Source organism: Meriones unguiculatus, chromosome 18 (genome assembly GCF_030254825.1).
Source record: "Meriones unguiculatus strain TT.TT164.6M chromosome 18, Bangor_MerUng_6.1, whole genome shotgun sequence".
In the NCBI taxonomy this organism is placed as follows: domain Eukaryota; kingdom Metazoa; phylum Chordata; class Mammalia; order Rodentia; family Muridae; genus Meriones; species Meriones unguiculatus.
In genome coordinates this window covers 55,372,122-55,475,180 of record NC_083365.1, presented here as the reverse complement: position 1 = coordinate 55,475,180, position 103,059 = coordinate 55,372,122, and the positions used below count along the sequence as shown (strand labels likewise).

The window sequence follows — 103,059 nt, the reverse complement described above, 5'->3', positions numbered from 1 at the left end:
CCTGGTCTACACCGAAAGTTCCATCTCAGCCAAAGCGACACAGTGAGAGCCCACCTCACAAAGGAAAAGAGAAAGATGAGATTCTCATACTGATTTTAAGGGGTCTTGGTAACAAGTGGTATTCTACATTAACGCGTATAAAATGTTTGAGGAACACTTTTGTAAAGATCAAAATAAATTCTTTTATTTTTATTTTTATTTTTTTTATCAGTTACATTTTATTAACTCTGTATCCCAGCCGTGTCCCGATCCCTCATTCCCTCCCAGTCCCTCCCTCCCAAAATAAATTCTTTAAAAGCAATCTTATTCTTAAAACCATTTTAAAGATGCAATGTGTTAATGTGGGCTTCCTACTCTTCAAAAATGCTTCCAAAACCAGCACACTCACCTCTGGGGCTTTCCAAGCAGAAGTTTTAAGTCCCTTAATCTTATTTGAAAATAGAAGAGGGCAACACTGGAAATGTGCCAGGAGCAGGCCTTGGCATTTCTAAAGAGCCACAGTGAAAAGTACCTTCTCTCACAAGTCAGTTCCTTCCCGCAGAACCAGCCTCATCCAGCTCTCTCAGCCACCCACCGCTCTCCCCAGAGAGCCTGTCTGCGCATCCAAGAGAGCACAAGTTAGCCAACTCAGTGGTACTTCTCCCATACTGGTGGCCTCCCCTGGACTCTCTTAGTGTTTTAACACCTACTAACCACGTCTCCGTGGCAATCATTTAAAAATGCAAGAGGGGCCGTATGTGGTAGGTTGTGTCCTTAACCCCAGCGTTTGGTTGCCAACGGCAGAAGTGTACTCTCAGCCAGTCTCTACCATAAGACCCTATCTAAAGGGGGGAAAGAGCCAGACATGTTGACACATACCTTTTCTTTTCTTTGGAGTAAAAGACAAAAGAAGGAGAGATCACCGGAGGAACCTGGGAGAGAGCACTTTCCCTGTCTTCTCAGGGGGCTACAATTTCGATGTGTGACAACATCCAGAGGACCAATTCTGAAAGAACACCAAAGCCCCAGCTCCAAAGAGAAAGTTATCAATCCCAGTCAGAAGGGGAGTCTAGTCTCCAGTGCACCTCAGAAATGGGCTGACAGTGGGACAGAAAGGAGCAGAGTGGGAGCACACAAAGGGTTGGGATTAACTTTTTTGTTTTTTGTATTTTCCTATTTAAAAACATTTTCTTTAAAAATGTTTTTTTTTTCTTTCTATCTGGGTGATATATCTGAGTACAGGCTGGCCTCTTCCATTGTGGGAAGAGGGGAGACAGCAGCAGTAACTCCCCACGTTACCCCATCTCTGACCTCACATCTAAAGAGAGATGTTTACTCAAGGCAAATGATGACTCAATCCTTCAGATCTCAGCTCTCTCTGGGTCTTTGGCCCTAACAACTTGGAAACCCCAAAGTCTTAGTGATAAAGTATAGTTCCTTGAACTCTTAGTGTTAGGGCAGGGGAAGAACAGGTGTCAATCCTTTGCCCCCTTTTCTCAAATTTAGGCAGATGGTAACTTAGGTGTGGGAACAGGAGACAGGAGCTCAGGAGGTTATGGCACACACTTTTAATCCCAGCATTCCAGAGGCAGAGGTAGGCAGATCCCTGTAAGTCTGAGGCCAGCCTGCTCTACACGTCGAGTTCAGGGCTAGCCAGGATGACATCATGAGACTCTAGAAATGCAGATTGCAAGGGCTGGAGAGATGGCCCCGCAGTTCAGAGGGTTTACTGGTCTTACAGAGGAGCCTGGTTAGGTTCCCAGTAACCATATCAGGCAGCACATGCCCATCTGTAATTCCAGGTCGAGGGGATCCAGTGCCATCTTCTAGACTACATGGGCACTTGCACATATGGGTTACACATAAAACTTAGGAAGCATGCAATACACTCATAAATAAGACTTAAAAATAGCTTTTAAAACTTGAAAGAGCACTTTCCCCTCGGTGTCAGTTCAGCTGGTTCCTGACTTAACATAGCTAAACTCTGCTTTTTCAGCGTTGACTGAGCATAAGAATAATAGTATCCGTTACAATCATGCTGAGAATGCTGGCTGGTGATCCTCTTCCTGACTCAGGATGTATGATGTACTCTCTCTCACGGTGTTAGGCAGTGGATGGACCATAGCTCCCACTCAGCTGGCAGCAAGATGGGCATGAACCGGCACTTGCAGTGTATTCTGTTCCTGAGCTATGGCATCTAGCCAGCTGCCTGGATTATTTTCAGCCTGCAGGTCCATCTTCATGTAACCACACCATCAATCAAGGGGAATCTGCACTTTTCAAACATGAAAGATAAAGTCATGACTTTCTCTTTTCCCCACTTTGCAACCTACCTGATGTTAAAGTGCACTTCTTACTGAGGCACTTCTGCCATTTATTTCCCAGACTGGAGGCCAGTCCTGAGCCTTTCGGTGCCCCGAGTCAGCTGTAGAGCTCTTTTCAAGCCTGCTGCAGTGTATAGACTGAGTCAGTGCTTGACCACTCGCTGCTCACCGTCTCTTAGAAGCTCCCTTCGCCGCTGTAAACAAAATCACGTTTGTGGTAGCTGTTTACAATCATATGAAACGGAGCTGTAAGTTGCTTCTCTGACATACTATATGGCATCTCTCAAAAAAAAAAGTTTTTTGATATTACAAATTATGATAGAGCATAGCATTGCCAAACATTTCTCTACTGAAACTCACGTTTTTAACTTGTGTAGTTTTATCAGAATGTATAGCAAACAGTTTTGTGGCCTCCCTCTGTGTGTTAATATGTTAAATTCTTAGACATGGTATTGCTTCACCAAATGGTTTTTAATTTTTAATTTTAAGCAGCATACACAAAAATTAATTTCCAGAAAACATAAAAGCAATAGTGAACCAAACAGGCTGTACATCAGGGAATTTAAAAATCAAGCACATATTTTGAAGAGATAGAAGGCTTCCTGGAGCTTCCTGGCCAATCAGTCTAGCAGAATTGATGAGTCCAGGTTTAGTGAAAGACCCTGTCTCAAGATGGAGAACTAACTAACGAAGAAGCTTGACATTGACCTTAGGCACACACATGCACATGCACAAGCACACACACACACATACATAGAAAGTAAGCTAATGATGGGGAACAAATGGAATCCTTAAAAGTAACCCAAAGGATTGTTCTCTGGGAAAGGCTTTTATAACCTGAAAAATATCCCCCCCCTTTCTCTTCTGTTTTAAAATGATATCAAATCATTCTACTGTAGTATTATTTAACACAATTTATATTGCTATGCATAAAGTATGGTTTTCAAAATTAAAGTAACCCGAAGGAAGTCAAGAATAAAAATGAAATAAAGATGGAACAAACAGAAAAAAGAATTAGCAAGGTAGCAGGTTTCAATTCAGCATATATGGCGATCACTAAATGTGCGTGAAGTAAATGCTCCAATAGAAAGGCGAAATGGTCAGAAGTGTATGCTGTCACTTTAAACAGGTATACTATCTAAATACCATTCATAAGAAAGGTGACATGGCTACACATAAATATAAAGTAGACCAGAATGTGGTGATGATATGTAATGCAGTCAATTTACCAAGAGGACATACTTCTAAATCGCTATGTCACCAATGAGTTTCAAGGGCGTGAAAACTGACAGAATTGAAAGGAATAATAGACTAAGCCAGCCTTCCTTGTCAGAAAAGTCTAAAGTTTTCTCAGAAGTAGACAGAAGGTCATTAAGATGACAGGCAGGAAGCAGGCAACGATGGTTCAAAAAGTTGAAAACACAGTGATTCTATTGACGAGAGAAAAGGCTCTTCCTCTCACTGTGACTACCCAGAGGCGGGGGTGAACAGTGTTGCCAACACTGACCTGGAATTTGGAAGAAGCCAAACCCCGTAGCCACAGACACTGCAGATCGCTGCATCCCAGACTTTAAACCAGTCCTGTATTAGAGGGGGTGACCTGGAGGGTGAAGAGGTTCGTCAAACGTGGTGACAGCTTGCTGAGCGTGCCAGAGGGGGTCGAGGGCAGAGACGGGTGCGGCTGTAGGAGGCAGCCAGAAAGAGGGGAAGAAATGGGGCTGTGCGAGGAGGTTTAGGGGAGCCGTGGGCACTACACAGTGTAAACGCTCTAACTAGCATCAGGGAAACCCCGACGGGGTCCGTCCATCTGCAGGCAGTCAGTGTCCATCAGGGCAGCCCGCGCTCGGGCACCCCCTGGCGGACGCGGGCGGCGGCGCGCGGGTCGGGGCCGGGCGGAGCCGGGCGCGCGGGGCGGGCCGAGGCGGGCGGAGGGCGGCGGCGTCCGCGGGGGCCACAGAGGCCGCGCGCCCAGCCCGCCCGCACCGCGCCATGGCCCCGCGCGCCCGGCGGCGCCGCCAGCCGTCCGCGCCGCTGCTGGCGCTCTGCGCGCTGCTCGTCCCGCTGCAGGTAAGGACCCGCACGGCCGGGTCGAGTTCCCTCAGCGCCGCAGCCGAGACTCGGGGTCGGGGTGGGGGCTCGGACCTCAGCGGCAGCGTGGAGGAGAGGTGGCTGGAAGGCTCTTGGGGGCTCGGGCGAGGCTTGCGGACTCGCGGCTCCGGGACACGGGATCTGCGGAGCGCGGAGCTCCGGTGGCACCCGGGTACTCGGGCGCACCTGGTAGGCTCCTCCCGCTAGCGCAGTGGGTCTCCGCGACACTCAGCGAGATGGTCTGTACAGATCGTGTCAGTGGCCCCTTCCCCAAAACCGCTACCCCGAGGGTGTGCTTTCAGTCCGCGTGAGTCCGTGGGAGCGCAGCCCCCGACCTGGCCTCCACACCCTCCCCTAACTTGGTTGTCCCTCCGTGTCCCCGTGCGAAGGTGGAGAGCTGCAGGAGAGGGGCACCGGTTGTGCCATGAAAGGTAGAATTTGGAGCTTCCTTCCGCGAAGCTGCGAAGCTTTCCTTTTCGCGTGTTTCTCCTCCCTCCTCCCCACAGACAACTCGTGGAGCGGCAGGAATTGCTTGTGCTTAGAAACCTTTGACCATGTTAGGATGAAATATGTCTTTGCAATGGCAGAACCTAGGGTAGTGATGAGCCGCGAGCTGTTCCTGATGCCAGGAACAAGCCTCGCAGTCCCTGTTTCCACCTGGGCTGGGCCTGGGCCCAGCGGCGATGGACGTAAGGTGTAACTGGAATGCACAGTACTCAGGGCCTTTCTGGGGATCATCGGGCACCAGCAGCAGCCTGGATGGGGAGGCAAATGTCGGTGTGGGGAATCTCCTCTCTGCAGTCAGATTTTCTCACGGAAAGAGCTGCCAGATCCCTAAACCCCTCAGGGTCCATCCCCTGCCTCTACACTAAGGAGCTGCTAGCTCTCGATAAGGACCGAGCTCGGTTTCCAGTTGCTGGGCTGCTGGCAACTGAGGGGTCCTGCTGGTTCCGTGTGGCAGCCAAATGTTCCCTTCTGTCCCGGTGGACCGAGCTGTTGCGTGTGGCAAAGCCTGAACACGCAACGCTTCTCGCTAAACGTCATGTGTGCCTGGGGTTCCTCTGAGGAAAGGAAAAATGTCAGCGAGGTTTCTTGGCTCAGCAGTTTTAGATTCCCCTTCTCCTGTTGAGACAGTCTTAAGCTCCGGTGAATGTCACTGCCCGGGGAGACCTAGTTGTATTGAGGGTGAGGAGAGAGGAGAAAGCCAGCTCAGCCGACGGTCAGGAAAGAAATGGTGCCACTGTGTTCGAGGTTGGAGCAGAACAGCATTCTAGTAAAGACTCGTGTGATCCGCGAGCGGCTGAGGGGAGAGGCAAGGACCTGATGGAATCGATCATTTTAAGCACTTCAAACGTTGTTTAAGGAAGTGCTCCTCAGGTGGGGCATGGACCTACCCTTTTTAAACGAAAAACAAAACAAACAAACAAAAAACCAAAAAAACCTGGATCTCCAGTGAATAGCTAGCTGCCCCAGAAAAAGCTGCCTGACCACACAGCAAAAAGGAAAAGAAAAAAGGACACACATTTTATTCCAGTAACAAAACAGCCTAGCATTTGAAGCCAGCTGGTACCTCCCGTCTTCTGCATGTATGTTTGTCTGCATGTACGTGCTGCCTGTTCTTGGAGTGCTGGGGATGGAACCCGGAGCCTGGTACATGAGAAGATGGCATTCCGCTGAGCTACATCTCCAGCCTTCGCATAGGCTCTTTGCACCTCAGGGTGACAAGCGTGCATGCTGTGCAGGGCTCTCTAAACAAGGCTGTCTTCTTTAGAGAGCAGTAACCCGGACCAGCTGCTGCAATGTTCAACAGAGTCACAGGTTTTTAAATCGTGTCTGTGGTCAGCAGATGATTAATTAAACGGTGTGCAGAATTCATGGGCACAATGGGCTGATTTAAAATTTGTGACAGGAAAAACTTTGTGAGTGGTGAGCTAGGGGTCAGACTCACAATGGTTTTCAACCTGTGGCTCATCACTTGCCTTGGAGGTCGGTCGAATGACCCTTTCACGGGGGTCTCATATCTGATATCCTTCGTATTAGATATCACTATTGAAAACAGTGGCAAATTACAGTTAGGAAGTAGCAACAAGAATAATTTCATGCTTGGGGCCGCCAAACACCAGGAGCTGTAATAAAGGGTTTTGGCCTTAGGAGGGTTGAGAACCACTGGGTCCACTGTCCTTCCACCTTGTAGATCTGAGGACGAGGCTCAGCCCAGCAAGCTTAGTGGCAGGTTGTTTGCCGCGAAGTGGCGCGACTTCGGTGAAGATTCACAGCGAGCGTTAGCTACAGCAGGCTTCTGAGTGGACCATTTCCACTCAGGTGACTGGCCCCAGGTGCCCTTGGGTGCCTTGTCTGTGTCCAGCCTTCCCAGCGGAAGTCTATGCTCTCGTATATCTGTCTGCCTGTATTTGCAACTCAGATTGGTTTCAGCGCTAATGAAACTATGTCCTTAAATTTTTAAGTTTTATGTTGGTAGTTTGGCTTTTTATTCACTTGCACAGTTGTGGCTGAGACAGCTAGGCGTGCATACACCAGGTTACCTAAGGCCTCAGGGCTGATTCCATCAATGGCCATTTACAGAGTGTAAAACATGCTGTTAAGACACAGGACAGACGCATAATTAGATCTGCCCAGGTTACCATCTAAGGGCAAGGACAATGGGAGAAGCTGTAATGGTAATAAAGAAGTGTGTGATGAGAAAAGCTCAGAGGAGGAGGGGTGAAGGGGAAGTAGGAAGAGGAGGAGGAGGGAGAAGGTGTGCTCTGTGAGGAAGAGTTTTCTCTAGTGAAGTCTTTGAAGGGTGGGGAAATCAAGCGTCAGAGAAGAAATGATCCAAGAGGTGGGTCAGGAAGAAAGCTTTCTAGGTCAAGGGGATGGTGTGTGTGGTTTAGACATAAAGGGATCTTGCCAATGAGAAACCACCAGTGTTTATGACCTTACAGATTAGCACAAGGCCCTGAATTCAGGAAACACACCAAACAGATGAGGTATTAAACCTTTATAGTTTTGAGATAACTCAGACACGGCCCTAAGTGAGGTGGCAAGGTAGACTACACACAAGTCGGCTCTGGAAAAGCCTTTGGGGACCCTTCCAAGGAAATCCCCTAGGGTGTGGCCACACTTGTGCTCTGCCACGCCTTATTTTAGCCCGGAAACCTGGGTATGGATTAGCTTTTTGTTTGAGAACATGGGCACGCAGTTAGGTGGATGGGTAGAAGATGCCTCTCCTGTTACTTCCTTTTGGCCTCCTAGACTGTGATAGGAACATTCTCTGCTTCCATCAGGGACCGCGAGCTTGCCTTTTCATTATCTACCCAGCCGTTGTTCCTACACCAGGAAAAAGATAACAATAAAGTGGAGTCTCTGAAGGTTGATAAATCACTGTTTTATGAGGCCCTGGAAAGGGGAGTTCCAGACTCAGATCTCTCATAGAGAGCGCTGTTTTGAGAAGGTGTAGAGTGAACTTTATTTGCTGTGGAAGTATCAGGAAAAAAGTCCCTCGTTGAATTTTCTTATTTTTGGAATGCCTAGGGGGGAAAGTGAGGAACTTTTCCTCCTCAGGTGTTTGATGGATTCTAGGGATGTCTGTGTTTTTTCCCTGTGACTGCTCTGATAGTTCTCGCTATGTCCATGTTCATCATGCCTGACATCTCCTCCTAACCTCCCAAGAACTGGTGGCTTCTCTCCTGCTTCCTGCACCTTCCTGTTCTTCAACCCCAGGGACATGCCTAGCTTCACCACTGTATGTCTCTGACTGTGAATTAGGCTTCTGACGGGGCAGTTTTTCCTCCTGCAGTCGAATCCTTGTCCGAGTTTTCTGTAGGCATCTCTCTGGGTGCTTGAGTATCCACCGCTAGAAAGACAGTTTAAGTTCAGCTCATGTTGCCTGCCCACAAACACTGAGGCCAGAGGAACCAGGAAGGAGCTGTGGGCTTCTGCCAACAGGCTCGGTCCCTCCAAAGTTGGTCAGGTGCTTTGAAGTTGTTAAGTCCTGTGGGCGTTCTCTGTCCTGATTCTGAGAGATGAACAAGGTGTGTTTCCTGCCAGTGCTCCCTTCCAGGTCCTATGCCCCCCACCCCTATTCCTCACCTCTACCCCTCCCCACCTCACACTCCCAAGGCCCTGGACTGCCTTTGTCAGTCACCACGGGGCTGGCTGGCATTGCCCTCCTCACAGCAGCGTGTCCTCATTCTTTCTGACAAGCAGCCCGAAGAACCGGCAGTCAGCATGTGGAAACACATTCTTTCAGCTGGATGATGACAACCTTGTTTCTGCTTTCGTTCTGTTGGCTGCCATCAACCTTCCGCCTTTGGTTCCCAGAGGGGCTGCTCCGTGCAGCACAGGGCATTCAAGCAGTGAGGAGAAAATAGGTTAAATGCACGTGTTTATTAGAGCAAGGTCAACAGCCCTACACTGACACTGTAACAGGCTAAAATAAACAGACCAAGGGACAGAGCCCCCTTGGGAGAGCAGAATTCTGGTTAAGTGAAGAGGGAGCATTTTCAGTGTGGAGTGTCCCAACCTGAAGTGTCCAGGGAAGAGACATGGCAGTGGAGCCTGTCTTCTAGGGCAGCCAGGAAATGCAAGGGGCTTATTGGAGTGTTTTCTGGAGCTAGAGAGGGCAGCGTTCCTGGATTCCCGGGTGTCGGGCAGGGAGAGAAGGCACTCGGGGCTTTAAGTTTGAGCAGGGTTGTTTAGATATGATCTTGCTACACGTGAGCTGGAGAGAGACCTGACCAGATCTGGGTTTCAAGGGGAAGGAGTAGCCGGGGCTGGTGTGGGCCAGCAAAGAGGCCTCTGCCTTGGTTCAAGGAAGAGCTACAAAAGGCTCAAATCAGGTCAGGGCAATAGAGTGAGCAGAATTGAGTGCAGGGGCCAGTTTCAGAGCTGCTGTGGTGCGAGTGGCGGCAGATGCTGCTCTCGGGCATTAAAACAGAAAAAAAAAAAAAAGTGGGGGCAAATATATGTTTTGCAATCTGTAAGTTCAAATCAAACCTTTTCCAGGTTCATGTGAAAACAAACTTTTCCTTTAAAAAAAAAAAGTGATGTTTAAAGTGTTGACTAGTATTCCCCAACTGGAGGTGAACATTCTCAAGGCCCAAGAACCAGCCTGGGGAATCTGTGTGCTCTGGAACCGACAGAGCCATTTCCTGCCCTAGAGGTGTTTGGGGATGAGACAACCAGGATGAAAGCGCCACTCCGAACCCACTGAGGAGACAGAGATAAGCAGCGTGATCTCCCGCAGCAGAGCAGCAGAGCAGGTGTGACCTGACCTAAGGTCCCCCACACCAGCCCAGGGGGGAGCACAGCCTCCTAAACGCCCTTGGGCAAGGATGTTTATATTGGACCAGAACTTCTCGCCTGTGTGATCATTTTCCTGGCAGGTCGCTGTTGCTTTCCTCTCTGCCTAGCCCCTCCTAGATTCCACCGAGGAAAACAATTCCGAAGCCAACAGGTGACAGGGAAGTCCACGGCCAGCTTCAGGAAGAACTGACTCCAAAAACTACCCTTTCGGCCCACCGGAGAAATGGAGCCTATTAAATTTCCTGCTCAGAGAGTCAGGAGCACAGGGGCCACTTCCCTGCACTGGCGGAAATCTGAAGACTTTCCATTAAAAATGAGGAAGAACAGCTCTAGCTTTTGGTGAATGTGCCTCGTAAACTGAGCAAATGGGGAAACGGGGTGTGGCGTGGCCGACAGTCTGCAGGCAGGCAGGCTCAGCTAAGCCAGGGTTTTTGCCGGGTCTCCCAAGTGGGAAGTGGGTCAGTTCCCTATAGTTTCCATAGTTACATTTCTTAATTTACTTTACTCAGTTTTTCTTTTCGAGTGAGTGTGATGTATATGTAGCATGTGCACACATGTATGTGCTCATGCAGGCTAGGGGAGAACGCTGAATGTCCTATTCTATCAGCCTCCACCTTATTCTTTTTTATTTTATTAATTACACTTTATTCACTTTGTATCCCCCCATAAGCCCCTCCCTCCTCCCCTCCCGGTCCCACCCTCCCTCCCCCTTCTTCACGCATGCCCCTCCCCAAGTCCACTGATAGGGGAGGTCCTCCTCTCCTTCCTTCTGATCTTAGTCTATGAGATCTCATCAGGAGTGGCTGCATTGTCATCTTCTGTGGCCTGGTAAGGCTGCTCCCCGCTCAGGAGGAGGTGATCAAAGAGCAGGCCAATCAGATTATGTCAGAACCAGAAAATTTGAACAGAGGGGTCTTCCCAGAGACTCATATTCCAACCAAGTACCATGCATGGAGATAACCTAGAACCCCTGCACAGATGCAGCCCATGGCAGTTTAGTGTCGAAGTGGGTTACATAGCAATGGGAAGAGGGACTGCTTCTGACACCTTATTCTTTTGAAGCAGAGTTTCTCACTTAGCCTGGAGTGGGGTTGGCAGCCAGCTTACACAGTGCCGAAGGTACAGATGTGGAAGGCCCTGCCGCCCCTGAGAACCCAGGTCCTCACACTTGTGTAGCAAGCACTGATCCCCAGCCCCTCCTCCTCCCAGTGCAGTGAGCCCCAACTTGAAAGTGTCTGGCTTGTAACAGCAGTTTCGAAGCCTATATCCAGGCCCCTTCGCTTCTTTTCTGTCAGATCCAGTTAGACAGGCAAGGTCACAGCCTCCATGTTCGGTGGAATTATTCACATCTACCCTCAACAACTCCAGGGAATTTCCATAAAGCATAAAGCACCTCTAGCTCCAACATGTCTCCCAGTCTCCCAAATTTGTTCTTAATGAGTCAATGTCTTCTTTATTTTAATATTTTTATTGTTAAAAGATGGTTCACCCACAACTTCCCTACCCCTAGGTTTGCCATGCTCTTGAACCTCTTGGTAAGTTTTTTCCCCCCTTTCAGGGCAGTTGACACTCATTTAATACTTAACAGCAAAACTAAAGCTCCCCAGGGTATTGCAGTCAAAACTTACAGTTTCTGACCTCCCAGAGCTCAGGACCTCCCTCCCCATCTCCCCTACCCTATCCCATCTAGCCTTCCTCTCATGCTTCCGCCTGAGATCGAGCACACAGAAGGATGGCTTTGAAGGGAAGATTTGGGAGTTTGCTGTTTGATACCCTAATTTAGTTTCTATTGCCGTGATAGAAAAGTTTGACCAAAAGCATCTTGTGCAAGAAAGGGTTTATTTGGCTTACCTGTGCCAGTCACAGACAATCACTGAGGGAAGAGGCAAAGGCAGGAACCATGGAGAAATGCTCTTTCCTGGCTTAGCAGCCATGGCTTGCTCAGATTGCTTTCATATGCAACCCAGGACCACCTGCCCAGGGGTGGCGCCACCACAGTGAGCTGGGCCCTCCCACATTCATCATTAATCAAGAAATTGTCCCCACAGACATGCCCACAGGCCAATCTGATGGAGACAAGTCCTCACTAAAGTATCCTCTTCCAGGTTGACCCTAGCTCCTGTCAAGTTGACAAAAATTAATCAGCACATCGACTCAGGATTCTGAGGGGGAGAGGGAGGAAGGGGTGGAAGGGACAGAGGTGGGGCTGGTGGAGCATACCTGAGAAAAGTCTTATCTAGGCTAGTGTCTGACTGCCTAGCCAGAGACAGAGACTGGACTTGGTAGGAACTGGACGTGGAGCAAGAACTGTGGGCCTGAGATCTAGCAGGCTGTACACATCAGGATTTTCCAGCTATGGGAACCTCACACCGGAGTTAGAAGCTTAGGGTAGGTCCCAGCCACCTGAGGCTCATCACCTTCTTCCAGCCATCCTGATCAAGGTAGGGAGCTGCTGCGCTAGACCATGGCTTTCATGAAAAGGTTTGTGCTCAGTAGTACGTTAACAACAGGCTGTGACTACTGAACTAATTGAAAGCACTTGCCAAATGTTGACCCCGCCTGTGTGCCCCTCCTGTGCTAGCTTTATCTGTCACACCCACTCCACTTTCCAGGAAGATAAGGAAACTAAGGCATACACAGGTTAAGAAACAAACCTGCTATCATACAACTGGTAAAGGGCAAGGGTAGAACTCCTTTTGGGCATGTGTTCTGGTGTCCAGGAGTTTAACCTCTCAGGTGAACACCTTGTTAAGACAGAGGGTGCAGAGAGAAGCCTCCTGAAGAAAGTGTGGGACAGAAGCAAGCTCTCTGAGGACCTAAGTTCTAATCCCCTGTACCCATATACAGAGCAAGGTGTGGTGGCATGAGCTGCAATCCAACTACTGAGAAGGCAGACATGGGAGGGTCCCAGGTGCTGGCTAGCCAGCCAATCTAGCCAACCAGTGAGTGCCAGGACTAGTGAGGGGCAGTCTCAAAAACTTAGGCCGAGAACTGCAGAGATGACTCTGTGGTTGAAAGTGCTTCCTGAGCAATCATGGGTGACAGGCTTTCTCTGCCGATGAAATAAGCCAACCCAAGTCCAATTAAAGGTATGTAAAGACAGGTTTATTGGGGCCTGCTCTTGGGCAGGTTCATTGATCTCACAGGAGGGGTTCAGGGAAGGTGCTGTGCAGACAGGGAGACAGAAAAGTGGGGGATGGGGCAGAGAGAGAAAGCACGATGGTAGAGAGGAGAAAGAAATGCATAGAGTGAGAGAGACAGAGACAGAACCAAAATGTCTGGATTATATAGAAAAGAGCCTCTGGGTAGTTCAGAATAGAGGGTGAGGTATGCCAACTATGCCTTAGTCAGGTAGGGACTGAGGGATGCTGGGAGAGCCTAGAGGCCAGATCCACTTTGGTATGTTAAATGGGCACCTCAGCCGATTATCTCCAGTCTGAAATCCAACATCCCAGCCTTTTGTTGACAATAAATGAATAAATAAGGGGTGATGTAATTGTATATGACTACTTCCTGCTGATATTGGGGCGTGGGTTTTTGGGGATCCAAAAGCTGTAATGTTGGCCAAGTCAGGGAAGAACAGATTGCTGTCCACGCTCTGCAGGACCTTTGGGGGCTAGGGACGTGAATGTCCATTTGAAGCAGTTTGTGAGGCTGGACTGGAGAACCGGTGGATAGCTGTTTAGGAGCTTTCCTGAAAGCAGGTTTTGAGGAAACACCTGGACTTAGCAGGATGCTGAAATATGTGCGTATATACACATGCATAATACATACATACAGATATATGTATGTATAAGTATATCCCATATGTATATGGGACAGAAGATAAAGTTAAGCAGTTTAGGGAGAATTTTTTTTTTCTGGTGTACATTTGAAACTTTTAGGCCTGTAGTCTTGGCAGTTGGGGAGGGGAGAGTCCCAAAGCCAAGGAGAAGGGGAGGGATCCCACCCTCAGGAATAGGCCGGTAGGGAAACAGACTGTTGATTGACAGTACTTATCTGGAGTCCACTTGTCTTGCGAGAAGTGGATTTGAGTGAATTCCCTGAACCTTACAAGGATCTAAGTTTACAAAAATAGATGAATTTTAGATATGTCAGCATTACCACTGTTGGTAACCTGTACTGAAATCCACAGTGTAGAAAGAGCAGTAGACTCACACCTTTGAGTCAGAGTAAAAGCTACAGTAAAATGATTTTGGTTAGAAGCATTAGCCCTCTACCCGGAAGACTGGGAGTATTTATATAGTTTTTTTTTTTTCTTAGCACAATGAGAAGCACTTTTAAGTCTATACTAAAGAAAATGTAAAACCTTGAGCTTATGGCTATGATAGTGGATCTGTAGTGGACTGTTTTACCAGAGTTAGACCAAATCAGAGCTCCATTGATTAATGTTAAAGCTCTGAGCTCCGTTGATTAATGTTAAAGCTCCGAACTTCAGAGTCCCCATACAGCAGTCACAGTGAGGGGACGAGATCTGAAGCATTTGTTTATTCCCTTATCTACCTTAAATCACTTTTTTTAATCACCATTTAAATTTTTAAGTGCTCCAACCTTCGTAACTTTCATTTGCCAACCTTGAAACACCTTCTTAAACCTCCCCCCCCACTTAGATCCTCCTAGTGTAAGCTTTCTTGTCCTCAGACCTTACGGCAAGGAATGGAGTTCAGGACCCAGAACCCACATAACAAGCCAGACAGCTCATGTACCTCTGACCCCAACCCCAGTGTGTGCACTGGACTGCGGAGGATTGCTGGGACTTGCTACCTTCCAGTCTGGCTGAGAAAACGGGATCCTCGAGTTCAGGGAAAGGCGTACCTCAAAGCAATAGTGGAGAGTAATAAAAGAGGTCACCTGACACCATCTCCTGGCCTCTGTGCATGCGCACGGGTATGTGTACACACATGCACACTCACACACACATACACAAATGAATCTTTAATCAAAACTGAATAAAGATCGAAAGCGATCAAGGGAGACATCCAGTGTGGAGCCCTGGCTTCCGTGTGTACCTGCACTTACACACACACACACACACACACACACCTTCCCAGGATGGCTGCACAGAAACAAGCTTGTTTGTGTTCTAGGAATTTCATTGTGTGTGTGTGTGTGTCTGTGTTTATTGAAAGGTTTCTAGAAGTGTTGATAAGCATAAGCGAATATGCCCCTTTTTAAGGCTGAAAGAAATAAAATGTACTCGGAATGCCTTCAGCTCAGGCCTTGTGTGCCAGTGGATCCCTGACTCAGAAGAAAAAGAAGTGTGACTCGCTGAGTTCTCCCTGCAACTTCCTCAGGCACGGCATCCCTGACTCCTCTCTGGCCCCCAACACCAGGAGCAAAGGGTGGTTAAACCATGATGACACCCCAGCTCAGGCTACAACCCCTCCACACTTAGACTATGAAACCTGTGGTGACCCTGTGTATCAGCCCTGCTGCGCACACCCCCAGACACTCACGCACTCGTTTTTACACACGGCTGCTGCCTGCTACATTTGGGGTTGGATCTGACATCCCACACATCCTTCCGTCAGAGGGTGAATGTTTGGACTCATGAATATTTGGAGGAAGTTAAATCACACTTTCTTATAATTACAGTGGATTTGAGTACACGTCCCGGGATCATTACTCTTCATTGACAACTTGCCTGCATTTAAAATTTCTAGGCCTGTAATTGGGCACCTGGATTAGAGAGAGTAACAGAGCAAGGTGTGGGTGCACGTTCTGTGGTTGGAGACCCTGGCTCTGCCTCCCACTCTGTGAGATGGACTGAATGTTGTGCCCCATCATGCTTTCCACCATGCTCCCACAGCCTCAAAGGACCTCAGAACTATGAAGGAAAAATGACTCTTTATTCCCTTGAGTTGTCCTATCAGGTGTTTTGTTCAGAACAATGATTTCAAGGTAACTAATACATCTCCTTTGACCCTGGGCCCTACTTTGATGTCTGTGTCCGGTGTATGTTGTTTTCCATCACTGACATTTTGTTTTAGTTTTTTGAAATGCATTCCACAGGTAGTAGGTGTGTGTGTGCGTGTGTGTCTGTGTCTGTGTGTGTCTGTGTGTAAGGGGAGGGCAGTCAGGACGGGATGAGGAAGGGAGACAGAGAATAGTGGAGAATAATCTGGGTCATGCTCTGTGTCTCTGGGTGGTGGGTGATGCCCACGGGGAGTGAGGAGGACATAGTCCAAGCTTATCGTTTACTAGGGTAAACAAATGAAAAGCAGTGTAGAGTATAAAAGGAACTAGATCAGGAGAAACCCCATTAGGTAAGGCCACCAAGCCCTGGCATATAATCAGCTAGGTGCAGGGAGAGCCGAATTAAACAAAATGATCAAGATGACAAAGTTTACGTCTCAGTTTAGAAGCTGGTATGAACCTGGAAGTTTAAGAAAGGCCATACAGTTGCTGGGAGGAATGTAAGGGTGAGAGGCCAGACTGTGTTCTAAATCAAGAATCCTGGGCCAGGCTGCTAAGAGAGAGATCAAGAAGTAACTAGAGGCAGGGCTGAGCAGGAGTGCAGGGCTGGGAGCCTGGAAAGGCTGGCCTTCAGCTTGGTCTCTGAGGTCACCTTGACTTTGCCATTGAGACAGATCATCAATTTAGAAATGCTGTCTTGGGTTTCCTCCAAACCTACTGGAGCAGAATCTGCAGCTTCACGATTTTCATGTGACTATCCACACACCGGAGGAGATCTGAATTTCACCCTGAGGCAGGAGCAGGAGCAGGGGTGGACAAGTTGGGCAGTCTCTTCCTTGGCACCTTTGAGTGTCCATGACCACAGCAACTAGGTGCATCCCTTGAATGGAAGCAAAGCCTAGAAGCACCTTGGGCCAGTGAACTCCTGGGTACCAAGCATAGAAGTCATTGATTTTAATGCACAGGAAAAAGTTTTCATCTCAAATAAAATATTAAAGAAAGCTATCAAAGAATGGCAAAGGAAAGAAAAGGTAGGCCCTCACACTGAGAGGATAAGAAAGTATTCATGGAGCTGTGGAAATCAAGTTGAGTGAAACAAGTTCCTTGAACCTATCTTTTCAAGTATCCCACAGCTGAGAACTTTTCACTCTTTATCTCTCTGAAAGACAGAGAAACTAGTATTGAAAGTTTTGAGATGCAAGGGTTTCTTCATTTTCCCTTGGATATTTTATTTTCAAGGAGCAGAAATAATAAAAGCACTGTAAAAAGTGTAAGAAAGAAGGTTGAGAAGAATTAACAACCTTTGACAAGGCCCTGTCACTTTTTATCTTTAGAGAAGCACAGCTGGCATTTCTTTAAGTGTTTCTCTGCCATTCTGTATTCCTCTATTGAGAATTCTCTGTTTAGCTGTGTACTCCATTTTTTAATTGGATTACTTGATTTGTTGCTGTTTAACTTCTTTAGTTCTTTATATATACTGGATATTAGTCCTCTGTCAGATATAGGGTTGGTGAAGATCCTTTCCCAGTCTGTAGGCTGTCATTTTGTTCTGACGACAATATCCTTTAATTTACAGAAGCTTTTCAGTTTCATGAGGTCCCATTTATTGATTGTTGCTCTTAGAGCCTGTGCTGTTGGTGTTCTGTTCATGAAGTTGTCTCCTGTGCCAATGAGTTCAAGGTTCTTCCCCACTTTTTCTTCTAAGCGGTTTAGTGTGTCTGGTTTTGAGGTCTTTGATCCACTTGGACTTTAGTTTTGTGCAGGGTGATAAGTATGGATCTATTTTCATTTTTCTACATGTAGACATCTAGTTAGACCAGCACCATTTATTGAAGATGCTGTCTTTTTTCCATTGAATGGTTTTGGCATCTTTGTCAAAAATCAGGTATCCATAATTAGCCATCAGGGAAATGCAAATCAAAACTACCCTAAGATTTCACCTTACACCCATCAGAATGGCTAAAATAAAAAACTCAAGAGACAACACATGCTGGAGAGGTTGTGGAGAAAGGGGAACCCTCCTCCACTGCTGGTGGGAATGTAAGCTTGTACAACCACTCTGGAAAGCAATCTGGTGCTTTCTCAGACAACTAGGAATAGCGCTTCCTCAAGATCCAGCTATACCACTCCTAGGCATATACCCAAAAGAGTCTTAAGTACACAAAAAAGGACATTTGCTCAACCATGTTTGTAGCAGCCTTATTTGTAATACCCAGAAGCTGGAAACAGCCCAGATGCCCCTCACTGGAGGAATGGATGCACAAATTGTGGTATATCTACACAATGGAATATTACTCAGCAATAAAAAACAACAACAACAACAAGGAAATCATGAAATTTGCAGGTAAATGGTGGGATCTGGAAAAGATCATCCTGAGTGAGCTATCCCAGAAGCAGAAAGATGCACACAGTATATACTCACTCATATAGATATATAATATAGGATCAACCTACTAAAATCTGTACACCTAAAGAAACTAATCAAGAGGTAAGAATCTTGCTAAAATGCTCAATTCCTATCCAGAAAGGCAAAGAGGATGGACATCAGAAGAAGGAGAAAAGAGGGAACAAGTCAGGAGCTGACAGAGAGGACCTCTGAAAGGCTCTGCCCTGCAGACTATCAATGTAGTTGCTGAGATTTATGGGCAACTTTTGGGCAGAGTGCAGGGAATCTTAGGAAAGAAGTGGGAAACAGTAAGATCTGGAGAGGACAGGAACTCCACAAAGAGAGCAACAGAACCAAAAAATCTGAGCATAGGGGTCTTTCCTGAGACTGATACTCCAACCAAAGACCATGCATGGAGATAACCTAAGGCCCCTGCACAGATGTAGCCCATGGTAGTTCAGTATCCTAGTGGGTTCCATTGTAATAGAAACAGGGACTGTCTCTGACATGAACTGATTGGCCTGCTTTTTAATTACTTCCCCCTGAGGGGGAAGCAGCATTACCAGGCCACAGAAGAAGACAATGCAGCCACTCCTGATGAGACCTAATTGACTAGGATCAGAAGGAAGGAAAAGAAGACCTCCCCTATCAGTGGTGGACTTGGGGAGGGGCATGCATGCAGAGAGTGGAGGAAGGGAGGGATTAGGACAGGGATGAGGGAGGGAACCACAGGGAGGATACAAAGTGAATACAGTGTAATTAATAAAGAATAAAAAAAAAGAAAAAAAAAGAAGCACAGCTGGAGTCACAGTGGTCCAGGACAAAGATGCTGATGGATCCAATAAAAAACAAACAACAACAACAACAACAAAAAAAAACCAGCTTTCAAAATAATGTATAAAGTTGATAGGTTAGCAATATGGTGACTTAGTTCTTTTCATACTGCTGTGATAAAACACCATGAGCAAGACAACTCACAAAGAAAAGTGTGCAATTGGGGGATGGTTTACAGTTTCAGACTTTGAGTCCATGACCATCATGGTGGGGTGCATGCTGCAGGCAGACAGGCATGGTGCTGGGAGATTACACGATGAGACAACAAACAAGAGAGAGAAACAGCCAAGCGGAATAGCGTGGGCTTTTGAAATCTCAAAGCCCACCCCCATTGAGACACCTCCAATAAGTCCACACCTCCTAATCCTCCCCAAATAGTTCCACCAACTGGGAACCAAAGCATTCAAACATAGAGGCCTATGGGAGCTGTTCTCATTCAAGCCACCACACTTAGGTAGGCTATAATAACTCTTTGTAAAGATTTATTTTTTAAATTCAAATATGACCTTTATCAGATTTTTTACTGTACACAATATATATTTCACAAAAACATTTTGTCAAAGTAGATGAGGTAGAAGATTTTGTGTTATGCACATTTTTTTCATGACTAGCAGCAATATTTTAAAATTTGGTGGCAAATTGTCTTAGTCTATTTCCTCCAAGGAAATGATTGAGGCTGGGAACCTTATATGGAAAAAGATTCACTTGGCTCATGGTTTTGGTAGCTAGAAAGTCTAGCTAGCATAACAAGTGCCTTCTGTCTGAATCCCAGCAGTGTGGATGGCATCCCATAGCCAGGGAGTGCTCATAAACAGTGAGAATCAAGTGAGTTCAGAGGTGGCCCTATAGCAGGAGAGCAAGCAAGAGACCCAGAAGAGGTCAAGCTTTGCTTTTGTAACAACTGTCTCTTTCGAGAACTAATCTGTTCCCATAAGACCCAAACCACTTAGGCAATCAGTGTTGACATCTTCATAAAGGCTGTCGTGACTCATCCTCTTCCCACAAGGGAGTTGTATTGGAGAATTAAACTAAAAATGAGTTTTGGCAGGAACCAATCACCTTCAAACCAGAACATGAATGCTGTGTTTCCTGCCTGGTAAAAAAAATCGATCTGACATGCCTATGATATGCCGGGTGATGGCAACAGCTAGTGTGATCTAAGAGCAATAATACACATTCCTGATATAGAGTCCCTGGGTTAACCACTCCCCCTATTACCCCCGAGTTGATTTTGTTCGTGGCATTTATCACAGTGACAGAAAGCAAACTAGAACACACATACAGCTCTTATAAAACAATCACAGAAAATAACAGAACAAGTCATGGACGATATGGGGAAACTGGAACCCTTTGGTGTGATGTAAAGTGGAGCAGTCCCCCCGTGGGAACTCTTCAGAAAGCTAAACTAGAATTACCACGTGCTTTCCGGCTATGCTTCCCGAAAGATTTGAAACACTGAACTATGCTTGCGGCCATTGTTCTTGAAAGCATTGCTGACTGTAGCCAAAAGTAGAAGAAGCCCAAGTCTACACCAACAGATGGGTGAGCAAGCAGAATGTGGCACATCCACACGGAAGAATATTACTGAGTCATATAAATGAAACTACACACATGATACAGTGTAGACAAGCCTTGACAATAGGCTAAGTGACACCAGCTAGACACCAAAGAACAAACGTTGTGTGTTTCCGCTTATACGGAGAACAGCCAGATGTTCCGAGGCAGGTGGAAAAGGAATGAGGAAGTATTACCATGTGGTTATAGTGTTTGGGAAGCTGAAAATGTTCTGGGAAAAGGCAAACGATTGTTGCACACTCTTGGGATTAAAATTAGTGACAATGAGTGTGCACCTCAAGTGGCTAAAATGGCAATTAAAAAATTTTATTTCACCATAGTAACCCTTTAAAAAAAAAAAAACAAACCTTTATTTGTATTTACTTTATGCTGACTTGATTCCTATGAAGTAAATTTTTCTTTTCAGTTTCTCTGGGATGTCTTTTCGTTCTGTGCAACTTCCTGTAGTGGCTACGGAACATTTGCTCCTTTTCAGTGAGATCATCTCAGTGCGGCAGGGGAGCTCATGCATGGGTTAATCTGGCCATGAGCTCTCTAAGTCACGTGGCGCGTCTTAGCTGCTTCGGACACTCAGTGACTGGAGAATCTACACCCAAGCTTTTTCAGCATAATGCTTTGCATTCTTCAGCATGTGCAGCAAAAATTCAGCATTCTTTTTGGGCCACCGACCATGTATCCAACCCCACTGTTTGGCCCGGGCACACCTGCTGACTCTACCATTTTATCATCCTAAAGGCACACATTCTTTTTTTAAAATCACATCTTACAGATACTTGTGGCTTTCAGGTATCTATGCCCTTGCTGGTTTGGGCAGTTTCGTGGATGTTCTTACAGCGAATATGAAGATTTGAGCCTCTCTGTTTGCATGACTTTGTGGGGACTTTTAGGTCAAGAGAGTAGTGAACCGTCATCACAGGGCAGCTTATGCCGCTCCGTAATGCACACAGTAAATTACCCACATGCTGTTTAGAATGCCACAGGAGGCATAAGAGTCAACTCCTGCATGTCATAATGAGACACAACCACTGCTGTTGGGATATTTACTCTAGCCTGCTGAGCTCAGGATCCTAGTTCTTCACTTTCCTCCTTCTTCCTGCCCGCTGTGTCTCAGCAGCCTTTATGAAGTGATTCATGGAGTTGCTTAAAGGAAAGGACTCTCCTCTCCCATATTGCCTTTGCTGCCCTTCCCTGGAAGGCCAAGAATCCCGTGCATTCTCCTTCCAGGAACTTGGTAGGCCCACCTACCCTGCATCTGTCTTCAAGGGCCACATCTCGCTCTGTCTTCCCTTCTACTTCTTCCCTCCAACCTAGCTCTTCCTCCTTCCCTTCCCAGGTGTGGGTCCTTCTGCGAGTCCCTCCCGGTCAGCATCTATCGCCCTCCTCCTCCCTCCAGCACATCATACCCAGGAACTCCAATCAGAGGTGCCTAGACTGTTCCTTCCCTCCTTCCCTTTGCGTTCTTGGTGGGAACTGAACTTGGGCACTCAGTGGAGCTTGGGGAATCTTTCCAGTGCTTGGCTGTTGTTGGGACTCTAACCTAGCTTTCTTTCCTCCCTTGTGCCTGTGTCTACCTGGTACTAAAAGCTTTGAGGGAGCATAGGCAGGCCTGCCCCTCGGTCATGATTCTAGCCAACACTGGGAGCTCAGCAGAGCTGTGATGTGTGATGGCAACTGATTTTAAAAGACAGGGTGATTTCTTGTTAAACCCAGACTAGACCAAACTCAGGCATTAAAAACAAAATTAAATTAAAAAAACAAAGCAACAACAAAACAGCCTTTTTCTATTACTTGTAGAGATAATATGTAAGCAACTGCCCAACTCTTCTGCAGGGATAGTGTATCTGTGGGGAAAGCCTGTTCATCCTTGTCATTGTCAGCGCCACTATTAGGAACTGCTCAGCTGGGATGAAAGCCTTCAAGCTGAAGTCTTGAAGGTCAGCCCTGGACACACGTTCATCAAAGGCATTTTGGAATGCTTAAATATTTTAGGATAAGGGTAATTACGGGGTTTGTGAGGGTCATGATTCTCCTCACAATCTTCTGAAACAAACTAAGCATGTTTTCATACAGTCCTTAAGACAAATATGTGATTCTCACTTGGGAAGGAGATTTTTACTCAAGAGTTGTCTGTGAAAAACATATTTATGTGAAATGGATTATACTTTAAAGTTCCAGGGAGTAGTTGACTTCTCTGTATTTTTGGGGGGTTTTAGAAGTGTGGTTGGAAGCTAGATCTCTGCTGTGCTGACCTGCAGCCCTCCTCCCATGGTGTCACGCCCCCAGCCCTCGGACTCTCATTGTCAATCCACTTCTTTTGTGGTTTCTCTCTGGTACCAGGCTGGTGCAACCTGGGGCTCCAGGTTCCCAAAAGGTTCTGTGACTTGGTCTCCGGGGGAGGGGAGGGGCAGGGCACATCGCACATAGGCAGAGCAGTAGACTAGAGTGTACGTACCGGTGATCTCCAAATGCTTCCCCGTTCTCACTGTGCCTTAGGTTCATGGCATAGAGCCCGTGTGCGCCTCTTCCACGCCTTTCAGAAATGTGAAGTGCAGTCTCTGTGCGAGAGAAAAGTGAGTCTTCTATTTTCTGTAAGACCGAAAAAGCGGTTTATTTAAAGTGAGACCGTCTAGACAGGCATCTGGTCATAACTTGATCAATGTCCTATTTAACAATAGTCAAGGGCAGATAGAATCTAGCAGCGGCTTATCAGCAGATGTACTGGGTAGACTCCTGCCCACACCCAAGTCCTCTCACACAACTGACTGAACCCCAGACACAAAACTACAGAAGTGACGAGGGCCACTTGTGAGGAGGCTCGCCACAGCGCAGCCCCATGAAGCACCTCCTGGTTTGTAATCATACTTCTTACGGCAGGCATCTTTACTGTGATTATGCTTCTGAACCCCTCTGTGCTAAGGCCCTTGTGTACTGGAACCATGTTAAAATAAAGGAAGCAAGTGCATGCAGGGACACTTCAAGCTTTCAGGATTTTTCTTTCCTAGCTCTGGTGACACGCCTTTCCCTTTGTCCTCCCAGGGAATGAGTGGGTGGAGGAAATTTATACCTACTAATTTTGCTCAGGTGTGCAAGGAAACACCCTTCTTTGGCAATCAGGCCCAATATGATTGTCATTAAGCAATCCTGTTCCCACCATCTCCTGGAAAGGGCAGTGTCTGGACTGTTGCCCCTGGCTTGCATGGAGTTATTGTCGTGGATTATCGCACTGACTCTCAGGGCAGACTCAGGAGCAGAATTATGAACAGGACTATGCACATTCAGAATTTCTTAATTTTTGCCTTTTTTTAAATCTTCAAATTATAGAAATGTAACACCGGGCATTTTTCTGTCCATTCTAAGAGCCACCAAGCCCACCCCTGATGACACTCTGATCAGGCGGTCCTCCGACCCATACTCCTGCTGCACTGTGAGTTCTCCAGCCACAGTCTCCACATTTCATCTGGTCAGATTTGATGTCCATTAGCATTTAATTTTTTTTCTAGAAAAAAACAAAACAGATCCTATTTGACTTTGGGGATACAAAGACCCCCAATGCCACTTCCATTTCCTTTTAAGAGCATTTAACCAGGACACATAATGGTGGGATGCCATCCCTCCATCCACAGGCATGCGACTCCTGAGGGAGAAGAGCGAGCCAGGGCTGGGTGCCGTCCATTGATGAGCACCTGCTGGCCTTCTAGAGGCTCCAGCCCTGGCATTGCAAAGAACACAACCGCTTGAGCAAACACCACAGCAACAAACCCAAAAGCTTCATGACTCCCTTCACTCTGCCCAAAGATTCCCCAAGAGTCTCAGCATCTGCTTCTATCCCCTGTTGCATGGAGCCTTTCAGAGGACATCTATGGTGGGCTCCACTCCTGTTCCCTCTCTTCCTCCACTTTCAGTGTCTATCCTGTTTGCCCTTCTGAATGAGAATTAAGCATCCTCCCTAGAGTCCTCCTTGTTGTGTAGCTTCTTTAGGTCTGTGGATTGTGGCGTTGTTTTCCTGTAATATATGGCTAATATCCGATTATAAGTGAGTATACACCATGAGTGTTCTTCTGGTTCTGGGATACCTCACTCAGGATGATCTTTTCTAGATCCATTCATTTGCCTGCAAATTTTATGATTTCCTTGTTTTTAATAGCTGATTAGTATTCCATTGTGTAAATGTACCACAATTTCTATATCCATTCTTCAGTTGAGGGACATCTGGTCTTATGAAAGAAGTGGGGGATAGAAGGACCTGGAGGGGACAGGAGCTCTAGGAGGAGACCAACAAAGCCAAAAACTCTGGGCCTAGGAGGGCCTGTAGAGATTGATGTACCAACCAAGGACCATGCATAGAGAGGACCTAGACCCCTGCTCAGATGTAGCACATAGGCAGCTCAGTTTCCATGTGGGTTCCCTAGTAAGGGGAGCAGGGGCTGTCTCTGACATGAACTCAGTTGCCTGCTCTTTGATCACTTCCTCCTGGTGGGCATCCTTGCCAGAACACAGAGGAAGAGGATCCAGGCAGTCCTGATGGGAACTGACAGGCTAGGGTCAGACGGGAGGAGAGGAGGACACCCCCCCCTTTTCAGTGGACTAGTTAGCCTTTTGCCCTGGGTTTGAGACCTAACAGTCTACAGAGTAAATTCCAGAGCAGTCAGGGCCAAAGGGAGACTATATTTCAAACAAAGAAACAACAAAGAAAAAGTAGACATGAAAGCATTTGTCTGTAGGTTGCTCAGATCTTTAATACTGACTCTGGGTTGCTTTGCTTACTTTCAGAAAGAGGAGGTTCAGAGAGAAGTACATTCCCAGAGATGAATCATTCGTAGAAAGAAAGTCTCCAGTCGTCTGGGTATAGTTACTAGAGATTTGTTTGTGTTCTGTTCCATGTTGGATCAGTCCCAATAGTGCCTAGACAGGATTTTTCAACCTTTTATTTATTATTTTTGTGTGTATATGGTGGTGCATTGCTTAGGCCTGGAGGTCAGAGGATAATTTTGTGACAGTTCTCTTCTTCCACCACTTTGGGTTGGTTCTAGGCGTGGAAGCTCACCACCCCGTGGAAAGATTTTTCCCTCCAAAGTCAGAAGGACTATGAAGCAAAGCGTTACCTTCTCACTCAATAGTTTCCCTTTAAAACAAAACAAAACAAAAAGCCCCACATGGTTTCATTCTACCATACCTTGATGTCATCCTTTCTAAAATCATGACCAAATTCTCAAATACAGTCACAGATGGATGACATTTACAAAATACAATCTATGGAAAAACCCCCATCTGAGCTGGGTGAGGTTCTTTCCCCGCTGACTTGACAGAGAGGGTGGAGCCTCCTTTGGCAATGCTATATGCCAGTGTGAATTTTCATTGGAGCAAGAAAGCAGTTTTAATACCTGTAACGACTTTCCCTACAGTGGGGTTGCTTAACAGCCTGAAAAATAGACATTTAAGACAGCACTCCTACAGGGCTATGTACTCAGGTTCTCCTGGCTCTGAGACAAACACAGTTCTTCAGCTATGGCTTTATTGCAGAGGGCCATAAATCTACGGTGATTTATAAAATGTGTGTGTGTGTGTGTGTGTGTGTGTGTGTGTGTGTGTGTGTGTAGATCAGAGGATAATGTATAGGAGTTGGTTCTTTCCACCACCTGGGAATCAAACTTGGGGCTTCAGGCTTGGTAACAAGCCCCTCTGTACACTGAGCCACCTTGTGGCCCCCAGAAACTTGTTTATAATTTTTAATCTCTTCCCAAGCCTTGCACGCACTGTGGACGTATTTCTTCTAGAAGATTCTGTCAGTCATTAAGCCAAACACCAGCCTGTCTGCTGTGAAACAAACACACACAAGCCGAGAAAAGACACATGGGAGTGAAACAGGACAGCACGCCATCTTACCTTCGTAGCTCCTGTGCAGGGATGTTTGCTATATTCTCACCCTGATATCCCTTGAGAAGTCAGGGGATTAAGTGTCCTTAAAAAAGGTTTGGAGGTGTTAATGTGTAAACCAAGTAGAATTTTCTAGCTTATTGATTAAATCGTGGTAGGGCCCTCTCAGTACAATGCTTGGTGGTTTTGTTCTGTTTTTTAGATTTCTAAGAATGACAAGTTCTTAGAAAGTTTGTATTCCCCCAAATACTCCCAGTACAACTCACTGCAAACAGACATGGTCCCTAAGGCAGTGATTATGAGCATCTCAGTGTCTCGATTGGGTCACAGTTCTTGAGTTCCAGAAGGATGTGCCCAAAACAAACAGGCACGTAACGCTGGCTATGGGTGGGAAAGAGAGTGAGTCGCTGGACAGAAGTGGGAGGCGACTGCTACCAGAGCATGAAGTGACCCTTCGCTTGCATCACACACAGGACTGCAGGCCTCCTCAAGAACCAGGCGTTTTAAATTGAGCCAGGCTTGATCTGCCCCGTGGAGACAGCTGTGCTCTGAAAGCTCCAACTCTAGGGTTTTTGAAGGAAACAGAACACAGTAAAAGTTAGCAGAGGAAGAGCTAGGGAACCAGAATGTGCCCTTCTCATCGCAGTCATCCAGGAATTGGACCTCCCCCGACCCATCGCTGTACCTTTTTTCCTGAAAGAGCCAGCCTTAAGTGTGGGGCTGTTAACACCAGCAGCCAGTTGCCTGCCCTTCCACAGGGCCTCTTCCAGTCACATTTTATTAGGAAGATGCTTTTATCAAGCTATGATTTCAGGAGCATTATAACCAATAACAGTTGCTGCCGCTTGACTACCAGGAGTGCTTGAGTCCTGCCCGGGTCCTGGACATTTGGAGGGAAGGGCAGGGCTGCTGCTGGGAGCGGACCTGAATGTCTGCTGTGGGCAGTGCAACTGGTGCTAAGATGGAGGTATCAGGGCAGGAGATTAGGGGCCCAGATGTTTAACTGGAAGATACCTAATCTCCCTCTCTCTCCCTCCTCCCCCTCACACACACACACTCACCCCCATCCCCACATGTATACTCTCTAATAAATTTTTTTAAAACTGCGTCAGGGTTAGCTGGGTGAAGTAGTGCATACCTTTAATCCTAATAGTCAGGAGGAGGAGGCACAAAGATCTCTCTGAGTTAAAGCCCAGCCTGATCAATATAGCAAGTTCCAGGCCACCTAGGGCTACATAGGAAAACATGTTCTAGGATTAGACAGCAGTGACGACTATCTGCCTGTGGGGATATCCTAAAATAGTGTCTGGTGACCTTTAAAAGGTTATAGTTATGATATGTGAATTATATAATATCTTATTTTTGAGGGAAAAAATGTGTGTTGGTATAAAGCAAGTGCCTGGGAAAGAGAAATGGCTTCGAAGGAATAACTTGTGGAATTTTATTTTAGAATTACATCACATGGAGGCTTTGGAGAGCAGTGATTTTGTGTACTTGAGGGAGGAGGGATTAATCCTGAGCTAGTGCTGGACCCGGATGCTGAGAGAATCAGTTACATCTCAGTTGTGAAATCAAGTACTCCACATACTCACTTGGATGATGCTCAGCAGAGCGGGTGTGGAGTCCAGACACAGGCAAGACCATCAACAATGCTTCTGAGCAGTTTGCTTCAGCCCTTCTGTCAAATTCCCCTAAAAAGTACCTTTCTGTGAATGTCACCCCGGCAAAGTGTGTGCTTATCTGACACACAGCACTGCTGCGTTCTTAATGGGTCAGACACAATTGATAACATTTGTTGTGTGAATGGCAGCCCGCCCACACATCTGTCCTTGTCATCAGTGCGCACGAGTGTTCACATCCTTCAGCTTAGACAGGTCCTGTCAGATGAAGTCTGCCTCAGCCACATTTAGTTTTGCCGTTTGTCTCTGTGTGTTCCTCCTAAGAGCCACAGCTCTCTGCAGGGAAATGGAATCCTATGAGAGAAAAAAGAGCAAGAGGGCCCAAGGGAGAAATGTGTTTTATTATGTGTGTCTTCTCTGCTGTTCTCGCTAAGCTCTCAGGGCTTGCTGTGATGTTCCAAGACCATCACCAGGTGACTATATAGGGAATACCAGTTCGTGTAACCTTCTATTTAGGAGAGTGATGCGCAGGTCCAAGAAGCAAGGCCACGCACGACCTTCCCCTCCCCAGTCTTCCCAGGCACGATGCCCTTGATCCCACTTGTTAGGCCACACTGAAGTCAGAGAGACCCTTTCCTACACTCTACTCAGCTAGCCTTTGGGCTTTTAGGTTGATGTTTCCTTATAAAACACTCTTTAAAAAAAAAGTGACACGCCTTCCCTAGCCACCATTACTCTCAGAGAGGGATGTGGCCTCATAAGCCCTTCCCAATTCCTTGACGAACTTCTGTCAGGCCCAGGCTTGTGCAGGTCTTGTGTGGGTAACCATGGCTACCCTGAGTCCGTGAATGGGATGGCCATATGTCCAGAAGACATCTTTTGAACACACCTCCTCATTCTCTAGCTCCTTCACGTCCCTCCCCTTCTCGGAAGGGGTGACATAGATGTCACATCTAGAGATGAGCACTCCACTATCCCTTAGTCTTGGTCCTGCAGCCAGTTGTATGTATCGTCACTAGCTGTTGCCTGACACAGTAGGAAGCATCTCTGATGTAGGCTGAGAGCAGTTAGTTGCTAAGCTGTGGGTATAAACGTGAATGCTTAGAAGGCGGTTCCACCACATGTCCCTTTAACAAAACAAAAATTGCAGGTACCCCTCCCCCCATTCCCCTCAAGCTTATGATCTTTCTAGTTACCAACTCTGGACCAAATTTACCATACCAGGTTTGAGTATCCCCTGTGTTCAGCAGGCCTCAAATCCAATCGCATGCTTGTTGGTTACCTTCATAGCAGTTCTGGCACCAGGCTTGTCTCCCACTTTTCCTCTGCTGACACTGAGTTTGATCCACACTAATGGTTCCCTGTTGCCCCCACCCTCTTCATGCCTTTTCAGACCACCCTATGTCTGTTTGAACTCATTGTGTTGTTCACAAAGTTGTTCCTGCCCCATCTCTCTCTAACGCGCCGTTTGCCAGTTTCTATGTTTTCATCTGGCTAATGTCCATGTCCCACAGTGCTGAGCTCACTCACCAGTCTCTGAGAATTTCATTGGCCTTCTTTTGCTAAGGTCAGGCCCATCTGCCTCGATAGCACCTGACCAAGTATATATTTACCATTTAACTCTAAACTCCATGGGGAGAGCCTCTAACTTGCTACCTGGAGCAGGTGGGAAGCTTGATATGTGGAGGGCTTGCCGTGTGGAGATCTGGCTCTTCCGTTTTCCTGTATTCCTTCTAATACGACTGCTTGCCACTGTGTCTACCGTTGCCTCCCTCTCACACTGAGAAAGCTGAAGGAGGGGAAATGACCATTTTGTATTGTACATTAGAATCATACTATTTTGGCTCATGTATCAGTTACATTCATTTTTCTATGGCCACACTGGCTGACAGAAACAACCCAAAGGAAGAAAGATTCATTTTGGCTCATGATTTCAGAGGGATCGCCCCATCATGGCAGGGAGGGCAATTCATGGAGACAGAAACGTGAGACAGGATGTTAACAGCACAGCAGACCAGGAAGCTGAAGCTGAAGCAGACCAGGAAGCAGAAGCACACGACTGCTCTGGTGACTGACTTCTGAGGCCCTGACTCCTCAAGGTTCTATAAACTCCCAACAGTGCCACAATTTGGGGGCTAAGGTCAAACCATGAGCATGCAAGGAACATTTCAGTTTAAGTCAGAAAGCCTGGAAAGGAGACGGAAGTTCTGAGTGTGCAAACAGCTTGGTTGGATTCCATCAGGCAACAGGCTGTCAGGCTTATCCCTACAAGCCTTTGTTCTTTCCACCTTTTACAGTCTTTGGCATTCTGGAAGGTAAGCAGTGTAAAATAGCCTCTCACTGTCATAGGGAGTCTGTAACAGTGAATGCCCTGGTTTAATCATCTGACTGGCTCATTATGTTCCCACCTGAGTTCATGGAGCAGATCCTCACTGACACAGAGGGAAGTGGGGCCAACTTCTACAATGTCTTTCATGAAAAAGTTTTTAACCTTCACTTTAGACACACAAAAAATTTCCTTTAATATATCCTCTCACTCTGTCACCGAAGTGTTTTTAAAAATGTCCAAACAGGTCAAGCTCTGTGCTGAAAGGTTGGTTTTGTACATCCTACGAGGATATGGGCAAGCCTAGGGGAGTGAGAAATTTGAAGGAGGCAGCATGAGCAGCTGATGGTATTGTCAGATGCTTTGTAGAAGAACAAGTTGACAATCTATTTTCCTCCAGGCTGACTTGTTTGTGTGTTTGTGAGTTCATATGGAGGCCATGGGGAATTGGTCCCTCCTTTTACCGTATGTTGCCAGCCTTGGCAGCAAAGCCCTAGCCACTGAGCCATCATCCCTCCAGTCCAGCCGTTCGCTGTTTGTGCTGTCTGGAAATAATGTGTGTACAGGTCTTCCCGATGTCCTTTTTCTTCCAGGTGAGTCTCCAGGTCACCCCTCCGTGCACCCGGGAGAGACAGTATGAGCACCTTGGGCGGTGCTGCAGCAGATGCCAGCCAGGTACTCTTGCCCCTCGGGCCTTCTAGCTTTCCTTTTCTGTCCTGAGGAATGAAGAAATCCAAAGATCTTTCACGGCAGTGGCAGGTCATGACGTCTGCCACTCAGAAATCAGAGTGCTTTCCCTCGATAGACGACATCACCTATGCGGCAAAGCAGCTTGAGAAAGTAGTCTTCCGCTCGTCCTGAGAAGGCAAAGTTTCCCAAAATCAGATCTTAGAAAAACAGGAAGTGCAACTGATACTTGAAACTGTGTGCACAAAAGTCTTATTTTGGAATAAAAAAAAAAAAAACTGGAGTCGCTTAACCATTGACAGACCTTCTCCCATATACCAGCCAAAGAGCACAAAGTGGGCTGAGCGCCACCTTCCCCAAGGGGAGCCCAGCGTTCGTATGCCCCTGTGGAATCCCAGCCTGCCAGGTCCTCACACTCTTTTGTTTTTGGAGAAGGCAGAGAAGCCCAGGCTACTCTGTAGCTAAGGTCTTTCGGATGCTTCGGCTGCAAATAGCTCTTGAATATACAAGACAGAGATCCCGTACTTTGACCAAGTGCAAGTGCAAGTGCATGCTAAGGTGTGGATGTATGAGTCTTGGTCACAGTAAACGGGCCATTATCGCAGTGCATAGAGAACAGGGAGCCAGTTATCCACAGTGAAGGCAGCCAAGAGTTAGCAAAGTTGAGGGGGACAGCCAGTCCTCTAGCTTAGCCCTCTTCTTCTCTTGGCCTATCCCTGCCAACCTCTCAAGTTCTACAGGGACCAGCCCAATTCCAGAGATCTGCTTCTCAGTCAGCGGAGTTTGGGGATGCAAAAGATGACTGGTGGGTTGTTTATTTTGACAAACTGAGAGACTGCTGTAACAGCAAACCCAGGATGGAACAGCAGTACGTATAGCAAATCTGGGAAGGGATATTCAGCATGCAGAGGCCTGAGGAGCCTCAGGTACTGTGCTCACTGCCTTGGGGGGCCCTCATGTCATGTATTACCCTGTCTTAAAAGGCCTTCTATAAACCAGACCCATAAGTTGGTGTTTATTTCCTTATTTGTTGCCAGGGATTTAATCCAGATTCTCACACGTGCTCAGCATCTGCTCTTGTTTAGTTTTGATTTATCGCTATTGTTTTGGTTTTGATTGGTACATTGTCTTCTCAATTTAAGGAAAATACCTGTCTTCTAAATGCACTCCTACCTCCGACAGTGTGTGTCTGCCCTGTGGCCAAGATGAATACTTGGATACCTGGAATGAAGAAGATAAATGCTTGCTGCATAAAGTCTGTGATGCAGGTAGGCCTGCCACACTGATTCACATCACTGGCGGGAGGGAAGGAGATGGAGATGCAGCCTCCATCTTCTGTTCCTTAAATTTGCTCCACAGACACATGTTAAATATTCGTTTTTTTCTTTCAATGGTGTAGGAAGAGGTTCCACTCATGTTTTTTAGGTCCCCAGTGCCTCGGGTTGAAATTTTTCACCTTTTTGTTCCATAATTTGTTTACACAGTACTTTAATTGTGAACACAACTTGCCATTGACAAAATATTCCCACAACGTTCAATGTGTCTGTGCCACTTAATCTTTCCCTATCCCTGTACTTGTCCCATTTTAAAGATACAAAATTGAGAGGCCCGAAATGGAGTGACTTCTCCAGGATTAACAGATGAGAAAAAGGGCTTGGATTTATCTCCCCCAGAGCAACGTATGTTTTATTGTTAGTTTGCTGCTTCACCAGGCTATCATAATCTGGGGGAGAGGAGCTGCATAATAAAAAATTTTTGAGACAGGATCTCACTCTGCAGTTCAGGTTGGCCTGGAGCTTACCACGTAATCCAGGCTGGTCTCAAACTTGCAGCAGTACCCCTGTCTCAGCTGAAATTATAGGGATGCACCTCCATGCTTAGCTCCATCTAAAAAAAAGCATAGTTTATTTTTAGGAACAAGGATCAAAATACATATCACGGATCTCTTGAGAGGTTCTTTTCTCTCTCTTTTCCTTGCTCTGTTCTGAGTACTACAGCATCCACCATGTTCCTCTAGCAGCACTTCGGGTGTGGATCTAATGCTAAGTTGTAACCCTGGGTTGACATTTTTCATATTCTTTCCCTGATATTTCTGTACATTGCACATTAAATTTAGAAGGCGGGTAGGATTCTGGTTTATTTTGGCTAGGGCCTAGCAAACCCCTTCATCCATAGCATAGTTCATCTGAATAACATTGGGGATTTTGTTTTTGTAATGTTAGCTACAGCTAAGCATGAGTTGGATCTTCTCCTTGGTGCTGGGGATCAACCCCAAGGCCTGTGCCTGCCAGGTGTATTCCACCACTCAGCTACATCCTTTGGGTTTATTTTAGAAACAGAGGCTTCCCGTGGAGCCTGGCCTCCATCTTCCCGCTTCTGCTCTGCCTCGCAAGAGCCGAGATTGCAGGTGTGTGCTGCGAGGCCCAGCTCTGTCTGTATTCATTAGGAAACCCAGAAGTCTGTGTTTGATTCTGCCTCCTTTCTTCGTTTATTAGACAGGTGCTTCGTAGAAATTGTTCCTGTCAGTTCCTTGCCTCCCCAAAGCGTAGCACATACAGAAAATGCACACTAAGGGCTGTCACTTTCAAAATCCTGGCTGGCTCGTTCAACTTCCTTCCAAGCGTTTGCATGGACATGATGAACTCGTGAATGTACTTGGGTCTGAGGTTCGTCCACTAGTTTTACTGATGGTTTTACCTGGTCTGAGCCCAGGTCTTCTAAAGCTACCACACACATCTTTATGGACTCCCACACTTTTCCTGTCCTGAACTCTCATCAGATCTTACACACACACACACACCCCCCAAACAAAAAAGGGCCCAGATCCCCTTGATGTGGGTGCTGAGAACTGAACCTGGGTCCTCTGTAAGAGCAGCCACATGCTCCTAACCTCTGTCCCCTTGTGGGACATTTTGTGTAGTTCTGTGCTAAGGGAGACCCACTGTTACTGATTTAATCTTAAGAGACTATGCCCCTGTTGGGTACAACTAGGAAGTAGGCATTTCTGAACACCGTCATTCTTCAAATGTGTCTGAGCTGGCTGGTGGACTCGAGGCTGGAGAAAGCACTGTGGAAACACCTCTGGGCATCAGCATCTGATGCAGCCCATTTTATTTCCTTTGATGACCCTGACTCACCGCTGTCTCTCGGAAAGAAGGATTCATTCTGTCTACTTCCAAAATTAAAGCACACCGAACACATTAGATTGTTCTATAAATGTTCTTAAGATGCTGCCACCCCACCCCCTCACACTTTCGCATGATCCTGGTAGCATTTCACAGGGAAGTGGTGTTTGTTCCTGTATGTTTACATGTGCTATGTGCATCTTTCTGCACAGTTCCCCTTCGTGCTGCAGGGTTTGGGTACAATGGCAAGAGGGGCTCATGCTTGGGTCTAAAAAGCAGAATAATAAAGACGTCCCTTCTTAGTAATCTGAGACAAAGAAACAGGTTTTGATTTTCTCTGTCTCCTTTTCCCTTGGGAGTTAAGGTACAAAGACAACATAGATAATCCAGATGAGATGGAACCCTTCAGCATTTCCAGCGTGGGTTTTCTTCTTCTTCTTCTTCTTCTTCTTCTTCTTCTTCTTCTTCTTCTTCTTCTTCTTCTTTTTAAAGATTCCTTTTATGTTTACTTATGCATATGTGTGTAGAGGATGGCATGTGCACATACATGCAGGTGCCCAAGGAGGCCAGAAAAAAAGCGTCAGGGCCCCTGGAGCTGGAATTAAAGGCAGGAGTGAGCTGTAGGGTCCTGGGAATGGATTGCACACTTGCTTTGCAAGAGCAGAATGGGCGCTTACACACTGAGCCGTTTCTACAGCCACTTGGGAGATTTTAAATAACATGACTTCGTGGCACGAGTGTGTACACACCTGTACAGTCAGGTTTCCTTATCCACAGTAGCCGTGTTCTGTGAAGTCACCACAACCATTAAGTTAATGGGGTCCTGAACAACTCACTGCTCCTAAGAGAATTCAGGCCTAGGTTCTTACAAGCCCCTGGCTGGAGGCCTCCAGCACGTGCTGCCATTTACTAGATATGTTTTATTGACTCAGTACACAAGTCAGACCTTACACCACACATGTTTTCTGGGCAGGGCCTATCACTGTCCTCTTGTATGTAGAACACAAGACACTGCACACGAGGCCATGTGAAACAGGACATCGACAAAAAAAAAGCACAAACAAAAAAAAAGAAAATGGCATTGGATAGACTGCAGCAAGGATTCGCCTTCAGGCTGGGGACGTGGCTGAGTGGCGGGGGCCAGGCTGGCCTGCCCGAGGCCACGTAGCTTCAGTCCCCAGTGCCACAGGGCAGGGTGGGGAGGCGGAGGGAGGGGGGAAAAAGGAGAAAAGCACCGTGGATGAAAGCTGAAGCCTGCATGCAGAGGCCCTGCTGAGACTGTAGTGTGATTCCAAGCTGTGCGCGGTTCAACCCGTGTCCAGGAATGACCTCCAGCACAGCGTGCGTGTTAATAGAAATTGTCATGAACGAGGAAGCTCTGAGGAGCTCTGACTCTGAGGAGCAAGAATGATTCGTGTGTGTTGACACCCAGCTTACCCTGTAGTTAAATTCCCATATGCCCCTATTCCAGAAAACTGAGAGAGGCTGGGAGATTGGAGCGAGAAGGCAAGCACCCTCCATCTATTGTGAAGAGACCCTGACCTGAGGGACAGACAGACTGCTGCCAAAGTGTGGACTGATGCCCACTTCTGTGCTTTGTCCACTTGGCTGAGCACCTCAGAGCCTGCAGGACCCCAAGATCAATTCACAGAAACATACTTAGGTTTAGCTAAACTTATGTGACATCTGAATTTACAATAAATAAATAAATAAATAAATAAATACATAAATAAATAAATTTTAACAGAATTTAAAAAGAAATTAAGCAGCTGTGCACTGCTATACGTTTCCCCAAATAATTAAGCCTATTAACACAGAACTGTTTAGAGAGTCCACACAACTCCTAGTTATTAGGAAGGAGAGTCCGTTGGATAGTTTCCTGCCAATAAGGAAGTATGGGAAGGAACTCAGGGGTTCCTCAAACCCAGTGAGTCACTGTTGGCAGCCAGACACAGCTGGCTGGCGGGCTGTTTGGAGCTGGGAGGGGGGCGGGCACCCGGTGGACAGTGTGTTCGTGTCTCCTGCCCTCGCTGGTCTCTGATCCATCTCTTGTCTCCCGCAGGCAAGGCCCTGGTGGCCGTGGACCCTGGCAACCACACGGCCCCGCGTCGCTGTGCGTGCACGGCTGGCTACCACTGGAACCCGGACTGCGAGTGCTGCCGCCGCAACACTGAGTGCGCACCGGGCTTCGGAGCCCAGCATCCCTGTACGGGTGTACGGCTGCTTCTGTGTGTGTGTGTGTGTGTGTGTGTGTGTGTGTGTGTGTGTGTGTGTCGCCCAGCATCTCTGTGCGGTTGCATGCTTGCTGGTGAGCGCCCTCCCATCCAGCACTGCCTGGAGGACTTCCCGTGATCCTGAGAAGGACGCTCCAGGGAGCCCCGCTGGAACCCCAGTGGGCTACAAATGAAGAATCATCGGTTTAGCCCAGCTTGAAACCTCACCCTTCCTTCCCATTTGTGTCAGCGGGTCTCAGTAGGTGAAACCCCAGGCTCCCCACTTAGCGCTGAGGTAAACAGTATAGCGCAGGGGTGCAGCAAGGCATTATTAGAAAGCACACAGCCTCTTAGAAGGGGACGTGCGCCTCTGGACACGCTGCGAATTGCCATCTACAGATATTTCAAATTCAGAGAGTTCCTAAAGACTCAGCTGCTGTGGTATTGCAACCGCAATGCCACTTTGAAAGCAGGCGTCGGAGGGCTGGGGAGATGCTTCTGTCTGTACCGTGCAGCCACTTCCCGAGCATGAGAACCAAGAACCCACATTACAAGGTAACCCCAGCTCCAGCAAGAGGGGATCCCTGGAGCAGGCTGGCCAGCTAGCCTAGGCAAAGCTCCAGGCCAGTGAGAGACTTCGCCTAAAACAACAACAAAACGGGAAGCGCTTGAAGACAGACTGTCTCCTAGGCTGTCTTTCTGACCTCACCACGCACACCAGTCACTGGACTGGTAAAAGCCATTCTCTCCTCACCGCTGCTTAAACCGATGTTGCAAAGTTCGCACACTCGCTTCTGTTTGCATTCATCCACCTTCCTCCTTTTCTTAGTCTGAAAGGCTTTTCCTAATCACCTCTCCACAGCCCTTCACATAAAAATAAGCACTAATTCGAAATCTGATTTTTTTTTAAACTTAAGTTGACTTGGAGTCACAGGGTAAAAATTAGTTGTTTTGTTTTTTTTCTAGATTGAGCTGTCATCATGCTTGTTACTATGTAACTGGTCACAAATATGTATTTTTTTTAACTTTTAGAGGTATGGAAGTTCACAGCTGTTGGACTTTGAGCTTAGGATTGCCACCCCCATGTTTGTATGGGCTGACTGTCTCTCCAGGGTTACACATTAGCACACAGCGCCCAGTCTTAGTTCTGCTGTCTGAGTTGTTTATGGAGCTGCTGAGGACGTTCAGCCAGCACCTTGAAAGCTACCTCCCGGTTCACACAGTGAGATTTCCAATGCTCTGTCTTCTGAGAATCCCATTGCGTCCTTCAGCTTTGTTGAAAGCAGAGAACCAGAAATCCTTTCAAGTTACGAAAGTGCTTCTGGGAGCCCTTTCTCTCCCAGCTTCTGGGAAGTGTTACAAAGCAGGTGTTCTGGCTGCAACAAATTTGTTGCTTATGCTTGCCAGTCTTTCACTTAAAGACACGGTTTTAAAGACCGCATACTTGGACAGGGCTGGGGAAATTAAAATATTAATCATTTGAATGCACGTGGAAGAATGTACCTACTTAGTGCAGCAGGCCTCCGAGTCAGAGCGCTGACTCACCCACACATGCCCTCTCTGGGAAAAGCCGTCTGGAGCTTTTAATTCACAAAGACAGACCTCCCACCACAGCAACTCCCTCCAAATTCTGCTTCTGGATTAGACAAGCTCTTTGGCCTTGCCACAGGTTTACCACCTTCGTGAACTCGGTGCCTTTCTTATTTCTGGACGGTCTTCTTGAACTGAATGATGAAGAAAGGAATAGAAAGGCAGACAGGACTGCTAGGTGTGGTGGAGGAGAAGGCCTAGTGTAGATGTGAGGGGAGAGCATAGCCAGAGGCAGGGACATCTGGGGGAGTCCACAGTGAACATGGCCCTGAGCCGGTCCATGTGCAGAGAGAGGAGAGGCAGGAGACAAAGAGGCCAGTAGGGCAGAGGGTAAAAAGGACCAGGGTAGCCAAAATGGCTGGATTATATAGGGAGGAGCAGCTAGGGGAAGGGCAGCCCAGCCCCTAGGCTGGAGAGTTCATTGTAGGGGGCAGGGTTTGCCAGGCAGGTGGACCCTATAGCTGGGACTAAGGGAGAATCTGCTGGCAGCCAGCATCAGCTTTGATGTGTTAACGGGCACCTCAGCCTTTAGGCAGGGTTTGAGACCTAACAGTTCTCTCTGCCTTGGAAAAGATGCATTTCTGCCAGTAGGTGGGTCTGAGGCGGGTGAATTCACTCCTGAGGCTGGGGGTATAAAGAGTTGGTAGAATGCTCACCTCACATGCCTAAACCCCTGGATTTGATTTCTAGTACCAAATAAAACCTGTATGGTGGTACATACTTGTAACCCTAGCACTCTGGCAGTAAAGACAGGAGGATCAGAAGTTCAAGGTCATCCTTATGAGTTTGAGGCCAGCCTGGGCTACAAGAGTCCTTAACGCCCTGCTGCCCCCCAACAAAAACCACTCATGCCTTAACTTGCAGTATGAATTCAAAATGACTGTGCTGGTACCAAATACCTTTTTTTTTTTTTTCCTTGCTTACCAAATACCTTTTTATTTTATTTTTTCCACCACACTTCTGCTCTGGGTCAGGAGGGAAAGAAAGAACTTCTGGCTCAGTTAGCTCAGCCAAGATCTGAGTCCACCTTGGGGTTTGGAGCAGAGAGAAGGGAACTTCTTTTGTTAGCATGAGAAGGCTGGTTGTAAAGGGAGAAGGGAAATGAGGCCTTCAGGGCACTTCCAGTGGGTCGGCACTACCCAAGAATCACACAAAAGTCAAGTGTATGGGTGGTCGTGTTCCTGAGCCCTTCTCGGAACCTTCTAGATTGCATTAATCTGTTATTTTTAATTTTCAACTTGTGTGTGTGCATGCGCATGTGCATGTGTGTGTGTGTGTGTGTGTGTGTTTGTATGAATACATGCATGTGAATGCCCATACCAGAGGAGGCCAGAGGCCTTGCAGTCCCCGGAGCTGGGTCTTATAGAGTTGCAAGCTAACTGTTGTGGGTGCTGGGAATCAAAGTCCAGCCCCCGTGTCCATCTTTTAAAATGCTGTTTCAATTAATGTTAGTTAGTGAATGGCGCTGTTACAATTATTTGAAAGCTGGTCACATTGCCAGATCGCTGTGGCAATGTATCTTATTTATTGAGCCAAATTATGGAAAATCAGACACCTACTTCCTACCAGGCATGTACCGAGAATTTTCACGGCTTATTTTAGGTTTTTATTTGTGAAAATAAATCACAGAAGTGTTACTGATTTCAGAAGTCATTTGTTGCTTTGGCACCAGCCCACGCCCCCATGTTGGTTTCACGTTGTAGTCAGTATCGTTTGTTTGTGCCTTTACCAGAGCGTCACGTGCCCGTTGCCGTAAAGGTAGGAGACACAGAAAGTGTGAGGCGTTGCTGATTTCGCCTAGGAGGAATGTGAGAGTGAATCAAGCTGACCAGTCAGGATTTTTCTGAGCACCATGGGTCCACGCAAGGGCCTTACTCTGTCTCCTCGCGGCCCAGTCCATTTGCTTCACATAGTGTCTATGATTACTCTTGTGCTGTGAGCACAGCAGAGGCAATGGGCCTAAAAAGGCATGAAGTAATTATGTCCCACCGTTGGTATAAAACCTTTATACCAGGGACAACAATCCCTGGTGCAGGAGGAAGAGACTCAGAAGGTCATTTTTGCTTTTGTATTTTTGTTTTGAGGGCGTAAAAAGTGCATTTACTATTACACTTCTCAGCCTGGTGAAACGAAGCTTATGGTTTCACTGTGGCAACTGCACCATCGCTTATTTAACACGTTAACTGTCGGCAAGCATTTCAGTTGTCCTGGGTTTTGAAATAGTAACCTTTGTAGTGAATACCCATGTCCAAAATGCTCGGGACCAGACCCCACCGTCCCGATTTTAGAGTAACAAGGAACCTGGGATTTGGAAGAACACATTTGATGGCACTACATTTGCCTACAGAGGAAAGCTGATGCAGTCGTGAAGGTTGTCAGTCAGCAAAACTCAGCTACCTAAGACTGAGGAGGACATACCTTGAAGTCTCAGACTGTGCTTCTGGGTGGAAAAAAAAAAAAAATCGAGCAAAGCTGGCCTTAGCTGGATGTTAGACTTGAGTCTCAGTGGCCTGGCACGCAAAAAGCCAGTTCCTGAAGATAATTCTGTAAGCACTTTCTGCACCTAAGCCTGGAGGAGCCGGAGGCAGGAGATACAGGTGGCCAGGCAGACACGGGAAGACGGGGGTGGCCAGGCAGACACGGGAAGACGGGGGTGGCCAGGCAGACACGGGAAGACGGGGTAGTGCTCCAGGGACGCCGTCCCGGCCGATCTCCACGTGTTTCCGTGCTTCTTACCTGTTGGTTTTTGTTTTCGACAGTGCAGCTCAACAAGGACACGGTGTGCGCGCCCTGCGCCCTAGGCTTCTTCTCAGACGTCTTTTCATCCACGGACAGGTGCAGGCCCTGGACCAAGTAAGTGACCGCACGAAGCCCCGGGAGGGAGCTGTTGGCCTTCAGCCAGCCAGCCTGCAGGGCTCTGGGCGGAGGGCGGGCGGAGGGCCTTAGCTTCCTGTTAGGAAAAGCCTGTCCGTGCCACTCCTTAGGTTCAGAAATATATGATGCTCGTTTCTGGCTTCCTTTCACTTTACCTCACCATATTTAGCTGGGAATTATGATTTCTTTGTCTGCCGGGTGGGGGTGGTCTGCTGGGGGTAGAACGCAAGGACTTTGGATGTGCTAGGCACACCCTCTATGGCTGAGTGATGCCCCAGCCTGAGTTAAACCACTTGCTGTCATTCACCGCCCTTACACCCCATCGTCATCACTTCAGTCATCTGGAAATATGCTAACTACATTCAGGAACGCACAGGGAATAAATAACCTCACTACAGCAAAACTAAAAGTAGCCAAGCAGCTCTTTGATGGCTCACCCCTGCTGATGCAGCCTTGCCAGGCCGTGGAGGAAGAGGATCCAGGCAGTCCTGACGAAACTTAACAAGCTGTGGGCAGTTGATAATAGCAGAGAACTCCCCCTTTCAGTGGACTAGGGGAAGAGTATGAGGGGAAAAGGGAGGAAGGGTGGAACTGGGGAAGCTGAGGGAGGGGGCTTCAATCGGGATAAATTGTGAAGAAAAAATAAAAATTAAGAAGAAATGTTAGACCACAGCCATTGCGTGCTTTTTCCTCACAGCTGCACTCTCCTTGGAAGGATTGAGGCACACCAAGGGACGAAAACATCAGATGTGGTCTGCAGCTCTCCTCTGACATCAAGGAAACCACCCAAGGGTAGGATGAGCAGAGCTGGTGGGGTGGCGCGTGGGCCCAGGGTGGTCCCCCCAGAATGATGAGCTATGTCTGCAGATTCGCTTGCACTATTCAGCTCGTTCTGCCTGCCATCATCTTTGCATTATTTTCGTCAGCATTTTACTTTATTGTTTAAAGGGTTTATTCTCCTTTGTCTTACATGTGTGGATGTTGGCTACATTTATCCTTGTGTGCTACCTATGTGAGTTGCTCAAGGAGGCTGGAAGAAGGCATAGGCTCCTCTGGCACTGGAGCTGGAGACACTTGTGAGCTGCCATGTGGGTGCTGGGAACCTAGTCCAGTTCCTTTGGAAGAGCAGCCGGAGCTTTTAACTGCTGAGCCATCTCTCCAGCCTCATCATGTTGTTTTGTTTTTAACAGTATAAACTTTTTAAAAAATGCTTGTTTATTTATTTTATGTATTTGGATGTTTTATCTCTATTTTATGCTGCTGTATAACATGCTTGATATCCGAGGGGGCCAGAGAGGGTGCTGGATCTCCTAGGACAGGAGTAACAGACACTCATGTTAGCTACCATGTAGGTGCTGGGAATTGAACCTGGGTCCTCTGGAAGAGCAGCTGGGGCCCTTAACTGCTGAGCCAACTCTTCAGCTCCACCTCCATTGTTTTAATACGTGTTTAAATTTCTTCCCCTTCTTCTCTTTTTTCTTTCCTTCTTCTCTTCCTCTTCCTTCCTCCTTGTCCTCTTTCTTCTTTCTGCTGTAGGTTTGACCCAGCACCTTCCACATGCTGGGCTTTTCTCTTTTGACACTGAGTTAGGGGTAAGCCATTAAGCATAAATGTCAATGCCCATGCATGCTAGAGGGTGACAGTCATAGTGAGAAGATTTGGATCAAGCCAAAGACAGCAACTTGTTAGATTCTGGCTGTGATCATACTGTTTTTAACAGTATGAACTTTAAAAAAAGTTTATTTATTTTATGTATTTGGGTGTTTTGTCTCTATTTTATGCCTCTACATAACATGCATGCTTGATGCCTTGAGCACAGTGAGCTAAGCTGCGGAGCAGGTCCTCTGACATCTGGGAACTCTCTGTAATTGGGGGGGGACTCCCCACTTCTGTTTACCTAGACACCCCTGTCTTTGATTCTTGGATTATTTACAGGACTTTATCTTTTAATTTGGTAAAATGAATCATCGTTAATACCGTGTTTCCTCCCGACACAGAAGCGCAGGTCTACCTGCCCAGCCTCGTCATTCTGCTCCTCTTTGTCTCCGTGGTATTAGCTGCTGCCGTTGTCTTTGGCGTTTACTACAGGAAGGGAGGGAAAGCGCTGACAGGTACTGTGTCTGAAGAGCGGCACTGAGGAACGGGGGTACTTTCCAGGGATGCTTCTTAGGACATGAGTAGATTGTAGCTGTCATGGAATCTACTTTAATTTTTTTTTTTCTTCATGGGGCTGGAATGATAGCTCGGTGGTTAAGAGCACAGGCTGCTTTCCCAGAGGCCTCTAGTTCAATTCCCGGCACCCATCTGGTATCCCACAACTGTCTTAACTCCAGTTCCAGAGGACACCTGACATGCTCACACAGACACATGCAGGAAAAACACCAGTGTACATCAAATAAGTAAATACAAATTGTACTTGTGTGTGTTCATGATGTGTGTGTGTGTGTGTGGGCGGGTCAAAGGACAACTTTGTGGAGCTGGTTCTCTTCTTCCATCTTAAATGAGTTACAGGGATCAAAACCAGGTTCAGCAAGTAAAGTATGTTTGCACCCTAAGAGAAGCATTGCTTTTGTTTCTGATTATTTGTTTTCTGTTAGCAACAATAATGACCAAAACCAAAGGGCAACCTTGTATCTATTTATATATAAGTGAACAATATCCGGCCTTTCTGAAATTACTCACCTATAACTGCTGGGAGCCCACATTGGCTCTCTGTACAACATTCCACACACAAAGGCTGTAGTTAATTATTTAATTAATGCTGTAATAAAACCCCTTTGAATGCACCCAGCTAAAACATAGGCAAATGCTCAGATAAGTGGCTGGCTGGGGAAGTTTTGATTGTGATACTATTTTGAAATGTGAATCTAAAATCATGACAATAGACAACTTTATGTTTTTGGAATTTAGAGGCTAATTTTTGAAGTAGAGAAGCCAGTGTTGCTTCATTTCTTAGGGATATCTACAAAAGTTTGATCGTGTTTTTAAACACCACGCTTGATTTTTCTATGACATTGCTAAAATAAAAAGGCATTAATTAGGTTTTTCTTCGCATAATCATGATCATTTAATTTTTTTATTTATTGTGTGTTAGGGGATGGGTATAAGGGGGGGCAGCAAGCTCAGGTTCAGGAAGTGAAGCACACCCTGCTGAGCCACATGCTTGCAGTCTTGGCACTCAGAGGCTGGCACAGGAGATGTTTAAGGCCTACCTGGGGACCACAGGGCCAGCCTGTCTTCAAAACCAAAAGTCCAAGGTCTGAGGCTATGCCCAGCGATAGGTAACGTGCTTGCCTAGCATAAGGAGGCCGTGGATTTGATATCCTCAGCACTGGGTGATGGGGGTGGGGAGAAGAAAGAGAAAGAAGGGGAAAGAGAACAGAAAAGAGGGTGTGTGTAGCGGGGTTGGGGTGGGGGGAAGGGAGGAGAAGAAGAAATGGAAGGGGAGAGGAAAGAGGGGCTGCAGTCCATGGAAGCCAAGCATTTATAATCCAGAGGTTCAGACAATGAGTCGTTGGAGGAAGCCTGAGGAAAGTGTTGAGTCTATACTTTGTCCAATGTGAGATGGCAGGAACCATTCCCAGAGTGTCCTGGGAAGGGATGGTTCTTCACATCACACCTGTAATTGAGCTGGGAGAGTAAAAGGGCATCCCTTGAGCAATCTGGCCTGCTAGATTATCTGCACTTGTGAACTAGGGTTTAAGTGAGACAGCTTGTTGCAGTGTATAAAGTGGAGAATAATTCATGAAGTTACCTAGTGTCAAACACACACACACACACACACACACACACACACACACGAACAGGCACACACCTGTGAACATGGATTTGCATATGCATGCACAGCACAATACATACAAACATACATCCATACATGCTTGCACACCTCATAGACATATACAAACAAAACCATAAGAATACACAGCTTCTGACTTCAGTCTTAACAATGAAGAAAACATTAGCTTTTCATAAGGGATGGGGTACAACTTTACCTTGGTATGATACTGCCCGGGATGCATCGTCTTTGTCCTCCTACCATGGTTACCTTGCTTCCTCAGGGGCACAGTAAAATTGTGAAGGAATGGGAATGTCTGTAGCCTAACAGCATTGTGACAGACCCAGGTGTATTATTGGTACTCGGTGGACTACTGCTGAGTATCCAAGTTTGGTTCATCTTGCTGTGATAGACACCATGACGAAAGTAACTTAGGAGGGAAAGGTGTTTGTTTGCTTTCTGTTTGTCTTTCCATCTTATGCTTTACTGTTCCAAAGTCAGGGCAGGAGCTCAGGGCAGGAACCTTGAGGAAGAAACTGAAGCAGAGGCCGTGGAGCAGTGCTGCTTAACTGGCTTCTTCTCTATGGCGCACTCAGCTGCCTTTCTTTTAAAAGTCTTTTAGCATTTATCTTCTGTGTATGGGCATTTGGTCTGCATGTAAGTCTGGGCAGCACAGTGTGCCCGCTACCCGCAGAAGCCAGAAGAAGGTATTGGATGTTCCAGATGGTTGTGAGCCCACGCATAGGTGCTGGGAATTGTGCCCAGATCATCTGGAAGAGCAGCCAGTGCTCTTAACTATGGCCCCATCTCTCCAGCGCCTCAGCTACAGGTTTAATACAGCCCTGGACCTCCTGCCCAGGCATGGCACTGAGGCCCTCCCTCTCAATCCACAACCAAGAAAATGCCCCACAGACAGTCCACGGGCCAATCTGATGGCAGCGATTCCTCCGCTCGAGGGTCCCTCTCCCCAGGTCTCTAGCTGTGTCAGGTTCACAACACTAAGTCGGACGGTGTTTTTCTCTACAGATCAGCTCGTCTGTCTTTGTTAAGAAGTAAGATGCCTTCAAAGACTTTAAATCAGTTGCTTTATTAGTTGATTGGTTTATTCCTACCCCTGTGCTGTGGTCCAAACCCAGGTCTTTGCTTTTGTTAAGCAGGCTATGCCACCAAGTCTAGCTACACCTACGGTGAGGATGGAAAACACACACACACACACACACACACACACACACACACACACACACCAGCTCTGGTGCACTATAATCCAATACTTTCACTCAGGAATGCTAACACCTTGCAGTGGGCCTGTTCATAGAGAGCAGTGTACAGTGAGAGAAAGTCACGTGCACAGAGGCAGAGAATAAGTGATGAGCAGGGGCAGGAAGAAGGACATGGGGGGTGGAGGTCAAAAATCATAGAAGCAAATGTGTAGGATAAGCGTGCTCAGAGACGATACTGCGCTGTGTGAGAAGTTTTGCTAACTAAGTCGACTTCTTGCCACACACACACACAAAATCACAATTAGACACGATGGATAACCTAACCCGTTTTATTATGGTAACCGCTTTGCCACCCACACTTTTCCTGTAATGTCATGTTGTATAAGTTAAATACATAAAATAAAATTTACATTAAAAATAAGTAGAAAATTATAACGTAAGGCTCTCTGCTTTTTCCCCCCCCCAGCTAATTTGTGGAACTGGGTCAATGGTGCTTGCAGTAGCCTAAGCGGAAATAAGGTAAAAGTGTCTAATGCCTCCTTTAAGTACTGCCTCCGGCTCTAGAGTGGAGCGCTCTGCTTACAGGCAGTTAAGCCTCCAGTCCCAGCCACGATCCCTGCTGAGTAAGTCAGCGCCTGATGTCCTCATTATACCCCATTCCCACCCTCCGCTGAGCCCCAGGCTGGAAGCTGAGTGCTCTCTGCTCATGCCTAGGCGAGCATGCCACCCCTGAGCCACACGATAGTCTCTGCTCCAATTCTGTTGTCTCTGTTTCCAGAACTGACCTTGATCACCTAGTACAGACTCCTAGGAGGAACCATTTATGACTTTTCTGTACTCTGTTGTTACTTAATGAATCTTCGACTTTGATATAGTTTCAAATTTTATTGAAGACTGTTAAGACTATTGCAATGAAAGTCCTGATGATGGTGCCCAAATTCACCAGCAGCTTACACCTTATCTAGTGGGTTTACTCTTCTGGGATCCCCATGGGGTGAATGGAGATGGTGTATTCCTTGGTTTCTAAATATCTAGGTGTACATTATGAACAAACAGTCTTTGTCTAAGAGTAAACTTACCGAAGGGAAAAAGCGAAACAAACAAACAAAAAGCATCTGTGCCTGGGGAAATGACTCAGGGCTTAAGAGCGTGCACAGTGCTCCCAGAGGGCCCAAGTTCAGTCCTTAGCGCGTGCGTCAGGCAGCTCACAGCCACAGGGGTGACAACCTGTAACTGCAACTCAAGGGCATCCTATGCCCTCTCCTGGCCTCCTCGGGTAATACCATAAACACACACACACACACACACACATACACACACCCTAAAAGTAAGGATATTTTTTAAAAAAAGAAAGCAATGAATGCTCATGTTCTGCTCACTTTCTCCTTTAAAGTAAGTAAATACACAAATGAACACACACATTCACTCAGCGGCGGCACTGTTATGTAGCTCAGTTGAAACAGTGCCTGTCACCAAGCAGGCACAAAACCTTGAGTTCCACCCCAGCATTGAATAAACTGGGCGTGATGGTGCTTGCCTTTAATCGACACACCTGGGAGGTAGAGGCAGGAGGACCAGAAGTTCTGTCATCCTTTACTTCATAATAAGGCAGCCTCAGTGACGTAAGACCCTGTCTCAAAACTCCAAGGCAAAGCAACCAAAACTTAACAGAGGCTTAACTATTTTCCAACCCACATTTGATGTTAAGATGCTAATTATTCTAGTTTGTCTTTTATATCTGTTCTCAAGTATGAAATATATCAACTGCAGACATTTGACTGGTTTCTATAACTCAGCTCCAATATGACAGGGTCTGTTGTCATCTTTGCCTGCATTACACCCGACTCCTTTCATTCTGACTCATTGGCCAAATTATAGGATGCACAGAACTGATCTATGCCACAGGCAAAGCTATGGCCTGCAATTCAGTGCTTGGTTGCATGTCATTGTTGCTGTTATAGGCATGTCATGTTCAGCTCTTACTTGGGCTAGCTTGTACAGATGCTATTCCCTGTGGTAAAGACCGAGCCATTGCTTGTTGTGCCCCTTTCTAGACTTCTCCTGTATTCTCTAATTTTAAGCAGCATAAATAAAGCCGTAGAGTCTGGGGCACCTGTACTTGCCAGGGTGGAAACAGTTCGTAGCAACACTTTCCAGCAGTGCTTAGGCGAACATGTTGTGCTGATTATATTATAATTTCTGCATATTAAGGTCTTTGCTTTCTGAACTCACATTCCCAGGGGTCCTCAGGAGACCGCTGCACTGGTCCTCACTCAGCAACATCCAGTCAGCAGGAAGTGTGTGAAGATATCTTACTAATGACGCTGGAGGAGAAGACGGTTCCAGAAGACTTGTGCTATCCAGAAGACGGTGCTGCTGGAGTCTGTGGGCCCGGGTGTGCAGCAGTGGGGACCTGTGTGGAAGGTGGAGGTGATGGGATGTTCACGCTGGTCAGCGAGGTTGAGATGCAGGGGGACCTCTCAAGGAAGATTCCCACAGAGGATGAGTACACAGACAGGCCCTCACAGCCTGCTGCTGCTTCACTGTTCCTGATCCAGCCTGGAAACAAGTCCACACCCCCTTTCCAGGAGCCCTTGGAAGTGGGGGAGAATGACAGTTTAAGCCAGTGTTTCACAGGGACCGAGAGCACAGTGGATTCTGAAGGCTGTTACTTCACTGAGCCTCCATGCAGGACTGATTGTACGCCTGTGTCCCCTGAAAAATACTTGAAAAAAGAAATCGAGGGTGACAGTTGCCTACCCTGGGTGGCCAGCTCCAACTTGACGGATGGCTACACGGGCAGTGGGAACATTCCAGGGGAGGACCATGAACCCCCTACGGGGTCCTTGAAATGTGGACCATTGCCCCAGTGTGCCTACAGCATGGGCCTTCCCAGTGAAGCGGCAGCCAGCATGGCAGAGGTGGGAGAGCAGCCTCAGGACAGGGCGGACAGGCTTCCAAGCTCGGAGAGGGGAGCCTCCGGGTCTGGGAGTTCCCCCGGTAACCAGCCACCTGCATCTGGTGAGTAACTTCCCTAGGCCCCTGCTTTTGAGCAGAAAGGCCCGTCTTGGGTAAAGGGTTGAGAAGCATGTTTCACATGAGAAAAACACAGCCCAACTCCTTTCTTTGCCGAGAGTCGTTATACACAAGGTCTCTTGTAGCCCAGGCTGGCTCTAAACTCACTATGCATGGTTAGGATGACTTCGAACTCTTCCTCCTTCTAATTCCATCTTTCCTTTACTGGGCTTATAGGTGTAGAACATCACACCTGGCTTACTGGGGCTTCGTGGATGTTGGTCAAACATTCTACCAACTGAGCATATTTCTAGCCTTTAGCTAAGCATCTTTACAAGGCTGTGCATTGCACTGTGGGCTGTACTGGCTGCTATTGTGACATCCTCCACTGGCAAGACTGCCCCTGCTCTCAGGTATGCCTGAGTCCTCTGCCTTCAGGCTTCTCCTGGTTGGGTTTGTGGTTGGTCCTTCAACCACAAAACCAAACCTCAAAAGGCTAAGTCAACAGTCATTTTTTTTTTCAATGTAGTTTATTCAGGAACCTTGAATCATCGGACCCTGGGGAAAGCCAGCCCACAGCTTAAATAGCCAACCCCAGCGTGCCACGTGGGCAATGCAGATAGGTCCACATACATGGAAGCAAGCCAGATCCTCAGCCTTAGCCAAATGTGGAGTTGTTTGTGACAGAGAGCACTCACCATCGGGAAGGTGGAAGGCGAAAACCAGCTCCATCTTTAAGGCATGGCATTACACAGCTCTCTACAGTTCCCCCTTTTTGTTTTAGACGCATCAGGCAAGAGTAGAGGTCTGATCTCTGATATTAGAAATAAATTGGGACTTTGTACTGATGTTCATTTAGGTGTCATCCACCCAAAGAGCATCAGACCCGTCCGATACCTTTTTCTCAGAGGCGGGACCTGGGGCATCAACCCGCATGCAATCAGACATGCTCTTCTCTGGGTCCAAACCGGCTGACCCTGAGTGCAGTGCTTAGCCTCGCATCCTGAGCATAACATTTTAGCTTTTTATGGTATCCAACCATGCTTGGGGAGACTGTCCTGCTTCAATGGCTGTAAAGGCCTGAATGATCATGGCTGCATTACGCTGTTGTGAGACTCTAATCTTGCATATACACCACAGGCAAACCAAGGAGACCAACACCAGAAGGCCTGCTAACGCTCCCATGCCCGCCCATTCCTTCAGATGATTCATGGCTGCAGCAATCCATGGTGATAATCCTGTGGCTAGTCCTGTGTCCACTCTGGTAGAATTTACTGTGATAATGGCCACTCTCAGCTGCTCCATCGTAGTATCGAATTCTCCAGTCCAATTACCTAAAATATAGCTAGACAATTGTTTAGACAGATTTGCAGCACAGGAAAAATTCTCATGTTGTATGCTAGTGACACAAAGTCCAGCATACTTTCATTGACAGCTAGGTTGAGCGATTTGCCATAGGGTATCAATTTGCTCCTGCATGAGGTCAATCCTCTGATTGAACACCATCAAGCCTCCTTTTAGTTGAGCTTTAATTCCTTTTTGTACATCTAAGGCATGAGCTACATTGGCTAAAAGATTATTCAGGGTCTGAGCAGTCTGCACAGTATGACTCATGGCTAATGCCACAGTGTACAGCCGCCAATGAGATGGCAGTAACAATGGCGGCTGTAGTTCCAAGATCCCTTTTCTGTCTGAAGAGAGTCATAGCGTGAGGGGCATCAACGGGCACAGGCACCCAGCGAGGCATGCGAGTAACCAGGGCATACCTAAATTCACTAGCATTCCTGCATTGGGCAAAAAAGCAAGTATCATCACCACAATTACTTGGCTCTATCTGGCTAATAATGAATAAAAATGGGGGATATAAACAAACAGGTGTGGGCTTATAGGAAATATTATGAGAAGCCTTAACCCCCTCGTTGGAACATCTTGCATCAGTTCTAGAACTAGCAGTGGTGGTGTCCGAGGTCTGAGTAGGTCAACAGTCATTTTAGGAGTGGCTGTATCATGGCATTCCCTAACATTAGGAAGTTGGGGCGGTAAAAGAAACTTGTGCTTCTAAATCTCGGGAAAAACAAACTGTTTAATTATCTTTAATTATTTATTTGAGTAGCAAGTTAATGATGCAGTAAAAGTGTCCTCTGTTATTTTATGAGAAAAGCCTTTTATAATTACCACATTTAATATATTTATAAAACCCAGATGATAACTTACAACTTAGCATCATTATAGAGATTTATTGCTGCAACATTGCTTGAACACAAACAACCCACCAATGATAATATTATGACTTTATCTTTGGCCTGAGGGTAGAACACCATCTGTTAAAAAATTATGTAGTTACAGAGGACTTCAAAGCTGATAGTGAGAGTGTCCTTAAACTTTGGGTATTATTAGCCTGGTCAGAGGTAGGGAGTTCACTGAGAATCTTTTGGAAGCCCTAAACATTCTCCAGAAGAAAACAAAAAACATGCAACAACAAATAATAGATGGATATGTACCAATTCAAAGGCTCCTCAGATTCCCCCAGCTCTCGGAAGGAAGGAAGGAAGGAAGGAAGGAAGGAAGGAAGGAAGGAAGGAAGGAAGGAAGGAGGGAGGGAAGGAAGGAAGGAGGGAAGGAAGGCAGGCCCTTTGGAGCAGCCCTTGCAAAGGTGCCTTTCTTTCCTGGCTCTTCATTGGAACTTCAAGTGGTGCAGTTTATAACACAGTGGTGGCAGATTGAAGCCTGAAGCTCAAAGGCTGTTTTTGGCACAAGGTAATATTGATTCCTGGCTTGACTGGTAGAACAGTGTGCTTTCTTGTCTCCCAGGCACTGTGGTCCGTTGTAAACACACAAACATTCTAGGTGCTGAAAGGACTGATGTTATTTTTCCCTTCAAGACCCTAGAACTGAAAACAAATAAATAAACAAGTGTGCATGAGAGAAAGTGGGGAAGGGCAAGACAGAATCGTGAAGCCAAAGCCATGCTTTGTTCTCTTATCAGAGCAAAAATAGCAGCCTGGTGTATCTGCCGTTAGCTTTACCCCTTAAACGCTGAACAGCTAGGCAGAGAAGAAAGGAATAGATGTGTGTCATCAGCAGACAGTGTTAATTTGCAAGAAATTGGCACTGCGTTTTCCGTGTCTGATGTTTAACCATGCAGAACATCAGCAGAGGGCCAGCCAACTCAGCAGCCGAGAGCAGGCCAAATTAATTCTCGCCTGAGGAGAGGCAGCAGCCAGATTGATTTTTAAGGCCATCCCATTCTCTCCATAATTACTTCTGTATGAACAGTTCTTATGGTAAAAATAATGTATTCTTAGCTTTTCAAACAATGTCATCATAACTCAGACTCTAAAATGTGAGTGAAAGAGGGTGATGCTTGGGGAAAGAGAGGGACCCCATCCCATCCTCCTGCAAGGCAGTGTGCTCTCAGGGCTAAAGGAGGTGGCCTCTCTGTCTGGGATTTTGATTTTATGCCAGGGTATCATTTTGTTTACTTAAACTGAGAGCCAAATCAAGAGGTTTCTGGGAAAAGGAAGTAACTGGGGACCTCTGGAGGGAAGAATATCATGCCACCACCTTTTTCTTTTTTTAACTACACCGTATCTAGTGTGGGCCTTCATGTGTGCATGTGCATACACATGCCCCATGGCTCCTGTGTAGAAGCCAGCTTTTGGCAATCTGTTCTCTCCTTCCACCATGTGAGTCTGGGAAGATCAACCTCTGGCTGCCAGGCTTGGCAATATGTACCTTTACCTGGTGAGCCACAACTGCAGCGTATGCTACTGGCTTTTTATAGAGAGCATGAATAGCTGATCAAACAGCGCCACAAGTAGAGGCAATTTGAAAAAAATACCCTACTTTTTAAAATAGGTTGTCAAGTCTATTCTAGTGCTGTTCTAGCTCTTAACAAAGAGTAAGAATTGCCACGAGGGACCTCTGAAGGGGAAAGCATGCTTTGGGTTGTGTTAAACAACTGAGCGTCAGTTCTTAAGTGATGCTTAATTCTGAGATCATGATGGTTACCTTGGTTACAATACCTCTACCTTAACTACTATTACATTTCTGTGAAGAGACACCAAGACCAACACAACTGATAATTTAATTGGAGGCTTGCTTACAATTTTAGAGTTTCATGATCATGGTGGGTATCATGGTGACAGGCAGACAGCCATGGCCCCGGAGCAGTAGCTGAGAGCTTACATCCTGGTCTACACGCAGGAGGGAGAGAGAGAGAGAGAGAGAGAGAGAGAGAGAGAGAGAGAGAGAGCGAGAGAGAGAGAGAGAGAGAGAGAGAGACAGAGAGAGACACTGGACCTGGCATCGGCTTTTGTTACCTCAAAGCCTACTCCTAATAACATACCTTCTCCAACAAGGCTTCATCTCCTAATTCTTCCCAACAGACCAGCAAATGGGAACCAACATTCAAATAGATGAGCTTATTGGGACCATTATTATTCCAACCACAACCACAACCACAACATTCTACACCCTGGCCCCCATAGACTTGTAGCCATAACATAATAAAAAGTGCATTCAGTCCAGCTTCAAAGTCCCCGTAGTTTATCACAGCCACACCTGTTTAAAAGTCCAAGGTCTCTTCTGAGACCCAAGAAGATTTCTCAACTGTAACCCCCTGTAAAAGCAAAAACGAGTCACATGCTTATGACACAGAGTGTCACAGAATATGCAACACCATTCCAAAAGGGAGGAAAATAGTCAACGTGAGGAGATACTGATCCAAAGCAAGACTGAAACCCAGCAGGGCAAAGTCCAGATCCTGTAGCTGCACATCTGATGGCAAAGAGCTCGATAGTGGTTCTCCCATTCCTCTTAGCTTTGTAGGCTGCAAAACTTCTCTCCTTGGGCTGGCTCAACACCCTGGATGCATCTTTCCTTGGTAGATGCATCTTTCCCATGGGTCCGGCATGTCCAACATCTTGGGTTCTCCAGCATAATCAGGCTTCACAGTTTCACACAGAGACCTCTTTTGGACCCCATGCAGGGACTCCCTTGCCACTTGGAAGGCTCCACAAGCCCTTTATGCCTGCACTCTTAAATCCAGAACTGCGTGGCTGCCTGCTGGAAGCTAGTCCTTCTCTTCGCATTGACTTTCCTTTGTTGCACTCTTTAGGAACTGATAACTCCTTAGGCTTGTTCTTTTCACAGATTTTGGGATTAGCTGAGTTGGGTCTTGCCCTGAGGGCACCTCTTCATTTACTCTGTTTAGCATCAGGCCTTTGTTTTAAACTTCTCATCTCCTTGAGCGCAAGGCTTGCTCTCAACATTACACTTCCTGGTGTTCTTTTTCTCCTCAAACTGTATGTTTTGTATTTCCTTTTTGCCTTGCTTGCTCTTTTTCATTATAGATCTGCATAAGAGTGATCATTAATAACCATATGACATGGTCAATACTAGGCTTTCTTGCAATCCTGTGTGATGACATTAGTCCAAAGTCTTCCTTTTGCCTCCAGCAGATTTTTAGGCCAAGTGCATAGAGCAGCCACATTCTTTACCACAATATTATAAGAGCAGTCTGTACCCCAGCCACTATTGTTATCTGCTGAAACCTCCTGAGGTGGATCTCCACAGTCCACATTGCTCTTCCAAGTTCCTACGAGGATGCCTATTAAACTCCACTGACAGCATCCAATCCCTTTTCTAGTACAACGTCCCAACGTCTTTCCAGTCTTTCAAGAAGCCTAGTCAGGCCTGTCACAGTAACACTCCAGGCCTTGGTTCCAGCTTTGTTCTTAGTCACTGTTCTGTTGCTGTGAAGAGACACCATGACCAAAGGAATTTGTATAAGGAAGCATTTAATCGGGATTTGCTTGTAGTTTCAGAGGGTTAGCCCATGATCATCATGGTGAGAAGTATGGCAGCAAGCTGGCACAAGACAAAAGTTAAGAGGCTTTGTGAGCAGGAGGCAGAAAGAGAGCAAGAGAGGGACTGGGCCTGATGTGGGCTTTTGAAACCCAGTGGCCTTCCTCCTTCAACAAAGCCACACCTCCTACTCCTTCCTAAATAGTTCACTAACTGAGAACCAAGCATTCAAACCTTTGAGCCTATGGGGCATTCTCATCCAGACCACCACACCCTCTTACCAGGAATTAGGAGGTTTTTCCCTGTCCTACTAGAGAGTTGTTATCCTAGAGGAATGAAATAACAGCTGCTGTGTTTAATGTGTCTTCTGCTGGCCAGTCACTATTACAGCCTTTATCAGCAACACAGCAGGCAATACATTAGTTTCAAAATACATGACAGAAACAACTCAAAGGAAAAAAGGTTTATATTGGCTTCAGTCTAGCATGTTGGGGGGAGGTGTGATAGGGCAGAGCAGTTCACATCATGTGACCTGGAAGCAGAAGAAAAGAGATGCCAGAGCTTGTGGGTTTTCTCCTTTCCTTCTTCCTGTTCCACTTGCCCCCATCCCAAGCCTGTGAGTTGATGCTACCCACATTCATGATCTTTCACTCTCAGTCCACTCTGGAGATGCTTCCACCAATGTATCCAGAGATGTAACCCAGTCTCCTAAGTAAATCAAAATGTCGTCAAGGTGACAATGAGGGCTAACCACAGCTGGCAGCCACAGACACTACTAATTTTCATGAGCTTCTCATCCCTCCTCTTTTGAGTGTCTCTGAAGGTGGCTTGGTCTCCATACATTCCATGGACATCTATTTATGTGCTCATTCATTTAAACAGAACACATGAGCAGAAATTAGCATTTCTGTGTTCACCGATGTAGTCTCAGCCACCCATGAGTATGGTCTGCTCTTGTAAGCTAGGGGAGAAGAAGGGGGTTGAAGAACTGTCTCCAACTGTCTTGTGCATGTCTACCTACATCACGTAGAAGAGAGAGAGAAACGAAGGGGAAAATCAAGCTATTTTATCCGAGTGGTACAGATTCTCCCTAACAGAACCCTGGGAGCCAAGGCAGAAAGACACCTGCCTGAGCCTGTCTCATCTCCATCCTCACCCCTGAGCCTACCCATGTGGGAAAGACATTTCCATCCTGAAAGGTTGGCAGAAAGGTTTGTTCAAATTTTCTTCCCTTTAGTCCCCTCCACTAGCAAGGACAGCCCTGTTTGTCACTCACCTTGCTGTCAGAATTCATGTCGGCACCAACTTGTGTTCCCTTTTGATCTAAGTATCATAAAGTGGATGTTAAGTAGTGACTGCCCCCTCCCAAAGCTTCAAATTAAAATTGGCATTTTATAATTTGCTTGTCAGTTTGGCATTCATTAGTAGTAGGAGTAAACACATTATTTCAAAATATATGAAAAAAAATTGTCTAGGGAGATGGCTCAGTGGTTCAAACACTTTAGCACAAGCAGGAGGACTAGAGTTCAGATTCCCAGAACCCGCATAGCTTCACGTGGAGGCCTGCTTGTGATTCCAGTCCCAGGCGGCAGAGGATCCCAAAGCCATCAAGGTTAGCCGTAGAAGCTACAGAAGCTCTGGGTGGCTGCCTCTCTGCCTCACTGCACAAGGTGGAAGGGCAAGATTCTCAGCCACCCTTCTCAGAGGCCAACAGCAAACTTGGGCCTCCACATGTACAAACGCACACACACACACACACACACACAAACACACCCATACTCACACATATGTTCCACACAAAAACATACCTGTATACACAAATACGACACACACCTATGAAAGTAGAACAAAATGTTACAAATGTGTTCACATCACACATTGTCTTAGTGCCATCGTCCTTTCGGAGCGGACAGGCTTCATTTGGGAGGGGCTCACTCCATAAGACTGTCTAAATGAATCTTAGCATGATTCACAATGGAACTCTTTTATACATTACTTCCTTCCCTTGTATCACATGTTTAATTTTTTTTTCCAAATGCCTGAAACAGACCTTGCATTGCCATAAAAAGAAAAGATGCATGAGGAGCATATGGCTGAAATGTAAAATGTTTGAGTGTATTTGTGTATACTTTTTTCTCCATGACAATTTGATAGCCTTATCTGGCATGCTTCTTGCGATTTAATATTCATATCGTACGCATCTTAAATAACATAGTATGCTTTTGAGAAGAAAAGAGTGCATTCCCCTTTCCTAAGAATGTAAATTGTGCCAGGAAGTGCCTTCTCAGAACCAAGCGTGTACTCTCTGCCTGACAAAAACATTTCTATATGTAGAAATGCAGAAAGAGCCTTCTATTTAAAGCGTAGATTTACTAAAGTGTAAACATCTTTCTGATTATAATGAGGCAGGTTATTTGTTCATTATTTCTGTTGTCTTAGATGCTGTTTTTGGCACTGTCGTGTTATCTGAACTTTTAGCTTGCTAAGTCACCTTAAATATTAGTGTCAAGTCGACTAGCCCATTTTAAATGTAATAAATCCCCACGTCATTCTGGCTTTGCAGTCCTAACTTTGAGTAGCCTCTTTCAGTGAGATTGCACTGCCTAAAGCTTACAGTCCCATCAGTGACATACATTCATCACTAGGGGCGAAGGAGACAGCTCAGTTGCTGAGCAAACGTGAGGCCCTGAGTTTGGATCCGAAGCACTCACTTACGAAGCCACACAAGCCAGTGTGTGCCTGTTGGGACATGGAGACCTAGATCCTGGGACCTCATTGTTCAGCCACACAGTGAGCCCCAGGTTCAGTGACAGATAATGTCCTGTAAAATGAGGTGGAGTGTGAAGACACCTGACTTCAGGCCTCTGTCTGTATACGCACATATTATCCGTGCATAGCTACAGTGCACACGCAGAGAGATTTTCATTACCATGCGCTAAGTACTTTGTGTGCAGTACCTTAATTACTCACAGAAATATGATGGAGTAAGTTCTTCACCCAGCATCGCGACACTAATAAGCCATGCAGCAATAATTTATCTGATGGTGAAGCCAAAGCCTTAAAGCCCTGTACCACTGCCTCTATAGTCAGGGCCAGTGGTATGGCGTTATTTGATTACTCTGCCTTGGAAAGGGCTGACGCTCCCTAGAATAAGAAGAAACACAAGCCTGGGGTGATTGCCTACTCTGGGTTAGTGAGGAGCAGTGGCCATGCCAAGAGAAGTTCAGAAGTTTCCCCAGGCAAGAGTAGGATTCGCAGTAAGTGATGGCTATCTGACCCGCAGCGTTCCTCTCCTGACAGCTGTCACTGTTTTCTCTGGCATTGATTCTTCCTTCCACATGCTTCCTGCCATCTTCCATTATAAATACAATCAACTTTGATTGAATGTGAGAAGGAAAACCTGAAGGAGAAAAGCAAGCAGGAAGGCCTTCCTGTGCTTGTATACCTGGAGGTTTCACGAGTCTTCCCAGCCATTGAAAAAGCACAGGTTTAGTTAGGGGCTGGGGAGGTGGTTCAGTTGGTAAGGCACATGATGCACTAGCATGAGGACCCGAGTCCAGCTTCCTAGCATGTATGTAAGAGCTGGTGCGTCAGCACATGTCTGTTATCCCAGCCACAGCCAGCAAGAGAAAACCTGCAGCTCATTGGTCAGCCAGCCTCGTCAAACTGACAGCTCATCTCAAAAATAATTCGGAAAACGGGGGAATCACACGCCCAGCAGCAACCTCTGGCCTCCTTAAACACACACACGCTTGCACAGCCATGCACGGACACCTGCACACAACTACAGTGTAAACATGTTCATATAGCGTATGTACACATGCACACACACATACTGCCCCACCCCCTCCCACAAGTGACTGGCCGTGCTTTCTGGAACCCATGTATGTGCCCAGGGCTGTGAGTGGGAGCTGATCTCATCATACTTTAGGACCCATCAGTTATATTAGGCTTTTCTTGCTCTTGTTGTTTTTGTTTGTTTATTTGGTTGGTTAGTTGTTTTGTTTTGTTTTCCTTTGGGTTTTCAAGACAGGGTTTCTCTGTGTAGCCTTAGCTGTCCTGGACTTGCTTTGTAGACCTCAAACTCACAGAGATCTGGCTGCCTCTGTCTCCCTGAGTGCTGAGATTACAGATGTGTGACACTGTGCCTGGCTCAAGAAATAATAAGTTTGATAGGCAAGAGGATTACTGCTATAAAAACCATTGGAAGATTAGGTACTATTTAGAGAATGAGTTGCTAAAAAGGTCTTGCCATTGAATTTGAAGCAGCTGATAGGGCTGTGCAAGAATGAGGAAACAAAGTCGAGGTGCTTACCCTCTTACCTTCAGAAACAACCTTTCATTCTCATACCGCTTTAAAGAAACTAGACCAAAAATTATATCAAAACACTGAAGACATAACTGACATAGTCTTTGAGAGGGTTCCAGCAAGTGGTGGAGGGAGGAACATAGCCTGGGGCTGTGTTTTAAGAGCCTCGGGGCTGGAGACATAGTTCAGATGGCAGAGTAATTGGCTGGCACACACAAAGCCCCAGGTCGAATGCCCAGTACTGCATAAACAGAAGCAGTGCTGCATGCCTATGAGCACAGCAAGCCTGCAACCCCAGAACACAGGAGACAGAGGCAGGAGGATCAGGAGTTCAAGATCCTTCTTAGAAGTGTAAGGAGTTTGGGGCTAGCCTAGAGAAAGACAGTGAATAAGAAGAAAGGGGGTTATCAATGGACAATGTCTACAGTTCACTGTCTTATTAAGTATCTAGTTCATTGACAGAGAAAACTAGATTTTTCTAACACTTCAGCAATGTTGAAATATGCTCATCTAAGATGTTAGCCCGTAAAACAGCGGCACTGAATCAGAGCATGTGTGGGGACAAAGCTAGAGCTGCAGTCTCACCGCGTAACCCTGGGAACCAGTGACCACTGCAGAGCCTGCTGAAGAACAGAAGTGCAATAGGAGCCCCAAGGTGATGGGGATAGCAACGCCTCTGAGCATGTGGTCCTGGGCAGGTGTGCTGGTGACACGTCCGTGTGGGCCACTCTCCTGCCCCTTGCATACTGGCAAATCCAAGATGCTTCTTAAGTTTATTCTGTACCAGTTGACACTTCCCCCTAAGATTAGCCTGGTGGACTTGATCAAGGACTGTTTTAAGTCATTTCTTTATATTTTGTGTGTGTGTGTGTGTGTGTGTGTGTGTGTGTGTGTGTGTGTTTGTGTGGTGGGGTCACACATGCCACAGTGCAAGTGTGGAAGTCAGAGGACAATTTTCTGGTACTCTGCTTCTGTTGTGGGATTTGAGAATTGAACTTAGGCTTTTTTGAAGAGTGCTTTTACCCGTACAGTCATTGTGCTGGCCTGTAAACCATACCTTTGATTTAAAAAAAAAAAAACCAAAAAATAAAATTAATAATCTCATTCTCTTTCTAGGTAACTTTACTTACTGTCAGCAATTTAAAAGGTCTTTGCTCAGTCCTTCTGCCTGACCCAAGTCTTCCAGGAATAACAGACATTAATCTATGAATCAAAGGATTGTGTATTGTCTAACTATGTCCTGCGAGCTAAAGACAGTGAGTTCCACACTGGAAATGCAAATGGAAAACAAGAATGTGTGTTAGGATTTTTAGTGCAGGGCTATCAGGGTAAATCAGGGTAAGGCGAAATGCTTAGAGTGAAAGTTCAAGATGCAAGACTTTACACAAAACCTTTATGTGTAAGATGACACAGAAAAACTCGGGGTTTTTCTGGGCCAGCTTTAACTGAGACTCTTGAGAAGCGAGAAATAAAGAACAGTAGGTTCATCGTGATGATCTGTTGGACGATAAAAATGTAAATGGTGAATAAATCCCATGCACCATGACACCAGCAGATAAATCTAAGTACGATGAGGAGAAAGAAGAGATGGAATTAAATCTAGAATGATAAATCAACCCTGCACTAGCTAGAGATGCCCTCCACGTTTTAACATATTGAAGAACAAAGGCAGTAGATGACGTCACAATAAAATAGTGCAGTGACTGTACTGAGGAAAACTGTACTCCGGAGCAACTCACAATCACTGATTTCATTAAGTAGGGACAGCACGTGTTTAGTTAGGATATAGCTCTGTTACTTCAGTTTCTTGGTTTGATTTTCCCCTAATCATTTGATCCAGATGAGACTAACAACGGGTGGGAGAGAAAGTCATGCACAGTCTGTTGAGTGCACGCTACGGGTTAGAGGCCCCTGGGCGCACTTCCTAGGGGGTAGAAACGGGAGCTAGGCTCCCTGGTGCTATTGTGGAGGGGGGTGGGGTAGATCCTGATGTTACCTGCATACTCCACGCAGTGGCCCGTAGGGGAGCGGCAGGAATCACAGACCTTTGTTGCTCACGTTTAAAGTCTTTATCTTCCCACTGGGCCCCCACACTGGCCCAAGACTCCCTCACAGGAATTTCCTGAATGCCTACAGCACAATAGTCATGGTCTTAAAAAGCCCTTCCAAATCTGAGGAAACTTCCTTCAGGGGGTATAGCACAAGCTTCATCTTATTTGTATAATTTACTGTTAGGCTGGGTTGGGACAGAGGATAGGTAAGTGACCGGTGAGCACTGGAAGGACCACTTTGATGTCCCTGGCCCCCGAAACAGACCAAACAGTTCCGTTTGTGATGCTGTGTTGGGGGTTTGAGCAGTTATTTTTCAACTGAGAAATTTGTGGAGCATGGGTCTTTTAAATGAAAGAAAAAAGAAAGAAAGAAAGGAAGGAAGGAAGGAAGGAAGGAAGGAAAAAAGAAAGAAAGAAAGAAAGAAAGAAAGAAAGAAAAAGAAAGAAAGAAAGAAAGAAAGAAAGAAAGAAAGAAAGAAAGAAAGAAAGAAAGAAAGAAAGAAAGAAAGAAAAGAAAGAAAGAAAAGAAAGAAAGGGGGCGACTTCCCTCGCGTCAGTTAAACTTCCTGCTTGCCAGTGTTATTAACCAAAGACTGATTGCTTCTGTTTATCCACCAAGGGATGATAGAGCTAGTCTTTGTTTTGTTTTTTTGAAGGGGAGTGAAATTGAAATTTATTAACCCGAGTGGGTTTTTTTTAAGATTTATTTATTATGTATACAGTGTTCTGCTTTACAAGCCAGAAGAGGGCACCAGTTCTCATTATAGATGGTTGTCAGCCACCATGTGGTTGCTGGGAATTGAACTCAGGACCTCTGGAAGAGCAGCCCGTGCTCTTAACCTCTGAGCCATCTCTCCAGCCCCCTCTGAGTGTTCTTAACTCCATAATCACCCCGCAGGGCTGAGAAATCAGGGACCTTTTGGAAGGTAGGAAGGCTGTGTCTCCGCTGCCCCAGCTCAGCCCAATGAGCTGAGGTCTGCTCAGCCATCACAGCTGGACCCCATCCTACTAGCGTCCTCCCCTCCCCATTCTGTCCTTCTATCTTCCTCTCTCCCCTTCCATCTTCTCCTTCTCCTCTCTTTTCCCCTACTCTATCTATTCCCGCCCCCTAAAGCTTTCTTCCTCCTCTTCCCTCCTGCTTCTCTCCGGCTTAATAATGTTGTCTAGAGTCCAGAGTGCAGGTGGGTTCTCCTTTCAGTGCCAGCAGTTGTGTGCGATTTCCGCGAGGTACGAAAAGAGCAAACACATGACTGTGGACGAGGCTTGCCTCCTTTTCCATCTCTTCCTTTGCCCTCTCTCCTCTGAGGCTAAGAGACGACTTAACCTTTCCAAGGGGAACAACTTGTGACTGACCGCCAGCCCCGAGGTCCCTCACGCAGTTTCTCTATGCTCTGTCCCCTGCAGGGAACGTGACGGGGAACAGTAACTCCACGTTCATCTCCAGCGGGCAGGTGATGAACTTCAAGGGCGACATCATCGTGGTGTACGTCAGCCAGACCTCGCAGGAGGGCCCGGGGCCCGCCGAGGCGGAGCCGGAGCCGGTGGGCCGCCCGGTGCAGGAGGAGACGCTGGCGCGCAGGGACTCCTTCGCGGGCACGGCGCCGCGCTTCCCGGACCCGGGCGCCCCCGCGGCGGCTCAGCAGGAGCAGGGCTCCCCGGGACCGGAGGACGGGACGTCTCGGCCGGTGCAGGAGCAGGGCGGGGCTCAGGCCTTCCCGCGTACCCAGGGGTCTGGACATGGTGCAGAATGACCCGGCCTTCTCTGACTGCCCTGGGCGCGCTGCACCAGTGGCGTTCCAAGAACAGGTGTTGTGGCTAGCCACTGCGCACCTCCGCGCAGGCGCAGTGCTGGCGTGGTGGTGGAGTCCACGCTGCACTTCCTCCTGTGCCCCTCTTCTCTGCCGCCTACCTCCCGGTAACATCCAGTTTGGCCTTTTTGTTCCCAACGTTGGTGTCCTGCATTATTGAGGTCTGTACCACCCAACCCCCGTATTTATATTTCACTTTTTTTTTTTTTGGTAGGGTTTCCTGATACTTTCTCATTCTTTCTTTCCAGACTATTTAAGGGTTTTCCTGACAATTCTGAAGGTGCGGTCTCCTTTACTTTGTACTCCCACCTACCGTGATCTGGTGATGGCTTTTGTTAGTGTCCTCTAAGTCCTTTCAGGAAAAGGCCAGAAGTGTGATGCTGGGGAGTGAAGTGTAAGAAATGAGTAGTGGGACTTTTATTTTCTGAAAATATTCTGCGTCAGTTTTTTTCTCAAAAAAGTGGGAAGGAGCGTGCTGTGGCCGCACCAAGGTTTTCAGTGTGTGTAGATCCTTGACAACTATGCTCAGGGCAGGGTCTTGTCCCTCCCTGTTTTTTTGGGTTTTGTTGTTGTGGTTGTTTGTTTGTTTGTTTATTTGGTAGCTAATGTTATTTTTATTATCATTTATTACAATTTATTCAATTTGTATCCCAGCTGTGGCCCCCCCCTCCCTCATCTCCTCCCAATCCCACCCTCCCTGCCTCTTCTCCTCCTGTGCTCTTCCTCTAGTCTACTGATAGAGGAGGACCTCCTCCCCTTCTATTTGACCCTAGTCTATCAGGTCTCATCAGGACTGGTTGCATTGTCTTCCTCTGTGGCCTGGCATGACTGCACCCCCCAGGGGAAGGTGATCAGAGAGCCAGCCACTGAGTTCAATCCAGAGACAGCCCTTGTTCCCCTTACTAGAGACCCCACTTGGAGACTGAATCTATGGGCTACATGTGAGCCATGGTTTTAGGCTCAGTAATCCAATTAAAAAATGGGGTACAGAGCTAAACAGAGAATTCTCAATAGAGGAATACTGAATGGCAGAGAAACACTTAAAGAAATGTTCAGCGTCCTTAGTTATCAGAGAGATACAAATCAAAACAACCCTGAGATTTCACCTTACACCCATCAGAATGGCTAAGATCAAAAACTCAAGTGACAACACATGCTGGAGAGGATGTGGAGAAAGGGGAACCCTCCTCCATTGCTGGTGGGAGTGTAAATTTGTACAGCCCCTTTGGAAATCAATTTGGTTTTGGTTTTGTTTTTTCCACAGTGGCAGGTACCTGGCCACTAAATCCTAGCTTTTGTTGTTTGGCATTCTTAGTTTTAAATGATTAGCTGTCTAGAAAAGATGGAGAAAGTGAATAGGACATAAAGCCAAAGAAAAAAGAAGGTGCCAGGGAAATTCGAGAAAGAATGAATAAAGTTGACACGTTAATTTGCATTTTCTCTTTCTACATAAGAATGTTGGAAATGTGTCTAGGCAGTAGGCCCTCTTCTCTTCCAAAGTATTTGTGCATGAGTAATTTAGTTTTATGGAAATAAAAGCATTCCTCTGGGTGTGTGTGTGTGTGTGTGTGTCTGTGTGTGTGTGTGTCTGTGTGTGTTCTGTGTAGTACTCCCACATTTAAATTACAAACCAGGAGCTCTAAAGAGATGGCTCAGAGTTAAGAAGACTAAGAGTTTGAGTTCAATACATGACATCCCACTGGGAAGCTCACAATTACTTTTAACTCCAGCTCCAGAGGAGCCCGTGTCCTCTTTTGGCCTCTATGAGCAACTATACACACACACACACACACACACACACACACATACATACACACACACACAATTACAAATCAAATGTCCCTGAGGTGAATATAAGAAAATTAACTATCTTATAGGTGACTTTCTTTTGGCATGGCTCCCTTTGCAATAAAGCAGTTTAAAATGGAAAGAGGCTGGGTGGGTTTGTCATGGGCACTGGTTCTCAGACACTGGAGAAAAAGCTAAGTGAATTGCAAGTAGTTTTGTAGTCTGAAAGGTTCTACACGTGTTTCTAATGGCCCTTGTGCCGCCACAAACACTCAGCTGAACAGAGGCCCATCTGGCACAGGTTTCTTCCTCCTGATTGCATCTCTCCCTCGGTCACGGGGGTTGACTGTGATTTTTAATGCAAACATAGGGAACAGCTCTGCAATTTATGGGGCTCTTTCATTAACATGAAGAACTGCAGGAAACAACTACGGTGCCAGAATGATGGAATGGCAGAAATTCTGCTAATATCCATCCAAAGAGCGATGTTACTAAATTCAACAAAGCCATTAGAACTTTGGCATGGAATGTATTAAATAAACCCCACAAAGTCGGGTGCGGAGCTAAAAATCCACATCTACCATGACTGTCAACATCTCTATGTGTATTTCACCCTTATATGCTTCTATTTTTTTCCCCATACAAAGCCAGTAATGATAATTTGACATGATTTTCCTACCCAGAGATGTCAAAAGGTGCTTCAGTGAATATTAAAGTACTTTCAACTCCAAAAATTAAAAGTGCCAAGGGCATTAAGAATCTGCTTTTGGGAGGTGTGGGGGTATCCTTGCTAATGATATATTGGGTCAAGGCCAATCAGATGGCAGGAAATGAGCAACAAAGATAGACCTTTGCCTGTATGTAGTCAAGGTATATGTGACAAATATAAACGACGTAATAAAGAGAACAATAAAAAATTATTCCAATGACATGGTAAAGAGATAATTAAACCTTTATTTGCCCATAAAAAATTTTTATGTCTTGTTAAAACAAAACTCATTACAAAAATTGTGATCCAGCCAGGAATGATGACATGTTCCTTTAATTACAACACTGGGGGGGGGGTAGAAGCAGTGAGATCTCTGAGTTCAAGGCCATCCTGCTTTGCACCTCGGATTATTACAGGACAGCCAGTACTACATACACCTTGCCTCAAAACAAAACAAAATTGTGATCCAAATTATTTCCAGTCTGTATAGTGTGCTGTGGTGTCAAACGTTGGTTTTGCTGTGTCTTACTGGCAGTGTATCTTCTATTGCTGCCATATGATAAGGTAATTATTTAAAATACTATTTGGCAGGGGCTGGAGAGGAGGCTTAGCAGTTAAGAACACACACTGCTTACAGAGGATGAGGGCTCAGTTCCCAGCACCTCTGTTGCTTTACAGCCATCTGTAACTCTAGCTCCTGGGAGAGCCAACGACCATGGCTTCTGAGGGGGCCTGCACCCACATACGCACAGACACATACATAATTGAAAATAAAATAATAAGCCTTCAAAAAGCAAAATTTTTAAAGTCTTGCTACTGAGCAAGAGAGTTAAAAGAGAACTGAAGAGTAGTGTTTACTTCCTGCATGTCGCCCAGATAGTGAAAGAACAAATTTCTTTCCATCTGTGAGTGCAGAATGGTTCGAATGTGATGTGTGGAACCTTCAGGTGGCAGGGAAAGGAATCTTGCTGAGTAACAAAACCCTCTGAATTCATTGGCCTAAAATAACTACCCATCTAGCTCATGATTTGATTGTTGGCTCAACTAAGGTGAGTCTCAGGCCTGTGTTGAGATGAGCTGGCTCGCTCATTGGTAGTGAGGAGGATCTTCAGCTCTCTGGACATCTCTGACCTGAGCTATTCTACCCATGCCTGCCATGCCCCATCCTTTCAGCATCCAAGCATCACCTTATGATTCAGAGTCTTTGGGAGAGCAATACTCACCCCCAACAGTTCTTGGCTCCAGTTCTGACTTGCAGATGAATTCTGCCACATCTGCTGACCACAAGAAGTCACAAGGCCAGGCCCAGCTTAGCAAGAAGTGAAACCCGCCCTACTCCTGCTATGGAAAAGTTTCTGAGTGACATGGGGGTGTATACCAGAAGGAAGGAAGGGAAGAATAGGAAAGAAAAAGAGCCCCCTTTGCTCTCTACCATGGGACATCGATTAGAATAAAATGAGGAAGAGAAAAGTGTCTGGGGCCATTTGAGAAACAGCATGTTTCTAATCCCTGATAAGCCAGGAGTTCCCGGTGACAGGATCCCTTTGATGTCCAGTAGTGTGAATTGATTCCTACAATGGTATGTGTAAGTGTGTGGGTGCATACAACATGAGTGTGGTACCCAGAGACCATTCCTTAGGATGCTGTCCACCTTGCTTCTTGAGACCGGGTCTCTCACTGACCTTGCCTGGCTGGTTCAGTTAGGCTCGCCAATGAGCCAGCAAGCCCAAGAGATCCACTACAGCACTGAGATTATAAACCCTTGCTAGCTTATCTGGCCTTTTCACATGTGTCCTATAGATAGAAGTCAGATCCTCAGGCTTGAATGGCAGGGGCTTTACACACTGAGCTGTCTCCCCAGTTCTAGACCAGCTCTTTGTGACATGCTAGGCTAAAGGGATGGACATGAGCAGAGCTGTCTAGTGCAAAACTGTGATGCTGAAATGTTTGCTCTTTGGTGGTCTGATAGCATGTGACTTCCTACCCCGTTGTCCATTGACTGTGAGGAGCTGTGGAGAGCACTGAACATGATCTAGCTGTATAACTTATTTGCACCTGAGGATAAAGCACTGCTTTTCTATAGGATGCTTTTAACATTTGGGCCCTGAGTGCCTAGAGGGAGCAAGGACCTAGGGAGGAAGGAATGCTTGCTGTAGGTGCCAAAGGAGGCTCCTGGGAGGGGACCCCAATTGACTTCCTGGGCTCTAGGGCAGTGTTGATGAATAGGCTACCTCTCAATGCCAGAGACCTACCAGAAAAGAGGTGGGACTTGATACTGGATGACGGGAGTGGCCAGGAGAAGGCCCAGCAGCAAGAGTCTAGCTGCCCTCAATGGGGCTGATCCCAGAAATCACTGGAATCCTTGAAAACAGACATATGGCAGCCACACCAAAAATTGAAGAAGAAAGATACCAGAAGATGGAAAGATCTCCCATGCTTATGAATCAGTAGGATTAACATAGTAAAAAATGGCCATCTTACCAAAAGCAATCTACAGATTCAATGCCATTCCCATCAAAATACCAACACAACTTTTTGTAGACCTTGAAAGAAAAATTCTCAACTTCATATGGAAAAACAACAACAAAAACCAAAAACCAGAATAGCTAAAACCATCCTGTACAATAAAAGAACTTCTGGAAGTATCTCCATCCCTGATCTTAAGCTATAGAGCAACAGTAATAAAAATGACATGGTACTTGCATAGAAACAGATTGATGGATCAATGGAATTGGACAGAAGACCCAGAAATAAACCCAAACACTTATGGACACCTGATTTTTGACAAAGATGCCAAAACCATACAATGGAAAAAAGACACTATCTTCAACAAATGGTGCTGGTCTAACTGGATATCTACATGTAGAAAAATGCAAATAGATCCATACTTATCACCCTGAAAAAAAGTAAAGTCCAGTGGCTCAAAGACCACAACATAAAACTAGACACACTAAATCTGTTAGAAGAAAAAGTGGGGAAGAGCCTTGAACACATTGGCACAGAGACAACTTCCTGAACAGAACACTAACAGCACAGGCTTTAAGATCAACGATCCCTATCAAAATTTTAACACAATTCTTTACAGACATTGAAGGAACAATATTCAACTTCATATGGAAAAACAAAACCCAGGATAGCTAAAACAAACTTTTACAATAAAAGAACTTCCAAAGGTATCACCACCCCTGATTTCAAGCTATTTTACAGAGCAATAGTGATAAAAACTGCATGGTATTGTCATAAAAGAAGACAGGTTGATCAATGGAATCAAATCAAATACCCAGATGTAAATCCACACACGTATGGACACTTGATCTTTGATAAAGAAGCCAGAATTATACATCAAGTAAAAGACAGCATCTTCAACAAATGGTGCAGGAACAACTGGATGTCTACATGTAGAAGAATGCAAATAGATCCATATTTATCACCTTGCACCAAACTCAAGTCCAAGTGGATCAAAGGCCTTAACACTGAAGCTGACACACTGAACCTGATAGAAAGTGCATTAGTCTTGAATGCATCGGTACAGGAGACAGCTTTCTGAACAGAACACTGACAGTGCAGGGACTAAGATCAACAATTCATAAATGGGATCTAATGTAACTGAAAATGCTTCTGTAAGGCAAAGGACACCATCAATAGGACAAAATAGCAGCCTACAGAATGGGAAAAGATTTTCACCAACTCACGTCTGACAGAGGGCTAATAACCCAAAATATATAAAGAACTCAAGAAACTAGACATTAACAAACCAAATAATTCAATTTAAAAATGGGGTACAGCTCTAAACAGATAATTCTCGACAGAGAAATCTCTAATGGCCAAAAAGCACTTAAATGTTCAACATCTTTAGCCATCAGTGAAATGCAAATCAAAACGACTCTGAGATTACATTTTAACACCTGTCAAAATGGCTAAGATCAAAACCACAAGTGAAATTTCATGCTGGCAAAGATGTGGAAGAAGGGAACACTCACTCCTTCACTGCTGATGGGAGTGCAAACTTGTACAGCCACTTTGGAAAACAATATGATAGTTTCTCAGGAAATTTGGAACCAAACTATACCGCTCCTGGGCATATACACAAAAGGTGCTTCATCCTATCACAAGGACGCTTGTTCAACTATGTTCATGGAAGCTTTATTTGTAACAGCCAGAAACTGGAAACAACCTAGATGTCCCTCAACTGAAGAATGGTTAAAGAAAATGTAGTACATTTACACAGTGGGGCATTACTCAGCTATGCTGTTAAAAAAAAAAAAAGTAACACCATAAACTTTGCAGGCAAATGAATGCAACTAGAAAAAAAAATAATTCTGGGTGAGGTAACCCAGACCCAGAACCATAAACATGGTATGTATTCACTTACAAGTGTTTATTAGCTGTTAAGCAAAGGATAAATGTGTTAAGTCCGCAGACACAGAGAGGTTGTTTAATAAGAGGGTTCAAGGGGTGTGATGAACCTATGACTCTCCTGTGAAGGGGAAATAGACTAGATACTGTGGGTGGACTGGGGTGGATGGTCAAGGAACAGGAGGGATCAGCTGGGAGGGAAAGGGAGGAACAGAATACCAGGAGAGACACCTGGAATTGGGGTGCATTTCAGGGGCGAGGTAGAAACTTAGTGCAATGGAAACTTCCAGGAATCCGCAAGAATGACCCTATCTAAGACTCCTAGTAAGGGCGGGGTACTGAGCCTGAACCAGCCATCTCCTATAACCAGGCAAGTCTTCCAGTTGAGGGATTGGGACTCCAACCTCGCCTTAGAACCTTCCACCTACAATTTGTCCTGCCTACAAGATGTACTGTGGTAATGGTGGCGCAGAGGTTGGGGTGGGGGGAGCCAATCAATGACTGGACCAGCTTGAGACCCATGCCATGAAAGGGAGCCCACCTTTGACACTGCCTTGATGGCCAGAAATCAGCCGCTGGCCAGACACATAGGACAGAACCTAACATGACCTGCAAAAAAAAAAAAAAAAAAAAGTCAGTAAAATTATTCCTGATAATAATCTGTTGTACTCATAGACAGGAGCCTGGCATAATTATATCAGAGAGGCTAGCAACTGATCTAGCAACTGATGGGAACAGATACAGAGACCCACAACTGAACATTAGGTGGAGTGGGGAATCCTGCAGAAGAGACTGGAAGGATTTAGGAGCCAGAGGGGTCATGGACACTATAAAAAGACCCATGGAATCAACTAACCAGGACACATAGGGGCTCACAGAGACTGAACTGACAGTCAGAGAGCCTGCCTGGACCAGACCTAGACCCTTTGCATGTATGTTGTGGTTGTGTAGCTTGGTCTTCTTTTGCAACTCTTAACAGAGAGAGAGGGGATCGTCTCTAACTCTTTTGCCTGCTTTTGGGACCCCCTTCCTCTCACTGGGTTGCCTCATTCAACAGGGGGGTTCTTCGTCTTATTGCAACTTTATATATGCCATGTTTGGTTGATATCCCTGGGATGTTTATAAGCTAGTGAAGTAGACCAGAGATGGACAGGTGACAGGAGAAGAAGGATCAGGACATTCTACACAGGGCACAGCCACCCCTACAGGAGAATGTGTTCTCCAAATACAAAATACCCCTCGCCCACCAAACTCCATTGCTCCCCATTGCCTTTGGAACACAGACCAAACGATGTGGCATGCGTATGACCCTTCACCCTCGGTTGCATCTCACCCCACTGCCCCCACCTTCCACTGAATTGGTCTCTCCTGCCTTCAGGAGAAACGTTGTTTTCTCTGATGGCAGCCTTGTTTACCAGTTAAATCCAAAGGGCATACCTGAGTTCAAACAGTTCTCAGGGCATCCTTTCCTAACCACCTTCCCTCCCGCAGACCAGGTCAGGCCCCATTGGAAAGCTCAGTGATTCAGGAAGTTCCCCTCTCACAAAAAGCGTTCCAGTTTATTCTGGAAATGAGAGTAGGCGTGGTGTGGCCGCACATCATGGCCAGCACAGCACATTCAGCTGTCACCAGACTCAGCAGCCCTCACAGCGCTCACTGTACGTCAGTGTTCAATCAATACACGATGGATGACCGAATGCAAATGATATTCCAAAAACTTAAGCAGTGTTCTCCAGCCTCTCTGGATAAGAAGTGTTCCCAAGGCCTATGTGTTCAAAGTTTTGTCATCACACAGTGATGCCGCTGAAGTGGCTTGATTATAGTGGTCTACATCATCAGCAGATCAATGCACGTTGAGATCACAGCTGAACAAATTTTTGGGAGGACGTAGATCACTGGGGACATGCTGTTAAAGGGTGCATCTTGCTCCTACTCCTTCTTCTATCTCTGCTTTCCAGGGATCATGATGTAAGCACCCTTACCCACTACATTCTTCTACCGCTGTCATAGTATGCCTTGCTTCAGGCCCAGGCCAAGGAAGCCAACCAACTACAGGTTAAATCCTCTGAAACTACAAGTCAAAAGCATCCTCAGTGAGCTTGTGTATTCCAGGTATTTAGTCACAGCAATGAAAGCTGACAACCTCGGGACTGGCTAATATCCCTAGTATGGGGCTTTGTACTGAGTCTTACCACATTGACAAAAATCTACTCCAAGCCACAGTTGCTTGAAGGAAGGATTTGAGAGCTGAATGACCAGGTGAGCTAATGAAAGCAAAGTAGAGATCTTATGCAGTGAGGCCAAGGCAGGCCCTTCATAGGCCCTGTGCAGAAGATAACACAGGGCAGACTGCAACAAGATTATTGAGAGATTCTTTAAGAGAGACCAAGTCATTAGCTCTTTGGAGCCTCACTCCACCCCACCCTGCTGCTCCTATCTGATTTTGGTCATTCTAGAATACTGTTCATGTGACCAGTTTTATAGCAAGAAATTTCCAAAAGGCCCGAAAAGAAAAACAAGAATCCAAGATGTTCTAGGGTGATAGGAAATGTGCTGGACAGTTTTATATCAACCTGAGACAAGCTAAAGTCATCTGAGTGGAGGAAACCTCAATTAAGAAAATGGCTCCCGGAAAAATCGAGTTGTAGACAGACCTCTAAGGCATTTATTTTATTTTATTTTATTTTATATGCATTAGTGTGAAGGTGTCAGATCCCTTGGAATTGTGGTTATAGACAGTTGTGAGCTGCCATGTGGGTGCTGGGAATTGAACCCAGATCCTTTGGAAGAGCAGACAGTGCTCTTAACCACTGAGCCATCTCTCCAGCCCCGCATTTTCTTAATTAATGTTTGATGGGGTGGTCCCAGCCCTTTGTGGGGAATGCCATTCCTGGGCTGGTGGTCCTGAGTTCTATAAGAAAGCAGGCTGAGCAAGACACAAGGAGCATTTCAGTAAGCAGCACTCCTCCACTATCTCTGCATCAGATCCTGCCTCCAGGTTCCTGCCCGGCTTGAGTTCCTGTCCGAATTTCCTACAATGATGAACAGTGATATGGAAGTGTAAGCCAAATAAGCCCCTCCAACCCCACTCCCAAGCTGCTTTGGTCATGGTATTTCATCACAGAAATAGAAAACCCAACCAGGACAAGAAATAAGAGAAAATCAACAACAACAAACAAACAAAATAAAACCAAGCAAACAAAAAACAATCTACAGGCAAGGACTTCTGATGATTGCTTCCAAAATTCATTTCTGTAAAGAGATGATTCTGAGTTCTGTCTTTTCAGCACCCAGGACAAGTGTAGGTCCATGTGCAATGTGAATAGGGGTGTGTGTGTGTCGGGGTGGAGTAGCCCCATTTACAGTAGCTTGATGCATGCTGCTGGCTACGTGCTGCACGGCCTTGTAGACTCTATAAGAGCTATCACATGTGACGATCAGCCACAACAAGAGAGCTCTGTAAAACCAAGAAACCAAACACAAGCCTAGTAGTTGCTAAGTGACTCATCATATCCAAGCATACACAGCTGGTGTGGACAGTGAGCAGATGTGTGTGGCCTGGAGGACATCTGCCAAGAGGGATGGATGGAAGCCGCCATTCTTTAAGAAACTATAGTCAGCCATGGGCCTCTGTCAACTAGAAGCTCCGTGACATGCTCCAACAGGCAGAACAGCCACAGAGTGGATGGTCAGCTGCAAAGCAGAGGAGAGACTGTCCTTCTCCTCCACAGGTGTGTCTTCCCAAAGCCTGTTAATATCAAACATTTTATTTTATTTTATTTTATTTTATTTTAGAGACAAGGTCTTACTATGTAGCCTGGTATTCTGCTATGTAGACTAGGCTGGCCTCAGACTCATAAAGATCTGCCTGTTTCTGCTTCCTGAGTGCTGGGATTGAAGCATGTGCCACCACATCTGGCTATATAAGGTATTTTAATGAAAGCTTGCTTAACATGGCAATAATACCCATGAGGTCTCAACATGACTCATTTTTTTTTAAATCACTTTTACTGAGTCAGTATCATTTACATATAGTAAAATTTGCCTTTTTAAGGTCTGCACTTCTATGTATTCTGACTAATGCGGGAGTCCTATCACTACCAAAGCGAGACAGGACCTTCCACCACTGAGAACACGCCTTCCTGCTCCTTGGTAGACAGAGGCCTCTTCTACCTCCACGTCTGGCAGTGGTGATCTCTGCTCCTGTGACCTTACTTCACGTGTGTTATATAGAGTGTGGCCACCTGGGTCTGGCTCCTTTCGCTTAATGCAGTGTGTGTTTTTACAGGTTTCTCTCATTTGTTCTGTTTCATTGCTGAGTGTTGTTTGGGGCCTGGGAGGATTGGGAGGGTTGGGTGGTAGGGGTGCTCCTGTGGGTCACAGCCGTCCAGCTCTTGCTGTGTCCTCACAAAAAGAAAGGAACCAGGCTGTCCCATCAGGCCTGCTTCAGAAGGGCACTAGTCCCATTTGCAATCCAGTCATCTCTTAAGCCAGTCATTTCCCCAAGGCCCCTCACCTTGGGGCGAGGTTTCAACTGGAAATTTGGGAGAAGGCAAACATCCAGCAAGGCTATACAATAGTCCTGCAGGAAAATTTTGATTGCTCTACATCCTTGCCAGCAATTAGAAATTTCTATAAATGACTGAAAACAGTCTTCAGAGTAGCTGATGATGGGCGGAGTTGGTTTTGTTTGTTTCCTAGAAGTGAGGAAGCATAGAAATGAGCTTCAGTGCAATCTAAAGACATCAGTAAAGAGATAAAGCATTCTTCTGGGTGATTCGGGGAATTGTGCTCTTCTTAGTGCTTCCAACCAATATCCTTGACACCCAGCAGAAGATAGGATAGCAACTGGTCCGAAGTATTTTTAAACATTTAAATGAGGCTGCTTTTTCATTAACAGGAAGTGTTCTACTTCCTTAATGCTGCTTTGAAAAACTAAATGAAAATTCCTGTGCTCTGGGGAAAAAACAAAGCCATAATTAGAACAATGGCAACCTTGGGCTGGTCTCATTTCTCTTCTAGGAAATAGCTTGTTTTTGTTTTAAGTTATCTGTCTATATGATACATTATCTGCTGTTAAAATGACGTATGGCCAATTCAGCACAATGAGTTGCCCCAGATTTCCTGCAGCTCCCTCAGAGCCCAAACCGACTTTGTGTTTCAGTCCGTATAAGGCATATTACAAAGTAATTTTAAATAATTAGCACTGTCCCAAATGTATCATAATTAGAGAATTATCTTGGTAACAAAAATAATTCTACAAACCCCTACAAGGCCAATGCTCACAGCTTGAAGTATTGCCACTTTGGAGCATCATTCCACAGTTCCTCATTAGCCTGGGAACTTGAAAAATAAAACAAAAACATGTTCGGCAACCCTGTGACAATGAATGATTCAGAGGAAGTCAGCTGCCCTGGGCAGGGCCCTTCCACCTTCCCTGACCTGCTGCCCAGCAGTGGTTCACAAGCCAAGTGAACAAGACACTGTAAAAGCAGCACTTTACAAATGAAGCCTAAGGTTTTCTTCGAGGACTTCAGCTAACCATTCCAAGCAGAACAGCGGAATGTATGGGTTACTAGGTTGAGCAAAACCTTTGGGTTTAGTCTCCCCAGTGTGGTTTCCAGACACTGATGTGCTCAGGGGCCGAAGAGCTACGTGGGGAGAAAGGACAGTTCATCTGTCACCTCAGGAGCTACTGCTGATCCCTACAAGTTGAAGGCAGGATAGGAAAGCTGCACAAAAGGCTAAACTGTTCACTATACCTGCCTAGATTCCAGAAAAATGACCCATTTCCTCAGTGGCTGACCCCAAATGGAAAACAACAGGCTGGAAAGATGATCAACAGTCAAATACACCTACCATGCAAGTCTGGCAACTAACATTCATACCACCCCCCAAACCCATGTAAAAGCCGGCCACACAAGTCTGTAATCCCAGCACACCTATAGCAAAAGACGCAACAGAGGGACAGGAGAATCCCCAGAGGCTCAAGGGCCAGCTAGCCTGGACTACGCATCTTCAGAAACAAGGTTGCGGGCAAGAACCAACACCTGAGATTGTTCTCTGACCTCCACACATGTGTATGGCATGCATGCTCCTTGACACAAACATACACAAATCATACACAAATCATACACACACACACACACACACACACACACACACTCTAAATAGTTTCCAAAGAGGAATGGCAGAACGATGGGATGGAACTGATACCATCTTAAGCAACCACTACGTGCTGATCTGAGCACCAGAGTCTGTCCGGTGACTCCTCAATGTAATCTCACAGAGGATTACCAAGGAAGTCTTGCCCTGCTGTTACGTGGAGCTGGGAAAACCAAGAGTCAGACAGTGAGTCAGACAGGGAAAGTGAGCATGGTTCCAGCCAAGGTGTCACCAGATCCACTAACTCCAAACTTTATTCTCTTCCCGTCACTCCACAGTGCCTCCCCAAAGATCAGAGAGCACCCCGATAAAGTCTCCCTTCAGTGGAGTTCCCAGGAAAACCCAACATGTCCCAGTGGATTTTCAGAGAAATAACTGCTGTATTTTTAGTGTTTTACGTTGCAAATATTATAGAAGAAAGCAATTTCTCATTCATCTGAGATCTAGAACAAACTGGTCATCATACTTTCATTTATTAAGCCTAGCCCTAGCCCTCTTTGATGCACTCTGGCCACATGGAGGCTTCCATAGTCTAAGTCTGCTCTTCCTTGTGTGATCATTAACAATTAATTCTTGCATAGCATTTTCTTGGGTGATGGCAGTGAGGAAGGGTTCTGAGGTGCTCACTTGAGCACAGTCAAAAACATACCAAGCATGTCCTTCTTTAAAGGTCACTAAACTATGAGGGAGCTGGAAACGGTGGGCTGGCCAAGGATGTTTCCACGTAGTTGTGTGTATTTGGTTCAGAACTGTCCAAGGGGCTGGGGAGATTGCTCAGTGAGTCAAATGTTTGCTATGCAAGTGTGATGACCTAACTTCTGATTCCTAGCTCCCATGTGAAAGGTAGACATTGCTGCAGCACCCATTATCCCAGCATCCCCAGGGGCAGAGGCAGGCAGACCCCAGGTGCTCCTGCTCAGAAAGTTGTGTCCAAAAGAGCAAACTTCAGGCTCAGTGAAGAGATTCTGTCTCAAAAAGTAAGGCAGGGAGTGATTGAGGAAAACACCCTCATGTGGATTTTTGGTCTTCATATGTGCTCACATATGCATATGTTAGAGAGAGACAGAGAGAATAGAATAGAATAGAATAGAATAGAAGAATAGAATGAAACAAATTGCCAGCATATGTTTTATGAGTCATCATCCATGAAATATTTATTTTGTGGAATCAGTAAGTTTGGGACCAGTCCCCAGATCCCTTCTGAGAATGATCTTGAGACAGTCTAATAGCTGTTTTCATTTATGTGTGTATGTGGGGCAGGAAGGGAGAGACGTGTTATCAAGTTGAGTCAGTAGGACCCAGCTGCTGCCATAGTGCTGACTCGGTGTGTAAATTAGGAGAGGTATCAGCTTGCTGGGCTGGGCAGGCTCCATTTTTCAGCGCTTGAGACCTCTTTCCTCTGGCTGCTGGGCTTTTCCATAATGATCGTGGAGGCCAGAAGATTACCTAGAGATGTCACTTTTCTCTTTCTCTGATGTGCTCACCAGGCTTGGCAGCAAACGCCCTTCCCTGCCAGTCAGCTCATCCGCCCAATATTCTGAATTTGTCAGGGATTTTAACACAGTCTCATCTCTGGCTAATAGCCAACCTGCTCATTTCCCTGAGCTCCTGTAACAAATGACCAGTCTTAGCAGCTTAAAAGAGCCCGACTGTATTATTTTGTAGTTCTAGAGGTTAGAAATATAAAATGTATCTCCCCAGGCTGAAATCATGATACAGTGCTTGAGGAACAGCAGAGCAACACTCCTTTTGCGGATCTGTCTGAGCTTCCACAGGCTGCCTGTCTCCCTTGGTTTGACACTTGCTCCATCTGCAAAGCTAACCCCACATCACTTCAACCTCTACTTCCGCCATCTTCTCCTCCAGCTCTCCCATTCCCATCCTTCACCTCAAAGGACTTTTTGCGATCACACCGAGGCTACCCAGTTTATTTGGATCACCTGTCCATCCCAGGAGCCTCAGTCTTCTCCCTATACTCCTTTCACCAGCTGAGAGGATGTATTAACAGGCTCCAGGGAATGGTCCTACCCAGTGAGATGGCTCAGTGGGTGAGGGCACTTGTCATCAAGGCAGATGACTTGAGTTCACTCTTGAAGACCCATGTGGTAGCGGGAGATAACCTACTCTCTCAAGCTGCCCTTTGACACGCACTGTGGCATGTGTGCATGCACACATACAAAGCAAACAAGAGAAACAAAACTTGTAAAAGAAAATCTTTGTTGGCCTCAGTGGCATGACTGGGAGGTAGCAGAGCCTTTAAAGGTGGGGTCTAATGGGATGTCTTTGAGCCATTGAGGGCTGCCCCTCAAAGGACACTATGGAACCCCAACTCTTTCCTCTTTGTTTTTGTTTCTGGCCATGAGGTCAGCAGTCTTCTCCACCCCATGTCCCCTGCTGTTGCCACTTGGCCCACTCGGTAGAAGCCTGAACAATGGGTGCACCAGATCTTGGGATGGAAGCTCCAAAATTATGAGTTCAAATAACCCTTTTGCCACACAGCTTAATTATGCCAAGTACTTGGTTATAGTAACCCAATGCTAGCACAACTGTGGACATCCAGGAACCATTATGCTACCTACCACAGCAGGTGAATGTATTAATAAGTCTTATGATTTGGCTCCAAAACATCTGTTTGTGGAAAAAAATGGAGGCTACCCAGTCAGTGCCTGGTAGGAAGCAATGAGTGAATGCTTTGCTTCTTTCTCTCTTCAGGCTTCAGGTTTCCTCTGCTGTGTCTATGTAGTCACCTGTGAGGCTTTCCAGCTGCTGCAAATCACCTGCATGGAAAACTTCAAAGCCTACTGGCACAGGGCCTCTAGGGCCTGTGAACAAATAATCCTAGAGCCTCCGCTTACTCCCCCAAGGACTGAGAAACAGCTGATTGGGGCCTTATTAGCCAAGGGAAACATACGTGGTTGTTTTCCTATTTTCTTTCCCCTCAGCATCTCCTTATCCAGAGCACTTCCCCATGGGCTCCCTGGAGCCCTCCTCAAATTAACCCCTGCCTCCCTTCCTGCCTTCCCAAGACCTGCTTCCTATTGAGATAGAAGCAGTAAGGAAGGCTGTGAGAGGGTAGAAAGCTTCAGCCTCCCGCAGACATAAAAACAGCTGTGTGAAGAACAACTGAACGAATGACCATATGATCCTGTGTCCTTATCCTCCTCCCGTTTCTACCTCACAAGAGACTCAAGCCCTTGCTGGGGAGAACTTACCTCAACGTTAGGCTAGCCGAGACCCCTTCATGCTGAGACCTCTTTCTTGCTTCAGTTCATGCCACAGTTTTGTACTGATTCTGGACTTTTAATCTCAGGAGAGATGTCCTTTCTCTCGGAGTGTTTGACTCTATGAGACTCCCCAGATGTCAGGATGGGAAGGTAATTTCATAATTCATGTTCCAACCACCTCAGTATATTTTCTCAATCGCACTTTCAAAGGTCCCCACAATCACTTCTGCCCAATTTTTAAAAATTTCCATACCAATCATATTTCTGAATATTAGCTGAAAGTCATGCCAGCACCTTCCAGTGGAAGATGGTGTGTGCCTACCATTAGTTACCAAGCTTAGCGTGTGCTAGAATGTCAAACACATGCCAGGAATATTCTGTGATTTTTCAGGGAAATTCTAGCTTCCACAGGTTGCCTGTCTCCCTTGGCTTGACACTTGCTCCATCTGCAAAGCTAACTCCACATCACTTCAACCTTTTTTTTTTTTAATTTAAGCAAAACTTTTTTTTCTTTTTTATTTACTCTGCTCTCATATATTACATCCTGACTGCAGTTCCTCCTCCTTCCTCTCCTCTCAGACCCTCTCCCCTCACATCCCCTCCTCCGACAGATTCACCCCTCCTCTGTTTCCCTTCAGAAAAGAAAAGCTCCCCCCCCCCAGGGAGAGCAACCAAACATGACATATCAAGTTACAATAAGTCTAGGCATGTCCCCTCATATTAAGGCTGGATGAGGTAACCCAGAAAAGAATCAGAGACAGCCCCTGCTCCCACTGTTAGGAGTCCTGCAAAAACACCAAGCTACACAACTGTAACAATGTGCAGGAGGCCTAGGTCATGCATGCAGATCCCCCCCCCATCCCCTGCCCCAGGTTGTCAGTTCAGTCTCTGTGAGCTCCTATGAGCCCTGCTCATTGATTCTGTGGGTTATCTTGTGGCGTTCTCCTCCTAAAATCCCCTCTTCTGCAGGATTTTCTCAGCGACACCTAATGTTTGGCTGTGGCTCTCCTCAGATCATACAAATCTTTCACCTTTTTTTTTTTTTTTGGACCCAGGGTTTCTCTGGGTAGCCCTGTCTATCCTGGAACTTGCTCTGTAGAGCAGGCTGGCCTAGAACTCAGGGATCCTCCTGTCTTAGGCCCCTGAGCTCTGGCATTAACAGAGCCTACTGGCACAAAAAACTCAGCTGAGCAAAACTTCCTTTAAAAAGCTTTTCTTAAAGAAAGACAGTCTCTCTAAAGTTTCATCAGGTGGAGTTTTCCTATGATTGGTGAATTTCCTGGGCAAGAACTGTGCCTCTTTTTGAGAAACACATTTTCTATTATGTGATGGTTTCTGACCTTCTGAGCCAAGTCTGCTTATGTGCCCCCTAGGTGCCTGGACTTTGCAAATAGGCTTCAAATCTATAGCAGTTTGGGAAGCCTCTGCTTGGAGTGCAAGTGTGCATCACCATGATTGACAAATAGTGTTTTCAGAGGCCATGATGAACCCTGGAAACAAACAAACAAACAAAAAAACAGCAGAGAATTAAGCTATGGTCCCTTCACAGCAAAACAGACAAAACCAATCAACCAGCAACAACCAACTATAGGCTACTCCTCATACTAGTTTTCCTACTCTGGACTGAAATCTTCACTGGACAAAGCCTCCATCATTCCCAATTTGCTTCATCGTGAAGCTACAAAGAGGATGCAATCAATTATGTTAGGTATGGTGACTCCAGCACATGCCAATTTCCTGTCATTCTTGCTGTTACTTTACTAATACCGTGATTTATGTCATCGCTGATAACCAAGTTGCTATCCACATCTACCTAATAGCCAGACATCAGAAACTGGCCACATCAGCACTGTATTTTAACTATCTCCTGTCTCTCAGATATCTCTCTTCAGTGTTTGTGTATTTTTCTTCTCACGCTGACAATTTCTGTTCACCACTGTGACTGTTAAAAAAAGAAATAGTATGTGAAGTCCGCAAAAAGCAGAGCCACTATGTAAGAAGCAAAGGCTGGCCGCTCCACATCACGCTGGTGTATCAGTTACTTTTCTCAGTGCTGTGACTGAATACCTGGCCAAAGGCAACTTCAGAAAGGAGGGTCGGCTTTAGCTCACAGTCTGAAGAGCTATGAGCGGATGCGGTCCATGGTGGAGGGGAGGGAGTCTGACACTCAGCACACTGTACCTGCAGCCAAGGAACAGGGACAGGCGAATGCTGGTGCTCAGTGCCCTTTTTTTGCCCTTCAGTCTGGGGCCTCAGCCTAGAGGATGATGCCGCCCAGATTCAGATTCAGGGGTTTTCCTCAGTTAAGCCTCTCTGGAAACACCCTCGTTGACACCCCCAGAGATTTGCCTCAGTAATGTCCTACACGTTTCCAAATGAAGTCAAGTTGGCTGTTGAAATTAACCATCAGACTCACAAAGACAAGCGCTGCATGCCTTTTTTTTTTTTTTTTTCTTTTCTTATGTAGAGTGGTTGGACAGTCAGAAAGGATATGAAAGGAAAAGGAGAGTATTAAGATATGGAAACAAATGGGGGAGAACATGGGGAGAGATGAGAGCATTAGAGAGGTGAAGATGATGAAAGTGTATTGTATGCATCCACGGGACTATGATAATGAAAATTGTCACTCTGTATGATTAATAAGCAGCAAATAAAAACAATAGTGCCAGGTCATCTGTCCTGTTTACTTTCCCACAGTTCTGAATCGACTGTCACTCAGTGTTCTCTTGTTTGAGAACATGGACCAGGCTCACTCGCACATCTCCTGTCTCTGAAGGGAAATCAAATGTTCCTCAGAAGCCTTCTTTCCTTTCCACGCTTGTGCAGCAGAACTTAAAGACCTGCACCTGTGAATATTCCTCATCATTGGCCACTCATAATCATTATTTTTAGGTTGTTTTAGTGTAGAAAACTAAGAAATATTTAAAATTATATTACATGAGTTCATGTTGATACTTATAAGTTAAACTAAGACTGTAGATTTTTGCTCTTTTATGTGTATTATCCACTTGTGCATGTGCGTGTATGTGTGCATGTGTGTTTTTGTATTTTAAAAAATATTTTTATGTAGTTGTGTGTTGATACATTTGCATACTCATCATTACTAGACCGGTTCAGTTCAGAAAACTCTGTGATCTCTGTCATGTTCTTTTTGCTGTCTTTTTTCTTTCTGCAGTAATTTTTCATTTACCCGTTTGTTTTACAAAAGCAAACAGACGTGTGTGTGTGCACATCCGTTCTTTCCCTCCCTCGAGAAAGGATAACCTGCCAGACACAAGTACAGGGTCTACAGCACACTTCCTGCACTTGTGCTGCCCTTCAAAATGACCGTCACTCCACGTCAGCACACAGAGAACTTCGCTCCTACCTCCTAGTACCACGTGTTTGATATGCTTTAGTTCATGGGCCTTTAATACTCTCCCTGTCACCAGGAAGGACCTAGTGTGTGTGCTTTTCTTATTTTTGAGAGTATGATTTTTGGAAGTGATTCCCAGTGGTGAGATTGCTGAACCAGAAGGTAATGCATGTAATTTTGCTAGCTATTTCCAAATTCTCTGAGGCTTTGCATCCCACCAGCAAAGAGTATGTTACTCCACTTTTGGGTTTTGCTTCTCCGAGAAGTGAAAAATAGCATTTTAGTGAAGATTTCATTCCCCTCTTCACACACACACTGCAATCCATATGCTAAGAAAGGATTCCTTTTGGGGGTAACACCATTGGACTGTCAAAGAAGAAAACTCGTTCCCTGGCTACATTATATATTGAGCATGGAGCTTTCCTCCTTACAGATGGGCTTGCCTGGCTAAGTCCTCATTCAGAGCAGCTGAGAAGTATGAGTCCATGAAAATGGAATAGTCACCATTCATAAAACAAGATGCTTCAAAGAGCCTTGTTAAGCAGCATAAGCCGTTGACCGCCAGCAGATGGGTCCGAACTCATCAGGTAGTCAGTATACATTCTTTAGGAAAACTGAATGTAATTCTGGACTCAGAGGCCCATGATGAAATTATAAAACTCCAGTGCTTGATAGCAAAAGATGAAGCAGGAAACAGACATCTTTTTTAATTTTAGTTTTTACTTTTTTTCACAATTTATTCATTATATATCCCGATTGATGCCCTCTCCATCCTCTCCTCCCAGTCCCACCCTCCCTCTCTCTTCCCCCCATCCTCTTCCCCTAGTCCACTGAAAGGGGGATTTCTCTACCATTGACATCTGCCCATAACTTATCAAGTCTCATCAGGACTGCCTGGATCCTCTTCCTCTGTGGCCTGGCAAGGTTGCATCACCAGGGGCAAGTGATCAAAGAGCAGGCAACTGAGTTCGTAACAGAGGCAATACTGTTCTAGGTTATGTGTTCACACAGGTATACAACCATCATTGCCTTAAATCTCAGAACCTTTCAGCACTCCCAAAGAAGGCAGGCATCTACTAAGAGTACTCCCGTCCCCCTCAACCTACTTCGGCCACCGCAAATCCTTCTGTTCTCCCTAAATCTATCTGTTCTGAGTACTTTATATAAAGAAGTGAAATGGCAACCTTTCAGTCTTTTGTGATTTTCTTCTCTCAGTGAAAAAAAAAACATCCTGAAAACAACCAGTTTTAGAGCACAACAGCATTTCATCATTTTTTTTTAATTGCAAAGCATGTTTCATTATATGGATATAGCAGGTTTTCTCTTCATTGTTCTTTCATTAGGTGACATTTACATATGGTAAAAATGTATATTTCATCTGAAAATGTGACTATGCCACATCTTATTTACTCATCTACACACTGAACACTTGAGCTGTTTCCCTTTGTTTGTTTGTGTGTGTGTGTGTGTGTGTGTATGTGTGTGTGTGTGTGTATGCATATGTACATGCATGCGCTAGTGTGTGGGTGTATATGCTCGTGTGTGCATGCTTGTGGAGGCTGGCGATCAACACCAAGTATCATCTTCTATTGTTTTCTACATTACATTTTTAAATACTTTAAAATATTGTATGTGTGAATGTGCGTGTATACATGGGTAACATGCCTGTGTGTGTACAGGCACACGTGGAGGTCAGAAAGACGTTAGTTATCTTGGAGCTGCAGTTACAGGTGATTTTGTGAGCTGCTGAGCGTGGATGCTGGGATGCGAACTCTGGTCCTCTGATAGAGCAGTAAGTCAACGGTCCTGACTGCTGAGCCGGTTCCCTAGCGCTGCCGCCTGGCTTCTGAGACAGCTTCGCTGAAGCCGGGGTTCACCAACTGGAGATCTGCCTGTCTCCGTCTCCTCCCCCTCCCGCCGTTTCTGGGGGATGGCTGTACACGCCATGCTTGCCCTTTTATGTGGACTCTGCAGACTCGAACTGCCGTCCTGGTGCCTGCTATGAGCACTTCACCCCGGCCCCTGCTCCTCTTCTGTTCGGCTGGAAGATCAGTGCTGCTGTGAACCTGTCTGCACATGCTTTGAGCAGACTGGGTGGAATTCCTGGATGTCACCTTGGAGTTGTTTGAGAACACAAGCATCTATTTCCCAGCCCAGCATCAAGCACGGCAGCAGCAGAAAGTTTGTAAGTTGTCATCCTCTCGTTCAGGATGTACGCGGCATCGATTTTCCTGTGTTTCGGTGTCAGGGGGCCCATGCTCCAAGTCAGGTATTGCCCAACACATGGCTATAATGAGAACTTATCCAATTCACATTTCCCCATCCACATATATGATGTTTTTGAACCCCTCCCCCCGCTAGTAGCAGCCACACAAAAAGGGAAATGGGTTTAGCTGAGTACCACCTGCTCTTAATGCTTACGCCTACAATTGCTTAACGGTAGGTCCCAATAGTTAGGCAGGAATAAATACCAACCTTGAGCAGCCTCCTCAGAGTCTACCTGTCTGTCCTCTCATACCGAGACCGTTTGGAGCTCTGCCTCTCCTCTCTTGGTACCCTGTTTCTTCCACTGTGCTGGCTCCCAGCCCCCATAGACTGAGCTCTGAGGACTGCTTTCACTATCTCAGCATTTATCAGAATGTTAAAGCTGCAGGGCTTCCTCTCTGCTTTCACATCTCTCTAAGCCTCTTTTCAGTACACCTTTCTCAGTAAGAAGATCATTTTCCCGATAGGGAACAAAAGCACCATTGAAGACTTCTGAGTGGTTCCGTGTTAGGTATTTACATGCTACTTTCCCTCCAGCCTGTGGGTCGTCTTCCTGCTTCCTGACTCTGATGGGAAAATAGAGTGCTTTAGGTCACTCGCAACATTTTTCAGAAGTCCTGATCAAGAGAGTTTCATCAAGGGGTCCTTACAGGTGCGGTTCCTTTTTCTGTGTGTTTGCATAGCTGGCTGTTGACCTTGGACTCTAGGCATCTTGGGATCATGTCTAATGTCAAAGGAGTCCCCTTGCCTCTCTTTGGTGAGCTCTAGGGATTGTCTAGCTGCCATCTCTTGGCTTTATCCCACTTTTCTCCAATCCTTTTTCTTCCATCTGGGCTCTGAGGAGAGGAAGCCAGACACATATCCCAACTTCTCCACTCCATCTCTGAATCTGATGAGGATGACTTTTGTAGTCATCAAGGCAACATAGTTCTGGTTAGGTCAGGAAAATAGACGGTGACTTAAAAATCATGCAGAAATTAATTTTTTTTTAAAATTTTTACTATCTCTGGGAGTTCGGCCCTGAAACCTACGGTGATGCAGTTGCCTCTGTTCTCTCACTCACCCTAGAGATGGACTGTGAGTCCCCTGCCCTCCTCAGCTCTGTGAGTGCTTGTCGCGCAGGATGACAGGGTCTCCTTCCCTCGTCTTATTCCTGCCTTACATGAAAGATGCTAGTATCGGGGCATTTGAACTACAAGTCAGAAGTTCCCTTCCGAACCCAGGAACTTCTTTCTTCCAGGTTTAATCACCTTACTCCATAAGCCTGCTCCCTGTGGCTGTATGGCTCATTCGAGAGCTCACCCAGTAGCCACAGGCTGTATGTCCATGGCTGTCCTCTCCAGGGCCAACTGCAATCCTGCTCACGCTCTAACACACGCACAGGTGCACCCGAGCACAAACACACAGAGTCAATGCTATTCACAGTAGTTACTAAGTCACCATGAAGACTGACCTGGCAAACAGTAAGTCACTGTCCCCAAAGGAAGCACAGGTTGGACTCTTATGATCCTTTGGTTATGTTTTCCTTCATGTGTAGTCAACACACAGTCCCATTTTGTGTGTCTTTTCCACTGAAAGGCTCCTCGTTTGATGCCTGTTATTACTCTACTAACATGGAGCTATCACAGTCAGCACTCTATAACTCCTGCCCCAACCAGCCTTCTCTGGCACACTCATTTTCTCAGTAAGACACTTCTCTGCATCCCTGTGCTCTGACTCATGAGGCAGCACTTAGCATCAAAAGCTGCAGGATCTCCACAAAAAGTATAAAGCTCTGGTACTAAGTAGACTGGAGAGAAAAATCTCTTAAGACGTGAAAACTGAACTAAGAAGACAGAGCTGGACATATTAGGCGATTAAGTTGAACATCCTGTGTTTCAAATGATACAGAAGAGCCACACGGACTGATTTTGAGATCATGAGTTTATTTTTGTGAATAGACTAATGGGAAAATTTCAAGTAACGGAAACTGATTGAACACACACACACACATGCACACACTTGTGTGCCCGACATCATGTGTTTGTGATGTACTTACATAGTGCCAGCCGGGGACCTCTGCATTTGGTTTATTGGCACATGAATCACTGAAAGTCCAACAATGTCAGCTGTACACACTTGGAGAACACACTCCAGGCACATAGTCTGTAGATCTTGCAAAAGCTACCACAGCCTCACTTGGGTTGAGGTGAAAAACACATGATCTTGTGCCCTGTCTTATGGGAACCTTCGGATGGTTCTTTATGAGTTAAAACGTTCACACAGCTCCAAGACTGTATTATTGTGTAGCATCAGATGGCTGGTTCAACGTTGTCTACGGTCTCTATGGAACTTTTTTTCCCCCATAAAGCTCAGAGAAACACCGGACAGGTTGCACGGACCCACTTGTGTTTGTTTGGTCTTACCCAGGGTCTATTTCTGTAGTCTATTTGGACTATTAGAAGGCCCATAGAGACCAAGAATTCGTGAATGGTTTCTGAGGGGCTCAAGACCTTTTGGAGAGAAAATTGGCACAGCACCATCTTGTGGTCAGCACTAAAACATGGGACCGTTGAAACTGGGTTTGGGCCATGTGTTGGCTAATTTCATGTCAACTTGATAAGCTATACTTATAGGAGGTGAGGGAATCTCAAGTGAGAGCCTGCCTTTGTGAGACTGGGCTGTGAGCAAACTACAGCGCATTTTCTTAGTTGGGATGTGGGAGGGCCCAGCCCACAGTGGGAGGACCCAGCCCACAGTGGGAGGACCCAGCCCACAGTGGGAGGACCCAGCCCACAGTGGGAGGACCCAGCCCATAGTGGGAGGGCCCAGCCCATAGTGGGCGGGCTCAGCCCATAGTGGGCGGGGCCACTCCTCGGCTGCTGTCTTGGGTGCTCCAAGAGGGCAGGCTGAAGAAGCCATTCGTGAGGCAAGCCAGTCAACATCACTCCTCCACCGCATCTACAGTGCTCCTGCCTCCGGATTCCCGCCCTGCTTGAGTTCCTGCCTGCCCCAACTGCTTTCGACAGTGAACTGCTGTGAGTGAAACTTTTTCCTCCCCAAGTTCCTTTTGGCCAAGGTGTTTCATTGCAGCAATAGAGAACCGACTATGAAGAGTCTCCTTATGCACCTAAACTTGGGATGCCTTTCTTGTAAGCCAGAGGCTTCTGGGTACAGTAAACAAAAAGTAGGAAGCTTGAGTTACTGGGTGCAGCAGTAACTCCAGAGCAGTGGGTGCTGCAGACAGGAAGATTGTTGAGGCTTGCCAGTTGCCCACTTGATAACACTGGCCAGGGTCTAGGCCAGGTATTTTCAAGGTTTTGGCTGCTTATCCAAAGAACTAAAAAGAAGAGCTCACACATGTTTGGGGAAGAAAAAAAAAAAAAGCAAGATGATTTAATTTGGAGCAAATTGATAGTACAGAGTGTTGAGGGACACTGTAAAGACGGATGGTGGGCCATACGAGTGAAAGCATTCACGGTCCATTTCTATTCAGGGCTTTTTTCTGCAGGGGTCAAGAGGAGTTTGGTTAATTAGGGGCATAGATTGGATGGGTCTCTGTTTTGATTGACAGATTAAACCGTATATTGATTTTTCCTACTGCATCCATGCCTTCCCAGAATGCATCTGGTTTTAATCACATGCATGCCCCATTATGTATAGGTTTATAAGAGAGCAAACAGAGGATTCTGCCTAAAAGTTTAGTAGGGAACACCCCTCAAACCAATTCAGGCTGGAGGGATCCTTTCACTTCTGATAGCCACACGCACACAGTGCCTGCAGGTGAAGGAACCAGGCCTCCAGTGCATTAACACAAGAGGAAGCGTATGTGCACAACCAAAATGGGGTCCCAAGCCTCAACTATCTCCTCTGCCTGCCTGCCTCAGATCCTGTTAGAGGTTCAGTGAGAGGCAGTGTTTTAAGAGAATGCAGCGCATACATTTACAATAAACTACACCATAAACACACAGGCACAGAAAGAGAGAGAAAGAGAGTGGGGGAGGGAGGGAGAGCACACTAGATTTGTCAGGGTCACTGTGGAAATCATTAATAAATATATTTTATGAGTTTAGAATCATATATGTGATTTTAAATCCCAGCTCTGTTACTAACAAACTGCAGTTTGGAGCAAGAGGCTTAGTTACCCAAATCCTGTGTAAAAAAGGGAAGAATAATTATATAATGTTTATTTCAGGGATTAAGCAGAATAATGCATACAAACCAATATGTGTATACATATACAGATACATACATGTTTGTGTACGTGTATGTATCTGTATCTGTATATGTATATGTATGCGGTATCTATATGTATGTATGTCTATGTGTGTGGCTGCACCTGTGTGGACACGCAGTCATACATGGAAAGGCCAGAGGTTAACAATCCGCTGTCTTCCTCCACTGCTTTACGCCTTTCATAAAGGCGTGGCCTCTCATTTGAAGCGAGCTTGACGGTTCTGTGAGCCTAGCCAGGCACTTGCTCTGGAACTACAGACTGCTTACCCCTGCCAGGAGTTTACATGGGTGCTGAGGATCCCAGCTCACTTGAAAGGCAAGTGCTTTAGCCACTGAGCCATCTCGGAAGCCTGCTGAGCAGATCTTATTTATCTGACGTTCTAACCTTATGAAATTACAGCCAGCTGCCTCTCAGGGAGGGCCTGGGGGCGGATGCTGTTTAGGCTACACTGAGCGGCTGCTGAAGTAGGAAACGCTGAGGTCCTCGCAATGCTGGCCTCCCCGGGAGCGGAGGAAGAGTGGGGATTTTCCTCTCTGGGTGGCTGAGAGAGTTTCCAAGACCTGTTGACAGGACATCTGTCTTCTTTTGCTTGGTTGAGGAGGGCATTCGCTGATCTAGCAGTGTCTGATCTCTTATGGAAACTTCCAGGCGCTGGCCTTCTCTTTCCTCCTTACCTGACTTTCCCGGCAGCCACTATCTCCACCCCAGTATCTCTCTTTTCCTCCCTCCCTCCCTCACTCCCCCTGTACCTCCCTTCTTCTCTCTCTCTCCACCTCCCCTTCTTTGCAAAGTATGAACATTAACTTCCTGGGCTTTGAAATAACCTTGTTCAGTTACCACGCAGCGTCTTGCAGCCAGTATCCTCCCGGCGCTTGGCTTTAGCGGGGCTGTTGGCCTTAGGAAACTCATCCGGTTGACCTATTGCCTAAAGTGGGCAGTGAGGCCCAGCCACAAAGTGCTTGTATTAAAGAGCAGTTCCACCAGGTGGCGCTCCGTGGAAGGTTGGCCCGGGGGCCCTTGAACTTCCCTCTCAGTATCTGAAAATAATCACAGCAAAATCCCAGAGGCAGTGAAGCTTCTAGAGGTTGCCTTAGAAGACGTCGCTTGCCCTTCTGGCTCAGTCTGACTCCCTCTTCAAGGAGACAGAATTTTCTATCGCGTCCCTCACTGACATCCTCATCTAGGATCAAATTTTCTCAGCAGGCAACAAGTGAAAATGTTCATCCAGGCTCCTGCAGCCAAGGGTGATACAGGAGGTGGCCGGGTCAGCCTGTCACTCTGGCAGGGTTGGTGATAGCGGAGAGCAGAGATGCCATCACAGCGCCTCATCGGATGCCACCTGGCACTGGCCAGACACAGAGAACACTGCTCATTAACACCCTTGGAACACTCAGAGAGCAGCCAGCCCAGAAAAGGATAGCTTCGTTTTTACACTGTGACAGGATAAAGTGCATTTCCAGTTGGACCTCAAATACCCAAGACAGAAGAAGGAACCGAAGCCAGCGTTTCCTGTCAGAATCTCTGTAAATGGTTCAACATGGAAGCAAAGACAAGCAGCCAGCAAGCTTGGCCCAAGACTGGAGACTGAAGAGCAACGAAGCGGAGGTGGCTCTCCTCCTGACTGAAAGTCTCTGTGTATTAAAGCAGATTTCCTGTTACGTCATCTACAGAAAAGTTTCCTTTTTAAGTCGCAAAGTGTCTATTGGATAGTGACTTGACAAGCATCCTTTGTCAAAAATTGGGGGGAAAAAGTTCCTTCTTCATTGTTCAGGGTTTGAATCTTCTTGCAAACAAAATACAAAATTTCTTAGCAAAGGAAAAAGCCATAATAGGTATACAACCAATAACCCTCCATCCCCATTCTTACCGACATTGAAAGAACTTCGTGGGATCTCCTCAGAGATACTGACATAATTATCATGTGTTCAAAAATCAAAGCAAAATGCTGGTTGATGAATGATGGAGAGGAGGACATGGCTCTGTGCTGTTTTTCAATGGACCTGCTGAATGATCACAAAGACATGGTTCAAAAAAGACAATGCCCTGTAGGGCTGGCATCCTCAAACTGGTGGAGTCCTTCAAGGGCAGCTGTCTTCCCGAGAACACCATAAAACAGGGGAATCTGACCTCAAGCGCCTTCGGTTTCCCTTACTGTACCCTGGTCTCCCGTTGCCATTAAACTTGCAGACTCTCGTCCTCCTTTGCTTCCTTTATCAAAACTTCCTCTCAGGGAAAAAAAAATTACCAGCAACTTTAAGACAATGAAAATTTGGCATGCTCATGATCTCCCTCCTTCCCTCCTTCCGTTCATTCATCACCAAGAAGGTTGTGGAAGCCTCCTGAAGGGCAGGGATCTTCAGGTGCCCTAGAACTCACTTCAAAAGACAGAGCTGCCCTTTGTCCTATCCCAAAGCTCAGCACCATGGGTCCCACCCAGGCACCACACTGGAGGCGTAAGGATCCAGTCAATTCTTGAATGTCACTCTGCTTAGGAGCCTCCAAAACCACATCTCCAGGAGGAGAGTTAGGGGCCGCCATTTTCTGCTCTATGTCTCTTGAAGCCCAGAATTTTGGGATAAAGACAGTCTGTTTGTTTCCAAAACAGCATGGCTATGCAAGTCACTGCTGAGGGTGACTCTCTGGGATTATTTACGGAATGACAAGTTCGTTTACATAGCCAGTGTTGTAATCACCATGATGAGCAGTGCCCGCTTGTGACAAGCTGGGAGCCCTGGAACCTTACTCACCAAGGCAGCCTGTCAATCATACTTTCCAGTCCAGGGTTGGAACTTGCTAATCTGCCTGTGTTCTAGCTTCCTGCCAGGAGAAAAATCCACCAATGTCTGCAAGAGAATAAAAGTTGTTGGCCCATTCAGAATACTCACCATGATGCTTGCAGTCCAAAGTTGCTAGGGCTGCCAGAGGACAGAGCCAAATGACTGAGACTCGAGAGAAAGAGCAGACCAAAGATGCACAGATGACCCCCCCCCAATACTGGAGTTATCAGGCATGAACTTGAAAATAGACCTGAAAATAGATTTTCAAATGAGAACTTACACCAGAAAACTCTAGTTATGGTTTCTAAAACACCAAGTAGAATATTATAACTAAACAAACAAACAAACGAAAAACACCAAGCAACTAAAAGGAGAACTTTGGGGCTGATGAAATTTTTCATCAGGTAAAGGAGCATGCCACAAAGCCTAATGGCCTGTATTTAATCCCTGGAACCCATGTGAAAACGGAAGGGCGGAGTAGACTCCATAAAGTTGCCAGATGACCTCCACAAGCATGTCATGGCATGTGTTCAGTGACATGCCTGCCCTCTAACGTGTCATACACACATACCACCTACAATAAGAAATGAATACTTCACCTTGCCTGGCACACAGCAGGAAGTGTTTCTCTTCCATCCTCACTAGACAGGGTGGTGCTAAAATTTAATGGAAAGGGTTTACAAAAGAGTAAACAAGAAGAGTGTCTATGAAATGGACAATGTTATCAGAGTAAAGATACCAATTGTGGAGCATACTGATAAACGATATACACACATGCACATAACATATGGCACACGCTAAGCATGTTTCACATGTGCAACTGGAGTCCTGTAAGGCAGAAAACTGAGCATATGAGAAACTTCGTGTGATGCTAGCTAAAAAAATACTGAATAGCAGTATTAAGTCCTTGGTTGAAGAATCCTTAAAACCTTCAAGTCTCAGAGAAATGGCACAGCTGGACATGGTCAGATGGGTTAAAAAGGAAACCCTGCAAGTGGCCAAGCTGGAAAGAGTCATTACCTCCAAAGGAACAACAGTCAAACTAACAGTTAACCTCCCTGCCAGGAATGAGATAATAGAAGAGCAGTTTTAAACACTTAATAGCAGCAACAAAATGTCCATTTGTAACTCTGTATATGGGAGAAGAATCCTTTAAATAGAAGGGAAATACATTTTAGAAAAGCTCAAGATAATTCTTCATCTGCATAGCTATACTAAAAAAATATACTTCAGATACTCTGTGAAAACTGAAGGAAGAAAAGGAGCAACATGTGACCCCGGGGGGGGGGGCAGTGGGGAACAAGCAATAAGGGGCCTGGCCCTGTTTAGCATAGGCTGTCAAACAACAACTATAATAAGACCTTAGCTGGCCATCAAGCTAGCATGTAAGAGATGCTTAAAACCAATACATAAAAGACAGCTGCAAAAACAAATTTTCTTTTGCAGCCCGGGGCCTCATTGTTCAGTGTAAGTTCTGATGTATAAGACAAGCTCAAAGTGATAATGGTATCAATAATGTCATTGAAAGCAAGGAGATGATATTTTAAAATTGATCAGTAAATGCAGAGGTGCTGGCGTTCTGGGTAGATAGCAGGTCAGGGAAGTGCACGGGCAGGGCACTCTGAGTCTGGGGGTCGCAGAAGAGGGACCTGGTCTTTGGTACTGCTCCCTCGCTGTTTGCAAGGACTCCATGGTTACTCTGTCTTGCTCTGCTCATCTTCTCCAAGAGACAGCTGATAATGTCTCAGGAGCCCCTGGGGAGAGGTTTGAAGTAGTTGGATGCCTGCTACTAGAATGCCTAAAAAAAAGATGGCAGCAAGTACCCATAAATAACTATTAGAAGCTAAACACACAGAGCTTGGCTTTAACCTGTTTTTTGAAACATGCCTGCAAGCGTCTCTACTCTTTGCCGTTGCCAAAGAGCTCGCGATGATTTGGCCTGGTCCCACCTTTCCAACTGTGATCTCGGCTCAAGAAAAATAGTATCAGGCTTCAAAACAGCCAATTGTTAGATTTTTTTGTTGTTGTTTGCTTAAATTATCAGATTTTATCCTAAGCTTGTGCCAAACACATAAGGGAAAGGAGAGCCTCGAGGTGCCAGACACTGCTCTACTTTGGTAGCTGAGGCAAAAACAGGCATCGCAACTAGGAAGCTCACTGGCTGACATCCTTAGGTCCTTCTTCCACAGCAGGCGTTGCTGAGAGAGCCCTGGTCCGCCCAGGCTGGAACACAGCCTTTATTTAATTGCCAATCCACTTGACAGGGGTAAGTGAGCCTGAGGCAAAACTCTGACTAGAGTTTAGTGTGGCTCCCTAATGCGGCCAGGCCAGTGAAGCCAGGAGCTAATTGCTAAATCTTTAAGACAATGCAGAGTAGGTGTTTTCATGCAAGTAACTGGTGGTCCTTAAAACTCCTCCCCATTTTACAGATGGAAATGCTGAGGCTTAGAGAGTGATTGCTTAAGCTAGTAAGTGACAGAGCTGGAATTAATGAAACTAGGCCTGTCTACATGTGAAAATCCTGATTTCTCCTGTGCATCACAGACTTCAGAGACAAAGACTGAGACGGAACCAGGGTAAAAGAGACTCACAGAGAGAAACTCTAATTCCTGGGAGAAGAAGGAAGAGACAGGATGAAGATTGGGGTGGAAAAAATCACCCAAATTCCCCAGTCCATCCTGGGGCTGGTCTTGGGTTGAAACAAGAGAACATAAACATGGAAGCCAGCAGTCTCGCCAGAGTCCAGGTGACTGTGCCTAACAGGACCCAGGAAAGTCCCTGTCAGCCAAGAGGAGAACTGAGTGGACAGTGTCTACTGGGTGATACCAGTGATACCAGTGTCTACTGGGTGATAACCATGGAGATAGTATTGGCCGTAGTTTTTCTAAAGATTTATTCTTACTTCTACTTAAGTATATGCCTATGTATCTCTCTCTCTCTCTCTCTCTCTCTGTGTGTGTGTGTGTGTGTGTGTATGAGTATGTATATGACACTTGAATACAGGTGCCATTGGAAGCCAGAAGAGTCTTGGAGTCCTCTGGAGCTGGAGTTTCAGGTAGTTGTGAGCACGAGTGCTGACGAAGAACCCTGGGTCCTTAATCCCGGAGTCACCAGCACAGTCTGTGTTGATGGTATTTTTAACATAAAATTACATATTGTTATTATACTCTTGAGAGGAGCGATGCTGCTTTTAGAAACACTCCGGGCCTCAGAATGCTGTCTGCTCAAGTGTGGGCGACGCCAGAATGGACCGGATTTTAACAACTCTTTTACCATATGACAAGATCAGTTTTTTCAATAACTATAAAATAAAACTAATAATAATGATGGCAGGGAAAGAAATGAAGACAATAAAAATTTTCCTTTATTAAACTTCATTCACAAATAAAATGATGGCAGATAAATAGTTCATCAGCAGAGAAAGGGGGAAACGAATCTTTTCTTTCAGACACAGTCTTACCATGTAGTCTAGGATAGCCTCAAACTTTTTTCTTTAACATTTTTTTATTGATTCCTTGCGAATTTTACATCAGGCACCCCGAACCCACTCACCTCCCCGTCCCTCCATATCCATCCTCCACCCTTACAGCCTCTCCCCCTAAAGGAAACCAACCAAGCAAACAGAGGGTCCATCGCAGTGGAAGCTGCAGTGTGTCGCACAGGCTACCACTCTCCACGCACTGCTGGAGAGCACAAAGGGACCAGGCCTGCAGGACTCTGTTGCTCAGAAGAGGTGCAGAGTGAACCCTCCCGAGTGCGGCAGCTCAGGGGGTCCAGTCTCCTGCTCTCCTGCCCTTGGGGTCGGTCCCTGCTTCATCCAGGCCCGGTGAGGGTCAGGCACTGCCCATGGTGTTGTCTCCTGCCTGCCTGCTCCGAACACCTCAAGTTCTTACTCTTTCTGCTTCCGCCTCCCAAATGGTGGGAATACGGGCATTAAGTATTTTAAAGTTACAATGATATTTCTTCGAGGGAAGAAGTTTTATCTACATGTTAATAATGAGTAGAACGTCATGCCTTTGGTTTTGAGATTGTTACAAATTTCTTAACGGTTTTTCTCAAAATTGGCCTGTGCTAATTTGCAGTCTGGATACCTTTAGCCACCATTGATCAAGTCCAGTTTTTCATTTGCTGTAACTTACGATGTTTTCTTCCCCGTGTAGCAGGAAACATATGTGGAGCAATGTCTTAGGAAGTTAAGTTGTAGCCAGGCATGATGGTGCATGCCTGTAACCCCATCCGGAACTTAGGAGGCAGAGGTATGAAAAGCACAAGTTCAAGGCTAGCCTGAGTAAGACTTCTTGCAATGTAGATTCAGTGATTACAGGGCTCGCTTAGCATGCTCACAACAGTAGGTTCAAGCCCTAAGACAGCATACATATATGCATACGTGTGTGTTTATATGTGTGTATTATGTACATATAAATGTGCGCGTATGTGGCTGCACATGAGATCTATTAAATCCAGTAAGTCTCCTATCACAACACACTCTAGAAATGCAGCACAATTCATGTCTTTGTTTCTTCTGAATTAATCCTAGCAGCTTTCAAATGTCATAAAATTTCTCATTAAAAAAACTAAAATAAGAAAAAAAAAGCCACCACCAGGAAATCACTCATAAATTATTATGCATTTTGTTCATGAGTCTTTCTCTTGAAAAAACAATCACAGAAAATTCTTGAGTGACAGCAGACAGGGATTGAGTCACTGAGCTTGCCTAGGTCCCGGTGAAATCAATGAGGCTGCAAATACTGACAAGTTACGGCTAATGTATTTGCTCATAACTCCTGTTTTCTTCTTTGCACATTGATTCTTTTTATTGTGTGTGTGTGAGATGAGAGACATATATAAAGGTGGGTGTATGAGTGTGTATGTGTGTGTGCATGTGTAAGAGAGATGACACACGCATGCATGTTACTGTGTGTGGGTGTGTCACAGCTCACGTGAGGAGGTCAGAGAACGTCCGTTGGTGTGGGTCTTCTCCTCCCCATCCTATCTGAAGCAGGCTCTGGTGGTCACTGCTATGTATGTCCTCTAGGCTAGCTGGCCTATGAGCTTCTGTGCCACCTTAGCCCTTCACCTCAAGGGATCACACACCCTTATGCTGCCGCATCTGGCTTTCACGTGGATTCAGGGGATACAAACCCAGGTGGTCAGGCTTTCACGACAACACTTATATAAGGCGGTCCCTTCCTTCTTTTCTTAAACTGCCCATTTCTTCACTTTTTAAAAAGCTAATGGTCTCTGCAGTTCCTGACACAGACCTTCAGCAAACAATCCAGCCTTTGATGCATCTGGCTGCATTAGTCAGCTTCGTATTACCATAACAAAATGGCTGAAAACAATAGCTTATAAGGAGGAAAGGTTGGTTTGTTTTGGCTTGTGGTTTCAGTCCATAGTTACCTCGGTTGGTTGCCTTGGGCCTGTGACTGCACAGTTAGTTCATCACAGCTGACACATAAAGCTGGGAAGAGAGAGAGGACAGAGAGACAGAGAGACCTAACTGCCTCCCCCAAGATGCCACCTGTCAGACACCCACAGCCTTAAGTAGGTGGCCACCAGCCTATAGCACTTAGCCCTGTGGAGGACAGGCCCCAGCGCGTCTCAGGACACAGGGTAGCATCTGCAAACCTCGTCACATGGCTACTGAGTCCCAGAAGTGAAGTCACTCAAGTTCCATTCCTCTGGCTCTGAAATCACCGGTCACTGGCTTCTCCCCGGCTTTTAGAATAAACACATAACTGAGCTCAGCCAAATTAGCTTCCACACAAAATCTGAAGTTTATCAAAAGAGACAATAAAGGAACGAGCTAATTTAAGCATCTGTGTACACTTCTGAGATCAGCAGTAGCCACAACTATGTGGAACTTAGAGCAACAAAGGCTTGCCGAAGGAGGGCTGTGTTAGCAATGTGCGGACTTTGCCAGTGCACTGTGACATTGAAAAGGAGACCTGCTTCAAGATGGTACTCTGTGTGCTGCATCTTCCACAGACACTGACCTCTTAGCCACTGTGGTGTCTAGCTCACATTTGCCATCCCACTGGCCATCCCACCATCCACCATCACCCAACACACACACACTTTAATCTACTGTGGACTTTACAAAAAAATTCCATTGGCTTCAACACCAACCTTTGGATCTCAGGACACTTCTCTTGTTCTCACTGCATCTTTTTTTTTATTTTTTAAGCAGGTCTTGTGTGTCTCAGACTGTCCTTGAACTTGTGATGTAGCTGAGGACGATGCTGAATCTGATCTTCCAGCCTCTGCCGTGTGCTGGGATTCCAGGTGTGCTCCTCCACGTCCAGTTCACAGCAATGCCAGAGAATCCAGCCTAGGGTTTTGTGCATGCCGGGCACACTGCCAAGTGAGCTCCACCAGAGCCTGCAACCCACATTACTGCTGACTGCCCACTGGCTTTAATGGACAGTGGATTGAACTGTATAAAGACAAGTCCTCCAGCCTTACTTTCTGCCTGGCCTAGGAAGGGACAGTTTCATGTGCTATAAGTCCAGCTCTTCCTGAGGGGAACTAAGGGTTATTATCCAGAGCTTTGCCCCATGCAGATTTTTCCTTCTAGAGGACCTAGGAAATGGCCTTGTAGCCCCCTTTCAGGCACAGGTGACTTTGAGCTCCAGTGAAATGGCCTGTCTCTCACAGGCAAATGTTACCCTGAGTGCTTCTAAGGTCCCTCCTGACGTCCTCACAGGATGCCTGAGAGGTCAGATGCCCGTAGCTGGCTGTCCTGGACTCCTGCAGACAGCACTATGGGAGCGGTTCCCAGATCTCTAGGCCATCACTCGCAGCTCCAGGATGCACTGCTGACTTTACTGAGAGTTGGGTTTCCTTGTTTGGCATCTTCAGAGTGGCTGGGCCCTGCAGACTTCCAGATGTCTGTCCTTAATATCGGAGCTAGATTTCCTGGGCAATGAGTGCCCTCCTCATGCAAGAATTCCCTCTTGCCAGGGCTCTGCCCACAGAACAAGCAGGCATGATATTCCGAAGACAACTCCGGCTTTGCCAGGGACCACTGCTACTCTGTCTGCAGCCTCACCCTGTCTTGTACCAGCCTGAGGTGAGAGTCAGGGACAAACTCATGATCCCTGCTTTAGAGGAAATATTAGGGCCCTGAGAGTCGAGGTAATATCCACAGTGGTGCAGCCATTTTTTTTGGGGGGGGGCAGAATAGAACTAGAAGGCCCTCACTCCTGACCTTCCATCATTCATCCACAGTAACTCCAACTCACTTAGTTTAGGTTTGGCACAGGCCCAGCAATCCTGGTTACACAACCAATACCAAGCATGTATAAATAGACACAAGTGCTTTGCCTCAGAGAATCTATGATTCAAAATCACAGGATTTGTACATTGCACAGCCAGATGTCTCTGGAAATATGGGAAAGAGTAAAGCCTAGAAATAGCCCCGATCTGTGGCTTTGTTGTTTGTATATTTTTATACCAGAGCACGAAAATCTGTTACCTGTGTCTGGCGACAACACATTTGGGGACTGGTCCTTTAAAAAGCTACACACCAGGAGCGGCAAAGCCGTGGCACGAGTCCCCGGAGATGTTTGTGTGGTGACTGTGACGCCTCCCTGGCTCTCTGCCCAGGTTGCCCAGATGCAGCCGTGGAATCTTTTCTGGCACGGCCCTCAGCGCAGCCACTCGGGATTCTGAGGTGGGAGCCACACTCAGTGTGCCACACGGGCGCACGTCAGACCTGTAAATGCGAGTTGTGGGACAGGTGGGCTCTCCACCTATTGCTCCACCCCTTCCTGATCCTCCCTCCTCTTTATACCTGTGTCTACCTGTGTGTGCATGCATTCACACGTGCTTCTGCCTCCATGTGTGTGTGCCTGTGTGTGCTTGTGAAGGGGAGAGATCAAACTCAGGTGTTATTCCTTAGGAACCTCCCATCTTGTTTGAGACAGGGTCCCTCCCTAGGACCTGAGACTTGGCAATCAGATCAGCCTGCATGGCCAGAGGTCTCCACCGATCCCCCTGTCCCTGCCTCACCCGCCCTGGGATTATAAACACATGCCACCATGCCCTGCTTTCTGCTTGGGTTCTGGGGATCCAGCTCAGCTCCTCCTGTCGGATTTCCTCAGCCCCAAGCTTTCCCCTTTCTCCATCCATGGCCCACCTCATTCTCCAAACAAGAGCAAGGAGAACTTCGAGGGAGAGGCTAGTTAATCATGATTCAACCCAGCGGCACAGCACCTGAAGACTGTAAAACACAGAAGCAACAGCAGGTTCTCAGGGAAATGATTCAGTTTGCCACTCTCTTTGCCAGCCACCTCCCACCCCAAACTTCGGGGGCAGATGGTTTTTGTGAAAGGCCCCTCCTATTCCAAAGCCAGATGACTCAAATGTGTGCCGCCCTCTTCTTGACTACTTGAGAAAAGTTCCTGGAGACCTTTCCCTTTTTCGGAGGAAAAAGTCTTGAGGATTGAGTCAAATAGTTGAGAAATTCTTTGGGGCAGGAGGAATGCTTTCAGCCAAGAAGTGAGCAGGGAAGGCGGTCCTCGGAGCATCAGCCATGATCTTTACCCTCATTGGAGAGATGTATCTTTTTAAATCCCATTGCCAAGGTTAGGTTGTACAGAATGGAGACCCTGAAAGGAGCCTCGAGACCTGAGCTGGTCCACATCCACTTGGAACCAGTGGGGGGCAGGGCTTGTTATCCTGGGTCTGATCGTGTTCGTGATAGGTCCTTGTCCTCATCCTCAGACCGGTAGACAGATGCCCAGTGGTTCTCTTTGGAAAGTTAAAGTCTGTCCCCGGTCACCAAAAGCTTGCCACGAGAAAGGAGATGACCTCCCAAAGAGGAAGCTAAAACAACAGGTGGTGGAGGGGCAGAGTTAGAAATAGGGGTGAGAGTTCAGGTCAGGAGTACTCAGAAGGAGCGCCTTAGGAAGGCTGGTAAGGACAGTCTTGTGTAGAGGAACACTTGAAATTTTATTGAGTAAATAGCTATCTCTGCAGGCTTATCAAAACAAAACAAACAGGGCACGGCATCCACTTAGTCATCCATGTTTGGAAAGGCTTACATACATATTTAACATGTGTGTATTGAGGGCCTGATCCAGAGCCTATCACTCCTCAGAGGAAATTATTAGTTCTTTCCTGTTAAATCACACTGTATTAATTTCCCATTAGAATCTTTGTCTTGAGCTTTTCGTTTCTTTCCAGTCAGAGGCAAGAATGGAGTTGGGTATGCAGGGTTCGTATTGCAAGCAGTGTGACTGAGGGTGTTGGGAACTGGGTGAGCTCTACTGGGTGTCTGTGGGTCTCAGCTTCCAAGGAAAGAAAGAGAAGCACTGACATTGTCTGGAACAGCCAGGCTGGCATAGAGCTCTCCACACTGCTAAAGCTTAAAAGAACAGCTGGTAGCCCTCCCAGTGTCGGTTCTGGGTTCAGAATGAAGGCTTGTCGGTAGGATGGGTAGATGCAATGAGGAGACAGGACCGAGAAGGAGGCCACATTACATCTGTTTATGAGAAATCAAGCCAAGGCCTTGGGTCTATGGCTGGTGTGTATTGAGCTATGGCTTACCCAGTAGACAGTGAAAGGATCAAGTGCTTTAGTGCCCTGTATCAAGTTGTAGCAATCTGTATACACCCTGTGTTCTGGGCTCCTCCTAGGGCAGGGCTAAAGGTGCCCTCCAGGGAAGACGATGTCTCCACTTCACTTTTTTCTCTTGCCCTGTCCTGTTCCCTCACCCCGCTTCTCTTCCATTCTCCTCTTATTAATGAGGTCCACAGAACCCCTGTATTAGCTCTAGTTCCAGAAGCTGATCTCAAAGGGGTGTCTGTCAGAAGACAAGATTCTCTGAGTCCTCCTGCAAGAGGGGTTCAGCAGACAGAGTGATGTCTGCAAGCTGGGTTTTTATTACCCAAAGAAGGTGAATCTGGGACTAATGAGTCAAGCCACACTCCTGGAGCAGAGCCAGGGCCACCGTGATAAAGCGAGTCCACTGAGAGCCGGTCTGTTCAGCAGGGCTGCAGGTCCTGGTGGGGTGGGAGGGGGGATGCCCTGACTCCTTTTTTTTTTTTTTAAGTTTAATGTTATTTAAGATTATTTACTTTACTTGCTCCCTCTGTCCTCTTCTGCCAGCCCCCCTCCCCCATTCCTTCTTCCCTGACTTTAGTCCCAGATATGAACCTGAGAAAGCAGACCCATCTCTGAGGTGAGTGACCTAGTAATTCCCTTGAGAGTTTTGCGCAAGAACCCAGCACTAAAGGACGGAGAACAGATTCTAACACTGCTAAGAGAGAGGCTTAATGTTTAGCACAGCTGTGCCTGAGGGTCGTACCTGCCCATCGGTGAAATGCTTCCAACTGAGCCCTCTGCATGGCTTCACAAAACAGTGCTGAGCACTGAGGTAGAAGACAGGAAGGAAACAGGGTGCTGTCTGAGAGAAGCCATCTTACAGAAGCCAAAGCCTTGATTTGTAACGGGCACTATCTTTACATAATCACATTTTACAATACTGATTGCACACTCAGCAATGTGCTGAAATTAAAGACAACCCAAACCTGGTCAGAGCCCCAGAAGAATCTTATTGTGGACGTTTACCGTTCAGGCCTTCTTGTAGGAGGCTGTCCAGCTTACTGAGCATTGATTTTAATGACTGTGGAGCTGCTGGGGCCCTTCAAGTACTCCCAACCGAGGGCCTCACACACACACACACACACACACACACACACACACACAGACACAGTGTCAGCTCCACAGAGAGAGCATAAAACAGAAAGAGGGATGGGACCCACAGATAGAGTTGGGAAAGTCCTCAAAGATGAGGGACTGGAAGGAAGGGGAGGGAGGCTCTTGGACAGGAAGGAATCCTGAGCAGCCCGGATGAAAAAAAAGCTGTATTTTATAGTAAATTCCAAAGTGACATTCACAGGGGCTGGGGAGACAGCTCATAGGTCCATAGTGCTCACTGTTCTTCCTAGAACTGGAGTTGGTTCGCAGTGTCCACATCAGGAGGCCCACAAGTGCCTGGGACTCCAGCTCCAAGGGAAGCCTAGGCCGTACTCAGACCAACACATGGACACACCAAATACACACAAGTTAAAGAGTGAAATAAAATGCAAACTGTGTACGAAGTTACCTTCGTAGCTACTTCTTCAAGTGGGCTCTTACAGGGCTGGTTGCAGCTGATGGAGGCCCGACTCTCCCCTGAGTAAGCCAATAAATAAATGCAGAAGATCTTTCAGCTATACTTCAATTTGCTGCTAACACTTATTGAGCAGAATTAATTTTTTTAATTAAAAAAAATTCTATTCTGTTTTTCCATTTTTGAATTTTCATTTTTATTTTTGTCAAAAAAATCTTTCTGCCTGGCCATTTTTATAGCATTAATTATCTTTGTGATTCCATTTCTAGTTTTTAAGTTTTTATTTTTATTTTTAGTTGTATGCCTATGTGTCTGTGTGCAGATTTGCACTTGAGTCCAGGTGCCTGGGGAGGCCGGGAAGGACCCCCTGGACCTGGGATTA

At 46.2% G+C, this 103,059-nt stretch overlaps 1 protein-coding gene and 1 long non-coding RNA gene across 5 annotated transcripts; both read left to right on the top strand.

Moving 5' to 3' along the window:
- Positions 1 to 4,217: 4,217 nt before the first annotated feature.
- Tnfrsf11a (TNF receptor superfamily member 11a) lies at positions 4,218 to 70,848 on the top strand. Of its 4 annotated transcripts, none has more exons than XM_060371459.1 (10): positions 4,218 to 4,370; positions 30,822 to 30,903; positions 32,098 to 32,183; positions 36,103 to 36,246; positions 40,608 to 40,696; positions 41,415 to 41,509; positions 42,715 to 42,828; positions 46,179 to 46,231; positions 47,953 to 48,733; positions 62,300 to 70,848. In XM_060371459.1, the coding sequence occupies exons 1-10, from the start codon at positions 4,293 to 4,295 to the stop codon at positions 62,644 to 62,646; spliced, it is 1,869 nt and encodes a 622-aa protein (XP_060227442.1). In that variant the 5' UTR covers positions 4,218 to 4,292; the 3' UTR covers positions 62,647 to 70,848. The 4 variants fall into 4 exon arrangements, with proteins under 4 accessions (XP_060227442.1, XP_060227441.1, XP_060227443.1 ...); XM_060371458.1 differs by having other exon boundaries at positions 4,219 to 4,370; positions 32,058 to 32,183; positions 40,603 to 40,696; XM_060371460.1 differs by having other exon boundaries at positions 4,237 to 4,370; positions 32,058 to 32,183.
- Positions 70,849 to 87,277: 16,429 nt separating this feature from the next.
- LOC132648929 (uncharacterized) lies at positions 87,278 to 98,977 on the top strand. Its single transcript, XR_009587321.1, has 2 exons — positions 87,278 to 87,582; positions 97,749 to 98,977. It is a non-coding gene; the product is annotated as an uncharacterized LOC132648929 (long non-coding RNA).
- The last annotated feature ends 4,082 nt before the right edge of the window (positions 98,978 to 103,059 follow it).

What these genes read in the sequence shown, in the direction of transcription:
- Tnfrsf11a (XM_060371458.1), top strand. Translation starts at nt 4,293, where the DNA reads ATGGCCCCGCGCGCCCGGCGGCGCCGCCAGCCGTCCGCGCCGCTGCTG. An exon ending in AGGTGCAGGCCCTGGACCAA is followed by an intron (nt 40,697 to 41,414) that starts GTAAGTGACCGC and finishes TTTTCCTCACAG; the next exon opens with CTGCACTCTCCTTGGAAGGA. An exon ending in TAACCAGCCACCTGCATCTG is followed by an intron (nt 48,734 to 62,299) that starts GTGAGTAACTTC and finishes TGTCCCCTGCAG; the next exon opens with GGAACGTGACGGGGAACAGT.